Below are 144,179 nucleotides of genomic sequence, written 5' to 3' on the forward strand. Positions count from 1 at the left end.
GCCAGTTTGGTGGAAATCTTAGTTTTGCTTGCACTGAATAGTGATCTGTGTCAAATTCTAGCCCTCTTCTAACTTTAATGTCTAGGAAGATGTTTGCTACTTTTTCAATAACAGACTATAAAGTAGTCTGTTATTGATGTTTGTCCTCTTGCATACCACGTATATTTATGTATATTTTTATGTTTGTAAAATGTATTCATTATTTTTAAATTATTATATATTGTATAATCAATGAGTCGCTTTCCATTTTTTTTTACTGTTGGTTCTCCTTTTTTTTAAAAAAATATTATTGTTAATTTTTTTCATTCCTATTCTTGGCATTAAGATCTCCGGCTATAATTATATAGTCTATTTTATTTAATTTTTCATATATTCCTTGTAACTCTTTGTAAAAGTAATCATTTTTTATTTCTTCTTTTCCTTCTTCAGGGACATACACTCCAAGAACCGTTAAATTTTCTTTATTTAATTTTAATCGCACTTCTAATAGTCTTTCATTCCAGTATGTATAATTAGTTATTTTTGCTTTTATGGATCCAAATCATTATACCAACTTTTGCATGTATTTATTTGTCCACTCCACTGTATATGATATTGTAATTGTAGTTAGCTGTTTCTTTGTTCCTTTAAGTTTCTTTTTTGTTTCTGTAAGAACTGCAAGTTCTATATTTTCTTCATTTAAAATTTTATCTAATTCTTCTTCTTTATGTGCTAAGCTTCTAATGTTCCATGTAGCATATTTCACCACATTTTTCTTTTTCCAAAATTTCTTAACCTTTTCTAGTTTGCGGTCGTTTCCCATGTTTTCTATCCGGTTTGAATTTCGTTGAGACTTGAAAGTAATATGTGTTTCCCTATGTCAAGTGACTATCATGACGATAGGTATCTAGTGGTGGGGCTGCCACCTTAAGACAACTAGGCTTATCTTTTTTAGTAGATAGTGGAAACTGCAGTTTGAGAGGAAAGAGTCACACCCTCGCCCTCGAATTGCTCTAATAGCACTGGGGGAGGGGAGTAAGTAAGAAGTAAGAGACAGTAGAGGGAAGAGTAGAAGACCAGTCTCCAGATATGATATACCAGTGGCCCACTCATGATTTAATCTTGGGGGGGGGGGGGAAGAGTTCAGTAGACGATTTGAGAATACACACTACGCATCCCATACGACCTATTATGACTGTGCATCTGCAGTGATCGCCAATACATGATACCCGTGATCTCCTCTGGCCCTGTTCGGGCAAACAAAGTAGCGCCTGAGCACTACTTCGTTCGCCTTACGCGTTCACAGCGGCCAAAATTCCCCTAGAGCTACAGGGCATGTGACCGCTAATTCATAAGTAGGATAGAAATAGAAGACACGACACAACATAAATTAAAAAAAAAAAAAGAATTTTAATTAGGAAAAGATTTTTTTGAAATTTTTCCAGTGTTTTTTTCTTTTTTCTTTTTTTTTTTTTGGGGGGGGGGGGGAATTGGTCCCCTCCCTAGGTGCGCCAATGTGATATGCCAAGTGTATACTGAAGTAAGATCAGGTCTAGCTTGGGTATTTCGGGTGTTTGCCCTGCCCGTACTCACCAATGTAAGCCCCTGAGAAGAGATGATTATTGTACCCCTGAAGATTATTATTATTTTTAACGGGTATCTCCATGGGGTCCAAAGAATCATAGCGGGAGGCTTAGAAACATCGTTCACAATATACCTATCATACCTCCCACAATGTAAGCATATTCACCATGGAAGTAAGAGTGCTTTAAAGCGCCTCCATGGCACACTACGCTGGTCAGACACCTGGATACAAATGCCGTCTAGATGCAAAGCGTATTTAAAAGGGCTTTTTCATCATCCAGAAGCATTTCTTCAAAACCGAAATATATAAAATATATTTCTATGCTTTGGTTTCGAAGAGCAATTATTTTGGTATTTAGAAAACAACCATTATTTACTAAATACCAAATAACTGCTCTCAAAAATCAAGCAGACCTAATATTTGGTTCATTTACTAAATATTCAAAATCATGTTGAATCATTCGAAAAATAATCATGCATACATTCTTAAATGAACTGCAATTACATATAAAGCGCTGCGTAAAAGTTTGACATCTTAAAAATATTTAAAGATTTCAAACAATTTAGTCAATGAATGTTTTCTTTGCATGAAAGCTATAATTAAGTCATTGTCTGAATATATACTGAAAGGACAGGTAATATATTTCAACGGCGGATAATTGATGCAGTTGATCGTAACAAACTTACTAAGTCACAAAGACAAACATTTTCTTAAAACGTGGAGCTGACTGTTCTAGAAACATAACTACAGTAATTACAGAAAAGTCCACCTTTCAGAATAAGTACCGGTACGTATTTCCACTTATTGTTCTTGTCGGCACTAACTCTGTCATCTGCGTTCCTCGCCAAGGTCACTGAAGGCAGCACGAGTCCTAAAAACAAAACAAGCTATCATACTGCGCCATGACTACTTTCCTGTTTATCGCTTTGTCTTTTTCTTTCTCTTCGCGATAGGCAGGCAGATATCGGACGGGGAAAGACAAAGCGATGAGGGTATTAATGTTCCAACCTCAATTTATAAAAGTAAGGTTATAACACGGGAAAATAGCTCGCCTTCTTTCTATTAAACAAGTTTAGATAAAAGAAGGAACTGGCTTATATTATTTTACTCTTTCCTGCATGTACGAAATGTGGTCTTGATAAGCGCGAGGTCTCATGGTCATAGAGGTGATGTAAAATTAAAAAAAAAAAAAAAAAAGTAAAAAATAATAAAACATAATTATTAAGTTCGGTGCTAAATGCAGAAGAAATTATGAGCGGGGAGAATGAGAAGAAATATGTGTATACTGTACGTGTGTCAAGGTGAATAACACAGGTCTAATTCTTCACACACCCCCCTTTTCTTTTCTTTTTTTTTTTCTTACACGCATAGGCACCAAAGGATTAAGAGGAAGGAATTTCAGCCAAGGACTTGTACGTAGCGGAGTTTTCGGGCTGGAAAGAATGGAGGTCGAGTATCCACTTCCACCACTATCATTGATTGAATGCAGAGGGAGTGACAAAGACGTTTGCCAAATGTTGTTTATGAAGAAGGAAGACGTGTTGCTTTTATTCGCAAATATATCTGTACATGAAAGTTAACGAAGAATTAAGCAATAACTGAAGAAGATTGAGACTGCACTCTTAGTAGGAATAGTACAGTGCACTGCTTAGTTCTTTTCCGTTTGTTTAAATTTTTATGACAAGATTTTTTTTTTAACATAAGCTTTATAAACTGAAGCAGTGCAAACTTTCCAAAGCATAGCTTTATAATATGAAATTTTATTCCAGTTTTAAAACTATATACTGTATTAACACGAGGCAGAAGATTCGGAACACTTTTTTTTTTCTCCCGTATTGAATATAGTATTTCTGTGACACATTCGAAAAGCATTCTTTTTATTAGAAAAACAGACGAACATCAGTTTGAAGCACTTGGTTTCCAATTCTATCAATGAATCGAGAAACTTTATATTGGTCGTAAATGCAAAGTTGAACGTCTCAGTCGGAGTTTAAGATTATTAAAAAAATAAACATATCAGAATTCGTGTTTAAAGTATACCGGATATATATTAGTAATAATAACATAATATAAAATAAAAATAATTATTTTACTATTAATAATAAAAATGACTAAAATTAATATTAATAAAAATGCTTATAAGTTAGTATTTTTTATTACTAACTTATAACTATGTATCTGCTAAAATTTTTCATTAAAGAAGATATTCATGTTTTCACCTCAAACTCCCAGCAAGCGTACGCGCTAAAAATACTTAATTATAAATAAAAATATGAAAATTGCTTCTTTTTTTTTTTTTTTCTTTTCACTACGTATTGCATTATTTAGTGATGTTTTCTATTTACCCCAAGAAAAAACGCTTTGAAGGTTTCACTCAGCGAAGCAATTTCTGTGTGAAAGTTAGCAGCATATCAGCTACGTGATCGTTGCATTTCTACAGAATACAAGAAATTCAAGGTTACCACCGCATTTGTATTGCTAAAAATATTCTCTCCTATGAAGAGAAGTATTATATTAAATTAATAAACTAAAAGCACTTTCAAAGCTACTATCAAAAACTTCCATATTTTTTTATTAAATTTTGTTATAATAGTGCTGCTTGATTTCTTTTGTAATTATAAAAAATAAAATAAAATAAAATGCGGCACGTGTCTTTCTCGACAATTCAAGTGCATTGAACAATAAATATTCTTGTTCGAAAAACGTGACCTATTTGATCTGTTTAGCACACGAGACACAATGTTTTGTTGGCAAGCTTCCTAAATATATATAAAGAACATCAATTATGTATCAGGAATAAACTTGTTTGTTTTGAAATAGGAATCGCAGTGTAGGGCTAGGAGTCTATGTGCGTAAACAAAGAAAGGTTCGAAGGTTTAAAAACAGCCATATTCCGATGTTACTTTGCTTATTTATATTTATTTTATGTTATATAGAGGAAAAGAGTAGATGGGAAAGAAAGCGAGAAAGACAGCGTAGGAGTTCAAAGTGAATTAAGAAGAAACGCTTAGCTGTTTGCAACAAAATAAGGTAAAGTAGCCAGTGAGATTTTGTGTTTTTATATCGACTAAAGAAAGAATTATTAGTGGAATGTCACTATTTTTAAATTGCATAAACAAACAAACAAACAAACAACAACAACAAAAAAAGCCTACATAAAAGATCATTTTTAGTTACATCAATCCGGTTATTTTCTTCTTATTTAACAGCCTCTGCGATTAGTGTCTTATTAAACACTGACCTCTATACCTTCCTTCATTGCTATCAAAGCTCAGCCTTGCCATCTTTCTCGCAAAAAAAAAAAAAAAAAAAAAAAAAAAAAAAGATCTCAAGTCATTCCTTGACCTTCAAGAATGCACAAATCACCAATCAGACGATCACTGATGTGCTGTCTTCTTGGATTGCCAGTCTCTACCCTTTACCAGTGCAAACACATTTCTACTGCAGCATCCTCAACCTCCAAAAAAAAAAAAAAAAAAAAAAAATTTCTATTCAAGGTCGACTCTTGTATTCACCTATCCGTGTATTATCTCTGTACCCATCTCAAATCCATCCGATTATCGAATATTGATCTCGTATTTGGGATGGTGCAGCAAAAATCTTAAATTCTCGATGGTATCGCAAGAGAACATTTCGACGTATTGAAAGATGAAATTCACTTTTAGCCGAAAGTGAATTTCATCTTTCAATAAGAGACTACAAACCTGCTTAATGGATTCTGAACATTTCTTAATGTTCAGAATCTTGTGTTTTTTCCCCCTGACTTCCGGAAACATATAGAAAATTAAGAAATAAGGAATTGTATTGATATGGACACTGAGGATAAATATTTTATTATTTATCTTCAAAGAAAGCAGATCGCTTATGGGTGTATTATGAAGACGTGAACTGTCGTGCAGGGACAGTTACTTGTGTACTTGAATAACTTGTATATGGTCAGACAAAACATCCGTACTCAAGTTATCCAGGAGCGTGTGATAATTCATACTGCTTACGCAGTCAGCTAATGATACCAAAAAACGGATCGACAGATTATGATAGTTCTCGCAAAAGAAATATCGTGAATACAACTCTGAACACTTCGACTTACGGCATGTAAAAAATTATAACTCATTTAAAGATGCATCATCATAACACTAATTACGGGTATAGACCATATTGGTTTGTTCCGGTCTCATTATCCCATCCAGTATTCTTTTTTGAGGTCTACCCTGCCTTCTCTTTCCAATTGGCTTATATTTTAGCATTTGTTTTGGGTGTTGGCCATTCGGTTTACATGTTCAATCTATTTTTGTTTATAATTGTTTAGTTTTTCTTCTATTGATTTTGTTTTTAGTGCTTTTAAAATGTCTTCGTTCCTTTTTTGATCTAATAATGTGTATTTTGCAGTTCGATGCACATTTGGTAATATACGGGGCTCGCCAAATTGTGTAAAATTTTACTCGCAACACAAAAAAATGTATTCGCCCAAGACTCTCCCCCCTGTATTTCTTTTAACGATATGTTCCAGTAAGTCAATAGGAGTTCCATCAAGTTATATGGCGTTGTTTACCTTCCATTTCCAAAGAATCATTCCAAGAAGTCCGTAAATAACAAGAATAGAAAGAACAGTGAAAAAACAGTTTTTTTCGTGGAAGATATAACTGTTATATTAATTTTTGTTTGTTACATTAATTAATTACATTAGATTAGATTGGTTTTGCATTCGTTATGTTAGATTGTTAGATTATTTTTTCTGCTGTGTTTTATTCAAGCTAAAAAAATATTATTTTTTAGAGATTTGTCCAGCTACTCGCCATGGGCGAGCATATTTGTCGAGCCCTGGTGATATTCATACGTTAAAAGTATGATTGGTTAATAGGTAATACTTTCGGACTTAAGATCAAATCCATTTCACAAAAGTTTTTTTTTGTTATATATGTGGGCGTGTTAAAAATACCAAGCTATTTTAAATACCAAGCTATATATATATATATATATATATGGGAATAAATTTTTAACTTGGGTATATTGTATATTAGGATAACCAAGCAATTTTATATGCTTGGTTATTTTAGCTCCTAATCCCAAGTATGCAAACAATTAAGTTTGCGCCTGAAACAAAGTTCAAGTCTAAAGATGGTACAACACCAGGGCAACTCATTGTAAAGGTGGTTAAAGCTTTGATCACTATTCTTAGTATTTTCCCATAATGTAAAGCACATCTCACTAGAAGATGTATACTGCAATGCATTATGGGTGGGGTCACTACCCAGACCGGTTTCGACCTTTTCTTTACATTATGGGAAAATACTAAGAATAGTGATCAAAGCTTTAACCACCTTTACAATGAGTTGCCCTGGTGTTGTACCATCTTTAGACTTGAACTTTGTTTCAGGCGCAAACTTAATTGTTTGCATACTTGGGATTAGGAGCTAAAATAACCAAGCATATAAAATTGCTTGGTTATCCTAATATATATATATATATATATATATATATATATATATATATATATAAAACAAACTGTAGAAATTTAATGAAACTTAGTGTACCCGATCTGTATTAAAATTTAAAGTGATTTCAATTTTGATCTCGATCGGGCCATATGCAGCGGCTAAATCAAAATGTCTCAGTACATCATCTCCAAAACGGCTCTAGGTTCAATTCTGGCAGTGAAATGCTATTACGAAACCCATCTTCTTCTTCTTTTTTTTTTTTTTTTTTTAATGAGTGTGCATCATCTGTATTGCTAGCACTTTATGTCATCCGTATTGCCATGAGTGCCTTCTGTTTGATTTGAACTAGTTGTTCTTAGGTTTCTGTTGAAATTGGTGGACATTTGACCAAAATATCGATGTTAAGAGTGTTCTTACGTATTTCTATTTTTTAGTGATGATCCTAAAGAAAAACTTTGTAACATAAATGCTAGAGAAGATCACCTTTTTCCTTTGCACTGCGCTCACTATTCATGTTAATGACAAATCTCAGAGTACCTTCTGGGGCACCCGAGATTTCTAATTAACTTAATCCTAACAGACAGAGCTGGTGAACGGTATCTTGCGTCTTTTTAAAATAACTTAACATCTTGGATACATATTATACCCAACTTAAAAAAACCTTCTACATCTATCTCTCATCCTGAGATTTTAATTAACAAGGTCGAAGCACCTGTGGCAACTTGTTCAGGTAAAATTCATAAGCTCTGCATTACTTCAACATTAGCATTGTCAGGTGTGGCTTTCATTTTGATCATTTCTTTGATTGTATCATCCCAGATCTTCAGTTTTTTTTTTTCCTTTTATTGAATTTTTTGGTCTTTCCTAAGCTTTCATTTGCTGCTGCATTTAGTATCGTTTTTATATTAAGCCATTCTATTTCTATTTCTTCATTTTGTTTTATTTTATCTAGATATTGATTAATTCTTTGTTCATATAGCCTGTACATTTGTGTCATTCAATAGTCTAGTTTTATAAACAAATGTTTCAAATTTTCTTTCTGTTCTCGTTACTTGTAGCCATTTAGGTGGTAATCTTAATTTTATTTTAACAAGGAAGTGGTCACTGCTTGTTTCATATCCTCTGTGAACTCTAACATCTAGTGAAAATTTTGATGTCTTTTCATTTAATATAAAGTAATCTAATATTGATTTCCATCCTCTTGCTGCCCAAGTATATTTATGTATGTCTTTATGTTTATACATAAAGAATGAGTTCATTACTTTCATGTTATTATAAACTACAAAGTCAATCAATTTTTTACCATTCCTGCTTAGAGTATGTTCTCCATGTATTCCTATATTATTATTAATTTTCGTGTTTCCAATTCTTGCATTTAAGTCTCCTGCTAAACTTACGTAATCATTTTTATTTATTTTATTATATATGTTTTGTAGCTGATTATAAAAAATCAATATTATCCTGTTCTCTTCCTTCCTTCTTCTGGGGCATATAAACCAATTATTGTTAAATAGCCTCTATCTATTTTTATTCTAGCTTCTATTATTCTTTCATTCCATAATTTATAATGTTTTAACTGTTTTGAAAGGGAGTTATGAATCCAAATCATCACTCCTGCTTGTGCTCTTTGGTCTCTGTAGACCCCACTGTATATCACATTAAAATTTTTTTTCTCATAGTTCCTTTTAATTTCTTTTTTGTTTCAGTGATTACTGCTATGTTAAAATTTCTTTCATTTAATAGTTGGTCTAATTCTATTTCTTTATATGCTATTCCTCTTACATATGTGTATTATATTTTGTCATTTCCATTTTTGTTTTACCCTTTCCAGGGTTGTTTTCCATAGATTCAATCCGATTATCTTTTTCTGTCAGCTTACAAGTAGAATTATGTTCTCCATGTCAGGGAACTAGCCTGACGATGGAATAGTTCAGTGGTAGGGCTGCTACCTTAAGGCTTCTGAACTAGCTTTCTTTCAAATTTAAACCCATAGGAGGAATAGGGTATATTGAAGGAGGAAAGAGTAGATTATAGAAGAATTATAGTAAGGTTTATAGAGAGGGCATAGTTGTAAGGCCAGAAATGAAAAGACCCCATGGCCCTTGAGTACTCTGATAGCATAAAGGTCATAAAATAAGAAGAGTTGGCTGATAAGGCCTTATAGGAAAGATTAAAGTAAGTGGCTCTTCCTCAAAGTAGAAGAGGATAGATCCAGCTAGGGGTCCATGGAATGCCACTTCCCTTACAATCAAGATGATTGCCCCTTATGGCCCTGTTGGTCCACGAGTCTTTATTCAGTATATTCGGACCACCCCACCATACACATACGTACGCATGGTGGGCTCCCCTATCCGCCACCCAGAGGACGCGCTCTCTAGGGGTTACAGGGTCCCCCCCCCGAGAGTTTCTACACACACACATATATATATATATTCACACACACACACACACACACACACACACACACACACACACACACACACACACACACACACACACACACACACACACACACACACACAGTCTAGAGAAAGAAATAAATTTAAATTAGTAACTACAGAAGAAAGATCAGTTAGCAAGGGGCCCTTTGGTTGGAAAGACTCAGGTTTGAATCTCTTTAAGTACGTGAAGAATTTTATATATGAGCTTTTCAAACTGAAGAGGAACTAACCGGGCTAATGCGGTGTTTCTTTCTTTTTTTTTTTTTTTTAATCATGCAGAACGAATATACGCTACAGACAAATATAGCTGACAGACACAGCAGACTACGTAGATAAAATAAACTTCCATATCACATTAGATTTCTATGTAGCTAATTTACTTGGCCATAATTAACACTAAGTTTTGTTTTCTGAAATATAACTTCTCTTAATTTTTTGATAGATTATATCTGTTCGACCAATAATAGTATGTTCTCTCATACTATTATTGGTCGAATCTCTCAGGAAACTATTTTCTCAAAATTAAATCAGCTTTTCAAAAAAGAAAAAATAGTAATAATAATAAAGCAACTTGGATATGAATATTTTACGGAAATGGATTGCGGCGGCCAGCTGCCAGGTAAAACGAATTGCTAGATAAATCGTTAACTCTACTGCGCATGCTGATGCGAACGAAAACTATTGGTTGCGATTTCGTCTAGATGCGGTTGCCGGTCGTTCAATCATCATAACGGTTTGGGGCGAGGTCCGTTGCACTTCTCGTTCCGCCTATCTCTGCATTTCAAGAAATAACCAACTCCATATATCCAGTTTTCTTTTGTGATCAGGTTTGTGTAGAAATTTTATACTGCTTTCCGTATAAAGTTGGGTGCTGTTTTTGTTATTTAAGTTAACATATGGTTTATTGAAATCAAGTTTAAATTTATAACTGGAATGAAGAGACAGTGATATTATATTTCGTTATAACTTACTATGAGAAGAGAATTTTCGCCTGTATAATGCTGCTGATTGCTTGTTTTGGACCTTAAATTGTCATAATGATATGATTCAAAGAACTGAATATAATACTTTTGCCATATCGTGATGTTGGTATCCAACAAAGAATTTTGTCGTTTTTAGAATAGCCCAAAAACTCCAGATGTATTCAAGCGAATCCCGTAAAGCCCGCCAAAATAGACTGAACCTGGCTTCTTGGCCAATCCGGAGTTCCCACTGCAACATGTTGCTGCTGCGTGGTTTCCTTTACGAGACGTTTTATTGTAATCGATGCGCAGAAATTCTTAAAACAATGCTAAACGTACGAAATGGATAACAAATGCTTGTCAACAACAAACATTTATTTATCCTGTCGTTAAGTGTTGAATAGGTTGCTAAGTAAGGCAGTTCAATGGCGCGAAAAGGATGCTGGATAGTCGCTAGCGCAAAATTTATCGATCGCGTCAGCGGGTTTTAATGGGGGATTTTTTTTTTGGGGGGGGGTTAAATTTTATCCCTCACAGCTTAAATATTTGTAATTAATGTGAATTAACGTTTTTCTTGGAAAAATAAATGACCATATGACTTTAGCAGCATTAAATTGGCATTTTAACAATAAGGATATTAAATATGTAAGAAATACCAGAATCCTATCAATATTCTCAAAGAAGAGAATGTGAAAAAAGTAAGAATACCGTGTTATGGATATTTAAAAAAATGTTTAGTATAGTATTGACTTAGCTCAGCGGTGGCAGCCTTCGTTTTTACATGTGCGTTAAAAAAAAAAAAAGAAAGAAGAATCGCCTTGAACATCTCCTGGACAAGTGCATATAGTTGACATTCAAATTTAAGACAAACACTTTGTTTGCAGGAAATGTTTTTGAATATGCTTCAATCTTTGTACAAAGATTGAATAATTTCTTCTCTTCAAGGATTAAGCATTTGCCTATTCCGGCTTCACTGGTCTTTCCATTTGGTCTATATCTATACATCTCTTTTGGTAGCCGATATCTTTTCATTTCTCTGTATATCCCTTGATCTTTTCATTTACGCCGTAAATATCTAGTTCATTTCTGATGGCTTCATTTCTTATATATGGTCCAATTTTGAATAATTTCACAATTTTAAAATTCTGTGAGGGAAAAATGAGAGAGAGAGAGGGTGAATTAGCCAAAGTTTTTCATATAAGTTTTTTTCCTTAACTTAAAAGTTCTTAAAAAGAGGGATTCGTGAATAATTCCAATATGATGAAAAGCGTAAATAATTTCGGCATATTGTTGGAACAGTTTGAACTTATCTGTTCAACTGTTTTTGCTTTGATAATGAAAACTATCTTGAAGCCACAGCTGTTTAATTTTAAAGTTTAATTTTACATTTTAAAGCATTTATGAAGTTATTTCTAAACAGTAGTTAAAAATGTATTTCATCAGCAACAAATATAATCATTTATAATACTAATATTAATGAACGGTAAAAACAGATGAAAAAAATATTGATAGCGAGATCATCGAGCCTCCGTAGCTCAGTCGGTATAGACGAAGCCCTTTGGTCTGAAAGACCTGGGTTCGATTCCCATCCAAGATGTGAGGAACCTTTATCTGGCTAACTCAACCTTTCATTGAAAGGTTGAGTTAGCCAGTCTCATACGAAGGTGGGGGGGGGGGTTTCGCTTCCAGAACAGGCAAAATGGGCCCTGTGAACACACATCTACAGACATAGGACACTTTGGGAGGCATAGGGCTAACACCTTATCCTTTAGTTGCGGTTGTGAAGTCCAACAATAGTCGGAAGGTCATTGGTGCTTAAGTGACTGTTAGTACTACTGGAAGAAGAGATATCATCATCATCATGCTTGTCAAGGTTATTATTATTCCGGTCAACTCCAAGGCGTCGACAGACTCATCGAGGGAGGCCCTAACATCATGTCAAGTACAACTATTCAACATTCACACAGTATCTATCATACCTCGCCTTGAACTCATTCACAGTCATAGCACCCACAACAGACTCTGGCAGCTTATTCCACTCATGCACCACTCTCCAAGTAAAAAACCTAGCTCTAATATCCCTGCTAACCACATTCTTGCCCAGCTTCCATGTATAGCCCCTAGTCCTCCCAGCACCAGTCCTATTCTCAAAAATATCTTCTGGATTAATCTTATAGAAACCCTTCAGTAATTTGAATGTCTCAATCATATCACCCCTTTTCTGCCTATCGACCAATTTTTGCAACCCACAAATCATCAACCTGTTCTCATAAGGTTCATTCCACAGACCTGCTATCATCTTGGTCACTCGTCTCTGGATCCTCTCCACCTCCTCCCCATCAAGAAGAAACCCTGGCACCTATATCTGGGCACAGTAGTCTAGATGGGGTCTTATCAAGGCTCGATACAAAGGAACAATAACTTGTTTGTCTCTGCTTGTTAAAGTATTTTTAAGAAGCCAAGTGATTTGATGAGCTGATTTAGCCACTTTTGCAATGTGCCCCCTAAACTTCAATTCCCTATCCACCAACACTCCTAAATCTTTGGCCTCAGCAATCTCCTGGAGTATGGTTTCACCAATGTGATATACTGCTGCTAATCTTTTCACCCCAAAATGTATAACCTTACACTTTGCCATATTAAATTGACATCCATTTTCCCTAGCCCAGTCCTCCAAACTATCCAAATCTTCCTGCAAAATTTTGACATCCCATGCACTCGCAATTGCTCTACCCAACTTTGCATCATCAGCAAACAAGTGAATACTTCCTCTCAGATCCTTTCCTATATCATTGATGAACAAATTGAAAAGTAGTGGTCCAAGAACAGAACCCTGCGACACACCACTAGTCACAAGCTGTCTTTTGGACTCAACTCCTGAATAAGCCACTCTCAGGTATCTCTCCATCAACCACCCTCCTATCCATCTCACCAACCCTATATCCATCCCCATCTGCTCCAGTTTACTGATTAGAGTTCCATGTGGTATCCTGTGAAAGGCCTTGGCAAGGTCCAGTAGAATCACTGTAAACCCATTACCTTATCTAGTTCAGCCGTCACTGTGTTATAAAACATGAGCAAGTTACTGAGGCATGATCTACTCTTCACAAAACCATTTTGTCCCCCATACAATATCTTGTTTTCATCTATCCAATCCTGTATTCTTTTCTTGACTAATTTCTCCAAGACCTTGACAGCGATTCCTGATATGCTAATCGGTCAGTAATTTACAACATCAGTCTTGGAACCTCCTTTATGCAGTGGAACTATTTTCTCCTCTTTCCACCCCCTCAGGACTAACCCAGACCCGAGACTCAAGTTAAACAAAATGGTCAAGGGTACTGACAATTCTTTAGCCGCTTCACGTACGACACGAGCTGGTATACCATCCAATCCCACAGATGTATTGACATTCAGGTTTTGCAACAGACTATTTACCTCCATTTCATTCATCACAATTCCTGTATAATCTATTGGTTCATTCATTTCTGTAATGTCACCACCTGGGTGATATATTCTTGCAAAGTGCTCGCTCAGTAACTCAACTATATCAACTGATTCGGTTACCTCCCTACCATCGGCATTCTTTAAAATCATTCTGCCATATACATTTTTTCTTTTACTTGCAACATGTCGAAAAATCTGTTTAGGATTCTCTTTAGCCTGCATGGCCAATGTTCTTTCGTAATCCTTTTTTGCTTTTCTTACCACACTCGTTACCCTTCTGGCCTGCGCTTTATACCGATCATGTGCCTGCCGGTCACTTTTCTCCTTAAATTCCCTCCATAGTTGTTTCTTTTTTTGCAGCTCAAGCTTAATGAGCTGCAAAATGGAGTAATTACTTTGAAAAACTGCTAAATGAAACAAGCAGTGATGACAGCACAGTGGTTAAAAACACTGACCAGCCATGCAGTCAGGAATACATATCCATACTTGAAGTAGAAAAAGCCATCAAAGGCTTGAAATGTGGATAGGCAGCAGGAGTAGATGATATTCGACCAGAAATGCTGAAGTATGGTGGTATAAGAGTCTTACAGTGGCTGTACTGCATAATTCAGAAAGCCTGGAAAGAGGGACAAATTCCCCATGATTGGAGTTGAGCTCTCATAGTACCCATATATAAAAAGGGAAATAAAACCGAATGTGAGAATTACAAAGGTATTTCCCTACTGAGTGTTCCTGGCAAGATCTATGCAAGTATACTTGAGAAACGGTTGAGAAGAATTGTGGAAGAGAAGCTTGGTGAGGATAAAGCTGGATTCAGGCCAAATAGAGGCTGTCAGGATCAGATATTCACTTTACGACAAATAGTCGAGAAAGCATGAGAATATAACAAAGATCTGTATTTAAGTTTCGTCGATTTGGAAAAGGCATATGACAAGGTGCCAAGAGAGAAGCTATTCAATACGCTGCAGTTATATGGTGTCAATGGGGCATTATATCAAGCAATGCTTAATCTTTATTTGAGTTGTAAGTCAGCAGTTAGAATTGAAGTACAGGAAGATGGTTTAATGTTAAATCTTGTGTGAGACAAGGATGTACATTATCCCCTCTGTTATTCATTATCTATATGGATCACATTATGAATGAAAGTGGTATTAAACATGATATCAAAATTGGAGATGTTAATGTCAGCTCTTTGCTTTATGCAGACGATGTTATACTTCTAAATAAATCCGTTACAGGTCTGCAAGATTCTCTGACTAAATTGAATAACTTGTAATAGATATGGTATGAAGGTCAGCAATAAAAAGACAAAGACAATGAAAATAGGCAGAATCATTGAAAATGTCAACTGTGTTGTGAATGGAGAACCTGTGGAACAAGTAAAACATTTTAGCTACTTAGGCATGATTTTTAGTGAAGATTATTATTATTATTATTATTATTATTATTAAACAAGACCTCATGGAGTCAAAGACTCATCTAGGAGGTCCTTTTATCTCACACACATCTCATCATACCGGGTCTTAAACACATTCAAACTCCCTGCAGACACCACACTCTCAGGCAAGGCATTCCAATCATTCACAACTCTGCACGAAAAAAAACCTGCCTCTCACTCCCCTACTCACACCCTCTTTATACAGTTTCCAGGGATGACCTCTGGTTCTCCCCTGATCTCCCACTATTCGCTGTAGAACTTCTCCACCATTGATCCTATAGCAACCCCTTACCAACTTGTAGGTCTCTATCATATCTCCCCTCTTCCTTCTCTCCACTAGACTCTGCAAATTACATCTTTTCAATCTTTCCTCATACTCGACATTCCAGAGGTCAGAAACTACCTTAGTCAGTCGCCTTTGGACCCTTTCCAACATCTCTTCATCCTTCTGAAAACCAGGTGACCAAATCTGGGCACAATAGTCCATGTGTGGCCTAATCAAAGCCTTATACAATGGAACAAGAATCTCCCTACTTCTACATGTCAGTGTCCTCCTCATCATTCCCAGAAGTCTTTGTGTTGTCTTCACAATTTTGGCGATGTGACCCCTAAATTTTAGATCCTTATCCACTATCACTCCCAGATCTCTTATTTCCTCTACTTCCAACAATATATTTTCACCAAGCATAAATTCTGCATCCCATCTTTGTTTTCCAAATTTTAAAACCTTACATTTTGCAACATTGAACTCACATCCCCATTTGCTTGCCCAATCACTCAATTTATTCAAGTCTTCTTGCAAGGCCACAACATCTTCACTACTCTTTATGGTTCGTCCCAACTTTGCATCATCTGCAAACAACTGAATATCTCCATCCAAATCTTCGCCAATATCATTAATATACAAGTTAAATAGTAATGGCCCTAAAACAGATCCCTGAGGCACTCCACTAGTGACTTTCCTTTTCCTGGATATTGCACCCCCATACACAACTTGTTGATACCTATCAGATAGCCAGTCTCCAATCCAATGCACTAATCTAATATCCAACCCCATCTGCTCTAGTTTGACTGTCAACTTATCATGAGGCACTCTATCAAAAGCTTTTGCGAAATCCAAGTATATTACTGTGTATCCTTCTCCTCTGTCCAAGGAAGCAGTCACTTTATTGTAATAAGTAAGTAGATTACTAAAACACGACCTCCCTTTAGCAAATCCATGCTGTCCATCAAAGATTATACCATTGTTGTCAACCCAACTCTGGATCCTAGTTCTCACAAGCTTCTCCAACAACTTAACCACAACACCTGACACACAGATAGGCCTATAGTTTGATGCTTGAGTTCGATCACCTCCTTTATGAAGTGGCACAATCTTGCCCTCCTTCCACTCTTTAGGGACTTGACCAAGTGCAAGACTCGTATTAAAAAAATATGTCAAGGCAGGTGTCAACTCTCTGGCACATTCCTTCAGAATACGCGGTGATATATTATCAAGTCCCACAGCCTTATTTACATCTAGTTTACTCAACTCCCCAAACACCTCTTGCTCACTTACAGTCAGTCTCTCCTCCCCATCATCAACTGCTCTTAATCTCTCCATGAAGTCACATTCACAAGATTGAAAGATCTTTATGAACTGCTCATTAAGTATCTCCACCACACATTCTGCAACAGCTGTCTTTATACCATTTCCTCCAATCAATGTCATCCTTCCATAATCATTCTTTCTTTTGCTGGCTGCATATCGAAAGAACTCCCTAGGATTCTTTTTAGCTTCATTAGCTAACTGCTGTTCATACCTCTCTTTAGCTACTCTCACCAACCAAGTCACTCTCCTTGCCTGGTCTTTGTAGAACTCATGAAATTGGTTACTTCCACTTCTCTTATGCTGCCTCCACAATGCCCTTTTTCTCTGTATTGCATGCTTAATCTCTTTATTCATCCATCTCACACCTAACTTATTTAACCTTCTCACCCGTGGTATACATTTAGACATTGCATCCACTAAATATTTTTTGAAAATCCCCCAAGCTGCATTGATCTCTTTTCCAGCTAACTCCTCATTCCATGCTACACCTGCAAGCTGTCTCCTGAGCTCTTCATAATCACCCCCCTTGTAGTTCCACATATACCCTTTTTTCACAGGGGTCCTTGCACTGCTGGCAACCACCCAAGTAATCACCTCATGGTCACTTTCGCCAATTGGTGGATGATTTGATACCTCATTGATAATTACATCCTCCGATGAGATGACCAAATCCAAGACCCTTAATCCTCTTGTGCCCTCTGTTACATACTGTCTGAGGTAGTTATCCCTCAAAAACTCAAGAAACTCATTTTCTTTACTTCCAGTTGCTATCTCTTCATTCCAATCTATATTGCCATAATTAAAATCACCCATAATGATCATCCTTTTCTTATTTGCTTGGCTTATTTGACTATACATTTCACTATCACCACCATCCACATTACCAGGTCTATAACAACATCCCACCAAGTATTTGAATCTATTCACCTCTATCTCACACCATACTGCCTCAAAACCACTGGCCCCATTTCCCCCTTGCATCTCTACCTTGTATGGACATAACTCTTTCTCTATCATCAATAGCACTCCCCCTCCCTTTTTACCCCTTCTATCCTCACGAAACACATCATACCTTTCCATCTCTATTCCTGTCAGGATGTCATCCTCATCTAACCATGTCTCACTTATTCCGACAATCTCTGGGTGCACAGACGCAATTAGTGCAACCATTTCATCCGCCTTGTTTCTTATACTTCTAGCATTGGTATACAAACACAACAACTCATTTCTGGATCTACAGCTAGTTCCACTGATACCACTCACTCGATGTGATCTCTCCATGCTGGACTGGGGCCATTTCCCTTTCTGCTTCTTCATTTTAGAACCCTTTGCAATTCCATCTGTTTCCTTTTGATCCCTGATCATCCCATTACTTTCCTGCCTACACATTCTCTCACCTCCTCTTGGAGCATCCACCTTTCTCACGCTGTGTATCCCTGTCCACCCTGAGCCTCCCCGTTTCCCTGTTCCTCTTGCACACCCATTCTCTCATTATCTATACTCATACCACTCACTTCCACATTCATTTCCACTCCTTCAATCTCTCCTGTCTTTCTCTCCTGCTCTTCCACATCACTCCCCTCTCGATCTGATTCATTCTCTCTATTCACTTCTCTACCTTCCAGCAGCAGTCTCTCCAAGCGACTCACACCATAACCACTCAAATGCAGTCCATCGCTCCCATACAGCTCACTTCGTCCCTCAAACTCATTCCACACATTAACAAACTGTACTCCCATCTCCTCACACATTTCAGCCAGAATATCATTCATAATCCTTGCTCTCCGCCTCATTTCACCACAATCATACCTAGGCAACACACTGACCACCCTTCCTGTCACACTATTCTCCTTTATCTTTCCAAGCAGTCTCCTGACATTCATTCTGACATGCTCCTTGTTCTCTCTCAAATCATTCGTACCAATTAATACAATTAACTCTTTTGCTCGTTCCCGCCTCATATTCAATGCCTCAATCACTCTACTCATTTTACTGCCTGGAAAACATACCTTGTGCATTTTATCCTCTAGCACACCTTTAATAATGGAGTCACCATACAATGCCACTCGCTCATCTTTTGTTAACTCTTTCATGCCATCATGATTTATTTTAATAGTTTTGACCTGCATTCTCTTAATTTCATTCCGCATCCATTTCATTTCTTGCTTCATCCAATCCAATTCACCTTCTGAACCTCGCGACACATTCACTCTATCATTAAATCTTTCTAACTTTCTAACTCTCGACCCTCTCTTCTCACTTTCCCTCTCATTCATCCTTCTTTGTTTCCGTACTTTCGGTCCAACATACGTCCAACTTTCACTGTCATTCTTCTCACTTTCACTCTCACATATCTTTCTTTGTTTCCGTACTTTCGGACTAACATGCGTCCAACTTTCGCTATCATTCTTCTCACTTTTACTGTCATTCATCTTTCTTTGGTTCAGTACTTTCGTTCCAACATGCGTCCAACTTTCGCCATCAGTCATTCTTTTTTCGCAATCATTCATTCTTTCGATTTTTTTTACTTGCGATTTCTGCACCACGCCATTTCTACTTTCATTCGTTCTCTCAATTTCGTTTCTTTCCGCCTCACTTTCGTCCCTTTTAACATCCGTTACGGTTGTCAAATCGCTCTTTTTCTTTTTTCCTGATTTTTTAACATTTTTTCGCCTGTCTTTCCCGCCATCCTCTTTCAAACGTGCACTCACGACACAATCGGTACTAGCACTTTCTGTTATCAACTTCATATTCGCATTCATCAATTCCTCGTTCAGGTCACATTTCGCACACACCCTTCTTCCATCCGCACTAAACATCCACAAATCATTTATGTAATCGAAGGAATACATATAACAGACCTCACACTTAACGAACCTACTGAAATCCAAATTAAAATCATGGAATGACAATGCAGCCGCCATTTTTTTCTCTCTGCAGGTTACTAGGTCTAATATTAACGTTTTCGTATTTAGTTTAAGCAAGAAAAAAAACCCCACACTAATAATATCGGTAGCGTACAACGTTTACAGCCACTCTTACTTAAACAATTACGCATATATACTTAATTATTCCTAGTAAAACTTATCTGAATCAGGAGCTCTTCAAAGCACATTCGTAGCGCTTGACCCACTAGCGCCCTCTTGATGGTAAATTAAATATAGAAATAGATAACAGAATCAGCAAAGCTGGTATCGTGGGAAGTCAATTGAATAAATTCATATGGAATAAGAGAGAAATTAGTCGGAACACTAAATTAGCTGTATACAAGACAGTGTTCAAATCAGTTTTAACTTATGGATCTGAGAGCTGGGCCAGAAGTAAAACACTTGACCAAAGCCTAGAGACCGTAGATATGAGAGTCCTGAGAAAGATTAGAGGCGTGAACAGATGGCATCAATGGCAATATCATATTAAAAACAAGGATATTAGGAAAGAACTTGACATTGTTAGCATCCAGTAATGCATTAGCAGAGCTAATCTCAGGTAGTATGGTCACTTAAACAGAATGGGCGAATTAAGATTAGCAAACAAGTGTTCTCTGCTAGGTTGGCAGGAAAACGACCCAGAGGAAGACCAAGATATAGGTGGATTGATACGGTACAAGTGCCTTAGACGATAGAAATGTAAGATCTGATAAAGTTGGAGTCTTGACAAGTAACAGACTGATTTGGAGGAAAATTGTAGATAGGAAGTTAGTAATTATGTAATTTTTTTCATATAGTACTATCATATCCTGTACACCTCTTGAGGGTACATGGCAGGAATTTGATGATGATGAAACCATTTAAACTCCTACTTGATTTATTATTTGAACTCTAGGTATACAATCAGCCATTGCTTCATGTAAACACTTCTTAACTGCCTCCCATGCACTATCAACTTCTAGCCCTTGCAGTTGTACATGCCATGGCACTGAACCGATCAAACTCCTAATCTTGTCATGCTTACCAGCCCGATAATTCCACATGTACCCTGTCTTAAATTCCACACCTTTAGCCACCTCCCAAGTCAAGACCCTATTATCACTCTCACCAATTGGTGGCAATGTGGTCATATTAGTTACAGCCAAATCCTCAGATGCAATTACTAGGTCAAGCACTCTCTGACCCCTAGTATTTTCCATTACATGCTGTCGCAGATAGTTATCCCTTAATAACCGCATAAAATCCAATTCCTTCCTCCTGCGTGTCCTCTCCTCACTCCAATCAATGCTACCATAGTTGAAATCTCCCATAATAATTATCCTCCTTCCACTCATTTCTTCTATTTGCTTGTGCATACTATCTCCACCATCTTTTCCATCACCTGTTCGATAGCAGCACCCAATTGTATATTTTGTTCTGCTAGCCACAATCTCACTCAAAATGGCCTCAAATGTGCTCTTTTCTCTATCCTGCAATTCAACTTCTATTCTCCTTGGCTGCAGCTCATCAGCTATCATCAACAATACTCCTCCCCCCATTTATTCTCCCTGTCATTCCTGAACACACCATACCCCTCACATTCAATCCCACTAGCTATATCATCTACAGTCAGCCATGTTTCACTAATGCCAATAACCTGTGGTCTGGAAGTGCCAACCAAGGCCACATGAATGCAGACCCCCCCCATTAGCCCATCCCTACCTTGATGCCTTACACTAACTATCTCATTCTGATTTGTTGTCCTTATTCGCTTGGGCATATTATACTCATTCATACACTCAACTGCCTCCCTAAGGTCTGCATATCTACTCCCCCCCCCCCCCCTTAATCTACTTTCCCTGATTCTGCACATCCACTTCATTCAACAACACTTTTTCAAGTCTCCTTACACCGAATCCATTCAAATACAAACCATCCATCTTATATAGATCCTTTCGTCCATCGAACTCATTCCACACCACTCATCATGCATAACCCACGCATAAAGTCATTTGCAATTATGGCCCTCCTTCTAAACACTTCACTGTCATACTGCGGCAAAAGACTAATCATCCTAACTCCCTCACTCTTTTCTTTTGCTACCTCAAACAATTCATTCAGGTCCTCTATCATTTCGATTTTATCTCCTTTCAAATCATTCAGGTACGAATGATTTGAAAGGAGACCTAGACTGGCCTGTTCCAGCCTTAGAAATCATCATTGAATCTCTTCAGAGGACATCCTGGTTTTCTGATAGAGAGATTACTTTAACAAAACTTTTATTGGACCTAGCTCCCCTTTTTTTATTATGAGATATTATTTTTGTTCTGTTAAAAATATTTAATGTGAAATAATAATAATAATAAAAGATCTGAACATATTTGATAGCATTGTCAGGATAATGCACAACAGAAAATAATCAAAAGATGAGAGCACAGATAACTAATACAGCTAGCATGCTTGCTGTATGTGGCCTCCTCTTCAAATTGCTTTTTAAAAGTAAACTTTTTGCAACTCTTCAGATGTTAGTAAAACATGTACTTTTTTATTATATTTAATAACAAGCAGATCTCTATCTTATATTTTCCTTGTATTATTTCCTTTTAATAAATGTCATTGCCCATTGTAAAAAAAAAACCAAACAAACTGAAGGACTGCTTCCTGTCTGCTTTTCTTTTACAACAAAAAAGCAGGCAGGAGGAAACAGTGATATTAATTAAAATCAAAATCGCTACAATAATTACTAAGCCAGAAGGCAGGTGACTAATGGTGTACCAGAGGACTCAACACTTGGTCCTCTGTTGTTTAATTTGTACATTAATGATATAAGAAATGATTTGGTATGAAATGCTGGCCTGGTTGGCCGAGTGGTTAGTGCATCTCCTCTCCAACCAAAAGGCTGCGGGTTTGAATCCCACTGTGGGCATGAATATTTGTGATTGTCTGTGAAAATACTAGTGGTGGTGGTTGGCAGTAGATGGCATTGTTGTAGATGATGAAGATAGTTGCTGTTGGTGAAATGAGTGGTGGAGACAGAAAGTTGTTGAGTAGGTGACCTCCCTCAATGAGCCTTTGGACTCTCTGGAGGTGTTACGTAATAATAATAATAAATATTCATTTGTTTCTTGATGATGCAAAATTGGGAAGAGCGACTGGGAAGTAAATGAAGATGATGTAGAAATTCTGCAGGACTGGCAGTTTGGGCAAAGGTACTGCTAGTTTAATGTGACCAAGTGTAAGGTGATGCACTTTGAAAGTGCATCACCTTACACTTGGTCAGGTGATGCACTTGAAAGTGCATCACCTGACCAAGAAAGAAGAGATCACAAGCTGTGTACTTTATTGATGGAACTGCACTGCAAGAAACTAATGAGGCAATGGACTCGGGGTGATTATGGACAGGAGTTGAAGCTTAGAAGGCATGAGGACACCTACTGTACAACTACTCACCGTCTTCACTACTACACCGAATCTCTACTACCAATCATCTACTGCCCGACACCACCACTAGTATTTTTTGTCTGTATGCAGGCTGAAAAACCCTTTTCCAGGAGAAAAAAATCCTCCTAAGATTTGCAAATATTGCAAAGGTAACCAAATTACACAGCAGTTGGGGAACACACTATGAAACTGAGACAGAGAAGTTATTGTTCCCTTTTCTGGTTAATAAGGCCACATCTGGACTACTGCATGCAGATCTGGTTCACTGGATTCCGTGGGGATGAAGTGGTGGAGAGGATCCAGAGCCAAGGGACAGAGATTGTACAAGGTCCATTGAATGTTCACTATGAGAATAGATTGAAGGTTGTGGGTATCAGAAACTAGCTAATAGGCAAGAAAAGAGGAGATATGATAGAAGCATATAAGTTATATTATCATCATTATTACATGACACCTCCAAGGAGTCCAAAGACGCATTGAAGTTTTTATAGGAGTGACACTAAAGACTTTTTCAGTACACAGCAGGAAGGGAAAGAACAAGGGATCATCCATGGAAATTTTGTATGAGTATGGTTAGCAAGGCTGTTAGGAATAGATATTTTGCTTAGAGAGTGGTGAATGGGTGGAATGGCATTGAATTACCAGAGGTGGTTGTGAGTGCTTCGTCAGTGAATAAGTTTAAAGTCTAATGAGCTAGGAAAGGTGGGTTGTTAATGAACCTAATTGCTAAATTAAAGATACCAAGAAATTATTTACTTGATTTAATCCATTATCCAAGTGTAAAGCAAACAAAGTTTGTGCCTTAAGTATCTTTCAGGACTGGGGCAACTCGTGGCAAAGATGGTATGACTTCTCATCACTTGCCTTAGTAACCCATAATGCAAAGCACATCTCCTTGTAGACACGTATAATTATTATTATTATTCGTGACACCTCCAAGGAGTCCAAAGACTCATCGCGGGGGGACACCTACTATACAACTGTCTCCACCACTACCGAACCTCTACTATCAGTCATCTCCATCAACGCCATCTACCGGCCTATAATGCTATGCATTATGGGAAGGGTCACTGCCCAGACCAGTTTTGACCTTTGAAGTCTCATCAGTGAGAGCCAGACCCGGAAGTAAGATACCAAGGTTGAAGTAATGCATTAGTCATATTTTCCTATAAGAGTTGCCAAAAGGTGTCACACCTTATTAAAATAATCTGGACTAGAGAGCTCGATGAGACCTCAATAAAGGTCGAAACCGGTCTGGGTAGTAACCCTTTTCATAATGCATAGCATTATACATGTCCACAAGGAGATGTGCTTTGCATTATGGGATACTAAGGCAAGTGATGTGAAGTCACCACCTTTGCCACAAGTTACCCCAATCCTGAAAGATACTTCAGGTGCAAACTTAGTTTGCTAACATTTGGATAATGGATTAAATCAAGTATATAATTTCTTGGTATCTTTAATTTATAATATAACCAAGTGAAAAACTTTCAAGAACCTAATTGCACTTATATGCACCCTCTGTCCAAAAAGAAACCAAACTTTTTGAAAATAGAAACTAGTGGCGCCATCTGTTGTATCTTTTTGTTGTCGAAAGTGGAAATCTTCATTAGTGTTGTGTCAACTGTTTGTGACATTTCTTTCATTAGAAGCCAAGTTATATTGACAGTGTGTTTTGATGAATGAGTTTCAAGAGCTGCGATTGATTTTTGTGTTAAACTTGGTAAAAGTTTTACAGAAATGCATCAAATGCTTCAAAAAGCATACGGTGATGAATGCTTATCACGTACTCAAGTTTACGAGTGGTTTAAGTGATTTCAAAGTGGTAGTGAGACACTTGAGGACGATGAAAAGCCAGGCTGTCCAAAAACTGTACTGAGCGAAGTAAACATACAAAAAGTGCGTGATTTCATCAAAGAAATCCCAAAATTGTCAGTGAGATTGATTGAAGATGAATTGGGGATTTCCAAAATCAACTGTGCACAACATTTTGACCGAGTTTGCGCCTTCGTAAATTGAATTCGCGATTTTTTTATTATTATTATTAAGAGAGACCTTTTCTTCTTTTCTTTTTTTAATACCCAAATCTTTTCTTCCAGAGATTTGGGTATTAAAAGTGACAGAAACAAAAGGTTCTTTTGCGCAAGAAATAAAAGATAAGTCCGAGTTTTTACTAACATTGATGTTAATAAAATTATTGGAATCCCATTGAAGAATGGTTTGTGAGAATGGAATTTAGGGTTGCACAAGTTGATATTCTGGAAGTTTTGGTGATTTGTGTAGTGCATGGTATGTCAAATGAGAAAGAGGAGTGCAATGTAGTGTCATCCATAAAAGTGGATTGGATTTCCAGAAAGTGGTGAAAGTCATCAATATATATATAAAAGAAAGAAAGTAGACAGAATGAGACCTGTAGTACTTTAGCATTAATTGCAAAGTGGAAGATATTATTACACACTCCATGGAGTTGGTACACTTGTTGTGGGACATTCATTCAACTCACAACATATTTATCATATAGAATCTTAAAATCCTTAATGCTTACTGCATTAACAACGTATTCTGGTAATGTGTTCCATTCACTGAAAATTCTCGATGTAAAAAATCTATTCCTCACACCCCACTTCACCACATGCTTACATAACTTCTGGGGGATGGCCTCTGATTCTTCCCCTCTCACCTTCTATTCTTTTTATTATTATTATTATCTAACACCTCCAGGTGTCCAAAGACTCATTGAGGGAGGGCAATTACTCCACAACTCTCCGTATCCACCACTCAATCCAACTGCAACGAACCGCTCTACTTTCATCATTTACGCCAATGCCATATACTGCTGACCACCAGTAGTATTTTCACAGACAATCACAAACATCCATGCCCATGGCAGGATTCGAACCCGGCCTTTTGGCTGGAGAGCAGATACGCTAACCACTTGGCCAACCAGGCCAGCTTTTTATAATCCCCCTCTAGATTAACGCAATAAAAATTCCCTCACTGACTTGAAGGTCTATCATATTACCTCTTTTCCTACTATTCACCAAACTCTGCACTCCACATTTCTTCAGCCTCTCTCCATAGCCATCATTCCAGTGTCCTGATATTGTCTTAGTCACTATTCTCTGGACCCTCTAATGTTTCTGCATTTGTAACCAAATCTGAGCACAATAGTCCAAGTATGGTCTGATCGATGCTTTATAAAGTGGCACAACCACCTCATCCCTACATGTTGGTGTACTTCTTATAGCAGCACTACAATGTGCAGTCTTTGCAACACTTCAATATGCCCTCTAAACATCTACTGTCAACCATCACTCTAATGTACTACATCACCATCAATATAGTATTTTTGCATTTCAAAATGTACAAATTAAACAACAGAGGACCAAGTGTTCAGTCCTCTGGTACACCACTAGTTACCTGCCTTCTCCTGGCTTAGTCACTTAATGTATTCAAAACACATTCAAAAGCCCTTTTGTGATACTCTACTATCCACAGACAGTGGAGAAGTTCAAGATGAAGGAATAAATGACAGTGGAGTGCATGAACCTGTAAAAATTACAATTACTTTGAAATTTTAGATGAAGCTATTGTTGATCAGTTTAATTTAGATGTTGGTTTGAATAGGCATGAAATATTAAATGATGATGAAATAGCATGACAAATTATGAAGATAAAGTCAAAATGAGCAGTCAGAAGATTTGACAAAATATCGTACAGTGCTGTTTTTGTCCCAAGTGGCAGCTCTTTGATTACACACAAGCCATTATTACTCTTGTCATAAAAAAAATGGTGCTGCAAAATTTTCATTCTATACATTACACAAGGAAGTTAAATCAACCAAAACTCTAAACACCAAACTTTATTTATTTATTACTATTATTATTTTTCTTCAAGGTTACTTCATCCCATTCAAATTCCAGTGACCAGATCTAAGCACAGAAATCCAGATGTGATCTGATCAAAGCTTTATACAGTGGAATCACCACGCTTTTATATCCCGTGGTCAGTGTATTCAACATTCCAACAATTCTCTGAGATGTCTCCATAACCTTTGCAATATGTCCTTGAAACTTCAAAATCTCTATCCACAATCACCCCAAGATCCCTTGCTTCCTCCAATTCTTCATGTATAACTCCACCAAATTTTAAAATCTTACATTTAGTTGCATTAAATTGATATTCTTTTGCCCACCTTTCCAACTTATTCAAATCCTCTGAAAGAGCTAAAACATTAGTACTATTACTAATAACCTTCCCAAGCTTCACTCATCTGCAAACAACTGAGCATCTCCCTGGAGTCCTGTGACAATATCACTGACATAAAAGATACAGTAATGGACCCAGCACTGAACCCTGCAGAATTCCACTTCTACTACTCCTCATATACAGCTCGGATATCTACCAGAAAGCCGATCACGAATCCAAACCACTAACCTGATATATTGCAACTTAAAAATCAACTTGTCATATAGCGCCCTGTCAAATGCCTTTGAAAAATCCAAAAAAAAAATGACAGTGTATGCCTTACCCTCATCCACCTGCTCTTGTTACTCTATTGTAAAAGATTAACAGATTACTCAAACAAGCGCACCTTTTTAACAAATCCATGCTAGCCTGTATAAATAATATTTCCCTCATCTCATCTGCCCAATACAAGTTCTTACTAATTTCTCCAAAATCTTAACTACAGAAGAAATACAAACAGGCCGATAGTTCGATACCTCCTCCTACCGCTACCACCCTTATGCATTGGTACTACTCTAGGAAAGAAACCTGCATCTTGCTTTCTAGATTGATATAAAGTTAAGTTATGTATAGTTCAAAAATACTTTTATACCAATGAAAATAAATTAAAATCCATTCCTGGAAATTAATTTGTGCCTCCTCAAATTCCAGAAAAGAACATGGTGTCTGAAGAGATAAGTACACTTGGTCGTCGACCTACGACCGACTTCCATTCTGGCTCACAGGTCGTATGTCGGCCATATATTTACTAACAGTATTCTTTAACCTTTCTAATCTTTTTATCATCTTTATAATTTATTTTTATAATCTTTTCAATTTATAATTATGTATATTGTACATAATGTGAAAAATAATACTGTACATACTGTATTGTAAACACAAAAATACAATCTAAAATTCATGTTAAAATTAATACAAATGAAATTTACAAAATCAATTTTTAATCTTTGTTTGTGCTGGGTTGTGGATCGTCAAGGTCAAGTTCTTGGGTTGAGGTGAGAGATGTTCTCTTGATGAGGAACATGCTAAGCTTTGTTTGAACAGTTTGTTTCTTTTTTTCTTTATATCTCACAATAACAACGCACAGCATCTTGAATGATATGTTCAACCTTTGTGAATCGTTCAACATTAGGGTCCATTGCTTCGAAACTGGCAAGAGCTTTATTCAGTTGCAAAAAAGAATCTGATAAACTCTTTGCAGTGAATTTCTTTTCTGGCTCCTCTTCTTCCTCTCTCGCTTTTTCTTCTGACACTGTGCTTCCAATTCAATCAACTCTTCATCCGAAAGTTCTTTTATTTCACAATCAAGCAACTCCTCTACGTCTTCTATTTCAGATTCTAATTTAAGATTTTTTGAAAGTTTAACTATTTTTTCTGTAATCACTTCCAGTTCCTCTCCTTTTTCAAATCTTCAAATGTATTCGCATAACATTTTAGACACTTTTTCCAAATTCCCGACATACAATTCTTTGTTACACGTTCCCATGCGGTCGAAATATTCTTGATACACTGAAGAATGTTGTACTGCTTCCAAAGGTCTCGCAAAGATAAATCAGCATCAGAATCTATCGCTTAGATGGCTTGTGCAAATGTCGTTCTGAGGTAGTGAGCCTTGAATGCTGAAATAGCACCCTGATCCATGGGTTGAATGAGAGCGGTTGTGTTAGGTGGCATAAAAACCACTCTAACATCATGTTGAAGGTTGTCCAGATGAGGAGGGTGGCCAGGGGCATTGTCCATAATCAATAAAATTTTCAAAGGGATACCTCTCTCCGCACAATATTCACGAGCCTGGGGAATAAAGCAGTTCATGAACCAGTCTTCGAACAGTACTTGAGTCATCCAAGCTTTAGGATTTGAACGGCAGTAAACAGCAGCATGTGCTTGTTGATGTGCTTAAATGCACAAGGGTTTTCTGAACAATAAATGAGAAAAGGCTTCAGTTTAAAACCCGCAGCATTCCCACCAAGCAACAAAGTCAACCGATCCTTAAAAGCTTTGAATCCTGACATCCTTTTTGCTTCTTGGTGTATGTATGTACGATTAGGCATTCGTTTCCGTTGCAAGCCGGTTTCATCTACGTTAAATATTTGTTCCGGTAGATAACCTTCTTTTTTGATTAAAGAGTCGAAACTATCAACGAATTTTTGAGCTTCATCTTCATCTGCACTTCCTGCTTCTCCTGTGACACGTACATTATGCAAAGCAAATCTTTTTTTAAAACGCTTAAACCATCCAGTACTAGCCTGAAAATCTTCTGCGTAATCGTCTCCAGTGCATGATTTTAAACTCTGAAACAGACTTCTAGCCTTCACTTGCACCGTGCAAAGGCTCATCGGTGAATTTTTCTATATTAAATCTTCCATCCACATAAACAACAATTTCTCCATTTCATGGATGGGTCCCTGTCGTTGTTTGGTTAAAATTGTCCTTAAGTATTGTTGATACCGTGGAATGTGATAGCTTCAAGTCACGTGCTATCGTATTCACTTTCTTTCCACCTTCATACTTCTGGATAACTTTCATTTTATACTCTAAATCAATAGTTTTCCTTGACTTCTTAGCTGGCGTATCTGTAGATGAAGGCATTTTCCTTTTACTAGACATTTTATGGGTAGTATTTCAGTAGAATTTTAATTAATACACCACATGCAACAGATGCTTGAAAGCGACTGAGTGTATGTGAGAGATAGTTATCATACGTGGGTTATCGTACGATAACGATCGTATCCCATAGTTATTGTACGTGCAGCTGCCTGATTTATTCATTAATTTATTTTTTATTTTTTTGGTCGTAAGTCGACGACCAGGTGTATACTGTAGGGAAGCAAGTGCAAGGTAAACCCAATAGTGCATTATGCCTGGGTTAATTACTGTAAGGAGGATCCTGAACTAATCGTTGAATTGGTTATCTGTGCACTTTCCTATCTCAGGTTGCTTTTCCTAGTCCTAATTTAAGTTAAACTAAACAACCCCAATGCAGATGTTAGTTTTTTTGCCTTAGACTTTTAACCAGCAATTGCTTTTTAGGTCTTGAATGCTAGCCCCATTATATGCCTTGTTGTTCTTTTCCAACTTTGCTATCATGCTGGTTTTACAGGATAGTTTTTTTGGGGGGGGGCTGCTTTTGTGATGCTAGGTAACTCACTTTTATCCAACTGAAGTTCCTCACATCAGTATTTTGACAGTATAAAAAAGTATAGCTGCAGATAAATAGCTTTCCATACTTGACATATTACAAGTTTTGTCTGTTTTTGATTTCTGAAGGTAAAGAAGTCTTTAGAGTTAAAATAAAAATGCAGAGAAGTGTGATAACTGCAAAGAATAAATTCATGGTATAGTATTTTCAATAGTGAATTGTCCAGTGACTTCTGGTTTGAGAATATTAAATGTTTTGTTTTTAGCAGAGAATCCTAAAAGACATCTCAGTTATTAAAATATTGCAAAGGGCCATTATAGATAAGTTGGTAGAAATGATTACTTCCAAGTGAAAATAACCTTGTTCAAATTATTCAAGGAATGCCTTTTCAACTGTAGGCAAGATTCTTCATCTTGCAAAACAGAATACATGCATTTGACAGATATATCAGATATTTTGTAGATAGGATTAGTAGGAATTTGATGCTTGTGCACAGAACAAGTTTAAAACAGTGCTGTTATGTTCAGCAGTTCTTAATCAGAAGCAATTTGAAAAGCCACACATACTGACTCCAAAAACAGTTGAAATATAAGGGTAACACATGCTAGTAGTCATATGTTCTGTAAGCTATCAAAATGCCATCACTTTGGAAACTTCAGAAATTTCTTAAGCATAAATTCCTTACCTATTTTCGATTTTTATGAAATGACATATGGCCCTACTAAAATCATATGGTTCAGTGAATGTTTAAATTATTTTAAATTGTGTATTTTCTTTTCGTTTTTGGAAGGTTATCATTTCATTAATAAGAATGTTTATTTGTTCAGTTTAGAAGCAGGAAAATAAAAATTTAACATTTTCTCTTTCCTCAGGTCATTCTGCAGTAAGTTATCAGGATGCGTGAATGTATCAGTATACATGTTGGTCAGGCTGGGGTTCAGATTGGCAATGCTTGCTGGGAGTTGTATTGCCTGGAACATGGCATTCAGCCTGATGGTCAAATGCCCAGTGACAAAACTATTGGTGGAGGAGATGATTCCTTTAATACTTTCTTTAGCGAAACGGGTGCTGGGAAGCATGTTCCTCGGGCAGTTTATGTTGACCTAGAACCCACAGTTGTTGATGAAGTTCGTACTGGAACATATCGGCAGTTATTTCACCCTGAACAACTGATAACAGGTAAAGAGGATGCAGCCAACAACTATGCCAGAGGGCATTATACCATTGGGAAAGAAATAGTAGATCTTGTACTTGATCGCATTCGTAAACTAGCTGACCAATGCACTGGTCTTCAAGGATTTTTGATTTTCCATAGCTTTGGAGGAGGAACAGGCTCTGGATTCACATCACTTCTTATGGAGAGATTGTCTGTAGATTATGGAAAGAAATCAAAATTAGAATTTGCCATTTATCCTGCACCACAGGTAAGAACGTCTTATTGTTGAATTTTATTTTATTGAATCAAGAATAGATTAATTTTATCTTACCATAAATGACTTATTTTCCACATATTTTCCTGTGACAATAATAAAGCTTCATATTCATTTTTATATTTTAAAAATTAGAGATTTCAATCTTATGGATGATCATACAAATCTGTATAAAATCCCAGTTCTTTTGTTTTTGTATCATTTTAAGTGCATCAGAAAATAAGGTGAACAAACTTAAGCTAAAATCCAGTATACTAGCTGCACTACACAAAGAACAACTGTACTATGAATTCTTTGTTGCATTAAATATTTTCTTTGCAGTTACTTGTTTCTGAAATGAAATATCCACAAAAAATGCAGTATTTTAAATGAACAACCTAGTGGTTTCCAAATTTTCATCTTTGACTGGTCACCAACTTAAAAGCATAATATACTGTTCTGTCAGACTTATTTAATTAGTGAAACCTATAATTGTTTAGTATATTATTATGCATTTAGCAAATGATTCTGTCATTTATTGGTGGTGATCATGTACTGGTTCTGTTCTTAGGTCCTACTGGGGGGGGGGGGGGATTGATGGTATTTCATGTGAAGAGCCTGCTTAGCTCACTTGCTTTGGGAAGAATGCCTTGTGGAAAGAACTGGGTTTGAATCCCATTTAGAACATGAACCTTTATCAAGGCTTTTCAAGTGAAGGTAAGTTAGCCAGTTTCAGAGGTGGCAGGGTTTTTCTCACAGCAACTCGTTTTTCATCATACACAACAGGAAAACGCTGTTCTGTCACCATTAATTGGGTTTCACCAAAACTACGTTGCTTGGCCATGACGGGCCATTGAGCCTAACATGCAATTTAAAAATGGGAATTGGTATTTCATGTGAATTGAAGGGGTGTTCAGTTGTTTGCTGATAGGCAAAGGTGGGAAGAATTAGTTATTAGGTAGATGTCAAATCTTCTCTCAAAGAAGATTCAAATATACTTTGGTCTTGGATAAATGAATGTGGGTTTGCCTGATGTTTAGAAGGCACACTGCAAGTGTTGTGAAGACTATATGAAACACTGTTGCTAGAATAAAGAGCACACTGGCAAGTAGAAATGAGGTATTTGCCCTAGTGTACAAATTTGGTAACCTGGTTCACTGGAGAGGATTCTGAGATAAGTGACTATATATTAGGACTTAGGAATGTGGAAATACGAAATATTTTCAGGCTATAATTAGGTATAAAAGAGTCGGTTATATGATAGAGATGCTTAAATGAGAGAATGAGAGAGAGGATTTTACAGATTTAAAAGAGAAATACTGAGAATGTAAAGGAAGATTAAAATATGTCTTCTAAGGCACTTCTAATTGCATCAACCCACCTGGATCTTGATCTTCCTTTGGGTCTTTTTCATGACATCATACACCTGGTTTTACTAACATTTCCTTTCTCTGTTTAAGTGACCATGCCACTTGAGATTAACTCTGTTCCCACATTTCTGAATGCTAACAATGTGGTTATCCCACCAATGCCATCTGTTAACTTCCCTAATTTTTCTCAGAGTTTGCATATCTGCAGTTTCAGTCTTTGACTGTGTTTTATTTCTAACTCAGATCCATAAGTTAATGATTAGAACATGTCTCGTATATAGCTGGTTTAGTGTTTAACTGATTTCTCTATTATTTCACATAAATTTATTCAGTTGATTCCGTACCATACCAGTTTTGCTCTGTTGCCTATTTCCATATTTAATTTGCCATTTTCACTAAAAATATTTGTACCATTGTATACTGTTTAAAAAAAAGCCGGCAAAGGTTGGTCGATTGGTAGAGCCTCTGCTACTAATGGCTCAGTTAAGTAAGTTTGAGTGCGGTTAGTAGTCGGAAGGTGACACTCTCCCTCGATGAGTCTTTGGACTCCCTGGAGGTGTCAAATAATAATAATTCTGTTTTTTTATTGCTGATTTTCATACCAAATTTGTTACACCACTTAGCATTCAGAAGAAATTTAGCATTTGCTGACCTCTATGACATTGTTCTCTCCGGTTGGTCAGATGCCTTCCTTGGTTCCCATGAGTGTATATGGATCACATGAAAGGCTGGCATTAGGCCTGATATCAGAATTAGAGATATTCAATTCATGATGAATATATGATGTCCTCTTAAATAAATCCAATACAAGTCTCTGCTATATTCCCACACTAAACTGAATAAATTATAATAAATTCAGTATGAAAATCAGCTACATTGTGAATAAGTAATCTATAGAATAAGTAAAACGTTTCAGCTATTTAAGCACAATTTTTAGTGAAGATGGCACGTTAGATATGGAAATGACAGTGGAATCATAAAGCCAGTATGGTAAGAAGTCATCTGAATAAATTTATATGAAATAAGAGAGAAATCAGTCAAAACACTAAATCAGCTAAATACACAAAGTGTTTTAACCAATTTCATTGTAAAAAAAACTGGAGACTGAAACTGCATATATATGCAATTAGGGGAGTGGGTGAGTGGCATTAATGGCAGAATCATACTAAAAATCAGGATATTAGGAAGAAATTTAGCATTCAGAAATGTATGAGCAGAGTTAATCTCAAGTAGTCATCATTATCAAATTCCTGACATTTACCCTCAAGGGGTGTACAGGATATGATAGTACTACATGAAAAATTTACATCGTTATTAACTTCCTTGCGGTTAGCCTAGTGGCTTTGTGCTTCGCAACCATATGCCTGGGGAAGGAGTGTCCCAGGTTCGATTCCCGTTGTAGATGTGAGGAATTTGAGGATCTTCCTCAGGCATAGCCAAGTTAGCCGGTCTTGGGCGCGGTCAGTAGGGTTTTTTCCGCCAGTTTATCTAGCGTTTTTCATCCCGCAAACAGGCAAACCGGCCCCGTGAACATACGCCTCTACAGTCAAAAATATATACCCCCCCCCCCCCCCCCCAGTGGCAGACCAGGCGACGGGTCGGTTGGGAGTAGTACTAACAAGAAGTCGCATCTAAAAAAAAAAATAAAATAACACGCGGACCCTGCATAGGAAGCGGGAATAACGCGAAGAAGAAGATTAACTTCCTACCTACAATTTTCTGCCAGATCAATCTGTTACCTGTCAAAGCTACAACATTGTCAGATCTTATATTTCTATCTTCTAAGGCACTTTTCGCCGTATCAATCCACCTATGTCTTGGTCTTCCTCTGGGTCTTTTTCCTGCCAATCTGACAGAGAACACTTGTTTTGCTAATCTTTCCTCGCCCATTTTCTTTAAGTGATCATACCACCTGAGATTAGTTAGCTCTGCTAATGCATTCCTGGATGCTGACAATGTCGAGTTCTTTGCTCGTTTTTAATATGATGTTGCCATTGATGCCATCTGTTCATGCCCCTAATCTTTCTCAGGACTCTCATATCTGCAGTCTCTAGTCTTTGGTCATGTGTTTTTCTTCTGACCCAGCTCTCAGATCCATAAGTTAAAATTGGTTTGAACACAGTCTTGTATACAGCTAATTTAGTGTTTTGACTAATTTCTCTCTTATTCCATATAAATTTATTCAGTTGACTTCGTACCATACCTGCTGTGTTGATTCTGTTGTCTATTTATTCACCATCATCACTAAAATTCGAGCCTAAGTAGCTAAAATGTTTTACTTGTTCTATTCTATAGGTTCTCCATTCACAATGCAGCTGATATTGTCAATGCTTCTGCCTATTTTCATTATCTTTGTCTTGTTATTGCTGACCTTCATACCATATCTAACAGTTATTCAATTTAGTCAGGGAATCTTGCAGACTTGTAGCGGATTTATTTAGAAGTATAACATCATCTGCATAAAGGTTTATTACCACTTTCCTTCATAATGTACATCCTTATCTGACACCAAATTTAACATTAAATCATCTCCCTGTACTTCCTTCAATTCTAACTGCTGACTTACAACTCAAATAAAGACTAAGTATTGCTTGATATAATGCTCCATTGACACCATATAACTATAGCGTATTGAATAGCTTCTCTCTTGGCACCTTGTCATATGCTTTTTCCAGATCTACAAAACTTAAATACAGATCTTTGTTATATTCCCATGACTTTTCAACTATTTGTCGTAAAGTGAATATCTGATCCTGACAGCCTCTATTTGGCCTGAATCCAGCTTTATCCTCACCAAGCTTCTCTTCCACAATTCTTCTCAACCGTTTCTCAAGTATACTGGCATAAATCTTACCAGGAATACTCAGTAGAGAAATACCTCTGCAATTCTCACAATCAGTTTTATTTCCCTTTTTATATATGGGCACTATCAAAGCTCTACTCCAATCATCTGGAATTCGTCCTTCTGTCCAGGCCCTCTGAACTATGCAGTGTAGCCACTGTAAAACTTTTATATCTCCATACTTGAGCATTTCTGGTTTAATATCATCTACTCCAGCTGCCTTTCCACATTTCAGACTTTTCATGGCTTTTTCTACTTCAAGTATGGATATGTATTACTGATTGCATGCCTGGACAGTGTTTTTTATCAATCATCACTGCTAGTTTCATTTACCAATTTTTCAAAGTAATTACTCCATACGTCAAGGATATCTTTTTCTACCGTTTTCATGTCATCTTTATCATCTCTAACTTCTTTTACAGCACTCTTTCCTCCATTCCTAAGCTTCAACAACCTCCAGAATATCTTGCCACCTTCTTGATATTTATTTTCTATGTTGTTATCAGTCTTCCTGTGACATTTATTTAGCTAGTTTTACATACTGTTTAGCTTTCTTACATTTGTCTCTGTATTCTCTAAGAGCACAAGCTGACTTATTTGCCAGGAACTCTTGATATGCTTTCTTCTTTAACTTCCTGTGTCCACCAGGGAGTTCTGATTTTTTTTTTTATCCTTGTAGACAACCTCACCACATGCCTCTCTGGCAGAATCAATGTTTTCTTTAGAGCTTGCCACTGAATCTCCAAGGTTTGATTCCTGTTCTCAAAATCTTTCATTTTTTCTGCAATAATCTTTGTGTATTTTAGTCTACAGTTCACATCTGAGAGCTGCTCAACTTTTATTCGTTTTAAAACTTTCTTACATGTTCTTCTTTTCAATATGAAATTCAATTTTATTCTGCTTAAGACTAAATGGCAACCACTTCCAATTTCAAATCCTCTGTACACACTCTGGTGTCCTGCACCAGTGTGAAAACATCACTATCAACAATAAGTCAATGAGACTTTTCTTATTCCTTGCCTCTTCTCTCCATGTGAATTTGTGCAATTTTTATGTTGGAACATGGTGTTAGTAATAACCAGTCCATGTCCTGAGCAGAAATCCAATAAGTATTTGCTATTATTATTAGCTTTGCTCTTTTCTCCAAATTTTCCCAAAATATTTTTGTACGTCTGACAATCACTTCCTACTCTGTTATTTAGATCCCCAACAAGAACCAACTTTTCCTTTTTCATTGTGTCAGTTGCCTTCTCTAAAGACTCAAAAAATTCCTCCACTTCTACCTTAGTAGAACCTTCTGTGGGACCATAAGCACAAATAAGTCTCATTGTCCAGTTCCCCATTCTCATATTTGCCCACATCACTCTACTTGAGACTGCCTGCCATTCAAGAAGATTAGCCTCATATTTAGTGTTAAATACTATGGCTACTCCTTCTTTTCCTTGATTGTCATTGCCTGGATATAACATTTGGTATTTATTGCTCAAAAAGATCTCACCAGTTTTTGTCTTTTTTGTTTCAGTTCCTCCCCCCCCCCCCATTATGTCGATCTGGTACTTATCTAATTCCTCAGCTAGCTCCATTTCTTTGCCATTCAGGCTTCTTACGTTAATAGTACCGATCTGGTGATATTGAGTTGGGGTGTGTTTTAGGATTTTTCCCAGTAGCTGACTTTTTCGCTGTTCGCCCTGGTTCCCTGACAAAAACAGTGGGGGGGGGGCCTTGTTTAACCGGGTGACGCCCCAGCCGGCATGAAATTCTATCATGTTGTACCATCATTTAATATTGTGCTTTAAGCCAATAAGAATACAATTTGGTCGGCTAAATCCCAAATTGCCAACCCATCCTCGTTCGTTCAGTATCCAGGTAGATACTTAACAGGGTGCACCACGAGAAGGTGAGGATTGGACATTAGGTCAGAAGCCCTCGTCGGTTCTCCACATTCCTTTAAAGGCTATGTGGAGGTTTTCTCTCAGTTATGCAGCTTTGACCCTTAAGCACCCCATCTCAGGTAGTATGGTCTCTTAATAGCAAAAAAACAGAAGTGTTTTTTGCCTGGATAACAGGAAAAGAGCCAGAGGAAGCCTAGTTGAGTTGATACAGTAAGAAATATCTTAGATCAAAAATATTAGGTCTGATATTGGAGTCCTAAAAGAGAACAGATAAATTTGGAGGAAAATTGTTGACAGGAAATTGGCACTTTTCATGTAGTACTGTCATAATAATCTCCTATACATCCCCTTAGGATAGATATCAGGAACTGACTTGTTACCTGTACTTTATACAGATGATATCACCTGTATAAAGTACAGGTAACAAGTGACATTTTACTTCATAATGTAGGCAGTCCATGCAGATGATGTATAACAGTGGAGACAGCTTGCTTTCTTTGGTCTCACCTAATTCCACATCAAACCATCTTTCCCTCCTTCATAGCTCAGGTATACTCTACATATTGCTTATTTGTGAAATTCATTTGGATTCATTATCAGCATTGAAAAGGACAACAGCATCATTTTCTCTCATATGTACCGACAAGCTTAAATGTCTTACTTTTAACTGTGTCAATAAGGAAAACATTATTATTTATTGATGTCATCTTCTTTATAGATATAAGAGCTATTCCACTGCCTTAAAAAAAAAAAAGGTAATAATAGAAAGATTAGTTCCCTTACAAAAATTTTGGTTTTTCGCAGTAGGTTTGTTCGCTTGTGGAAAACCTATGCAATAAAACAAGGAGTCTTGTTTTGGGTCAAGTTCCTAAGGAGTCGAAGGTGAGCAAGATTGTGCCACTTCATACAGGAGGTGATAGAACTCAAGCATCAAACTATAGGCTTACCTGTGTGTGTCAGGTGTTGTGGTTAAGTTGTTGGAGAAGCTTATGAGAACTAGGGTCCAGAATGGATTGACAACAATGGTATTATCTTCGATGGACAGCGTGGATTTACTAAAGGGAAGGTCATGTTTTGGTAATCTACTTAGTTATTACAATAAGGTGACTGCTTCCTTGGACAGAGGAGAAGGATACACAGTAATATACTTAGATTTTGCAAAGGCTTTTGATAGATTACCGCATGATAAGTTGATAGTCAAACTAGAGCGGATGGGATATCGCTCCCCCATACACAACTTGCTGATAGGTATCAACAAGTTGTGTATGGGGGAGCGATATCCAGGAAAAGGAAAGTCACCAGTGGTGTGCCTCAGTGGTCTGTTTTAGGGCCATTACTGTTTAACTTGTATATTAATGATATTGGTGAAGATTGTTTGCAGATGATGCAAAGTTGGGACATGCCATGAAGAGCAGAGAAGATGTTGTGTCTTTACAAGAAGATGAATAAATTGAGTGATTGGGCACGTAAATGGGGGATGCGAGTTCAATGTTGCAAAATATAAGGTTTTAAAATTTGGAAAACAAAAATGGGATGCAGAATTTATGCTTGGTGAGGATATACTGTCGGAGGTGGAGGAAATAAGAGATCTGGGGTGATAGTGTATAAGGATCTGAGATTTAGGGGACACATAGCCAAAATTGTGAAGACAACACAAAAGCTTCTGAGAATGATACAGAGGACACTGACTTGTAGAAGTAGGGAGATTCTTGTTCCATTGTATAAGGCTTTGATTAGGTTACACATGGACTATTTTGCCCAGATTTGGTCATCTGGTTTTCAGAAGGATGAAGAGATGTTGGAAAGGGTCCAGAGGCAACTGGCTAAGTTAGTTTCTAACCTCTGGAAGTCTGGAATGTCGAGTATGAGGAAGGATTGAGAAGATGCAATTTGCAGAGTCTGGTGGGCAGGAGGAAGAGGGGGAGATATGATAGAGACCTACAAGTTAGTAAGGGGTTGTTATAGCATCGATGCTGGAGAGGTTTTACAGAAAATAGTGAGAGATCAGGGGAGAACCAGAAGTCATCCCTGGAAACTATAAAGAGGGGGGGGGTGAGTAGGGGAGTGAGAAACGAGTTTTTTTTTCATGCAGAGTTGTGAATGATTGGAATTCCTAGCCTGAGAGTGTAGTGTCTGCAGAGAATTTGAGTGTGTTTAAAGCATGGTATGATGAGCTGTGTGTATGATGAAAGGATCTCCCAGGTGAGTCTTCGACTCCATGGAGTCTTGGGTAGTAATAATAATAAATTAAGTTTGTTTCTGGAAAGAAAAATTCAACCACATTTGTATAAGATAGCTAACCTGGCTTCAGTTGAAAATCCTTTATAATTCATGTTGTAGATGGGATTCATACCCAGGTCTTTACAACCCAAAGGCCAAATGTTGCATCATCATGGTAACTACTACTAAACTGCTGACAGACATATTTCTAGATATTACAAAACCTATAAATAGCTTATCACTGACATTTTTAGGAATATAACTCATAGGAAGCCTCTACCCAAGAGCAAGTAAATAATGTCATCAGAACACTGAGACAGAGAAAACAAAGTCTGCTGTAATACTTAGAGAAGTAGAATATCCAAGGCCCTCCCAGAATTCTAAAGATATATTCAAACCTGTCTAGAAACTGAAACTGCACTTTGCCTGCCAAGAAAAATAAAAATCCACATCTTTGGTAATTAATCTGGGATATATATAAGATAAAATACTCTTGTGGAAAAGCTGCTATTTGGAAGCAACCTTTCATATCTTAAACTATCTGATGCTGCTCTACTCTGCAGTGGTAGTCACGCACCCTAATTCCTTTTCCCAATTCTGTAAATTTAAATTTAAAAGAAATTTTGAAATTATTTTAAAATTAAAGTTTTGAAGTGATCAATGATCATTATACAAGTATCTCCCTGTGGTAAAAAATATACTTAGGTTTTTTTAACAGATAAATTGAATTGAATTGAAATATAACAGCATTTTAATATGTAAAAATGAGTAATTTCAGTCATTCCTTATGCACAAATATCAGGGCATGTGCACACATTTGGAATGGATTACACATGATTACAAAGAAATGATTTAGCTTATAATAGACATTATTATATATATTTCAACTGGCAAACTATAGTTGATTTCAGATATATTTTTAAAGTGAATCTCACCCACAAAAGACTAATTTGTCATAGCTTAGTACTATGGATAGGTGTAGGATATCATCATCAAATTCCTGACATTTACCCTCAAGGGGTGTACAGGATATGATAGTACTACATGAAAAATTTACATTGTTACTAACTTCCTACCTACAATTTTCTGTCAAATCAACCTGTTACCTGTCAAAGCTACAACATTGTCAGATCTTATATTTCTATCATCTAAGGCACTTTTTACCATATCAATCCACCTATATCTTGGTCTTCCTCTGGGTCTTTTCTGCCAACCTGGCAGAAAACACTTGTTTTGCTAATCTTTCCTCTCCCATTCTGTTTAAGTGACCATACCACCTAAGATTAGCTCTGCTAACAATGTCAAGTTCTTTCCTAATATTCTCGTTTTTAATATGATATTGCCATTGATGCCATCTGTTCATGCCCCTAATCTTTCTCAGGACTCATATCTGCGGTCTCTAGTCTTCTGTCAAGTGTTTTATTTCTGACCCAGCTCTCAGATCTATAAGTTAAAATTGGCTTGAATACTGTCTTGTATACAGCTAATTTAGTGTTTTGAATAATTTCTCTCTTATTCCATATAAATTTATTCAGTTGACTTCCTACCATACCAGCTTTGTTGATTCTGTTATCATCAAGCAGCAAAAATCATCTATTACCAAAACATTTTCAAAAATCCCTGTCTGTGGATGTTTTTAATAACTGAAATATTGAAACAGAGGAATTGGATACTTTTGTGGCAGCCATTTATATAGAGTTCATCTCTCTCTCTTTTTTTTTTTTTTTTCCCAAACCAAAAGCTAAGTGTGTTCTGGAAACTTGTAACATATCAAATAGGCATTTTGAGAAGCATAAGAATCTGTAAAAAAACCCACTGTGAATGTTATATCCTTTTCCTCTCTATTAACTTAAATCATCATGAATATTTTAAACCTATTTTTTTTTGTAGAATATAGGTTTCTGAATATTATTAAATTTTTAAAACAGATATATTAAATTCTGTACAAATAATGTAGAAACTGTTCAGGCCACGGCTCACTGATCAAGTCAGAGGAAAATTAAGATATAATTTCTTGGCATATTTGTCAGCACACCATGGTGCCACTGTACATGCACATATTGAGATATATATATAGTGTCAAATATTATGTACAGTATTAAACTGAAATTAAACCAATTATGTATGAAAACATTTTCAATTAATAGGATTGTTAAAATATCATATTCTAAACTGTTGGAAAATTTACAAGCTAAGATAAAAATATATATATTTACTAATAAAATTCTCTCATGGTCTCCATCAGGAAAAGTGTGGGTTGCAGACCACACTTTGAGAAACACTGGTGTAGATCATGAACTGATAAGCAAAATAAGTTTAAACAATGAAAGATACAGAATAAAATTTGATTCAGAAAAATGCCAAATAACTGATTAAACCATATCCCACAAGCCTGCAATTTTTTTTTTTTTATTGTTCTTTTGCAAACTTCACTTTTCATAACACTGCTGGCAAATCTCGAGATTATTGCAAGCTTTAGGTAGTTTTCCAGCAGCTGTCTAGTCCAGCAATGAGGACTACACTAGTCATTACATCCCTAATGACAATATAAGTCATCCTGGTTGGTATAGCCATAGCCTAGAATGTTGTGAATTAACATTGAGTCAGTTTCTCTTGCTTGGTGTTCTGCCTTCACACAAACGTTCTCTTAAATAGCCTTTTAATAACACAGGCTTACCAGATCTTTTGCCTTTCTCTTTACAATAACTGTTAAGTTTAGATTATGCTACATCTCAATAATCAAAATTCATTTATTTACATATCACATTGTCAGTGAGTACTATCATTATTACTGGTTTCTAAATATCTTTATTAATTCCTAAAATTTCACAAGTTTTTTCCAGCTCCAGCTTTATGCATGTGCAGAGAAGCTGCTGTAAATTAGAATGTAATTTAGATATCAATCTTCCCATAACTTGAGTAATATCTCCATTCCAGACTAGTTCTTCAACTTGTAAAGTATATACTTAAGTTGTTCTTGTGGTAAAATTCAGCTTCATCGCTCTTTGAATAATTAACCAGAAAGATACCCCTTGTAGTTCATGATTTTTGGGAATTTGTGTTTGAACTTTGTCCCATCAGTCTGCAGATGCCCTTTTCATAATTTGCAAGTACATGTCACACCTTTGCTATCAGTGTACCTCTTAAGATATATTGAAAATTTGCATCTTCCTCCCCTCCCTATTTGCATCTTTTCATCATTAAGGATGTAGGATGTTTTTTTAATTGCCATATATTAGTATTTGCTAGAAATAAAAGTGAACATATTAATGGGCACATAAAACATATTAACATGTCAAAATGGGCATGCTAATATTACATCTAGTTAACTCTACAGTATTCAAGCAACATCATAAAAACCTGTCTTACATTCTAATAATTTCCAGTTTGTTTGTCATGTTTTGGAATATATCTTACATTATAAATAATGAAAATTATTTATTTTTGAAATTGTTTCCCTGATTATAACTAATTTTCTTTCCCTACTTATAGGTATCTACTGCAGTTGTTGAACCATACAATTCCATCTTGACTACTCATACTACCCTTGAGCATTCAGATTGTGCATTTATGGTTGATAACGAGGCTATTTACGACATTTGCAGAAGAAATCTAGACATCGAGAGACCTACTTATACAAACCTCAATCGTCTGATTGGTCAGATTGTATCCTCTATTACAGCTTCTCTGAGATTTGATGGTGCTCTGAATGTAGATCTTACAGAATTTCAGACAAACCTCGTACCTTATCCAAGGATCCACTTTCCACTGGTTACTTATGCTCCTGTTATTTCTGCTGAAAAGGCTTACCACGAGCAGTTGACTGTTGCTGAAATTACTAATGCATGTTTTGAGCCTGCAAATCAGATGGTCAAGTGTGATCCAAGACATGGAAAGTACATGGCTTGTTGTTTATTGTATCGGGGTGATGTTGTCCCTAAAGATGTAAATGCTGCCATTGCAGCAATTAAAACCAAAAGAACCATTCAGTTTGTGGACTGGTGTCCAACTGGCTTTAAGGTAAGCATTTATTTACATGTAGTTAAGGTCTTATATTTCTTTAACATTTTTAATTTAATTTATTCTTCCTGATTAAAGATAAATTCTGTTATGTTCTTTGAAGCTCTTAACATGCCAGCCAAGTAAATCTTATAGCACAATATAACAGTAATCTTTCTGCATGAGGCATGTTAAGGAATTCCAGATGGCTCAAGATGTCTATTTAACATAGCAATGTCATACTGAAAGCATATTGTTATGAGCAGTGGCTCATAATTGATGCATTTGAAGTAAAAAGTTTTTTCACTTGGTTACAAAGTAAATTATACCTGGCAAGAAATTATATTCTTGTTAATCCTTTACCCAAGTTTGCACATGAAATATCTTCATGACTAAGCTACTTACATAGCCATTGATTTCACATTAATTACTTAGTATCCCATAATGCAAAGCATGCATCCTTTTAGACATCTAAATAATTCAAGATAATACCAAGTTGAATTATAGGACTTCACATCAAACTAAGGCGTTTGATGTGAAGTCAATAGCTTCTGTATATAATTAGCCTAGTTATGAAGATATATACTTCACAAGCAAACTTTGTTTGCTTATGCTCGGTAAAGGATTAACCATCCAAGTGGCTACATTGATAAAATATATAAAAAATATACATTTTGAATCCATATTGACTTCAATGGGCACTTCACATCCATGTAATTATGGATGTATATACATGTCAAAGATGGTACAGAAACAAGAATATAATTTCTTGCTGAATATAATTTACTGTGATTTGGAGTTGCACATGAAATATTTTCATGACAGAGCTACTTATATATAGAAGTCTGATTTCACATCGGTGCAAAGCATACATCCTTTCAGGTGGCAATACTGCCAAGCATTGAAGGAGGGCCACCCAGACCAATTTTTACCTTTGAGTCAAACAAGAATACAATTTATTGTGATGCATTATTGGTTTAAGACTTTAGACTCTCACTATGACAAACATGTAGGAATGAAAAGTATTGTTTCTTGTAAATCATGATTGGCTTGTTATAGTGAGGACTGACTGCAATAACTGGGTATGTATATGGTATGGAATTGTATAGTAGTAGGAGAAATGACTGAAGATTAATCTTTTGACAGGGATAATTGCATAGTTTCACCACACATAGGAATTCTTGGAATGTGAGTTTCTGTATATATTATATATATGAGGTGACCTTTGAAAATTGAGATATAAAAGTATTTTTTTAGGGGTCAATGATCTGCTCATTGTCTGGAAATAACACCTGGTTCATGCAAGAAAAAGCAGAATGTCAGTGGAAATTACTGAAACATGCTTTTTTCGTGTAGATTTACACATAAGATAAATCTGAATCTCAGAATGACATTTATAAAGACTTAAATCAGAGATAGAAATTAGAAAGTCTAGTCTAGTCTGTCATTGTTGAGATAATACAGTGCAATCAGTTATCTTCTGAGCAAATCCACACTTATCCATCCAACTGTCCATAGTGGTTGAATTATATCGACCATTTTATAAAGCACTTTTTTGACTGACATGAATTCAATAAGGATTAAAACTTTTCTTTTTTTTTTAATACAATTTATGCACAGCAAACAGACAATCCTGGTAGCATCTGGGAGTCCACTGGCAATGCTACCTTTAAAGATAATGCGACTGTGCTCTTCTTTAAAGTACTGGTTTTAGTAAACAGCCGTCAAGTCAGCACAAGATAACTTTCATTAAATTAATATAGGAAAAGTGTTATATATCTTGTGAAGATTTATTCACATTTTAAAGTTTTATTTTAGGAAAAGGTAAGTATACATAAATTCATGTTCTAAAATATCTGAACAAGATGCAACAGAAAACAGATTCTGAAGAGGAATGGGTGGAGAGAATTATATGAGTGAATGAGTTTAATAGCAGTGTTTGCTACAGCAAGAGTCAATTCATACTACTTTGAAACAAGCAGTTTTGATATTCCTGGCTAAAGCAAATATTAAAATTCATATCAAAGTTTGTTCTTAAATTTTATATAAAACTGAAATTAGATGAGTGTTTTTAGCATGAACTTGTACACTGAACCTTGTCATTTCAAAATATAACTTACTTATGTTTACCTTTCATTAGGTTGGTATTAATTATCAGCCACCTACAGTTGTTCCTGGAGGTGACCTGGCCAAAGTTCAGAGAGCCGTCTGCATGTTGTCCAATACCACAGCCATTGCAGAAGCATGGGCACGTCTTGATCACAAATTTGATCTCATGTATGCCAAAAGAGCTTTTGTTCACTGGTATGTTGGAGAAGGTATGGAAGAAGGAGAGTTTTCTGAGGCCCGTGAAGATCTTGCAGCTCTGGAGAAAGATTATGAAGAAGTTGGCATTGATTCCACTGAAGGTGCTGAGGAGGAAGGGGATGAAGAATTCTGAACTTCTCACCCCTGAACCTGCTCATCAGTAAATTTCATTTATACCTTCAGTGTCTGGTCTTAGATTTTTTAAAATCAAGATCTCCCTTTTGATCAACTCGATCTTCCATATTTGTTATTACCTTTTCGTTTTCTTTGTATACTACATGTAGAATAAATGAGCAGGAGTTGTTGTTCGTAAATTTGTCAGATAATTCATTAAACACAAAATGATATACAAATTTTTCTGCCAAAAAAAAAAAAAAGAAAAAGAAAATTTGCATAGCATGGAGATATTTAAAATGTATAGTATTTATTCTTTGAGGTCCATTTATAAATAATATTTATTACAGTGATTAAATGAAGGGAAAAACTATAAACATATCAAATGCTAGTATGAACTAGGTTAAGCCTGTTCTCATATGACATGAAAGAATGAAAGCAAAGTTTTATTATTATTATTTGCCTTGATAGGAAATTTATTAGGTCAGAAGCCCTGGTCAGTTCTCTGTATTCCTTAAAGGCTACGTGAGGTCTCCTCCCAGTTATACAGCCTTGATCTTTAAGCACCCTAAAATAAGTTTTTCCAATATTAATTTACAAATTTTAAAATTCAGATGAAGGTATCATATAATTTTCACAGCACACCTTTAATTATATAATAATATAATTAAAGGTGTGTTTTGTAAAGTACCACATTTAGTCTCTAAACTAGGGCTCCAGTATTATCTAACTCATAGCCATCTGTGGTATTAAATGCATGATTGGTTATATACTCAAGTGGGATTCACATTTATAAAAAACCTTATATTCTACAAGTCTCAGAAAACACTTGTTACAGATCCTGACAGTTCATTCTTGAAAAAGGCTTGCCTCACAAGCAAAAACAGTCAACAATTCCTATGCAGTCAGTTTTGTTAACTGTCATTGCAAAAGCTTTAACATATCATTTATATCTGTAACACGAGTGTCTTGATTTTACCCTAAACATACAATCTGATGCGTGAAATATAAAGTAATATTTTTTAGCTTTGCACAAGATACCCTTTGGTTGAAAAGACTTAGAATCTTGCCTAGGGTGCAAATAACCTTTATAAGTGCTTTTCGTTTGAAGATAAGTTAGCTAGTTCACATAGAGGATATGTGGATTTTCACCCCTGTCTATTTTTGATAGACAGGGGTGAAAGTCATCTAATACCTTTTTATGTATTTTAAGTTTAAATGCTGGGTGAAGTTCAGGTTTAATGGTTTTGGTATTTTTGTCTCTATAGCAACATAGAAACTGTAATAAGTCACACAAAACATAAGTGGGGAATAGAGAGCCAAAAGCTGTGAAGTGAATGCTATAATCACTGTTGAGGGAGATCGAAGAATTACTGTTTCCCAGGCATTTTCTCAATTATATTAAGATTTGGCTAGTTTTTCTAAACCCTGTGGTGATTTTAAGAGTTTAGCTTGAGGGAAGCTTAATTGGAACAGAAGTTGGTGGTTCTGTTAACAAGAATTTTTATGCCATATTGTTGGGAGGAGGGTACATATGAACCCATGAGGGTATATTATTATTACGTGACTCATCGAGGGAGGGCACCTACTCTATATCTACTGCCTGTTCCCACCACTACTATTTTCACAGACAATCACAAACGTCCATGCCCACAGCGGGATTCGAACCCGCAGCCTTTTGGCTGGAGAGAGGATATGCTAGCCGCTCAGCCAACCAAGCCGGCATGTTTTCTGTAAACTGAGAAAGAAAGTGCCACTAGGAAACATTAAAAGCAGTATCAAGAGCATGTTTTTTCTCTATGGAGCATTTCTAAAAAACATGCTCTTGATACTGCTATTCTCAAAGCTTCTGTCTGCTAAAATACAGATGTGCGATTTAAAAAAAATAAAATAACAGCCACCGACCTCTGTTCCAGCCAGGCTTCTCTCACAGCTGAACTCTCCTTCATTCATTGTACCCTCATATTTATATGCTGGCTACAGTGTCAAAAAATTTAGTTCCTCCAAGCATATCACATCTCTCCCAACCTATGCAACACTGAATTGTTGCCAGGTAGCTGAAATTTTCTTTTAAAAACACGGTTCTAAGTCACTATTTACACAGTTGTTTTTGCTTTCCTTTCCGTGCTCTGTATTCTAATTGGTTTGCCAACTGCCATCGGACTGGTCTAACTTGGTCATGTGATCTTGCCGTGCCTCAACAGGAGTGAAATGGTCAGCCTTCCTACTTTCAAACAGATGGGGAAAGTGATGATTGGCTGGAGTGATTGCTTTACCAGAATCATCTAGCCGCAGAATCCTGAAGTTATTCGAGGCTAACCCAAAATTCCATACAAAGGTGAAGTCATTAAACGTCATTTTGTAATGACTTCATCGTTACACACACACACACACAAAACCTTTTAAAGTGTCACAGTATATCTGGGGTACTTTCAAGAAAAATCAGTTACAAAAGAAATATATATGTGCTTTCCTAAATGTCAACTCTTTCCCCTCTCAGTTCCTTGTTATAATTTGTTATATTACAGATAAAATGAAAGATCCACCAATATGTCTTCAAGAACAAGAAATGTATCAGCTACAATTATGATCAGTCAGGTAGCTGACCTGCCTTGGACACCTTGCACAGAATCATCATCAAATTCCTGATATGTCCCTCAAGGGGTGTGCAGGATATGATAGTACTGCATGAAAAACTTACACCATTACTAACTTCCTATCTACAATTTTCCTCCAAATCAATCTGTTACCTGTCAAGACTTCAACTGTAGAGAATCAAAGGGGGAAAACTACTATGCTTCATCACAGAGGATTTAATAAACCAACCAAATCTTAATAAATATGGTTGTGTGAAAATCCTAAGAATTGGGAAACAATGATTCTTTTCTTCCTGCCAAGGCTGCCTACCAACACTCATTGCAGACACTTCTCTTAGGATTTTAGGCTTCCACTTTGTTGTGTGTGTGTTATTGCAATTTCTTATCTTATATATATTCTGTCTCAGATTACGTCTGTGACTGATTGGAATCATTAAACCTGAGCATAAACTATCTGATGCATCCCATTACAATGTGTGTCTGGCATAGGTAATATCCTACCATGTTCTCAGGAATACTCAAGAAACAACTTTGTGACAACAACTGCACTACCTGCAGTAACAGCTAATAGATGACATTTAAAGGCACCTTTGTTACTAGCTCTAGCAGTACAGCAGGGGAGAGATTTGCAAGATGCATCTGGGATAGTAGTGCACTAAGCAAAAAACATATTCATGGTAGTGTTACCAATTTAGCTTTTTTGGAGCTAGATCTAGCTCCTTCAGAACTTGTTTCAGCTCTTTTTAGTTGTTTTTATAACCTACTCTTAAAGAATTGTATTGTACGTTTGGTGCGAGTATCATACGTTTTAAACATGCAATGACATCAGTCAGTCACGTGTCCCAACAGTCTACTGTTGTGCCGCTTTGAAGTTGATAGTACCACTACAAGTTAGTCTGTTGCACAGTGTTCTTACAATAGCAAGTGGGAAGTTTTAGGAGGGTGCAGTTGCAAATGGAAATATTTAGTAAATGGCTGTGTGAAGCTACAAAAGGCCACTATAAGTTTTGCAGATGAGATATGTCAGCTTGTAAAGCATAGTGAAACTAAGAAATGTGTTGCTGTAGTTCCATATAAGGCTGTTCCTATTACAAATATGCTTGTGAAGAAGTCTGATGAGACAGTAGACTTTCAAGGCAGCTTAGCATTATTTCTTTGTTGTCACTCATCATTGAACAGTTGCGATCATCTAATAGATCTTTGCAAAAATATCATCCCAGACAGTCAAATTATGCCAAAAGTAAAAATGCACCAAACTAAGTGCTCTGCAATTGTAAAGAATATTCTAAGTGAGCATTTTGAAGATCTTATTGGAGATGGAAATTTCAGCTTGCTAATAGATGAATCGAATGATATCACAGTGAATAAGATTTTAGGAATTGCCATCATTTATTATAGCAAGAAATTCAACAAAATTATGCATACATTTCTGAGCATGGTGGTTCTAGAAAAATGTGATGGTAACTAGTGGTATTGTGGCTGCACTGAAAAAAGAGCTCTTGACAAGAAATTGGATATTAAAAATCTCATTGCAATTGGTACAGACAATGTCAGTGTTATGATGGTGTCAATAATGGCATTTATGACTGAAGGCATATATTCCCTCTTTAATCTTAACCCCTTAACATACAACAAAACGTCTGTGACACATCTTTTGTTTATTGTACCAAAATTGATTTTGAATTTTGGTTTCACATATAAATATAAATACAACCAAATATAGACGCTAGACAATCTTGTGCCTATTTCCTTTCAACCGAGAAAAGTTGCCAACGGCGTGTATCGGCTATTTCATTTGTGTTTGCACAAATTCATCATTATTTTTCAAATAATGATGAATTTGATCCAGCAAATCACCCTCGCCCAAAAAATTGGAGGAAAAACGACCGCTTTCTAATTTTTAATTGGTACGTTAAGGGATTAATTAGATGTGTATGCCATTCATTGCAACTGGCAATGTCTCACACTTGTGCAGAATCTCTCCCAAGAAAATCAGAATTTTTAATTGCCAAAACGTATAAGTGGTTTTCACATTCTTCTTTTTCAAGACAAGCAACATACAAAAAGCTGTATCAAACTATCAACGAAAATGATGCTCCTCTGAAAATTGTAAGCAACTACAACAAGGTGGCTCTCCAATGAACCTACAGTAGACAGAATTCTCAGCCAGTGATTGGAATTAATATCTCACTTCGAAGTCGTGAATGTAACTGAGAAATGTTACAAAGCTCAAATTTTGTGGGAGATGTACAAAGATAAAGGAATCTGTACTGTTTATTTTTGCATCCTGTTCAAGTTCAGCAAATTAACAAAATTTTTTAATCTAACAGTGCAGATAAGACGAGATTATTTGAAGCCCTTTCTCGTTTGATTCACTCTATTGCTAATATATTAGTGCTACCATCATCCAGAGTCGATTTTCTAGAGTCAGAGATTGATGACTATTTGGATCTCAAACCAAATCTTAGTTACAGATTTGAAATAAAAATTTCAGAGTTGACGATACCAAAAAAAATATAACAAAATGATGAGCACAATCTTAGAAATAGAGCAAGACAGTTTCTTCTTGGTCTTTTCAAACAGCTTTTCTTTTCTGTTGACAATACCCTAAAACATAAAAGAATCTGTTACTCCCATCTTAGAAATAATGCTGATAACAGAAAAAAGACACTGCTGCTGAATACTAGTACAATACTATCCACTTAAATAAATAGAAAACACTGAGTTATTCTGGGCTGAAGTACGAGAATACAAAGGTGCATCTGGAATGAATCCATTTAAAGAAATTGCTCAGTGTGCAATAAATTTATTAATACTGCCAAATTCTAATGTGGAAATTGAACGCATTTTTAGTTCCATGAATGTAGTTAAAACGAGATGGAATTGCCAATGCTGACAGCTGTTTTGTTGGACAAGTATGGCCTCAGGTATAACAAGTACTGTAAAGACTATCATTTACCAGCATCTACACTGAGTAATATTGGAACGATGGCCACATATAATAAAGCTGAAAATCTGAGTGAAAACATGAGTGAATTGAGTGTAGAAGACCACTTGGAAGATGTCTTTAGCCACTTAAATACAAGTACCACTTCATCTTGAGTAAAGTAACTGAAAAGTATCTGCTACTACTTATAAAATTTTAGCTTCAAATTTTTATTTTCAATTCCTTTTTAGCTTTTTTTTTTTTTTTTTTTTTTTTAAAAAAAAGATGTAACTGTTTTTAGTAATTGTCATTTGGCAACACTAATTCATGGAAGTAACCATTGATGTGGTTCTGTGATAAACTGGTGCAGTTTGTTTTGCAACATAAATGATGTTAATTAATGCAAACTTAAAAATAAATTAGAAGAAACACATGTATAAACCACAGTGAAAATTATTTAATTGTAAATATTTCATCCTAAGTATCTTAGGACATCATCAGTACAGTATTTAAAGACTAAATATTTCATCCTAAGATACTTAGGATGAAATATTTACAATTAAATAATTTTCACTATGGTTTATACATGTGTTTCTTCTAATTATGAATGCACCACAGGTTTCGTTATTTAAAAAAGTTTTAAAAATAAATGACTTACCATCTTCACCAGCATTTCCACAGTGCAGTTTGTGCAGATGATGTGGTATTTGCCTTTCAGTTAAAAATCTGGGTTCCTAGACAAGATGTGATGAACCTTAAAGAATTTTCAGTGGAAGATAAGTTAGCCAGTCTCAAGGAAGGGGCAAGGTTTATTCTTACAAAACAAAACTAGCCAAGGAACACACTTTAAACAGGATAAAACATACTGGCCATAATTCCTAGCTGTCTTCAGTAATATTACAGATAAGAAATTGATACAGATGTAGTGATAGACCTTAGCAAAAAAAATTGCTTCAGTAACATTAGGCCATTTTTATGTATTTTGCAAGACTATTTTGTCCCTTCATAAGTACATATAAAATCATTATGGTAGTGGATCTTGGTGTTTAATTAGGATTCTTCTTAAGATTTCTAAATAAATATGAAGATTTTTCAGCACAGCTGAGTGGTGGTTTTGGTTTAAACTGCACTACTTTTTAGTGCAAAATATAAAATTAGATTTTATCAGCATGTACTATACTATTGGAAAATCATTTACTGTGTATTGCTAACATTCTCAAGTTGATTACAGTAGTAATGAGAGTAAAATGGTTATTATTTTTGATACACAAGCGTGTCCATCTGAACTGTGAATGATATTAAAGTGGAACAAACTAAGGCTTCATTGTAAGTGAAGCTTGTGACAGGGAGCTTTTAATACACATAAACACAATGATAGGTTAATGATTTAAAAAAAAAAAAAAGTATTTTTGATTAACAGACCATCAGTTGAAGATTGACTGAGATCAAAACAAAACATTGAATTTCATTGTCATGGTATGAGCTAGAAATGATAATAGGAGACATTATTAATGATAAGTATTTCTTGCTTATCATTAGTAATGATAACCATTACAGTTAATGACCCAAACTTCAGAACCGTGAAGAAACAGTCATTCTGATTTAGGTTTGGGCAACAATATAATTCTTTAAATCAGTGTTTCTCAACCTTCTTTCATGTGTGTTCCATTTTTTAATATTAGTTTTTGTGGCACCTTCCCCCCCGCCTTGCAATTCTTGTGTTGAGACACTGACAAAACCCATAAAAGTTAGCAAAACAAAAAAAAAAACCTAGGAATTAAAATTTTTAAATATTCATACAAATTTAAATACATCATCAAATCTTTCAAAAATTGTATAGATATAGATCTGACATCACTTGCACAGACCGTTGAATCATATCTGCCTTTTGGAAACATTCGTGATTTCATCATGGGAAGTCTCGCATGTTCTGGAAATGTTTCTGCAAGTATAAATAAGGCTTGAAATGGCAAGACAGCAGTAACACTGCAACAGTGAGTAGTCGATGGTTGGCTTTATTTTACTCCTATTTGCAACGAACTGTGATACACTGTATAAAAACAAACTTTTCTAGTGTAGAAAAATTATAAATTTTTAATTGGACTTAATCGGGCATATGATGACTGTGGAGCAGTGAAGTCAACAAATTCAGGTTCACAGAATATCACTCCAAAAGTAAAATCAAGAAAGTATGCAGCAGAATATTTAGATTTCGATAAGACACTTGGTCTGTTTTCAGATCAATTTTTTCCTTAAAGACAAGCCTTATAAACTCGAGGAGCTATACAAGCTCATTAGAGCAAGCTTTTATAAGCATCCATGTCCAAGGTGAGATTTAACACCTGTTGGTTGGAGAGCAGGTATGAATGCTATCCGCATGGCCAGTATTTTTTATCTTTAAACTATTCTTATGTTTGCATGTGCATTTTTTTAAAATTATATATGGGTAGGACAGGGACAACAGAAGTACAATCGAGAGGGGGAGCCAGATGGTTGACCCAAAGACAGAAAAATGAACAAAGCAAAATTTTTAGATATGCTGCTTAACACTGGATGAGGTCAGTATTTTTTTTTTTTAGAACAAATTTGTTTAGACATAAATATTAAATATTATACAAGACTGATTTTCAAAAGAACTGAAGCTAAATGGTTAGAATCAGATGTCAGAATTTAAGGAGTGATTGATAAAAATAAATGAGAAAGAATAATGTATACAACCATCATATGGTCTGCAATCAGTGGAAGTTTAGCATTTCAGAATCATTTAGGCATGTTTTTTCTGAGATCACAAAAACTGACCATTTAGTTGTAAATGCAAACAGTGCACCATGCTGAGTATTGCTGATCTTGGAAAAACCAAAACAAATGGAATCTCAAATTTCATGGTGACTTCATTTTTAATTTTTGATATATGAAAATTTATTACTTTATCAATAAATTATGTGCTGAGTACAATAATTTAGGCTCCTGAGAGTTGAAATTATCAAGATTTATTTAGTATCTACATATTACACAAAGTGATGAAGTTTCACAAGTAGAAAGTAATAGCATATAATTAACAAATTTCAGTTTATATACTCAAAATTCAAAATTACAAGAATATATTTACTTTACCTCTTTCACATAATTATAAAAATAATCACAGATGGGCATGCATAGTTAATATATTTCACTTTATACAACTATGAAGTAATTCTTGACTAGTCTTAATATTGAATAAATTAATTATATATTTCAGTAATTGAAATAATGAATAAATAATAACCCCCTTCAGCAAACAATGTATCATAAAAAACATAAACATGAAAATAAACTAATAAAAATTGATAAATACAATCTTTCTATGACTAGTTAATGCATTGCAAGTCACATGGGATTGAACTGTTACAATATTTTATCATCTGTTTTTGAGAGGCAAAATTAATTATATTTATAGGTATTAATATACTAGAGGTTTTTTTTAGATCTGAAATTAAAGAAAACATTTATTGGTGAAAACTAAGAATTTTAAACAAGTTTCAAACTTTTTCAGTTAACAATATCGTGATGATCTGAATAGACATATTTGCATCTGCTAGACAAATGAAAGACATTATGTGAACTTGTATGTTTTCATCCAGAAAAGTTTTCCCTATGACATCATTCTAGTCAAGTATCTCAATAAGGAAAGTTATACATAGATTGAAGGGAAGATCTCCTACTGTTAATTTTAATATAAATGCACAAATGATACTAGATTAATCTTTTTAAGGTTCACATAATCACTTTTTAATTTCCTTGAATGCTTTTGTATCAAAAAAATTCTCAAATCTGGATGATGTGTAAACAGTTAATATAAAGATTGCATCATGAGCTTTACTATTTATCACAGTTTGTAAAAATACTAGAATTAAAACTTGTATATAAGGTGCATTACGTACATAACTACATATTCTTAAGTACTAAACACAGACTAGTAAAAAATACTTTCATGATCATAATGCAGCTGATATTTCAAAGAGATTTATATAAAACATGAAAGAGAATGTCAAACAAGAACATAAAAATGATGGAAGACTAGTATGGTATTTTATTGCACTTAAAACCAGTGGCTGCTCATACATAAGAACTGCGACACTGCAGCACCCCCGAGGAAAAAATGAAAAAATTAAATTTTGTTTGTATTTATTTATAAATGATGACAACATTATATAAATGCAATACAACATGTTAAAGGTTATAGCTTATAATTGGAATTATTCGATTACCACTTTAGATTACGAAACAAATGCACTGTGATCTAACACAATGTCGGAATTATCACTTTCGGCCAATTGCAACTAGACTTGCTGATATTCGTTTGCGATTGTGATTGCATATTACAAGTGATTCCAACACTGCTCATTTAGGCAGTGTCGCTTACAGATAAATTGTATGCATGCGCACGTTATTTCTGTGAGATATGAAACTTATTATTGGTGTTTGTTTCGTGGTGAGGACGAAATATTTTTAATAAAACAATTTTTTAATATGTAAATTTATTTATTAATAAATTGGTTACTGATTAGGGAAAAAAGATTTTTTTTATTTTGTATATGTAGCACCCCCACTTCAAATTTTCACTGGCTGCCACTGCTTAAAACATACTTTAACAAGAGACAGAACAAAGAACACTCAGAATCCTAAAGATGGGGGGGGGGGGCTTTAATCAACAAAAATTAATGGTGCAGAGAAAAATTAAAAATCCAACAAACAGTTGATGTCATGCATGTATTTGCTAACATTATGGTAGCTGAGATGGAAACATTCACTTTCATCACTAATAAGATTTGCATCATATGAGATATTATGCTGACAGTAGAAGTTTAAAATGTGTGTGTGTTAAAAGTCCTTATATACTGTACTCCTTGACAATATATCTTTAACCAAGAAGAAATATTGGAAAAAGTAAATACTATTTTTTAATCCTTTCCTAGTGCTGTTTCACTCCATTAAACCTACATGAGTTTCTCCCAGCACTAAGCCTTAACACATGGAAGTTGTTAAAGGGATGAGATTTTTCATAGAATGGTAGGCAATTGGAATGCATTGCCCAAAAGTGTGGCAAGTGGAGAGACAATGAAATGCTTTTAAGTCATGGTATGATTATTATTTTATTATTATTATATGTGACACATCCAGGGAGTCCAAAGACTCATAGAGGAAGAGTGTGCCAACAGCATCGAACGATTGTTCCCCTTCTAACTACTAACTGCGCTCAAACTTGCTTAAGTTTTTGCAAGCCATTAGTAGCAGAGGCTCGACCAACCTTTGCTGGCAAAAAAAAAAATAAAAATCTCATGTGCCTACCAGGGACATGGATGATGATGAGCTGTGTGTGTGAGAGAGAGAGTGGGACCTCCAACAATGAGTCCTGATTTCATGGGGATCTGATAATAATAATAATAATTAACAGCATGAACCCTTAAATGCTAGATTTACTTTTTTTATATCGATGCTTCTAGTTCCAAAAATGCAATTTTATTTTATATCTATAAACTGTATGATGAATAATGTCACACAGTTGTTTTCTCTATAAACTCCCATCCACCACAAATGATGCAAGCAATGATTTGTGGTGGTTAAGGGGGTTTACCGACATTTTAATAACTAAGTTGCCTTTCTTTAAGGTACAGTTTATTATTTCTGCACATACATATACATATACATATATATGATTACAGAATGCTTGGCCTGTTTTGCAAGAAGAAAAAAACCTAAGTTACTGGAAAGAAAACTGCTGCCTCTGTATGAGACCAGGTAAATTATCTTTAGTTGAAAATTCCTCTCAAGTTCATTATCAACAACAAGATTTAAACCTAGATCTTTCTAGCCAATGCAAATATTATATCTTCCTACAGAGGTAAATGTTAAAAATAATAATAATATATATTTACCACTGAATGCAAATTACATCAAGCATGGAAATTGTTTGGAAGGAATAAGAATTCCTTGGTGGACCTAAAAGGTTAAAAACACTCTAGAAACAATGAATAGTATTAGTATGATAAATACTAATACTCAAGTTAACTGAAGAACTAAACAGTCTTCAAAAAACTTCTGCCAGCAATGGGTTTACTACCATATGAGATGAATATGCCTCAATATGGATATATTTATAACCCATAGTATATATCTTAGTATATTATCAACTATGTTATTATCCACAACTTCTGCTGCTAAATAGATAGCACTGTTAAACTAAAGATAAAACACCTACAGATTATCTATTGCAGATAAGGTTAATACCTATTATCCATAATTTCCAATGAACAAAAATCAAAAATGAAATAAATTTAGATAACTAACAATTTTGTCAGCAAAGCATGATAAGGACTTAAAATTCTAACATTTTGCTGCGGTACTATTTATTGCTTTATTTTATTTTTTTAGTCTGTTCTGTGAATTTAATCATTTATATATGTAATAACAGTTTAATAGACTATTTTCCTATGATAATTCATTTATATTATCAAAGAAATTTATTTTGGCTTCAGTCATACATCTCCTAGGAGATATGTTTTACATTATGGGTAATACTAAGAATAGTGATCTGAACTTTACACCCACCTTTGCAACGAGTTGCCCTAGTGTTGGACTATGTGCTTTAGCTTACGCTACAATCTGCCGAAATTTTTATAATTTACTATATTCAGAATGAAACTCTTTGATTCTGATCTTTGAGTTTCTTATTCGGCATTGAAATAATGTGGGATTTAATATCCCCTTCATTTAAATAATATTAATTTTAATTTTCTTTTTATTTGTTATTGCATTATAAATCTTGATACTGTCTAAATCCTTAGAATTCTAATGCCATTATATAAAATAGCAAACAGAAGAAATAAAAACTGTTAGTGGCAGAATTCAAGTGAAATGGGGAAGCTTCTATAAAGAGAGAGATATGAAACCCTCTAATTTATTTTTATTATTGCATCCTGTTACCTGTTACAATAGCATATGCTTCAAAATAAACCAAAGCCTTTATTTTGGTAGCAGCTTTTTTTTTTTTTTTTTTTTTTTTAAATCACATAACAGATATTATTATTATTACACCCTGCATGAAGTCGGCAGACTCATCGTGGGAGGTTCATTCAACAACATATTTATTACATAGAATCTTAAGCTCCTTAATACTCCTTGCATTAACAACACATTCTGGTAATGCATTCCATTCATTGACAATTCTCTATGTAAAAAATCTACTCCCCACAGCCCTCTTCACCACACTTTTACACAACTTCCAGGGATGACCTCTAGTTTTTCCCCTCACACCTTCCACTTTTTTTATAATCCCTTTGGATTAATCTGATAAATTCCTCTCATTAACTTAAATGTCTCTATCCTAAAGAACATTATGACAGAATTATGAATTTATCTAACATCACAAAATCCCAAATTATAATTTTTGCTGGATATGATTAAAATACATTGGATGAATTTCCTGTCCAGACATCTTCGTGAAAAAACATTACTTTTTATTAATGAAAAATCTCATTTTCATCAATAAAAATGAAATTTTCCCTCTTTTAGTAATCTATGATAACTGTGTCTTGTATCAGAAGTATGTTATTGAAGACTTCTGATAAGTTCTGCACCTACATAAACAATTATGACTGCACTCCAAAAGTTACAATGAACAAACTTTTCTGTTAGAAAGCGAAATCCAGTGAAACATTCTGTGAGTATGTAAAATTTTCTACCTTGACCATCACTCCACTTCTATTAGAAATAAACCTTATTTCAAAATGCCTGAATCTCATTATTTTTATAATAGATGGATTATATGATATATGATAATTTTTAATATATATATATATATATACAGTAACCTTAAAACTTTTCTATAGTGCTGGCTTTTAAGCAAAAGCTAATATCAAAATGTAGACTAAGGCACTTTTATACCACTATGTGTAGTGGCATAAAAGTGCACACTACTAATAATCATATTTCAAGAATGCTATTACATCACTAGTCACAACAGTGTGCAAGAAGCAGATATGCAGTCCCAGTATTTGGTGATAAGTAATTATATCTGCTAATTATTTGGGTACTAAAAGATATGTATGGTTGGAATCAGCATACAGCTGCACTAGAACAAATACAAAATTATACAAAGTTGACTAACTTGCAAGAAATTGAGCAAGCATTCACAACTTTTTGTCATCAACATAATATTTTATTACTGGAGTCTGTTGATTACTCGTGCCTTATTAAAATAAAAATGTTAAAATGATTTAAAGAGCCAACTTTAGCATTCATTTCATACACAGATTCCATAGACATATTACATATACTTCCATTTTTTTTATTTTTAGAGGTACCTGTGGCATAGTATATTTATTAAAAGAACACGTAAGACCACAGTAATAACTTCTTAATTAATAAGGTACAGATATTTCATACTAAAACTAATAGTTCATCTTCAGTGTCACACAAACAGTTATAGGAATGGAATACAAGTAGCGAACATTCGGTGGATCACCTATTAAAATACAATTGAGCACGGATTGCCTTCCTCAAAATATGTCGTGACATGAAAGTTATTCCTACATTTGCTAGGTTTAAAGAAACAATTTGGTTCTCCTGGAGCCCACTCTATTTATATTCGTGCAAGTTTTTCCTTAATTCATAACGAACTTCATACTGCCAAAAAAGAATTAGCATCTAATACTGAGTCTATTTTGGATCTCGAAGAAGAAATTTCAGCTGTTCTTAATGATGAATTACTAGATATTGTTCTTCGTTTATCAAAACAATCTTTAACCCGTTCTTACGAAAGAAATTTTCACAGATATTTCACAGACAATGCAAAAATATAATCTTTATATCACAAGCAAAAGAAAAACTTGACCTCTGACATCACTTCTACTAATAAATGGATTGTTAATATTTCTGATCGCCCTTTATCCGATGCCGAAACCAATGCATTAGCAAAAGGCCTTGATTTTGCAGTTATTCCTACATGCATTCCATATCTTGATTTTTTACATAATATAGAACGCAATCTGTCAGGACTTTCTAGCGACAATGCTAACAAACTTCGTTTTGAAGTTGCAACTTCACTATTTAAAAGCAAATTATCTCCATGCAACTTATCAAAGGGCTAACTTCTTTAAGAAGAGATAATAACATATATATTTCTAAGGCCGATAAAGGAAAAGCTATTGTAATCATGAATAAGACTGACTATGAGACAAAGTATCCAGCCTTTTAGAAGACACCTCTACGTACCAAGTGATCATGCATAATCCTACAAATTCACAAATTAAACAATTAAATAAATTACTTGATGAGGTTATCAGTTGGGACCCCAAATTATGTGGATAAATTATGCACCTACTTTGGAAGAACTTCCCATCTATATGGACTCCCAAAAATCCATAAAGAAGGCTATCGAATTGCAAAAGTCTTGTCACATCTTTAAGTGCTCTCACTGGACATTCCAGATCCTACATAAAAAATTCAACAGATTTTCTTGAAAAAATCAAGGATATAAAAATCAAAGAGTCTGAGTTACTAGTCAGTTTCGACATTGTTTCTCTGTTTACCAATATTCCATTAGCCAACACAATCAAATTATTATATGAAGATTACCCTCCAGATATTGCAAAGATTTTCAAATTTGTTATCCATTCAGGTTATTTTAGCTGGAAAAACAAAATCTACAAACAAGTTGAAGATACTGCCATGGGTAGCCCTTTGTCTCCACCTTTGGCAAATTACTTTTTGAAACAATTCGAAGACACTATGTTTTCATCCATTCATCCTCAACCATCTCTTTGGTATCATTATGTCGATGACGTTTTTGTTATTTGGTCACATATTGAAGATGTGACCACCTTTCTACAACAGATAAATAGCCTTCACCCATGTATTCAATTCACCATGGAAAAAGAAAATTCTGGTACTTTACCTTTTTTTTGGACATCCTCCTTACTCAAACTTCTTCTGGTACCTTATCTACAAGCGTCTTTCGACATTTACCCACATTAAGCCCACATTTACCGGCAGATACATTCATAAAAAGTTTGCTCACCACACATCTCAAAAATTTGGTATTCTTAAATCTCTAATTAATAGAGCACATAAAGTTTGCTCTTCTCCAGTAATCTTACAACAAAAACTTTCCATCATTAAAAAATTAATGGAATCGAATAATTACAAGCCTAATCAAGTCCAACAGATAATTGAATCTTATGTTCCAATACCTAAGGTTTCTTCAACAGTCCGCAGAGTTCCAATCCCTTACATTCCAGGAATCTCAGAGCCTATAGGTAGAATTTTGAAAAAGTACCAATTAATTCCCATGTATGTTCCTATCAAACAAAATTTCCTCTTTATTGCCTTCTACAAAAGATAAACTGTCATCTCTATCTTTGGCTGGCGTTTACCAAATACCATGTGAATGCAATGTTTCTTATTTTGGACAAAATGGCCGTTCTGTGGAAAAAATAATTAAAGAACATCAATATTATATTGAATACAACAAACCTCAGAAGTCTGGTCTAGCACAACACAGTATTAACACTACTCAGAAAATCCAGTGGGATAAAGCTATTCTCCTCCACAGATGCAGGTTCAAATATGAACGCCTTTTTAAAGAAAGTTGTGAAGCTATTTTACACTGACCGAATTTAAACCGAAATGATTGTCTCTCTCGAAGATCTTTTATTTTATGTAATCAATAAAAAAATAAAAAATAAAAACAATTATCTTAAATATTAATTAATTATTTTCTATCATTTCCTAGCACGCGGCAACAATTGTATTTTAATAGATGATCCACCGAACATTCGTTATTTGTATTCCATTCCTATAACTGTGTGACACTGAAGATGTACTACTAGTTTTAGTATGAAATATCTGTACCTTATTAAAAAGTTATTACTGTGGTCTTACGTGTTCTTTTAATAAACATCTCTTAAAAATGAAGTGTAGGAGTCAATTATCTTTTATATTTATCCACAGAATTTAACATTTCTTTAAATGTGGTCCCTAGAAATGCATGAGATATAACATATATCTCATGCATTTATAGTGCAATATATATGTGTTCTTTTAATAAACATCTCTTAAAAATGAAGTGTAGAAGTCAATTATCTTTTATATTTATCCACAGAATTTAACATTTCTTTAAATGTGGTCCCTAGAAATGCATGAGATATAACAAGTTGAAGTTTTCTCCTTCAACTTGTTGAAGTTTTCTTTTAGACTTCCTTGCCAAATACTGAAAACTTTATATTTGGCAAGGAAGTCTAAAAGCAATTGTGTTACATAATAACTGTTAATTGCTTTTTTTTTTTTTTTAGTTATACTAAAGACTTCTTATGATTCAATCTGTACACTGTTTATTCAGGTGACATTAAAATTTTAAATATGCTGTCATCAAACCGTTTCCAAAATGAGTTTAAAGATAAGTTTACACTATAGAAATGATCAAAATGAAACAATGTAAAGTATTTCACATTAAATTTATATGGCTATACATGTATTTTCTTGTTTACATAAAAACACTACTTTTAGAAATTAAGTGTATTATGTCACACCAAATTACAGGTCAGTATCATGCAGTACACTTAAACTGATTAAAAGTCTTCAATATTAAGGTAAGTTTTTATTCATGTACCCATTTTCTGAAAGAAAGATTCATCATAATATCAACTGAGTGGTCTATAGGCTTTACTATAAAAGGAATACATCCTAGTCCCACTGCTGTTGTCATCCATTTTCTAGTAGATAAAGGCAGTTTTGAAAATTTCTGTAGAAGGCTGAGAGACAAGGCACAGATTCGATTGATAGTGAAGCCAGGAATTATAACTGAAGCTAAACTTTGCCAGAGAAGGGCATCAAAACCAGATATTATAAGTTTTTTTTGCTGTTGAGGATCGCTTGGATCTAATACCTAAATGAGAACTATTTCAGTTAGAAAAAGAACAATAAAAAAGATGTCTTAATTCTATAGTCAGAATCATAAATGATCATATAAATAATCACCGAGCTAGGATAAATACTGAATGATAACATTTAATATGGCAATTCATATTATAAACTCCAGCTTTGCATTTATTTTTATATAAAAAATTATAATTATTTTATATATATTTTATTATATATTTTTATAATTAATTTATATTAATAATATTATTATTACTTTTATATTTTATTTCTCTGGCATCTCCATGGAGTCAAAAGACTCACTGTGGGAGACCCACTCTAACCATTGTTCACATAATACTTATACTTTATACTTCTCCTTGAACACATTTCAAGACAAAGTACTCACAACCCATTCACCACCCTTCAAGCAAAAAATCCAGTCCTAATACTCTTGCTGAACCTCCCATAGCTCAGTTGGTATAGATGACCTTTTGGTCAGAAAGACCTGGGTTAGATTCCTGTCAATAACAAGGAATTTACCTTTATCAGGTCTTTTTGACTAAAGGTGAATTAGCTGATCTCAAATGGAGGTGGAGGGAGTTTTCTCCCAGAAACTCGGGTTTTCATCCTTCTAAACAGGCAAACTGGTCCCGTGAACACACACACACACACACACACACACACACACACACCTATAGACATAAAATACTTACAGTAGCGCAAGGAAGGCAAACAGGAAACCACCTTGTATACCATAATCAATTCCCTAGTAAAGTAGCATATTGCTACCCAACCAACCATAATGTTGAGCACAGAACACACACAATACTCTTGCTAACCACCATTTTATACAATATCCAGGGATGACCTCATATTTTCTCCCTTCCTGTCAGGTACTGAAAAAATTTTTTGGTGTCAGTCCTATGAAACTGTTTTAACAACTTATATGTTTCTATAGTGTCTTCTCTTTCTCATCTATTGTCTCTCTACAGACCTTCAATCTAGAGGGCATTCCATAGACCTGCCACCCTCTGGATCCTCTACATCACTTCGTTATCTCCGTGGTATCCAGGTGAACAGATGTGGCTTTATTAAAGCCTTATGAAGTGGAAATAATAACGTCCTATCCTTTTCAATGTATGTTCTTCGACAGCCATGTAATCTGATGTGCTGTTTTGCATATGCCCTCTAAACTTCAATTCCCTATTTAAAATCACACCTAAAATCCCTGGCCTCATTTCATGTAGTTTCCATCAACATAGCATATACAGCTTGTGATTTCTTCATCCTGAAGTGTATGCATGACCTTACACTTGGCTACATTACACTGGCAGCTGCTATTCTTTGTCCATACTTTGCAAGTCTATTTAAAACATCTTGCAGGATCTCTACATCATCTTCATTGACTACTGCTCTTCCTAGCATTACATCATTGACAAACTGAATATTTCCTGTTAAATTATTTCCTATATCACTGATCTGCAAATTAAACAGCAGGCACACAAAGTACTAAGCCTTGCAGCACACTACTAGTCACCTGTCCTATCTCTATGACTATATATTATCTTCCATCAGCCAAGTCTTACTAATACCTATAAGTTTTGAATAAATTGAACTAACAAATGCCAAAAATTCTGCCTTATTGTGAATACTTCTAACATTAGTATACATAAACTCACAACCCAAACTGCAATACCTCCTTCATTCCACAACTTCTCTAATTGCAGATTATCCCACTAAAGGTAAGAACCTGGGAAGCAAAATTCAGCATCATGTGATCACTCACTCACCTCTAAGATGCATGCACCACACCTGCAAACCTCCAAAACATTCTAGTTTCCCTGACTCTGCACTTTCAAATGATTACTGAACAATACTGTGTCAAAAAATCTCACTCTGAATCCATTAAAATGCAAACTAGCAACTTTAAGTCCTTTCATCCATCACTCACTCTACATATCCATGAACTCCACACGATTCCTCCTGCACACTGACTCTTTGGAATTATGGTTCTTCACAGCTTTATATATATATATATATATATATATATATATATATCTTATATCTGATCCACACATAAAAGGCCACAAAGACCTATGGCACATTAGTGCTGCATGCAGACAAGAGAAATAGAAGAAAGGAGGAATCTGTTCACATTTTGTTTGAACAGCTGAGGATTGTAATCTCTGGCAAAAGCAGAGTGGGGAAGACTGTTCCAAAGAACAGAAGTAGATGAAATAAAAGAGGAGGAAGTGAAGATGACACATAGTCGGCGAGTTTCAAGATGGACTGTAAAAAGATGTTGGTTAGCAGTGGCTCTTGTTTTAATGATTTTGGAGGAGAGTGAAGGAATAATAGTGGCCAATTCAGTAGAGAGCACTATCCATGAAAGTATCTGTAGAAAGTATCCATAGAACCAGAACGCTTATGAGAGAGAAGAATTGAAGTGGATATGTGAGAGAGGGATCAAAGTGCCCTCTTCTGGACAGAATCGAGCAATCTTAGAGATTGGTGCACCACCCCAAACATGGAGCAATATTCCATGGTTGGGGGGATTTGGAATTTGTATAGAATTAGCAACTGTGAAAATGTGAAGTAGTGTCTTGTGTGAAAAAAGTACACAAGTATTTTAGTAGCTGCAGAAGCTATAGTTGAAATGTAATTGAAATCTGATTGTGTTTCGATATCTCAGTATTATTGAAGGTAAAGGGAAGGGATGCGAGCTTTTTCTTGTAAGAGATCAGTTTTGATGGCATTGTGGCAAGGTTAGGTTAGGAATGGAGACAGTACACTTAAGGAATGGAGTGTACTGTCATTAGCAAAGCTATGAGGATTGGAAGACTGTGAGAGCAGGTCATTTATATATATATAAGAGGAAGAGAGTGGATGAAAGAACAACTGTGGAGGTCTTTCATCCACGTAAAGCTGGATCTCAGATCCAGCATTAGTGGGGAATCTGAGGAGAGGAAACCATCTACCATGACACATAGTCAGTGACCAGTAAAAATGTTGGCTATCCAGTGGCAGCTTGTTAAACGGGCCCCTGTGCCAAGCTGATCAAATGCCTCTGAAATGTCAAGAGCAACTACAAGTTTCTCCAAATTTTTCCATGACTTGAGTCCAGAGGTGGGTGGTAGCATCCATATTGCTAGTCACTGATTGGTTGGTAGGTCTCCAGGTAGTTCAATAGTTGGTTGTTGATGGCATTTTCCATAAATTTAGAGAACAGAAGTGAGAGCAATTGGATGGTAGTTTGTTGATTGACTTTTATCACCTTTCTTTGGGATGGGCTAGATGTGGACCTGTTTCCATGTTGTAAGGCTGATGGTATCCCACCTACTATGTTAAAACGTTAACCAGCCAAAAGGCTGCGGGTTCGAATCCCGCCGTGGGCACGGATGTTTGTGATGTCTGTGGAAATACTAGTGGTGGTGGTGGTCAGCGGTAGATGGCGTTGGTGTAGTTGCAGTCTGTTGGTTGATTGAGTGGTGGAGAAAGAGTAGGTGCCCTCCTTCGATGATTCTTTGGACTCCCTGGAGGTGCCAAATAATAATAATAATAATAAAAAATTGTGCCCCAGAACTAACACTGGTCTTGTATCATCTCTTCAATCTATCCTATTTAACTATCGTCTACCAGGTCATGTTATTAAGGATTCTTCATATTTCTTTTTTTGGCAGAAGACTATTGGGTGACATGGAGGGAGCTGTTCTTGGTGGAGTGGAGGGAACTTTGCCAAGGTAATCAATGTGGTCATTGGAAGAGAAGAGTAATGCCAGTAAGTCTAGTTGAGGTAACTAAGTACCATCCAGATGTGAGAGTGGTGGAAACATGGATGGGCAGAAGTTGCACCCAATGGCCTTGGCAAGGACAAAAAGAAGTGACTGCCATTTGAACAGGAGGCAAGTTTGTAACATTTGGCCCTTTCAAAGTCTGATTTAGACTTAGTGATGGTTCTTTTTACAACTGTTAAGCTACAGTATAGGTAGAGCGAGCAGCTGGAGTTTTGGTCTTGAGCCATTCATAGTAAGCAGAGGTTTTTTCTTTTACAACATTGGCACACTTTTTTTGAAAACCAAGGCTTGAATAGTGGTTGAGAATTTGGAGTGGAATAAGGGATGAAAGCCTTTAATCCTGTTAGGATTATTGCCGTCATTTGGTCTCAGCAGGTGTTTGGATCAGAAGAACTGAAGCAGTAGTCAGACCATGGGAAGGAGGAATAGAAGTCACTGAGGTTGTCCAATTTGGCACCCTTCTAATGGCAAAGGACACAAGACTGTGAACTAGTGCGTGAAGGTTGTTCTGTGGCAAAAGAGACTTGTATAAGATTGTGATTCAAATTACCGAGAAAAGAACTGACAACCAGTCGCAGCTCATCCATAAGGACTGCAGCCCCTCCAGTATAAAATGAAAGTTCCTATTTTATTATCGCCATTCTTACATTTTTATATATTTATCTAAAAACTGCTATTTTCTTGTTTATAATACAATACCAGAGCCTGTGTAGCTCAGTGGATGTGGCGTTTGCACACCACGCCGCTTGACCGCACGAAGAAAGACTTTGTTTTATTATAGTCGTCGACTAGAGGAAATTTTTCTAAGCCTTTTTTCAACCAGTTCCTGAGTTAATCAATCTCTGGCACGGGCAAGCAGGTTTTTCGTCCCATAAACTCAAGAAAATCTACTAATTATATGAAGAGCCAAATGCTTCAATTCGGCGACATGAACTTATTTAAGTTAAGGGATATTACATCCCATATTGTTTCTTAGCCAAATATAGAAACTATATAAAGTTCGGCGATTCCAAGCGTAAGCAAATACCTGGATAGTGCAGCACACCACCCATTTGGTAGTGCAAACTTTGCTACAAACTTGGTATTAACTAGGTCTACCTACTCACTGATGAGACCTCAATAAAGGTTGAAACCGGTCTGGGTAGTGATCTCTCATAATGAAGAACAGTAATACAGCTCCTAGGAGCTAAGTTCACATTATGGGTAAATACCAAGAATAGTGATTGGAGCTTGCTCCACCCTTACTATGAGTTGCCTTAGTTTGCACTACCAAATGGGTCAGGTGCTGCACTATCCAGGTATTTGCTTAAATTTGGAATCGCCGAACTTTATATAGTTTCTATATTCGGCTAAGAAACAATATGGGATGTAATATCCCTTAACTTAAATAAGTTCATGTCGCCGAATCGAAGCCTTTGGCTCTTCATATAATTAGTAATTTATCAGGACACCTCTTGGCAATTCTCAGAGAAGGGATGTAAGTTCTGTTTGCTACAAACTTGGTATTAACTAGTTAGTGAATAATGGGAGATTGGTAAGTTTTGAAATTGTGGTGCGTTTATTATATTATGTGTCTTAAAGATCATGCAATTTTTGAATCAGTACTCTTACCAAAACAGTTCAGAGTCCTGTAGCAGTGCCGGTAAGACTACAACTGCACAGTAAGCTTTTTTTTTTTTTTTCCAACTTTAGATACTTCACATTGATAGTCATGGAAAAACAGCTAAACGAGACAATATTCGAGGAGGTATATAGAGAATTTATAAGATTAGGTGAACTACTTAACAACAATTGGCCAGGAAAAGTGAAACTTTACGACATGTTTCCCCTAGAAAGTGTCACAGACGTTGTCACAGAAGATCAGATAGAATCTGTGCCTTCTACTCCTTCAGACTTTGTAGAAGTGCACGCACGCAAAAAGCGAAGAACAACAGAAGAACCGCACAATGATAACGAAATAGAACAGGATCCTCAGGGTTCGGACGCCGCTATTTCTCCCAAAGAAAAGGTGCCTCCGATCATCCTTAAAGAAAAGCAGAAGTGAGCAGCTTTAAGATCCACAATGTCCAATCTGCACATTGGCTTAATGAAGCCAATGTGCAGATTGGACATTGTGGATCTTAATAAGTGGAGCTTAATAAGGCCCAAAACATGGATGAAGGCATAAAGATCCAGCCAGCAACAGTGACAGACTATAGAAAGTTGACCAAAGAACTAGACAATAGAGGCATCCAGTATCATACCTTTGCACTCAGCTTGGAAAAAAACTTAAAAGTGGGCCTTCGTGGTGTCTGTGAAGACATTGACACAGCAGAAATAACTGCTGACCTTAATTCTTAGGATCTGCCTCTAGTCAAGGTCAGCAGAATGTACAAAGCAGACAAGACTCCCATTCCATTAGTCCTAGTAGAGATTCATAAAATTTACAAGGATATCTACAACTTAAAAACAGTCTGTGGTCTCATCGTCACACCAGAACCACTCCAGAAAAGATCATCTTCTGGGAAGTGCCACAGATGCCAAAAATTTGGCCATGCCCAGAAGCTATGCAAAGCTCAGTTCAGATGCCTAAAATGTGGCGAGAATCAACCCCACAAATATCTGCACCAAGCCAAAATCTACCCCGGCTAAGTGCGCTAATTGTGGGCATCCTCACCCTGCTAATTATAGAGGGTGTATACATCGCCCCAAAAACAGATGGAACGATCCAAATAATCAATCTACCTTGTCATCTAGTGCGAGAGTTCCTGAAGCTCAGGCTCCTCAGTCCTCCAAGAGTGAGAACATGACAACAGGTGCTCGCTCATCATTAACTGAGCCCCTTAAGAAAATGAATCTTCAACATCAAGTGAGAACATATGCTGATGTGGCCCGCTCCAAACAGATAGTACAAACCGAGAACCTGACTAATCCACATTCAAACCTATCAGCTATTATCACCTCTTCTCTTGCAAACATGCTGCAGGATTTCAGCAACTCAAATCCATCACTAAGTGTTACAAAAAGATTCTTACAGCAAACCCAATCCATATTATCTGCGCTCTCTAATGCATAGGAAAAGAATCGCCCCATATTCGCTTAGGATTATCGCTTGGAATTCCAACGGTATCAAAAATAAACTGTTAGAAATCCAGGAATTCAATAATACATACAACCCAGATATATTTCTAATCAATGAAACTCACCTGAGGCCTGCTGACACCCTAAAAATCAGAGGGTATCAGATTTACAGAAACGACAGACTTGGGTATAGAGGTGGAGGTACAGCCACCCTTATCAAAAACTATATCAACCATCATTCAATAACCAACCCTACAACCAACACCAACCTCGAAATCACAGGACTTAATGTCCTCACAAACTCAATTGGAAACCTTAAAATTTTTTCTGCTTACAACCCTCCATTAAAGACATTATTGACCTCAGATCTGGATGCCATCCTTGGAGTAAAAGGACCGGTCATCATCGCTGGAGACTTCAATGCAAAACATCCTGCTTGGAACAGTAAATCTACCAATAAAAATGGTCGCATCCTTTCCAGCTACACAGGATCAAACTATGCTGTTGTGGCTGGACCTACCAAACCAACTCATCTCAGTACGTCTGGCACTGTTGACATCCTGGATATAGCTATCCTGCAAGACATTAAACTTCCTTTTTGCATCCGGATAGCATGACTAATATTGTGAATTTTTGTACCAGAGATACACAATTTTGTTACACTTTCATTAACTCCCCTGATCACTGAATCTCCATACAGAATTTTCTCCTTAACTTTCTTTTCTCGTTTGTTTGCTTGGTCTTTATTATTACTTCAGACCACCTGCTTGTCTTCTCAGCCCTGCTAATCTGCAACTTTTCAATTTCACACTTTGTCCTATGAAGGATAACAGTTAAGCTTTCTTTATTATATTAGTTAGAAATTAGAAGGATAACTATTTCTTTATTTATGTTCATTTTGTTCTCTTGTATGTCTACTGCCACACATTTGACATTAATTCCGACATTTTCCATCATACTGTCGATGCTGCCACTGTACTAACATTTGCTCCATGCTCATCACCTAATAGGCACTCACTTTTGAGACATTTAATACACACTCTCTCTTCATTTTCAATTTTCTTTCACATGTCCTTTAATTGTGTGTGAGAGATGTATACATCTCTCACACACACTGCGCTGCACAAAATCCCACAAATTCAAATCAATCAATCAATTTGTCTTTGTTGCCATTATTCTACCATATATTGGCACCATACCGACAATATTGTATTTAAACAACAGCAAAAATAAATAAATACAAGGTTTACTTACAAACTAAATAACTCAGTCAATCATACACCCATTTAAAACAAAAACTACAATAAGTTAACCTAATATTATCAACTAAAACATGAAAAAATTACTTATCCTTCAGGAGCACTAATAACCATGCAACACACACAATAATATGGCACATAACAGCATCTCCAGGATTTCCATCATCTGAAACTTTGAATGAAAGAAATCCTAAAAATAGGAATTTCAAACTAGTAGAGGCTAGTGTGGAAACTTAAAAGTACAACTGTGCAACATTAAGCTTACAAAAGAATTTAACTTCAGCAACCAAGATTTAGCTGCTACATTTTCTCAGTGACTGAATTAGCTGATCAGCAAGGTTACCTACAGGAAGATATATTACTTGAAGTTTTATTTCATGAAAAGTTGCTCTATTACTCAAGTCAGTAATGGATACACTAATTCTTCTATTCTATAGACATCAGGGATTGCTTGATTAAATCCATGCTCTTTTAATGATCAGTGAATCTTTAAACTATATAAAGAAAAAAAAATGATCTCTCTGCTAGCACCCAGCTTAAGAACTGTTTTAAAATCATTACACTTGTAGAGCAGTATACCTCGATAAAACAAAACATTAAGACTATTCTCTTCAAATCTGCATGCAGTAATTTTTGGATAACATTCCATTTCACTAAAATATGCAATCAAACATTGAAATCTCCCAAGTATAAAGATTAAAATCAAATTTTTTCTCTTTCAAAAACCAATGCCACTGGTTCTGCAGAACCAATACTGATATCAGCATACAGCATTGTCTATAGAAGAACACAACTAATCTGACGTACAAAATTTCAAACAGAACGTCAAATTTGAGACAAAATCGCACATCATGTGCGATTTTGCTTTTCTAAACTGCCTGGTAAAGAACTTTTCCCCAATACACAATGCTTTTAAGTTAACCCCAAAGCCAAAAAGTCACAGGGGTGAAGATCTAGTGAAAACAGTGGCATTTCATAGAAAATGAGCAACTGATTACTCTATTCTCTGTGAAATGCTGATGCAATAATTGTTGAACTTTACATCTTATGTGGAGAGGTGCTCCATTGTGCATCAACACTGTTGTGCACAATGGAGCATCAGGCATCTTCTTTGCTACAATTGAGGATGACAAAACTGTTCAACATATCCCAATAACATGCAACCATGACTGCACAGATTGGGTTTAATGGATTTCTTCAAAAAAAAAAAAAATAATAATAATAATGAACTTGGCCATGACCTTTATCAAACATAAGGGGACTTGTTGAAATGCATGGAGATTCTCTGTAGCCCAGATGTGGCAATTTTGAATATTTATTTGCTGTTACACAATAACCGCGCGGTTAGCCTAGTGGCTTTGCACTTCGCACCATATGCCTGGGGAAGGAGTGTCCCAGGTTCGATTCCCATTGTAGACGTGAGGAATTTGAGGATCTTCTTCAGGCATAGCCAAGTTAGCTGGTCTTGGGCGCGGTCAGTAGGGTTTTTTCCGCCAGTTTATCTGGCGTTTTTCATCCCGCAAACAGGCAAACCGGCCCAGTGAACATACGCCTCTACAGTCAAAAATATATCCCCCCAGTGGCAGACCAGGCGACGGGTCGGTTGGGAGTAGTACTAACAAGAAGTCGCATCTAAAGTAACACGCGGACCCTGCATAGGAAGCGGGAATAACGCGTAGAAGAAGAAGAAGATTTACTGTTACACAATGCATGGCAGAAATATCAATGCAAAAGTTTCTCAAACACTGAAATCTCCCATTTGCAACTCTTGGCTATGGATGAGCTTATACAGGTAGTGCTGCAATGCTTTATACAAAGTTCTTCCTACTGTTGTATATGGCAACTAATTGTCTTGCTATGGTATGTGCACTGCATGAACCTACAGCATTCTCATTTGACTGCTCCACAGTTGCAGTTGCAACATCTTCAGTCATTTGCAGAATTTCGGATTTATGCTTTCTTCCTGGTTGGATTTGTCAAATTGACTCTCTCTTCAAATAGATGAACCATGCATCTCACTGCTTTTGGTGTCATTGGGCCTTTTGCAAAATCTTTAGGTGTCTGAACTTGCAAAGTGCTACTGAAGCATTTTCCTATATAAACACTTCATAAGTAAGGCATGTTCACACAAAGTGAGACCCATTGCGCAAGTTGAATAACTACAGAGTTCAGTCTTGATCCTTCATTTATACTGCCCCTTACAGCTCACATGAAATGCAAAATTCACTGTTTGTTTTTTTTTTTTTGCTCATAGTGTACTCCCGATGTGCTTTGCATTATGGGAGATACTGAGACAAGGGGTGATGAGAGCTTGATCCACCTTTGCGACGAGTTGCCAAGGGATGTACCACCTTACCTCAGTCCTGAAGATATTTTCAGGTGCAAACTTTGTTTGCTTACACTTTAATAAAGGATTAAACTAAATTTATTATAGTCCAACCAAGTGCAAAATAAACTTCCAACATCTTTCTCTAAATCCAGAGTAATTGAATAATAAGGTGGTACACCGGTTGTTAGCTCGTATAGGTAAATATGACCTCTCTATTGCTTCTGGCTTATATTACCACTCTGGGTCTGCCTCCCACTGACGAGACCTCAATAAAGGTCAAAACTGGTCTGGGTAGTGGCCCTTCCCTTAATGCTTAGCAGCATACATGTCTGCAAGGAGATGTACTTTGCATTATGGGAGATACTGAGACAAGGAGTGATGAGAGCTTGATCCACCTTTGCTACGAGTTGCCAAGGGATGTACCACCTTACCTCAGTCCTAAAGACATTTACAGGCACAAACTTTGTTTGCTTACACTTGGAGAAAGGATTAAACTAAATTTATTATATTTACAGAACATCCTTCATCCAATCATTATTCGTTTCATGTTCAAAGGCACTAAAAGGCTGTCCAAGTGGGAAAATTTCAATTAACTTTTACTCCTCCTATTCACATTGTAATTTTGTTATGATTGTACTTTTTCTGTATTTCATACCAGAAAAAAAAATCAATGCTTGAACTATCCAACATGTTTTCTGATCAAACACTACTCCACACTGAAATAATCCATGACAAAACAAAAACTTTCATCCGTCAATCCATTCAAAACCTCTGATCACAATTCAAACTCTGCTTAATCAATGAATGTATCAAAAAAAAAAAAAAAAGTCAGCTTATCTCAAGTGGCTCGATGGGGAAAAAAACACTATCTTCACACTTAATCTATACAGCAGCCTGCAACAACTATAAAAAGACCATCAACAAATCCAAATCCAACTATGAATGCTCTTCAATGCACCTCTCTACACATCCAGATGTACCATCACACAATTGCCCAATGATAAAGCAGAGCTCCTAGTACTATTCTTATATACATAACCAAGACAAATATCTCACTATATCAAGAAAAGCTCATCATATCCCTGGTGGTCTTTTGCCAGAAAGCAGTCAAGAGAATCTTTAATAGTTTGGATAACAAGTCTGGTCCTGATAGTATCCTTCTCAGACTTATGTTTAAAATTTATAATCCAGAATTAATACCTATTCTATAATGTCTTCCATGGTATAGACAGATGCCAAATGAATATGAAAGTAAGCCTATATTCTTTCAAAGAAGTGAGATAAAAGTCAGTCATTAAACTATCGTCCCATTGTCCTCTTCAATTTTCTAAAAAAAATAATGGGTTTGAGGGCAGATGGTCCAAGATTTTTTGTCCTTTTATAAGTTTGTCCAAGGGAACACTCGTCTGGTTGGACATTTCATGCAATCTGAATTTGTCCCATCGGTCATTTTGTCCAACCTCAATTTGTCCTATATATCACTATGTCCAACCTAGATTTTTCCACTCAGCAGTGAAAATGCAAGAGTGATTCTGAGCCACTTGTTTTAATTTGTACAAATTTCTACAAGATATGTATGTGAGCATTTAATTATAACAAATCAAATAAGGAAACAACAGAATTAATTTGGAAATTGATGTGAAACGGTATGTGAAAACAAGATAATGGATTTTGAAATCTGTGGAGTTTGGAGAATTTAGTCTTCCTTGGCGATTGACTGCGGGTACATGTTGAGTCTGTTTTCAGCCTTGCTGAGGATATTGCTGTACTAGGGAGAAAATGCATTCTTGGTTACGTAGGTACTGGCTATTCACAGGGGCCATTTCTGGTTGGACATTTCATGCAATCTGAATTTGTCCCATCGGTCATTTTGTCCAACCTCAATTTGTCCTATATATCACTATGTCCAACCTAGATTTTTCCACTCAGCAGTGAAAATGCAAGAGTGATTCTGAGCCACTTGTTTTAATTTGTACAAATTTCTACAAGATATGTATGTGAGCATTTAATTATAACAAATCAAATAAGGAAACAACAGAATTAATTTGGAAATTGATGTGAAACGGTATGTGAAAACAAGATAATGGATTTTGAAATCTGTGGAGTTTGGAGAATTTAGTCTTCCTTGGCGATTGACTGCGGGTACATGTTGAGTCTGTTTTCAGCCTTGCTGAGGATATTGCTGTACTAGGGAGAAAATGCATTCTTGGTTACGTAGGTACTGGCTATTCACAGGGGCCCTGATGTTTCTTTGACCTCCAAGAAGGTGTTATATCTTGTTCGTTCTGCCTCTGTTCCTCCTTCAGGAAATCGATGAACCTCCAAAGTGATGGATGGATGGTACACCACCATCAACTTTTGGAATTTGTTATGCCAACCTTCTACAGAATTGTGGGTTCTCTGTGTCCCATTGATGACCAAATCATGGATATTCCATACCTCAGGTGGAAAGCGAGGGTTTCGGCCCCCTATGCCCTCTTATGTAAACACGTTCACCATACTCTATTATTCATATTAAATGATAATTTTTTTCTTGACCACAGAAGCTATGTGAATTGACTATTTGGGAAATGTTGATCACGTATCTGAGAAAAAACTATTTTAATACCAACTAGTTTCACCAACTAAAGCTGTTGGCATCTTCGTGTTTTGTTAGCTTTAGTTCCTATCATCAGTCCTGTACCCTGAAGATGCCAACAGCTTTAGTTGGTGAAACTAGTTGGTATTAAAATAGTTTTTTCTCAGATACTTGATCAACATTTCCCAAATAGCCAATTCACATACTCTATCATTCCTTCCAGGTCTTCCAAAATGTTCTCTGCAATGTAGTCAAATACCTCGAGTACATTGTTGATCGGCACGAATGGCAAGCCGAACAGCATTGATGCTTCTTCACATATAGGACTTCCTGCAACTTTATACTGCTGTGACAGACCCAAAGCTGCCATATGTCACCAAAGGGCCTGAGAAAAGTGAAACAGACAACACTTAATATTTGCATTAGCTCGAAATCCATCATAACAGTATGTGAATTCACAATGATTCCTGCTTGTTTTGCAGTGTTGACGACATGCTGGTATATTGACCGACATGTAGTCTCAGTTTTTGCGGGAGTTAGCAAACAATGAATAGTAAACAACTGAGCAAATTGTGAAGGTGCAGTTTTAAATGTGCCATTGGAGAAGATAACGTCACTCACTCCAAGTATTCTTAGGTTCTCCGTTGTGGCAAAAACAAGAAGACGATCCTCGTCCTGTACACCAGAATCATAAAAAAGAAATCTGTCATGATTTAACATTACTTGATATACTTCCAGTATCTCAACACCAACCAAACTTGCGAGAGTACGAGGCCTCACAGTGTTCTGCCATCTATTGACTTTGCTCCGTAAACTATTCCTCTCCAGCAGCATAAGTAATACTTCATCTTGCTGAACTTGTCCTATAACCATACGCATAATGTGTGAGAGTGGACCATGCATATTGTCTGCACCCTTCTCTTTAGATTTTTTTTTAACTATCCTAATCTTTCCGTCCACGCCTGATTCATGTTGGTGATCGTCCTTGCCATCTTTGTACACCATGATGTCTAAACTGGCAGTTGTGATGCACCTAGCATTGCAACTGTCACGAACCTCGCATCACCAATACCATCTAGTCTTATTCTTGCTATAAGAGTGAAAATGATAACAATAATTTTGTAGATAAAGCATTGGTTTACCCCTGTCACTCATCACAATTTCCGCCATATTCAGTACTGCCAAGTTTTAAGGACAAATTACAAAAAAATTTTAATGTCAACTGACTATTAATGATCACAAGTTACTTATAACTCCTTGGACTAATCTTGGAGAGACTGCTGCTGGAAGGTAGAGAAGTGAATAGAGAGAATGAATCAGATCGAGAGGGGAGTGATGTGGAAGAGCAGGAGAGTAAGACAGGAGAGATTGAAGGAGTGGAAATGAATGTGGAAGTGAGTGGTATGAGTATAGATAATGAGAGAATGGGTGTGCAAGAGGAGCAGGGAAACGGGGAGGCTCAAGGTGGACAGGGATACACAGCGTGAGAAAGGTGGATGCTCCAAGAGGAGGTGAGAGAATGTGTAGGCAGGAAAGTAATGGGATGATCAGGGATCAAAAGGAAACAGATGGCATTGCAAAGGGTTCTAAAATGAAGAAGCAGAAAGGGAAATGGCCCCAGTCCAGCATGGAGAGATCACATCGAGTGAGTGGTATCAGTGGAACTAGCTGTAGATCCAGAAATGAGTTGTTGTGTTTGTATACCAATGCTAGAAGTATAAGAAACAAGGTGGATGAAATGGTTGCACTAATTGCGTCTGTGCACCCAGAGATTGTCGGAATAAGTGAGACATGGTTAGATGAGGATGACATCCTGACAGGAATAGAGATGGAAAGGTATGATGTGTTTCGTGAGGATAGAAGGGGTAAAAAGGGAGGGGGAGTGCTATTGATGATAGAGAAAGAGTTATGTCCATACAAGGTACAGATGCAAGAGGGAAATGGGGCCAGTGGTTTTGAGGCAGTATGGTTTGAGATAGAGGTGAATAGAATCAAATACTTGGTGGGATGTTGTTATAGACCTGGTAATGTGGATGGTGGTGATAGTGAAATGTATAGTCAAATAAGCCAAGCAAATAAGAAAAGGGTGATCATTATGGGTGATTTTAATTATGGCAATATAGACTGGAATGAAGAGATAGCAACTGGAAGTAAAGAAAATGAGTTTCTTGAGTTTTTGAGGGATAACTACCTCAGACAGTATGTAACACAGGGCACAGGACGATTAAGGGTCTTGGATTTGGTCATCTCATCGGAGGATGTAATTATCAATGAGGTATCAAATCATCCACCAATTGGTGAAAGTGACCATGAGGTGATTACTTGGGTGGTTGCCAGCAGTGCAAGGACCCCTGTGAAAAAAGGGTTGTGTGGAACTACAAGGGGGGTGATTATGAAGAGCTCAGGAGACAGCTTGCAGGTGTAGCATGGAATGAGGAGTTAGCTGGAAAAGAGATCAATGCAGCTTGTGGGATTTTCAAAAAATATTTAGTGGATGCAATGTCTAAATGTATACCACGGGTGAGAAGGTTAAATAAGTTAGGTGTGAGATGGATGAATAAAGAGATTAAGCATGCAATACAGAGAAAAAGGGCATTGTGGAGGCAGCATAAGAGAAGTGGAAGTAACCAATTTCATGAGTTCTACAAAGACCAGGCAAGGAGAGTGACTTGGTTGGTGAGAGTAGCTAAAGAGAGGTATGAACAGCAGTTAGCTAATGAAGCTAAAAAGAATCCTAGGGAGTTCTTTCGATATGTAGCCAGCAAAAGAAAGAATGATTATGGAAGGATGACATTGATTGGAGGAAATGGTATAAAGACAGCTGTTGCAGAATGTGTGGTGGAGATACTTAATGAGCAGTTCATAAAGATCTTTCAATCTTGTGAATGTGACTTCATGGAGAGATTAAGAGCAGTTGATGATGGGGAGGAGAGACTGACTGTAAGTGAGCAAGAGGTGTTTGGGGAGTTGAGTAAACTAGATGTAAATAAGGCTGTGGGACTTGATAATATATCACCGTGTATTCTGAAGGAATGTGCCAGAGAGTTGACACCTGCCTTGACATATTTTTTTAATACGAGTCTTGCACTTGGTCAAGTCCCTAAAGAGTGGAAGGAGGGCAAGATTGTGCCACTTCATAAAGGAGGTGATCGAACTCAAGCATCAAACTATAGGCCTATCTGTGTGTCAGGTGTTGTGGTTAAGTTGTTGGAGAAGCTTGTGAGAACTAGGATCCAGAGTTGGGTTGATAACAATGGTATAATCTTTGATGGACAGCATGGATTTGCTAAAGGGAGGTCGTGTTTTAGTAATCTACTTACTTATTACAATAAAGTGACTGCTTCCTTGGACAGAGGAGAAGGATACACAGTAATATACTTGGATTTCGCAAAAGCTTTTGATAGAGTGCCTCATGATAAGTTGACAGTCAAACTAGAGCAGATGGGGTTGGATATTAGATTAGTGCATTGGATTGGAGACTGGCTATCTGATAGGTATCAACAAGTTGTGTATGGGGGTGCAATATCCAGGAAAAGGAAAGTCACTAGTGGAGTGCCTCAGGGATCTGTTTTAGGGCCATTACTATTTAACTTGTATATTAATGATATTGGCGAAGATTTGGATGGAGATATTCAGTTGTTTGCAGATGATGCAAAGTTGGGACGAACCATAAAGAGTAGTGAAGATGTTGTGGCTTTGCAAGAAGACTTGAATAAATTGAGTGATTGGGCAAGCAAATGGGGATGTGAGTTCAATGTTGCAAAATGTAAGGCTTTAAAATTTGGAAAACAAAGATGGGATGCAGAATTTATGCTTGGTGAGAATATATTGTTGGAAGTAGAGGAAATAAGAGATCTGGGAGTGATAGTGGATAAGGATCTAAAATTTAGGGGACACATTGCCAAAATTGTGAAGACAACACAAAGACTTCTGGGAATGATGAGGAGGACACTGACGTGTAGAAGTAGGGAGATTCTTGTTCCATTGTATAAGGCTTTGATTAGGCCACACATGGACTATTGTGCCCAGATTTGGTCACCTGGTTTTCAGAAGGATGAAGAGATGTTGGAAAGGGTCCAAAGGCGACTGACTAAGGTAGTTTCTGACCTCTGGAATGTCGAGTATGAGGAAAGATTGAAAAGATGTAATTTGCAGAGACTAGTGGAGAGAAGGAAGAGGGGAGATATGATAGAGACCTACAAGTTGGTAAGGGGTTGTTATAGGATCAATGGTGGAGAAGTTCTACAGCGAATAGTGGGAGATCAGGGGAGAACCAGAGGTCATCCCTGGAAACTGTATAAAGAGGGTGTGAGTAGGGGAGTGAGAGGCAGGTTTTTTTCGTGCAGAGTTGTGAATGATTGGAATGCCTTGCCTGAGAGTGTGGTGTCTGCAAGGAGTTTGAATGTGTTTAAGACCCGGTATGATGAGATGTTTCTGAGATAAAAGGACCTCCTAGATGAGTCTTTGACTCCATGAGGTCTTGTTTAATAATAATAATAATAATAATCTCAAACCCAGGTGCTTTCAAGGCATTTTGTCCAATTATTTTCAAATCGAAATAAGATTGGACGAATAGGACTAAATGAATAAGATTGGACGAAATAGGACTGGAAATATGAAAAGTAATGGACAAAATCGAGGGAATGGATGAAATTTTGATTGGACGAATTGCCCTGAAACCTCACCTAGAGGTCAACTAATTATTTAACCAATATGAACATGGATTCCATTACTCACAGTACAGAAGGAATTTGCTAGCCAACATTACACTTTGGGCACAATTCATGCAGTTGTTCTATACTCCATTCTTTTTTCATTTGATAAACCTGTAGTGCTCAAACAATTCAAAGCTTCAAGATCATCCATCTCCAATGCCTTAACATTCCTTTTTAAAACAGAAGGGTTTTAAGATTTTTGACCTGCTCTTGTGATTTGATTTTGTTATCAATGGTTCAATTAGCCAACACAATTTTTTTTTTTTTTAATTATTATTTATCAGTGACTGTAAACATATCTGGAATTTGCATAATATTAAAATTGCATTACATCCCATGCACAATTTCCACAATTAAGGACAAAAATGAACTGGTGACAAACAAAAATGAGAATATTTATATTGTGCAAATCTCTTTATGCTTGCAGCTGTTTATAACTAAATAAGAACGGAATCTTTTGTCTTCCGTTACAAAGTAGCACAGAATAAATATGTGATAAACCCATTACACCATTTAATTAGATGAATAAATAGGTGTAGATAGTTACTCTTATTAATGTCATTTCATTATCCAACCCAGAGAATAAAGAAAGCTGTTAGGTTTTATCAAAAGTACTGCGTTACTTATACTGTCAAGTAATTCATATCACAGTTAATAATAATACAAAATAACATTAAAATCTTAAATGTTTATTACACATCTCTAGTGAGAAAGTAATTTATATACAGTAATCCCTCGATTAATGCACCCCCGATTAGTGCGTCATTTTTTTTTTCGATACCCAAATTCGATTAGTGTGCCTATATACATCTTAAAAATAAATATTAGATTTTAAAAACTTTCTGTCTATACATTTTTATGGCTAACTATTTTAAAAAATCACTCACCAGAATGAAATAATTTAGTTACCGATTTAAAACATTTCACAAAGTTATTTTTAATAGCATACTACACTACTTCCATGTATACTATGTTCCAAATTTTTATTGCCAACATGGAGGCACCTTATATATAATAATAACAATAATAAAAATTTATTTTGTCTGTTATGGTACGCTCACAGATTCGAGACCCTTCGACACTTCTACACGTCACACAAAAAAAGAATCCATTCAGGTAGTAGGGTAATCAATCCGTCTTCGGGGATGAGTTGTTTATTATTACGTGGGAAAATTAACTTCTCTTTTATGATCATTGTAGTTTTTAAAGTGGTAACTATTTTGCTTGTAAAACAGTTAGGAAATTTTATCTATAAAGCACGTGATTTCGTGTATTGGCGACCATTCGTATGTCCTTCATTTCTTTCTCCCCTTCAATGATAACGTCCAAGAGTTAATTAAATCTCATTCTGAAGAATTGAGTGATTCCGACCTGCTAAATTTAGATGCACAGTGGGAAGATCCCAAAGAATATGAAGAAAATTTAACCACTCATAGTCAGCCAAAAGAGATTTCACAGAAACAATTTGAAAATATTTTTCGTACAATCGAAGTTTTTAAGCAGCAATGCTTAGAGGCTGACCCTGATGAAGAGAGAAGTAGAAGAGGCAATAGGGCAATACCATCTGTTGTATGAAAAAAAAAAAGAAACAAAATGCCTGCCAAACTACGATAGCTCAATTCTTTGTTAAGAAGTAGAATAATAAAATTTATATTCTGAATGTTTTATTGTCTATCAGCTTAATAGTTTTCCTTCAACTAGGCTCTGAGCCATACCTTAATTCTTTTATAAAAACATTAAGGTTCAAAAAAGAAATTTGAGGAACAAATTATACTTTTTCCCACAGGTTATTATATTCAATTAATGCGCCTGTTTTAAAGAACGCATTAGGCACACTAATCGAGGGATTGCTGTATATATATTTTTTCATGCTGGTTCAGGATACAAGAGTATACAAATGATTTGAAATGGAAGTGATCATCACCTAGTTTTAAGAAAGATAAAAATGAATATTACATTGAAAAGAAAAATATATAGGAAAGTTTTAAAAAGAATTAAAGTTGAGCAGTTTTTAAAGGTAAACTGTAGACTCCACTATACAGACCTTATTCAACAAAAAAAGAAACAGTTCAAAAACAAGAATCAAACCTTGGTGGCAAATCTAAAGAAAACATTGATTGGTTCATCTAAGGAGACGTGGTGAAGTTAGAGGAGTCCAAGCATTATTTTTTTCTGTTTCAGAAAAGAATACAGAGAAAAATGTAAGCAAGCTAAGTCATGTGTAAAAGTAGCTAAATACAGTAAATCATGGGAAGACTTCAGTAAAAATAGCCTCCAAAAAATGTTCTAAAGGCTATTGAAAAAGCTTAAAAATGAAAGAAAGTGTAAAAAGAATTAAAAATGATAAAGTGGACATGAAAACTGGAGATAAAGATATTCTACATGTCTGAGGTAATCAGTGCTAAATAACTGCTAAATGAAACAAGCAGTAACAGAACTGTAGTAGAAAATATTCAAGAATGCAAAAAGGAGTAAATATCAATAATCGAGATAAAAAAAAGCTATCAACAGCCATAAACGTGAAAAGGCAACAGGGATTATGATATGACCAGAAATGATAAAATATGAAAGTATAAAAGTTTTGGAGTGGTTACACTGCATAATTCTGAGGGTTTGCTCAGAAGGTTGAATTTCAGGTAATTGGAATAGAGCTCTCATAGTTACTATCTATAAAAAAAGGAAATAAAACTGAATGTGAAAATTACAGATGAATTTTCCTACTAACATGTTCCAAAATTTGTGCAAGCATACTTGAGAAGAGGCCAAAAAAAAAAAAAACTGTGACAGAGAAACTTGGAGAAGAACAAGCTGGGTTCAGGCCAAATGGAGGTTGTCAACATCAGATTTTCCTTTTAGGACAAACAGATGAGAAATCAGAGGAATATAACAAGGATTAGTATGTAATTTTTGTAGATCTGGAAAAGACATACGAAAAGGTGCTCAGAGAAAAGCTTTTCAAAATGCTACAATTATATGAGGTAAACAAAACATTATACAGAGCAATATACCTATATTTAAGTTTTAAGTCAGCAGTTAAAACTCAAGGAAATACAAGAAGATGGTTTGAATCAAAATCATGTAAGACAAGGAAGGGTGCACACTATTTCCACTCTTAATCATAAAAAGAAAGTAGCATTAAACCTGATATCAAACTTGGCTCTTTGCTTTATGTAGATGATGTTCTACTCCTAGAGAAATCCAGTGCAAATTTCCAAGATTCTCTAACTAAACTGAATAAGAACTGTCACAAATTCAGCATGAAAATCAACAATACAAAGATCTGTGTTCCTTTCTATTTTCATAGGAAGGAACACAGAAAGCTTCAGCTGCATTCTCATTGGAGAACCTATACAAGTAAAACATTTCTGCTAATTAGGCACAAATTTTTATTCAAGATGGCAAACTAAATATGGAAATAGACAAAACAATAAACAAAATATGGTGGGAAGCCAGCTGAATTAATTTATATGGAATAAGACAAATTAGCTAAAATACTAAGCTAACAGTATACAAGAGAGTGTTTATCAAACCAGTTTTAAGTTATGGATCTAAGAGTTGGGTTAGAAATAATGCACTTGATCAAAGATTAAATCACAAATACAAGCATTCTGAGAAGAAGTAGCAGCTTGAACATATGGCATCAATGGCAGAAGCATATTAAAAATACAAATATTAGGAAGGAATCTGATATTGTTAGCATTCAAGAATGTGTAAGCAAAGCTAATCTAAGGTGGTACAGTCAGTATGGTCACTTTTTAAACAGAATGGAAAAGGTTAGCAAAACAGGTGATTGATGCTAAGATGGCAGGAAAAAGACTCACATGAAGGCCAACATTTTGGTGGATTGAGTCAGTCAGAAGTGTGTTCGAAGACCAAAATGTTAGAGATAACAATACTGGAGTGCTGACAAGTAATAGACTAATTGGGAGAAAAATTGTTGATAGGTAGTAACATGTGCATCTGCAAGGGGGGGAGGGACAAACGGGGAACTTTCCCCCTAGGATCTACTGGTGAATAAAAAATAATAATTAAATAATTAAATAAAAATTTCTTGATGTAATTATTTGTCTCCAAGCTTTGCACCCACATGGAAAATTTTCTGCAGATGCCCATGGATAGTAATAATGTAAACTAAATCATGCAGTTCTGCCATATTATCAGGAAATTGAAAACAGAATTTTTTTTTTATGTTCGGCCCATACATAAGAGGTTGGTTGATCAACCTATAGTACATTAGTACCATATACTGGTAGTTGGTTGGGAAAGGAGAGACTTGTTTACATTTGATTTAAAAGCCTGTATATTGTATTCCTTGAAAAACACATCAAAGGGAAGACTGTTCCACAGTACAGCAGTAGCAGAGATGACAGATGAGGAGAAGAAACTTGTGCTGTGAGTTTCAAGGTGTACTGTGAAAGGATGTTGGGTGGCAGCTACACGTGTTCCAACAGGGTTGGTACCAGTGGCTGCTAGTGAAAATTTTAAGTGGAGGTGCTACATATACAAAAAAAAAATTATTTTTTCCTAATCAGTAAAGAATTTATTAATAAAAAATTTATATATTAAAAATTGCTTTATTAAAAATATTTCATCCTCACCACGAACAAACACCATTAATAAAAATTTCGTATCGATAGCAATGACAAGCGCAAATGAATATTGGCATTAGATTTGTTTCGTGTATCGTGTAACGATAATTGAAAAAATATAATTCTTTTCATATTTTCAACACTGACACTCGTCATAATTAATATTTTGTTAAAATATTTTATTTTAACAAAATAAAATAAGATTGACAAAAAATAGCTCACCACGCACATGCACCAATAATAAACATTTCATATCTCACAGAAATAACTTGCATATGGACACTAAAAATACACTGCTGTTTGGGCAGTGTCAGAATGACGTACAATGACAAGTGCCAATGAATATCGGCGTTAGATTGCAGTGCATTTGTTTCGTGTAAAGATAATTGAAAAAATATAATTCTTTTCATATTTTCAACAGTGACACTCGTCATAATTCCGCCTGGTATCTATAATAAATAAATAATTACATGTTATTTTAACAAAATAAAATAAGATTGACAAAAAATAGTTCACCACTCACACGCACCAATAATAAGCGTTTTGTATCTCACAGAAATAATGTGCGTATGGACACTAAAAATACACTGCTGTTTGGGCAGTGTTGAATGATGTAACGTGCAATGACAAGCGCCAACGAATATCGGCATTAGATCGCAGTGCATCTGTTTCATAATCTAAAGCATTAATCGAACAATTCCAATTATTAACTATTCAATCAATGTCAAAACATAAACTGTAACCTTTAACATGTTGTATTGCATTTATATAATGTTATAAGCATTGTTATTATTTATAAACACAAACAAAATTTAAATTTTTCATTTTTTCCTTTGGGGTGCTGCAGTGTCGCAGTGCTTATGTACGGGCTGCCACTTGTTGGTACTGAGTTGGGAAATTATTGACGCTATTTCAGATGAGCATCTGCCATGAAAATATCTATAGAATACATCAGTTGCAGAAACCAAACATCTGTGCGAAAGTGTGGGGAAGTGAGTTGGTAAGAGATGGGTCATTTATCAATGTAATTACTCTCCTCTGTATTGAGTCAAGCATTTTGAGGGAGCTCTTAGCAGCTGCACTCCAAATGTTAGAATTGAGGGCAGTGGTGGTTGATGTTCTGTATGTTGAGGTGAGCTGTGTAGAGTAAAGTCTATCAAATGAAACAGAGTGCAATGTGCTCATCTGCAAAACTGTGTATGAGCATGTTGGAGGTGTCAACTGAAGTGGGTCATTGATACATGCATACATACATCTTCAAGGCCCACCTTTCCTAATTGGATTGTGGGGTACAACAGCTGCAAGAGGAACTTCCAATGGTCACGATCCTCTGCCACCAAGCTCAGGTGTTCTGGTGGGATTCCCAAATGTGTCCACCCAAGGTTTTGGATATAATCTATCCAGTGAGTCCTTGGCCTCCCACCCTTGGCTCCTGTTGAGGGAGCCTCTCTTGTGGCATTCTGACCAGGTGCCTGTACCAACGTAACTGTAATGTCTCAACACGGAGAAGCAGCGGTTGAGTATTGAGGGTTTCCTGAATTGCAGAGCTTCTGACTCTGTCAAGTCTTGTTAGCCCAGCAACCCTACATCTTCAATTTTTTCTGACACACTCACTGCCTCGGCTGTGCCTATCAATCCAGTCCATAAATATTATGAAAAGGAGGGGTGACAGAGCACATCCTTGGTAGAGGCCAACAGAGACTGTGAAAGGTTCAGATTTTGTGCTGTTTACCCTGACATAAAACTCTGGGTATTCATACAGGGACTTGATGACAGCTAATAGTTGGCCATCCACTCCATACTCCTGTACTGCTTACCAAAGCTTATCCCGAGGAACCCGGTCATATGCCTTCTCAAGTCCACAAAACATGTGTAGACATTCTTGGCATATTCCCAAGATTTCTCAAAGACTTGCCTTAAAGTGAAGATTTGGTCAGTTGTGCTTCTACCAGGATGAAAGCCACATTGTTCTTCCAAGAACATTGACTCAAGTATGCTCCTGCACCGTCTTTCCAAGCACTTAGCGTACACTTTCCCAGGCAGGCTGAGCAGAGAGATGCCACGATAGTTACTGCAATCCTTCTGGTCTCCCTACTTAAAGACTGGTATTATTATGCCTGTCTACCATTGCTTTGGTGCTCACCCAGATATCCAAGCAGCCTGACACACTCGAATCAGCCAGCGAACACCGTCTCGATTTAAGGCTTTTAGCATTTCGGGCCGAATTTCATCATCGCCAGCAGCCTTGCCCGATTTTAGCAATTTTATTGCTAAATGGATCTCTTCTGCTGTGAGACTAGTCATTGCTCCGATCTGCACCTCTTGGATGTCCATAACTGCTGGGCCACCCGGGTTAAGAAGGCTCTCAAAGTATTCCCTCCATCTGTGGAGGATATCCTTCTCGGTTGTTAAAAGTGCACTATCAGAGGCCTTAATTGCTCTTGCTGTGCATGATTTCCTCCCTCGAAGGCAGGTGGATGGTCTGCCAGAATACTTTGTATTTGCATAGGATGAGTCTAATCTTTCTCCAAAGGATTCCCAAGCCTTCTGCTTTGCTGTCTTTACTGCCTCAGCAACAGCTTTTCGTGCCTCAGCATACCGCAAATGCATCTTAGGTGACCTGACCCTAAGCCATGTTAGGTAGGACTCCTTTTTTGCTCGGACAGTTTTTTGGTATTCTTGGTTCCACCAAGGTGTCCTTTTCTCACTGCCCGTTACCACGCCGAGCTGCTTTCTGCCACAGCATGAGAGTGCAGAGGCAGTGACAGTTGTTCTGAACAGCTTCCACTCCTTCTCAACATCTGCAGTATGCTTGGGAATCTCTTTGAACCTGGAGAAAATGTCATCTGCAAATTCTTCCTCACAGTCTCATTTGCCAATGTCTCCCATTTCACGCAGCATAGCTGCTGAGGCCTTCCAGCGTTGATGGTAGCATCTGGTTTCTGAAGCCGTAGAGTGCACACAACAAGGTGGTGGTCAGTTGACAGTTCTGCCCCTCTTTTCACATGAATGTCAAACATTGAGGAAAATAGGTCTGCTGAGACTATAAAGAAGTCAATCAGAGACCTTTGTTCTAGTGTATCCCTAAACCAGGTATACTTATGGACTTCTCGGTGCTGGAAGAAGGTATTCATTATGGACAAGCTGTTAGTATAGCAGAAGTCCAATAATTTCAACCCATTCGCGTTAAGGTCAGGAGCACCGTTCCTCCCAACCACACCCCTCCATGTCTGGTCATCTGTTCCAACATGTGCATTGAAGTCACCCATTAGCAAGACTGATTCCATGTCTGCCACCCTGTCAAAAGCAGCATCCACTTCCTCTAGGAAGGCAGAGTATTCTGACTACAAATTAGGTGCATAGGCTTGCACCACAGCCAAATCATGGTTTTTCATCTGAAGCCTTAACACACACACCCGTCCCCCCAATGGGATCCACTCAGCAACACAGTCTGACAGCTGGGGGCTTGTGAGTATCCCTACACCCGCCTGAGCAGACATTGTTGGGCTCACACCAGAGCTTCCACCCCTTATCCAGGTCGACAGTTCCAGAGCCTCTCCTCTTGGCCGAAGAAAGCCTGACTAATTCTAGCCGGTAGTGCTTGGCTTCCTCGACCAGTTCCAACTCCTTCCCTATCAGAGAGAAGATGTTCCAGTTGCCTAAAGCCATAGTCTGGTGCCATTGTCGTTGCCATTTCTGTACTTTGGCAGAACCATATCTTTTTTGCGTTGCCCCTAAACACCTCCCCAAATGGGTAGCAGGCCCATTGATGGACTTTCCTCTAGCAGAGTGCCAACTACAGAAGCCCTGAGATAGTCCAAATGATGGGAGTTTGCTTAGTAAGTCTTTCTGGTCAAAAGCTTTAGAGATATCAAGTGTGAGATTCTCCAAACTTGTCCATGGCATTTGTCCAGAGATGGGTGATGTATGTGAGTAGATCTCCTGTTGACTGGCAGCGATGGAATCCACACTGGTGGTTGTTTATTAGCTGAGTGCCTGCAAGGAAGTGTAGGAGTTAGGAATTGATGGTTTCTCCATTACTTTAGATAGATAGTGAGATGGTAGTAAGATGGCATGATTTGTCACCTTCTTGGGAATGAGTTGAATATAGGCCAATTTCCAGGCTATGGAATAGATACCAGTGGAGCATACATTGTGGCCTTCGATTGGAATAGGCCTAAGTTTGATTCTTGTCATGACAGGAGGAATCTTTATGTGGCCTTTTTCAATTGAAGGTGAGTTAGCCGATCTCATATGGCGGTAGCAGTGTTTTTTCTCCCGGAAACTTGGGTTTTTCATCCCGCATACAGACAAATCGGCCCTTCGGAACACATGCAATTTACAGACAAAAAATAGTAGTTGTGGCGGTGGTTGGTGGTGGATGGCGTTGATGGAGATGATTGGTGGTAGAAGTTCGGTGTAATGGTGGTGACAGTTGTATAGTGGGTGTCCTCCAGCGATGGGTCTTCGGACTCCTTGGAGGTGTCACGAATGATAATAATATACAAATGGCATAGAACAGAATAGGAATCAGTTCTGGTGCACAAACCTTCAGGACAATTGGAGAAATGCCATCAAGGCCAGGAGACTTTTTTGTATCTAATTTAGACACTAGTTTTCTGATCTCTTTCTGGCAAAAAGATATAAGGGTCATTGTATATTGGGCAGTTCTGGAATGGTTGCGGGGGGGGGGGGGGGGGCATTTACCATCGTGTCAGTTATGCATTCATTGGAGACAAGGTGTGAAGCCAGGAGATAGCTTACCCAGATAACAGAGCTATCTGGGTATGATAGAGGTGACAATAGTGTTGGGCAAAAGTCATGACCAATTACTTTGACAAGAGACCAAAAGGCTCATCTGCCATTTGTGCATGCTGCAAGTTTCCTGCTTTTTTGCTGTTTCAAAAAAAAGCATCAATATTTTTCTTGCACCTACTTCGGACTTGGGTATAGGCACTAAAGGAGGATGGGGGTTTCTTGATGTAAGCCAGTTATGGTATATTTAATTTTTCATTTGTACAGCCTTGGCATATCTTTTGGAGAAGGGTTCAGTTAAGGGATGGAAGTTCAGAGCAGTGTGGGGAATGTATGTTTCCATGCCAGTGAGGATTACTTTGGTGATATGTTCAGCACATATCATGCTGGAGGCTTGATAGATTGTATACAGCACTTGGAAAGGATTAAAACAGATTTTAATACTTCCTATATTTCGTCTCAGTCACTGAGACATCTTCAGGGATTACAAAAAAACTAATGTAACATATACACAAATACCACATAATACTAAGCTAACCACGTGGGTGATTAGCTAGGTGGTATGCCCTCTATGGGCGATTGTAGCTGGCCTAGGATGTAAGGTAGGATCTCTGATGATTAATGTTTCCCAATTCTCCAGAAGTTTAATGCAACCATATTTATTTAGATTTGGTTGATTTCTGAGGGCTGCTGGAGATTCTAAAAATAATCTCTATTTTTTTTAATTTACTGTGGTGGAGCATGGAAGTTTTTTCCCAAGAGATCATGTGGGTTGTATCCAAGACATGGTATGTCAAGAGTGGATATATGCTCAGATGCCACCCTTGGGTCAAAAAGAGTTAAAGAGTGTGTCGTTTGCAAGGTTAAGATGAATAGAGCTGGGGGTGATGAGATTTGAGTTTCTGCCAAAAAGAGTAGGTGGGGGATTTGATAGACTGAAGATGGCAGTGGACACTATTAAGGTTGGAGTTGAAGCCACAGATGTTAATGAAGTGGATGTGCAAGGTTCTGTGGAACATATATTTGACTGCAAAGGTCTTGAACATTTCCTATGAAGTGCCTGAATACTGGTTTCCATGGTGGCTACTAGTAGTGATTTTTGCACTAATTTAGCTTGTATGTAGTCGATGATCCAAGTGTTGTCTCCATTTTGGCATTTTTCTTTAAGTTGTCTTTAAAGATGACATCCTTGTTCTTTCTGGGCAAATGTTAAGTCAGGTTGAGCATGTATTCATGATTGGGCAAGTGTCCTTGAACTTGTTATTAATTTGGGTGTGCTTGTCAGTGTGTCACAGGTCACTTTCACGAGATATGGAAAGTTCGTTCCATCCTTCGTTTTATTTATGGCTACAAAAAGATGGATGCTAAATGAAATAATGCTATACAGATCATAATAATATCAAACAGAATAAGGTGCATAATAAATTTAGTTTAATCCTTTATCCAAGTGTGAGCAAATAAAGTTTGTGCCTGAAAGTATCTTCAGGACTGGGGTAAGGTGGTACAACACCAGGGCAACTCGTTGCAAAAGTGGAGCAAGATACCAACACTCCTGTCTCAGTATCTCCTATAATGCAAAACACATCTCCTTGCGGATATGTCTAATTTTATGCATTAAGGGAAGGGCCACTACCCAGACTAGTTTCGACCTTTATTGAGGTCTCTTCAGTGGGAGCCAGGCCCGAGTTGAGATACCAGGCAGAAGCATTAGCAGGTCATCTCTATCTATAGGAGTTGCCAAATGGTGTGCCACCCTTTTTTTAATAAATTACTCTGGATTTAGAGAAAGACGTTGAAAGTTTATTTTTCACTTGGTTAGAGTATAATAAATTTAGTTTAATCCTTTATCCAAGTGTGAGCAAATAAAGTTTGCGCCTGAAAGTATCTTCAGAACTGGGGTAAGGTGATACAACACCAGGGCAACTTGTTGCAAAGGTGGAGCAAGATACCAACTCTCCTGTCTCAGCATCTCCTATAATGCTCCCTATAAGTATCTTCTATAAGGCTCCCACTGAAGAGACCTCAATAAACGCCGAAACTAGTCTGGGTAGTGGCCTTCCCTTAATGCATAACATTAGACATATCCACAAGGAGATGTGTTTTGCATTATAGGAGATACTGAGACAGGAGTGTTGGTAGCTTGCTCCACCTCTGCAACGAGTTGCCTTGGTGTTGTACCACCTTACCCCAGTCCTGAAGATACTTTCAGGTGCAAACTTTGTTTGCTCACACTTGGATCAAGGATTAAACTAAATTTATTATACTCTAACCAAGTGAAAAATAAACTTTCAACATCTTTCTCTAAATCCAGAGTAATTTATTAAAAAAGGGTGGCACACCATTTGGCAACTCCTATAGGTAGAGATGACCTGCTAATGCTTCTGCCTGGTGTCTCAACTTGGGCCTGGCTCTCACTGAAGACACCTCAATATCAACATCGGCAGAACGCAGCAGATTCCAGCGACAGTTCCCAAGGATCCCCGAGAAAGCTCCAGCCAAAGGCGGATGTCTACCTCTCAAGAAGATCCAGTTTCAACGGCCCGAAAAGAGAGCTCCATGCTCAGATTTCACAGTAGCACCCCAGCTTTGGTAAGACCTTTTTCTTTTTATTGCCTGTTTTATCCATCTATTCTGGTATCGCTTTGTTTGCGACGAGGAACGTCCAACGTTCCTCGATTTTGCCCTCCCTTACATCCCATTTCTACAGCCATTAGTCAGGAATTTCTGTAAACATGTCGCATTTTTTGCCTAGAACTAGGACACTCGGTATCGAGCTCACAAAGCCCGTAGATCAGTGGGCGTTAGTGAGAGCTCTAATCGAGACAGTAGGGGCGGAAAATATATACGGTTTTATACCTTATGGGAACAATAGATTTCAAATAGTGGTCATAAACGAACAAACAAAAAAGAAATTATTAGAGGGTTTCATTTGTTGTGGACAAACAATCAGACCGTTTCTAGTAGGGAGCCTACGCAAAACGCTAAAAATAACCAGGTTTCCACTAGAATACCTAGAGAACGAACCTGAAGTCAAGAAATTCTTTAGTCAATGGGGGGAAATTCACGAGATTAAAGCAATTGAGCATGCAAACTATAAAGGATGGAAAACAGGAGACGTCGAAATCCAGATTGAAATGAAAAAAGAAGTCCCCAACTTCGTTTTTTTGGGGGGAACGAGGGTAATGATCAACTACCCAGGTGTGAAAAGAAGGTGCTTTAAATGTAACTCGGAGGAACACCTTGGGGCAGATTGCCCTCGAATACAATGCAGAAATTGCAAAGCATCAAAACATAAAATAGAAAGCTGTACAGAACCTTGTCTGAAGTGTGGGGATCTGACCCTCAAAGTGGACACTTGTCCAAACAGGACACTCTCAGAAGCAATTGGAGGGACCATAACACCGATTCGGGCTACACCCATCGGGAAGCCTGAGACAGTATCAAGGAGCAATTTTCTAGAGCTCTGCAAACAGGCTGAAAAGGGAGCATCACCGGAAAACACAACCTCCACAAAAACCCAAAACATACCCAAGGCAAGCCGCCACACGCAGGACAACATCGCCAGCATCAAGGTGGCAAATCATGAAACGTGCAGGAAAGAGGAAGAAGTCACACCCAGTGCCCCAACAAAGCGCACAAGAGAAACGGAATCAAAAGAAAAGAAAAAAGCGAAACAAAGCAGCCTGATGTCATCGGAGGACGAGACAGAGTATACCCACACTACAGATCGACGTCAAACAATAGGCACAAAGCCCCTCGACAATGACGTAACAATGCTAGAGAGCCTACCCCCAGTAAGCGATCAACCGGTAGAACCAGAAGTCCACGAAATGGACTCTGAAGACGAAGGGGAGAGGTACTCCCTAAACAGGCTTGTCATTGACTCGGGTGCTGAATGTGCAACCAGCACCGACGAGGAACCAGAACTGGCCTGCATAGAACAACCAACAGATAACACCCCCCCCTCTCATACTAACACCAACATGGAAGTTAAAATTGCAACCTTAAACACTAACGGATTACGCAACCCCTTTGCGCAAAGCGATGTCTGGAGGCTAATGTTAACACACAAAATCAATATCCTCCTGATACAAGAAACCCATTTCTATAAGCACTAGGACGTGGAGAACTTCTCAAGAAGCTATCCGGTCACCAGCTACTGGTGCTTCGGGGATGCTCACTCGCGAGGGGTGGGAATACTAATTCACCCCCAATCGCGGGGGGGTTCTTCAACATCAAAAAAGAAGCCACAGGACGCCTAGTAATGGTGGACTGGAAGTACGGTGGCCGTACCATCCAACTTGCTGCAGTTTACGCCCCGAACAATCCATACCACAGAATTGGTCTCTTCTCTGCCCTTGAAAACTATCTCCTGGGAGCAGAACACCTAATAGTTGAAGGAGACTGGAACTGTGTGGAAGACACACGTCTACACAAAATCAGTGGGAATGCAAACACCGGAACTGGCTGCACTGATGCTTTAAAACGATGCTGTATAAATTTTGATCTCGTCGATATCTGGAGGTGGAATAACCCCTCCAAAGTAGAAACTACATGGTGCCGCGGCCAGATAGCGACAAGACTAGACAGAGTGTACGTGTCCTAAAACTTGGAACAATATGTTCAGAGGATACGTCACACCTCAGTGCACAACATGACAACCGACCACAAAATGGTCATACTCAAAATCACGCTCCCAGAGGTTAGGGAAACAGCCAGAGGTCCTTGGAAGCTTCCTCCCACCTTTCCCAGTCTTTTTAGCGACCATCTACAGAACCTCTGTGACAGATGGACAAACACCAACTGGGACTGGGAAAACTGGCTGAGCTTCAAGTGGCAGGCTAGGGAACTGTTCCAAAAATGCGGGCATGAAAGGGCCTACCAACAACGCAAACGGCTGAGGGATCTCTACAGGGAACTCGGCTGGTACCAGACAAACGAACGGAGCAGAGTTCCCTGTGGACATCTTATCAGGCAAGTAGAAATAGAGCTGCAGCAAGAGTGGCAGAGTAGAGTCGAGGACCTCAATTTGCGAACGAGACTCTCTCAGAAATCTGGAAACACCTTCCGCCGCATTCTACAACCAACAACGGGTGGCAGCTAATGACGAGAAAACGATTTACCAGATCGAAGAGAAGGGCCAGATTCTACACTCAACCCACGAAATACTCCGTCACTTTCATCAACAGTATATCGGCATCTTCTCTGACCAGCAGGGCACAGATGACTGCAGTGAGTGGGATGCAACAAGCTTTCCCGATCATCTTAGTGCCCTGCATGACAGGCCGATAACTGCAGCCGAAATAAAGGCTACATGCAAAACGATGAAAACAAAGAAGACCCCGGGGCCAGACAGACTGGGGATAGAATTCTATAGATCTATCTGGGAATGTGCAGTGGCAGCATTAATAAACACCTTTAACGAATTCCTCACTTCGGGGAAACATCCCCGAGGAATTCGTTAAGAGCTATACCATATTTATCCCTAAGAAAGACCAAGATCAGACTTTGTTGAATAACTGGCGTCCAATCTCCTTAACCAATTTAGACTATAAGATCTTTGCAAAAATTATCGCACGCCTTAAGGGCAGTATCGAAAATATAATAACAAGCTCACAGGTCTACGGGATCCCCGGTAGATCTATGGAACTCAATCTCTTCTTGTTAAGAGACTTGATCAGACTGGCTAAGGAAAAAAATACCCCCTGGCACTTTTCTCCACCGACCTGGAGAAAGTTTGACAGCGTCAACCACAGTTACTTGCAGAACATCCTCCAAAAAACAGGCGTGGGCCCGAGACTTCGGCATACAATTAAAAACATGTACGCAGAAGCCACGACCCAACTATCTATTAATCGGTTTCTGACAGAACCAATCCGCATAAAGAGAGGGGTTAGGCAAGGCTGCCCGCTAAGCCCCCCTCCTCTTCTCCCTAGTATTATAACCCCTAATCAAAAGAATTGATAACACACCCGCAATTAATGGTATTCCACTGCCCCAAGTCTCCAGACAATGCAAAATAGTAGCATATGCAGACGATGTAGTGGCCACACTCAGAGATTCTGAGTCCATCTACATCTATCTGCACATGCTGCAAAAGTTCAGCATAGTCAGTGGCTCTTCGCGTTAATGCACAAAAAACTAAAATCAAAAGTTTTGGAAATTTCCATAGCACTGGACTTCCCTTCGGTTTAACGCTACAGACACAGCCCCTAACAATACTAGGCGTGCCTTTTTCTGACACCCTAGCACTACCAATCCAAAAATTGCAGGAGACAAGCAGGGACAGGATAAGGCTGTTCAAACCAACCTTTTTCTCCTTTTATGGCAGAGCGACAGTAATAAGAACAATCGTCACCCCAATGCTGATGCACACTGTCAACATCACAGGCATCACACTGTCACAAGAAAATAAATTATTATTATTATTATTATTACCACGGGCTACTCCAGGAGTCCTTAGACTCATCGAGGGAGGCCCTAAACATCATGTTCACACAGCTGTTCAACATTCTCACAGTATCTATCATACCTTGCCTTGAACTCGCTCACTGTCATAGCACCCACAACACACTCTGGCAGCTTATTCCACTCATTTACCACTCTAAAAGTAAAGAACCCAGCTCTAACACCCCTGCTAACCACGCTCTTGCCCAGCTTCCATGGGTGTCCTCTAGTTCTCCCACCACCAGTCCTGATCTCAAAAATATCATCTGAATTAATCCTATAGAATCCTTTTAGCAATTTGAATGTCTCAATCATGTCTCCCCTTTTCCGCCTATCAACTAGTTTCTGCAACCCACAAATCTTCAACCTGTTCTCATATGGTTTATTCCATAGACCTGCTATCATCTTAGTCACTTGCCTCTGGATCCTCTCAACCTCCTCCCCATCAAGAAGGAACCGAGGTGACCAAATCTGGGCACAGTAGTCGAGATGAGGTCTTATCAGGGCTCGGTACAGAGGTACAATAACTTGTTTTTCTCTGCTCGTCAAGGTATTTTTCAACAACCAAGTGAGTTGATGAGCTGATTTAGCTACTTTCGCAATGTGCCCCCTAAACTTCATCTCCCTATCCACCAACACTCCCAAGTCCCTGGCCTCATCAATCTCTTGGAGTACAGTTCCACCAATGTGGTATACTGCTGCTAATCTTTTCACTCCGAAATGCATAACCTTACATTTTGTCACATTAAATTGACATCCATTCTCCTTAGTCCAGAACTCCAATCTATCTAAGTCATCTTGCAAGACTTTGACATCTTCTGCATTCACTATCGCCCTACCCAACTTTGCATCATCAGCGAACAAATGAACTGTCCCACTTAGACCCTTCCCTATATCGTTAATGAACAGATTAAACAGCAGTGGTCCAAGAACAGAACGCTGTGGCACACCACTAGTCACAGGCCGTTTTTTGGACTCTACTCCTGAATAAACTACTCTTTGATATCTCTCCATCAACCACCCAGCTATCCATCTCACCAACCCTATATCCCTTCCCATATGTTGTAGTTTACGGATTAGAATTCCATGTGGTATCCTGTCAAACGCCTTTGCCAGGTCCAGCAGTATCACTGTAAACCCATTTCCCTTATCCAGTTCAGCCGTCACCTTGTTATAAAACTTGAGCAAGTTACTGAGGCATGATCTACCCTTCACAAAGCCATGCTGTCCTCTGTACAGTATCTCATTTTCATCAATCCATTCCTGTATTTTTCCCTTGACTACTTTCTCCAAGACCTTGACAACGACTCCTGATATGCTGATCGGTCGGTGATTTGCAACCATAGTCTTGGATCCTCCTTTATGCAGTGAAACTATTTTCCCCTCTTTCCACGCCTTCGGGACTAAGCCAGACCTGAGACTCAGATTAAACAACATGGTCAAGGGCACTGATAATTCATTAGCTGCTTCATGCAAGACCCGTGCCGGTATACCATCCGATCCCACAGATCTATTCACATTAAGGTTCTGTAATAGACTATTCACCTCCACTTCATTCATCACAATTCCCATATAAACTAATGGTTCCTTCATTTTTTCAACGTCACCACCTGGATGATATACTTTTGCAAAGTGCGCGCTCAGTAACTCCACTATATCGACTGGTTCAGTGAACTCTTTACCATCGTCATTCCTTAAAATCATTTTGCCATGTACAGTTTTTTTCTTGCTTGCAGCATATTGAAAGAACTGTTTGAGATTCTCTTTTGCTTGCATAGCTAGTTTCCTTTCATAATCGGCTTTTGCTGTTTTTACCACACTCGTTACCCTTCTGGCCTGTACTTTATACCATTCGTGTGCCTGCAGGTCACCCCTTTCTTTAAATTCCCTCCATAGTTGTTTCTTTTTTTGCAGCTCAAGCTTAATGGTGTTATTCATCCATTTAACCCCTCCTTGTTTCACTATTCGGACCTTGGGTATACAATCAGCCATAACCTCCTGTAAATGCTCTTTGATCACTTCCCATGCTCTATCAACGTCCAGCCCTTGCAGTTGTACATGCCATGGCACTGATCCAAGCAATCTCCTAAGCTTGTCATACTTGCCAGCACGGTAATTCCACATATACCCTGTCTTAATCACAAATTTCACACCTTTAGCCACCTCCCAGGTCAAGACCTTATGATCACTCTCACCAATAGGTGGCAACATGGTCATATTCATTAGAGTCAAATTCTCAGATACTATTACCAGGTCAAGCACTCTCACACCCCTAGTATTTTCAATTACATGCTGTTTCAGATAGTTATCCCTTAATAATTGAATAAAATCCATTTCCTTCCTCACATGTGTCCTCTCCTCCTTCCAATCAATGTTACCATAGTTGAAATCCCCCATAATAATTACCCTCCTTCCACTCATTTCATCAATTTGTTTATGCATACCATCTATTCCATCACCTGGTCTATAGCAGCACCCAACTGTATATTTTATTCTGCCAGTATCAATCTCACACCAAATAGCCTCAAATGAGCTCCTTTCACTATCCTGCAATACTTCAATTCTCCTTGGCTGCAGTTCATCAGCTATCATCAATAACACCCCTCCCCATTATCAAAAGAACTCATTGATTTCTTCTGGAATGGGAGAAAACACGAAGTAAAGAAAGAATACCTACAACTCAAACAGGAAGAAGGGAGTTACGCTCTGCCCGATCACAAAAGCTTGCTACAAGCAAACACGTTCAAAACCTTACGGAAGGCCTTAAACTCCTACCACATTTCTGGCCTGCTAATTAGTTACTTTATAGGACTTTTCCTCCCCCTCTTTGGGATCACGGACTATGCTGGACCCCGCTCAAGGGGGGGGGGGTGCCCAAGTGGTACCGTACATTGGTTAAATCGATCACAACACTCAGAGACAGAGGAATAGCAATCCTCACACACTAACCCAAAGCAGTATACTGGGATTTCTTCCAACTTTCCAGGCGTGATACACCCAATCTCAGGACAAATAATGAAATTCTCTTCAGAAATATCAAAAACAGCTGGGGACAGCCTTTTCATCGAAATCTAGCCTGGATAATAGCCTACGGGCAGCTCCCGGTGAAACAGGTGACATCCCAGTATGTACCTAGCCCGTGCGACCCCTTCTGCGATGTCTGCCGGGACGGGGAAAATGGTGGACCATTTCTTTTATTTTTGCCCACCAGCCCAAAACATCTGGCGGAGACTCAGCACAGCATTGGGAATTCCCATGCTGACAGTAGAAGAGGTCGTATGGCTACAATTCCCCCCACCAGTCCAAAAAACCCAAAAGTTCGCTATCTTCCTAATCAACGTGTTAAAATATCACATTTGGAAGGTACGGAAAAAATCCCAGGTACGAGACGCAAATTTAATGTATGCAAGAATAAGGAAAGGTTTCTTTTTCTACCCACTCAAATTTCTTGCACAAGAAAGGCACTTACTAGGAGATTTTAAATTTGTGAATCAATACTGCAAACCACCGACAATATGCTTTCTTATACACGGATGCATCAAGCCCTGTATATCTTTTTAGAACCCACAAAACCCCACCAAACCCCCACCCCAGGAAAACGAATAACCATTCTGTCTTCCCTAGCCACAAAGCTTTCGCTGGCACGGTTTCTTTTACTCCAAATAAGGGGGGTAGAGCTGAGAACCCTGGCTGCGAAGGCTTATAGCGAGGTGGTGCCGCTCCTCGCAAGCGGCATCTCCCGGGCCAGTCTCTACCCCATTCTAAGTCCCAATGGTACCAAGTCTATAAGTCCCTATTCATTTCAACTCACCGGACCTTAAGTCGTGTTATTTTATTATTTGAATTTTTTTTAAATTTAAATAATAAAATTTATATTTTAAATGTATTCAAAAAAAAAAAAAAATCTTTTTTTTTTTTATTTTTTCTCTCCGGACCTTAAGTTCGACCTCTATGATCAATTCATATATTTAGCCCGGACCATAAGTCCTCAGTTTCTCAATAACAGCAATAAAATTTAATTACCCGGAATACAAATAAGGATATTATATTTAGTAACACAAAAAGATCCTCTAAGTAAATTATTAATTTGGATAAAATCATATGCGAACCCTAGACAAAAGTCTATGTTTAACCTTTTTTTTTCTGAACAGATAAATGGAGATTGCGTGTTACAGACCAATTAGCCTAATACGGCTAAACAGGTTGACTGAGGCCTCTTTTACCTCCTACTATCCTACTCTATCTTACATCATACTCCTCTCTTACTGTCTGCTGACCCTCAGCACGCTTTATTCTCCAAAGGCCAATGATGAGAGACATGAACTCCCATTCTACCTCAATAAAGGTCGAAACTAGTCTAGGTAGTGGCCCTTCTCTTAATGCATAACATTAGACATATCTGCAAGGAGATATGTTTTGCATTATAGGAGATACTGAGACAGGAGTGTTGGTAGCTTGCTCCACCTTTGCAACGAGTTGCCCTGGTGTTGTACCACCTTACCCCAGTCCTGAAGATACTTTAAGGCGCAAACTTTGTTTGCTCACACTTGGATAAAGGATTAAACTAAATTTTGACTTTCTTTCAACTTTCTGACAAACTTTCAACAGAATAAGGTGCATTAGTAAAATATTTCAAAACTGAAGACAAAATATTACTCCAGATGTTGCAATTAAACAATGCAGCACAGAGAGAACACACATATCATAGTTATATATATATATATTAGCTATATAAATATATTTATTATAGGATTCATGATAGAGCAAATATATTTTATTATTTATATACAGTAATCTCTCAATTATCCAAATAAAACAGAAAGCAATTTTCTTCCTATCGAATCAAATAACTGAAGGTACAATTACAGGGTAAGCTATGAAACATGCAAAAACTGTCCAGGAGTTGAACTAACACCTGTCTATATTTATTCTTGTCCAGCAATTGCTGCTGCTCTACAGAAAATTGACAATAATCCTAGAGATAAGCTCTACTCCACCAAAGTTCAACAGATTCCAAAGCAGTTCTACAGATCCATGGGCATATCTAGAAGCTCTTCAATGTACTCAACAATAACAACAATTACAGGGTACTGTACCAGAAGTCAGCTTTAATCCACTAATTATCATTCAGTAATCCATTCAGGGTTTGGTAAATTGCAGGTTTTTTAATTTGAAGGGTGGATAATTGAGAGATCACTGTATTTGCATATTTTACACAAATATGTAAACACAGAAATTTGGGGCATTGTGCATTCAGTTAACGTTAAAAGAAAGAGCAAACTTATTATACAAATAAAAATAATCATGTTTCAACCTTTTTGGTCTTCTTTACTTTATCAGCAGTGTCAGCCAGTACATAACCACTGGCTACAGCATAACTTGCACGTACCACATTCACATGTACTAAAGCACGAAATGACTCTCCTACTTCATTTGCATAACCTAGAGGGGGGGGGTTTGTAAACACAGTTCACAATAGTAAGCACACTAAGCAATTATAAAAATACTTTATAAAAATGTGCCATTTTTATAATAGATGATTTATATTTCATGACTACCTAGTTAGACTAAGACCTTCCTATATTTTTTCTACAATTAATTACCTGACAGAAAATTATATCATTACTTCTTTACCCAAATATTTGTGCACCTGCTTTTCTTCACAGAAACAAGATAATATAAAGCATGACGAGGTTCATATATTTAAATGGCATTATGAAAGAAAACACCATCTCTTTAATATTCAGTACATATCAATTAGAATTATTCATCATAAAATTATTATTACTAGAATCACAGTTAAATTAAATATATTTATTCATAAAATGTTCATAGCCACTGTCAAAAAATCATAGGAAAACACAAAAAAAAAGAGAACAACAATTCAACTGAAAGCATGTGATATTATGTGCACTATCTCCTGCACATTATTATGTATAGGAGAATAGCTCCATCTGCATTAATAACTATTCAAAATAATTTACAATAAAATAATTTAGTTAATAAATTATTTTTAAATCTAAACAAAAAAAACTAATTACAAATTATGGAACACATGAATGGTGAGTATTAGTCAGTATAACTTCCCAAAATAGAGAAAGTTTTAGGCAATTGTTTTTATTCAGGTTTGGGTTATGAATGCGTGCTTCACAACTTTCCTTGTACAGTCTTTCCAGAAGAAAATAACTTGGGTGTAACAACTTTGGTTTTGTTCCACTGAATCCTGTGTTATGGAGATAATGTGCGGCTTGCTAAACCACACTTGTTAGGTTCTTTAAGTGAAATGTATTCCTGATGTTCAAGACGAAATTGTGCAGAACGATCACTTTGCCATAATAATATAAGCTGCAAAAGCAGGAAGGCAGGATTCTGTAAATTCCAGTTTAAGAAAGAGGAAGATATCTGTCTTTAGGTGAGATAAGGATGGTATTAAGTTTGTGAACTGGACAGAAAGACTCATAAGTTGATCTGTCGAAGTAATCTTGCTATTAATTTCTTCTGGACAGAAAGGCAGGTTAAGATGATGGCCATAATTACTGATTATTTTTTCAATAAATAATTTTTGCATTATAATCATTAGAGATAAAGGTAGTTCTGATAATAAACAGTTCTTTGTTTAGAAGAGAATCTGTAGAACATATTTTATGAGCTCTGTTGACTAAAGATTTGATTACACCATATTTCTGACAAGGGTGATTTGCAAGTCCCCCCCCACACCTTTAATCTAGCTTCACAAGGGGTATTTCACAGAATGCTACAATCTTAGTTACTCATCTTTTGATTCTCTCTCCTCACTCCTCCTCATCACCAAGGAACCCAGATGACCAAATCAAGATTGGAATGCCTTGCCTGAGAGTGTGGTGTCTGCAAGGAGTTTGAGTGTGTTTAAGACACAGTATGATGAAATGTGTGTGTGATAAAAGGACCTCCCAGATGAGTCCTTGACTCCATGAGGTCTTGTTTAATAAGACCTCATGGAGTCAAGGTATAATATAATATAGCTGTTATCCCTCTTAATCCCTTATAAAGGAGGATAATAACCTCCCTATCTTTACTTGTCAATGTGTTCAATGTTCAATATCCAAGCAATCCTCTGAGCTATTTTGCCAACTTTTGTAATACACTCTCTGAACTTCAACTCTCTGTCCACCATCATGCCCAAATCCCTAACATCATTTCCTCGTGCAGTGTAATACACGGTATGTAATTTTTTCATCCCAAAGTGCATAAGCTTGCATTCTACCACACTAAATTGACAAATATGCCCTCCCAAGTTTTGCATCAATTAACTAAATATTCCTTAAAATCATTCCCTATATCATTAGGATACAAATTAAACAGTAGCCATCGTGGTACAGAGTCCTAAGGCCCTCCATTAGTCATTCTCATTCTACCTTCACCATATACTACTCTCTGGTGTCTGTTGGTCAGCTATCCCATATCTATGCTGCCACCTTCATCACTCATTTGCTCCCCAACTGATGTAGTAGATTTCCATGAAGTATTCTGATAGTGCAGCCATTTCCCATATCTAACTCCACTATCACTCTATTATAAAATGTGAGTAAATTACTAATGTAACCTACCTTTTACAAAGCCATGCTGTACACCAATATAGCATCACATTCTTATCCACCCATTCCTGAATTCTACTTTTAATCAACTTTTTCAGTACCTTAATAACTACTCCTGAGATACTAAATGGTCTGTACTTTGCTACTCTTGTCTTTGATGAGCCCCCTTTATATAATGGAACCAATCCCTCTTCCTGCTCTTGCCAGAGCTGATACTTCTGTCGAAGCTGTTTAATCAGCCTCAACAGAAGAACTGCCAATCCTCTTGCATGCTCATAACACATGCACTGAAGGACCATTGCATCACAATGCTGTATTCACATTGATAATTCCCAACATGCTGGACATCTACAGTTAATCTGCTCCAATTCTCATATGAGCTTCTGTGCAACATCTCTACCCAGATGATATACCTTTGCAAAATGATCACTTGATATCTCAACTATTTCTTCTGCTTCTGTCACTTTCTTACCATTGGCAATGATTAAAGTTATCAACCAATTATTCTTCCTCTTACTCACTACATAGTGAAAAACTCTTCAGGATTTCCTTTGACCTGTTAGCTAATTTCCTCTCATATCCTGATTTAGCCCTTCTTGTCATGCTAGTCACCTTCCTTGCCTGCACTTTGTACTACTCACAAGTATACTGATCACGTTTTTCTTTATATTCCCTCCACAACGTTTTCTGTTTTTGCAGCTCCTGCATTATATCACTACTCACCCACTTAACCCGAATTGGCATATCCTCCTGACCCCCCCCACTAGGTATGCAGTCTGATACTGTATATTGCAAGTATAAAGTATCAGACTGCAAGTAGCAGCCATATCTTCTGACATTATTACCAGATCCAGCTTATAGGACTTTTTCAAGCAGGACTAAATTAATAAACTTTTCTCCCGGAAACTCGGGTTTTTCATCCCACATACAGACAAATCGGCCGTTTGGAACACATGCAACTTACAGACAAAAAATACTAGTTGTGGAGGTGGGCGGTAGATGGAGATGATTTGTAGTAGAGGTGCAGTGTAGTGGTTGAGACAGTTGTAGGTGTCCTCCCGCGATGAGTCTTCGGACTCCTTGGAGGTGTCAGGAATAATAATAAACAGTAGAGGATTTTTTTTTTCTATAAAACTAGCAAACCAGTCTATGAACACATATATAACAGACTATTTGCACAGAGCTAACAATTTATTCCTTCAAAATTAAGAGTGATGTGTTAATAAATTCCTTGGGATCTTCATTGCCAAAAGAAAGACAGATTTCCATTGTTATTTATGTGAATATTTCAAAAGTCACAAGCATGGCTGATAAATATCCACTTTATGAAAATGTAATACTCATTTGACTACATAGTGAAACTATGTAGTCAAATGAGTATTATATGGTCCACTTAACATGTTTTCATGCATACTTTTTTTAAAATGCCAAGCATCTATTTAAGTCATTATTTTTTTTAAAAACAATGATTTTTGAAAAAAATTTTTATTATTATTTAGGCCTCCAAGGAGTCAAAAGACTCATCACAGGAGGTCCTTCCTAGGAAACACAAGTCTATCAAGACTCATCGTGGGATATCCCTCCTAGGAAACACAAAGTCTATCATACCACTCCTTAAACTCAGTGACTGTTCTCGCTCTCACCACTCTATCAGGCAATGCATTCCATGGTTCAACCACCCTCCATGCAAAGAAACCACTCCTCATCCTCTTGCTCACAGTTTCCTTTCATAATTTCCAGGGATGGTCCCCTTGTCATCACTCCTTCCCTCTGTTCTTCCTTTTCTTCCTTCCCAGTGTCAACCCTGTAACCACCTCTCAACAGTTTAAAAGTCTCAATCATATCACCTCTCCTTCTTCTATCTAACAAACTCTGCAGTCACATTTCCTCAGCTGATCCTCATAACTAACATTGTACGGTCCTGAAACTGTCTTTGTTATCTACCTTTGTACCCTTTCCACAGTTAATTTATCTTCTTCAAATCCTGGGGACCAAATCTGAGAACAATAGTCTAAGTGTGGTCTGATTAGGGTCTCATACAACGGAATTTTATCTCTGCAGGTCAGCATCCTTCTCATTATTGCAGCAATCCTCTGTGTTACCTTCACCACCTTTGCAATATATCCCTTGAATTTCAGGTTTCTATCAATCATCAACCCCAGATCTCTTGTCTCCCCTACTTCTTCCAGTATAGCTCCTCCAATAGAGTATGCAGCATCCCAGGAAGACCAAGGCCAAGATAGGAAGACCAGATTTTACTGAAAAATGAGAGCCCCATAACAAATACATGCAGATATTCATATATAATATTATCCTCAATTGTTCAATTCTGTATACGAGCATTTATTAATTTTGCCAAACTTTTAACAGATGAAATACAAACATGTCTATAGTTTGCAGTGTCGTTCTGTCACCCATGCTGCTGCTGTTATTCGAATTACAGCCAAAGCAACTGAAGGCTATGAGGCCAGAGCATAATGCCTATTAACTGCATGTATTTTTCTGGCCAGTTTATCTGTTTGGCAAGATGAAAACTTCAGGTTTTCCTTGTATTTTTTTTAATGTGACTTCCACTCACAAAAGGTTGTAAGTCTATAGTACATTAAACCTCCAATAAGCAGGACAATGATCTCAAACTGGGCAATGAAATTCATTTACCACCTAAAGACATGTACTCTTGCCCACACTCTTCCTTCTATACATTAATGACTTTCTCTCTAACTTAGGGTGCCCAATCATTCCATGTTCTATGTGGAATTCTGTCAAATATTTGTCTTTGCAAGGTCCAGCAGTACTACTGAATAGCCATTTCCTTTAATCCTACTCCACTGTCACTTTATTATGAAAATAAGCAAATCATTACGGTAAGATAAGACCTACCCTTCACAATACCATGCTGCTCCTTATAAAGTATCATATTCCTATCCACCCAGTCCTGAATTCTGTCTTTCACCAATTTATCTAATAGCTTAAGTACCACTTCTGAGATGCCGGCCGGCCTATAATTTGCTACTTCTGTCTGTGAGCCTCCTTTATGCAGTGGAACTATTTGCACTCTTTCCATTCCATTGGCATGTTCACCTGCAGCAGCTCCTCAACATCCCTCCACAGTGCACCTTGAAACCCACAGAACAAGTTTCTTTTCCTCCTCTTTCATCCCTGTAACTGCTGTATTGCAGAACAGTCTTCCCCCTGTTGTTTTCCAAGGAATGCAATATACAGTCTTTTAAATCAAATGTAAACAAGTTCCTCCTTTCCCATCCCACTACCCATATGCAGTACTAATGTAGTACTGCATATGAGTAGTTCATTTGAGGCTATCTGATATGAAATAGAAGCCAACAGGATGAAATATGTAATTGGTTACTGTATACGAAAGGTTGATCAACAAGTCAATATCACATCCAGCATTGCATTTCACCACCTAAATGGTACAACTTTGAAAAATGCTCATTCAATAATTCACCTATTTAGTTTGCTTCTGTCCTGCCCACCATCAGCACTTTTGAAAGTCATCTTTCCATAGTCACTCTTTTTACTTGCCACATAGCATAAGAACTCTTGAGTATTTCTTTTAGCATCATCAGCTAGCTTTCTTTCACAATTAGCTGTGGCCTACCCTACCATACATATCATCCTTTTTGCAGGTGCCTATACTGCTCATTTGCATGGCTGATCACCTTTTTCATTACATTCCCTCAAAAACGTTTGCCTGCAACTCCTTCTTAATGATGCTATTCAACCATCTAGCTCCTGCTTGATTTAACATTCTGACTATGGATATATATTCTGATACTGCTTTCTTCCAACACACCTTGACTACCTCCCATGCACCACAAACATCTCTACTTCCAAATTCGTATGCTATGGCACTGCTTACCTGAGCTTATCATAATCACATACTTTGTAATTCCATATATAACCCTTCTTAACAGAAAATTTTGCATGTCTGGAAATCTCCTAGGTCAACACTACATGATTACTTTCTCCAAATTGGGACAGTTTAGCTAGATTGGTTACTGTTAAGTTCTCTGATGCTATGATGAAATCCAGCACTCTTACACCTCATATCCATTCCATTAAATGCTGCTTCAGATAATTATCTCTCAGCACCTATATAAATTCTATTTCCCTCCCAGTGACCATTCTTCCTCACAATCTGTCCCCATAATCTGGCCTGCATTTATCATGCTAATTTGCCAATGATGTCATCTACATTCTCCCTTATGCCTCCTGAATTATAACAGTAACCAATTACATATTTGATCCTGTTGGCCTCTATTTCATATCAAATAGCCTCAAATGAACTGCCCTCTGCATCCCTCTTTGTATTTCTATTTTTTTTTTGGCTTCAATTCCTCTGCTATCATTAGAAAACCCCTCTCCCATCCTGTTCCTTCTGTCCTCTTTGAAGATACCATATCTTTTGCATTCTATTCCTATATCATCCTCAGTTAACCAAGTTTCACTAATGCCTATAACTTTTGGTCAAGTTGAGCTAACCAATGCCAATAACTCCTCACCCTTATTTCGAATACTTCTAGCATTAGTACACATAACTGCAATATCCCCCTTCATTACACAACCTGCCCTACACTTTGTGTTATTAACTCCCCAAAGTTAAGAATCTGGGATGCTATATTTAGTATCATGTGATCACACTTACTAACTTGTAGGTTACTGGGCCAATGTTCACTTGCATCTGCCCTTGAACATTCTAGTTTCCCTGACGGCACTTTTGAACTCTCACCGAACAAAACTTTCTCAAGACTCCTGACTCCAAATCCATTAAAATGCAACCATCCACCTTATATAAAAATCCTTCTGACAAACTCCTTCCAAACATCTACAAACCAAACATCATTCCTCCTGCACAATCTGTGCACTGACTCATTCATGATCATTGCTCTGCATCTCAGCTTGTCCCTATCATACCATGGTAACAGACTCACAATTTTTACTTTCTCACTCTTCTTTTGCATAGCAGCTCTTTCATATCTTCTCATATACCACACTTGTTTATTTTGGCTGGTACGATTTAGCATGTGACATCTCTTTCACCTTCACTCTCTACACCCTTACAGCATCACTACCATCAATTAAAGATACCAAGAAATTATATACTTGGTTTAACCTTTTATCCAAGTGTAAGCAAACAAAGTTTGCGCCTGAAGTATTTTCAGGACTGGGGCAAACCATGGAAAGGTGGTATTGACTTCACATCAGTTGCCTTAGTATCCCATATTGCAATGCACATCTCCTTGAGGACATGTATAACTATGCATTAAGGGAAGAGTCACTACCCAGACCGGTTTCGACCTTTATTGAGGTCTTGTCAGTGGGAGCCACACCCAGATGTGATACCAAGGTTGAAGTAATGCAGAAGTCATATTTTCATATATGAGTTGCCAAAAGGTGTCACACCTTATTATTATAATATTCTGGATTAGATATTATCTCTAATATCTATAAGAGACAGATTTATTTATCTCTAATCCAGAGTATTATAATAATAAGGTGTGACACCTTTTGGCAACTCGTATATGGAAATATGACTTCTGCATTACTTCAACCTTGGTATCACCTCTGGGTATGGCTCCCACTGATGAGACCTCAATAAAGGTCAAAACTGGTCTGGGTAGTGACCCTTCCCTTCATGCACAGCATTATGCATGTCTGCAAGGAGATGTGCTTTGCAATATGGGTTACTAAGGCAAGTGATGTGAAGTCATACCACCTTTACCATGGGTTACCCGTCCTGAAAATACTTCAGGCGCAAAATTTGTTTGCTTACACTTAGATAAAGGATTAAACCAAGTATATCATTTCTTGGTATCTCTAATTTATAGTATAACCAAGTGAAAAAATTTTCAACATCACTACAATCCTTAATCTTGGCACCAAGAAAATACAATTTCATCACATCCTCATCAAGCACTACTCTTATCAATGAATCCCTATAAAATTTTCAATCCTTATAGTCAAGTTTTCACTCTTTCATACTCTGCCTTCTTTCCCCATCAAACTATTCAAAATATGCCTAGATAGTATGTTTTTCGGTATGGTGACAGACACTAAAAAAGGTTTACCTGTGGACTTGTTGCTTTCCCACTTCTGGCAAACTTATGAAGTCCTTAAAAAAAAAAAAAAGACAAGCTTTCGAGACCTTCAGGGAAAACCAAGAAACATAAGGTCCCCACATTTCCACATCTTCCTCTAAAAAACCAGGAGGTTACCAAATCTACTCTTCTTGTGGTATCTGCTTCATATGCCCCTCTGGAGAAATCCACATGACAAAACACATTTAAGACATCAAAAAGAAAAGAAAATGTAACTCAGTTCTAGCTCTCCATGCAATAAATGAAGGATATCAAGTGTTCAAGCAATGAACCGAAATTTGTTGCTCACAATAGTTACATCAAGAAATTCAATTGTGCTTCTGAAATGTTACGTACCCAAACAATAAAAATCAAGGACTTACATTAAACCAAGTCTGGCTCTCTCTTACCAAATATCTCAACCAGACAGACCTATGATGACAGACATTATGCTTTTCATTGCAACAATACCTCATACAAATGATACAACTATGTGCATATAATTGTTTAACTAATTAACTTTTTAATTCCATTGCTGTTGTCTAAATGCTGTAGTTGGCTTTGATTTGAACATTTTAATGCATGTAATGTAACTGGCCTGGCTGGCCAAGCGGTTAGAGTATCCGCTCTCAGGCCAAAAGGCTGCAAGTTCGAATCCTGCTGTGGGCATGGATGTTTGTGATTGTCTGTGAAAATACTAGTGGTGAACAGTACATGGCATTAGCGTAGTTGCAATTCATTGTAGGTTTTTGGGATTGAGTGGTGGAGGCAGTTGTAGAGTAGGAGCCCTCCCTCGATGAGACTTTGGACTCCCTGGAGGTGCCACGTAATACTAATAATAATGTATTTTTTTCTCCTGAAGAAGTGCATCACAAAGAACATAGAACCTAGTAGAGTTAATAAACATTAGTTATTGTTTCTAGATGGTTAATTCTGGCACACTATAAAAAAAAAAAATAGAAAAAATAAATAAAAGAATTGGTTACAGGATAGATGGCAGTATTTCTTAATGATAAAGCTTCAGAATAGTCTAAAATTGGTATGAAACATTTGTACTACTACACTATTCCTGATTTTTCATTAATTTCATTGTTGCTGATGTTTCGAGTTCCTTGCCTAGTTTTGCAAATAACATTAAAACTAGTAGGTTAGCAAATAACAGGACTGGTGATATTCTGCAAAAATACATGAAGAGAGTGATATTATTGTTTAAAGAAGAAGGTAAAATTTAATACTTCAGTGCAGAGTATCGCTTATAGAAATAGGAATTAAAAAAATAACTATAAATTAAATAAATGCTAAAATATATTAAAAGTGATGCAACTGACAATAAAAAGGCCATCAGCATGTAAGGTGTAGAAGTATCAACCAATTCTGATACACTACCAGGAAGGAGATGTTGGCCTGGGGAGGGGGGGGGGGGACAATACTTCTTTTTATGATGAATAGAGTAATGTGCATATCAAAATATATATCATCAAGGTAAATGACAAAACCATCCTCAGCTCAACACTGAGACAACATTATGTACTATTCACATCCAAAAAAATGCAATTGGCAAACATGAAATTATTTTTCATATTTTTTTTTTCAATGAGATATGGATGCATTCAGAATTTTAAAAAAATGCAACTATAAGACATGAAATTAGTTTCAGCATTTTTGTGTTCTCATTTCCCTTCTTAATGCTTTGTTAAAAATACAGAAAATACTTCATGCTTTATAGTTGCCTTTTTTTTTTTTTTTTTTCCTGAATGCTTAACCATATCCCCTTATAAGAAAATATGGAAAGTAATGCTTTTTCAATTGTATTATTTAAAACTAATTCTGCATGTTAGATGGAGTATTACTGATGCTCCTTTCTTCTGGGGTCAATAAATAATAAACACTGTCCAAAGTCCGCTCAAATCAAAGAGATTAAAGCAGCGTGCTCAAATTACACATTTGTACATGCCGCCAAGGGGTGCGAATACCTTAATACCATAGTTAGTAAGGTTACCAAGAAGCAGTTTTGCGGTATTAATTGTCTCTTCGAAATATTTAAAAGGCATTCAAAACCTGTGCGTTTCTTCTACTTAACATAAAGATGAACTAATTTCTAAGTTCCTACTCTCTTACCGAGAAGGCGAATAGGAGTGTCACGATATATATCGATTTCTTCTAGAGTACCATCTGAATGCCCATTTTTCGCCATTCTCCCACTACCTAGAGGTCATCATGATTACCAAGGTTACCGTTCAGTTGTTCATCCGTTGCCAACTCCTCGTAAATTGAAATTTAGAGTTAGTTCAATTTTCTGTTATTTTAATTCATATTATGGCTTTTTTTAAGCGCCTCGGAATGTCTTATTGATTATTACTGACTTTAAAAAAAAAATCGGTCACCGATAATTAAGAAACAAAAAAAAGTTGTGAAGCCTTGATAACTGTCACAATTTAGAAATACCTAAAATTGACTAATGATCATTACTGACTTAAAAAAAAAAAAAAAAAAAAACTTCTTCTACTGCTATATCAGATAGGAAAAGTCGGTTTCGGCCTGAAACTGACTTTACCGACTTTTTTTTTGCAGCAGAACCATTGCAAAGAAATTTTCTTCTTCTTCTACCAGTGGTGGCCGTACATAAGCGCTGCGACACTGCAGCACCCCCAAGGAAAAAATGAAAATTTTAAATTTTGTTTGTGTTTATAAATAATAACAATGCTTACAACATTATATAAATGCAATACATGTTAAAGTCTACAGCTTTAGAACACACTCAATTTACAGACAAAAAATACTGGTGGTGGTGGTGGGCAGTAGATGGCGTTGATGGAGATGATTCGTAGTAGAGGTTCGGTGTAGTGGTTGAGACAGTTATAGGTGTTCTCCCACGATGCGTCTTCGGACTCCTTGGAGGTATCAGGAATAATAGTAATAATAATTGGAATTGTTCGATTAACACTTAAGATTACGAAACAAATGCACTGCGACCTAACGTCGATATTCGTTTACGCTTGTCATTGCACGCTATGTCATTCAGACACTACCCAAACGGCAGTGTATTTTTAGTACCCTTACGCACGTTATTTCTGTGAGATATGAAACGCTTATTATTGGTGCGTGTGCGTGGTGAACTATTTTTTGTTAAAATAACAAAGAATTATTTATTTATTATAGATACCAGGCTGAATTATGACGGGTGTCAGTGTTGAAAATCTGAAAAGAATTATATTTTTTCAATTATCGTTACACGAAACAAATGCACTGCGATCTAACACCGATATTCGTTTGCGCTTGTCATTGCTATTGATACGAATATTTTATTATTGGTGTTTGTTCGTGGTGAGGATGAAATATTTTTAATAAAGCAATTTTTAATATGTAAATTTATTTATTAATAAATTCGTTACTGATTAGATTTTTATTTTATTTTTTATTTTTTTATTATTATTATATTTTTTATTTTTTTGTATATGCAGCACCCCCACTTAAACTTTCCACCGGCCGTCTCTGTCTTCTACTCATTATTATTATTATTGCTTACGTTGTAAAATTGATTAATCTATAAGTTCTACTATTCAGGAGACTGATTATTATGGACCTCTCTTTACTTGGGATCCATAATGTGTAGTGGAAAGATAAGATGGTGAGGCTCTATTCTCTTCCATCTCGCAGTTAGTATCTTATAACTTCGCGTACAGGCAAATCGGCCATCAGGACACTGGCAATTTAAAAACAAAACATACTGATAGTGATAGTGATCGGCGGTAGATGGCGTTAATAGTAGTTATGTGCGTAGTGGAATAATTAGGTAGTAGTAGGGAAGACATGAGATGTGTGCAGTAGAGTGCCCTCCAGCGATGAGTCCTTGGATTCCTTGGAGGTATCACGTAATAATAATAATGTTTGTAGATATGCCTGTTCTGCGGAAGAAAAATCTTAGTTTTGGAGAGAAAAAATGCCATCTTCATATGAAACCGATTAATTCACCATTTGATTGAAAACACCCGATAAATGTTTCTTTCGTCATAGATGGGTTTCTGCTCCTGGTATTTCAAATCAAAGGGTTCGTTTATACCAGCTGAGATACGGGGGCTCTAGTTGATAAATACTGGCATTTAAACCAGTGTTGTAGCTAGAGCTTTTGCCTCCCCTCTCAATACACACTAAACATACTACAAAAAGTCAAAAGGACGTATAGGGAAATAAATTAAAAACACTATGTTTTTAATTTTTTTTAATTTTAAAAATACTATGCCGCCCAGGGTAGACCCCCCCCCCAGCTATGCCACTGATTTAAACAAAAAGTATGGTATAAGTGCAAATATTATCACTTGTCACACATAGTCAATGGTCCTGTATGCAGACAAACAATACTCCAATAATGGTATGACCTGTCCCGAGTTAGTCGATCTCTGGCACAGACAAGCGAGTTTTTCCTCCCGTAAACTCAAGAAAATCGACCGTAGTACACACATTATTTCAGACAGTAACATATCTTGTTAGGGTTAGGTACCAAGAGATGGCAGCACTTGTTTGCCAGCCTCTTGATTGGTGGCTGCTATAATTACTGATAGACATGGGTTAGCTATTTCTGATTTGCTACCGGTGGAGATTGAAAGATCGCCTACTCCCTATTAGGGAATAAAAAAAGGCGTTAGTTGATTTATTATTTATTTATATGGTATGCGCCCTAACTTAGATTAACAACTTCAAAACACAATGGTTAAAAAATAAAAATAAAGACAAATTGATGGCGACATAGACAAAGACTGCAGTGTTATTTCCAAGAAGATAAATGTCCCTAGAATACGAAGTGATCCAGTTTGACCCCCCCCCATTCCATGGCAAATAGTTGCCAAATACTTCCAAGTACAAGTAGATAAAGAGCTTCATTTAACGACTCGTGTCTGCTCAAAAGCAAATAGGGTAAGGGGACAGCGATACTTGTTACGCAACCGACGTAGCCGGTTGAGTAGCAAAACACCAAAAAGTCAGTGGCTTTGCTAGAGCTTTTGTCGCCCGGGGCGGTCCCTGAGTTTGTCGACCCTCTCAATACACACCAAAAATGCTACAAAAAGTCAAAACGACGTAGAATGAAATTAAAACACTGTGTTTATGTTTATTTTAGTTGTAAGTATAGTTGTTGAAGACTAATTATTAATTAAGTAATAAAATTACTCAGTTAACATAAATAGAATAATCGTCGAAAAAATACGTGAAAAGTGCCTCCCCCTCTGCACACCCCCTAGCTACGCCACTGACGTAAGTATGGAATTTAAACTCTGCTATATAAGATACAACAGTTCAACTAGACTTGTCCTCATGTATGTTCACCATCCTGGAGTCACACAGCTTAAATGTTAACAAACTACACTTAATATAAAACAAACTTACAACTAGTGCGTTCAGCACATTATAGGTTCATAAGAAAACGTACAGCTTCATTGCGGTATCTCTGAAATCATACCTTTCCTTCGCGAAAGGACTCTAACGTTCTTTGCAAATGCTGCCATTCACCCCCCCCCCCCCAACCCATTAATACACCAAGCGGTAGACTACAATGAGCATGACTGAAAAACGCAAACGTCTCGAATCCATACTGACCAGGTAAGATTTTTAAACTCACAGCTGGGCGCCCAAAATGGACGATCCAAAAGTTTAATAATATCCCAAGTGCATGGTAGTCTACTATCTAGCAAAATATTACAACAATCAAATATCTCGGGACAAAAAAAAAAGTTGCAAACAAGTACTGTGCTGTTAGCCCAAGTATTCAACAATCCCTTTTAATCCAATAATTTATTTGCAGATCCCACAAAGAAATAAGGGACCACGGGTTCAGTCAACCCATGGTGCCAGAACAGTTAACCTTGATACCCTCCTGGATCTGGCTCCACTGATAGCGTTTTAATATTCATTTTAATGTTCGTCTTTCGGTTTCTTGCAAATAAAGCAATTCGGCTCAGTGATAGGTTTTTGTCTGTCAATGAATCTGATGGTCCTGTCCTTAAGTGATTCAGGTCAGAAGTGTCGAGTTTAGTGATCCTTTTGAGCTTTCAATGCTCGAGTGATCTTTTAGATTATTCACTGTTTTTCTAAAGAGGAACCCCTTACTTTAACAGTTCTTTCTCAATAAAGATTGAAATTGGTCTGGATAGTGACCGTTCGCATAATGTTTTTGCATAATTTAATGCTAAGAAAAATGATGGGAAATCAACAGTCTCTATATGGTGTACAGGTAGACTAGTCGCGAAGTTACCTCTCACTTATACTTACGTTTGAGTATAGTAAAAAAAGAATATAATTTCTTGTCAAGTATAATATACAAATTGCAAACAAGGAGGGAAACTGTCCATGACAATAGTGAAGTTCAATAAACTGTACAAATTACCATGACGACACATGAAAACAGACATTGTACCCAAGTGTATATATACAGTTCATTTCGCTTTCATTTGTTAATAATTCTCAGAATAAAAATTTGAACTTGACAATATAAATCGGCTGAGTCACTCACTATACAGGCAGTTAATCAACGCACGTTGAGTTATCTAGCATAAGCTAGATAATGAGGTATCACATATGTCCTAATATATCAACGACACTATGTTGTCTTTTATATATATATCAAGAATAAATCAAATAAATCAAGAATAGCTTCACTGTAATTTATGCATGTCGTACGAGGCGACTAAAATGGGTACCCTCCCTGGGTACCCATTTTAGCATTGATATAGCATTCTTGGGCAGGATTCATGGCATTTGCGATTATTTGTGCAAAAGTTTGATAAATGCGGAAATTTTTTTCCAAATGTCAAATTAAAGCATTTATTTATAAATTTGGATATTTAGAAATAAAGTAAAATAAAACCCTTAAGGATACTCAAATTAAAAAAGGAAATAAAATAAATAAAAGTATGATGTTCAAAATCTTGATTGAAAAAGGTTAAAAGACAATGATAACGACCTCTAAAATCACATTTTGTGATTATATGTCGCAAAAATGTATCCGAATTATAAACATCCAAAAATCTAAAACGCAAACAAGTCTTTGTGGTTTTTAGTTATATTATTATTATTATTATTATTATTATTCGTGACACCTCCAAGGAGTCCAAAGACTCAACGCGGGAGGACACCTACTATACAACTGTCTCCACCACTACACCGAACCTCTACTACCAACCATCTCCATCAACGTCATTTACTGCCCACCACAACTAGTATTTTTTGTCTGTAAATTGCGTGTGTTCTGAAGTGCCGATTTGTCTATATGCGGGATGAAAAACCCGAGTTTTCGGGAGAAAAAAACTAGTTTTTTTCTAAAAAAAAAACTATAAAAAACTATATGTAAAGACTATAAGGATATTTGACTTGGATACATTTGCTGTAGAATCAGAACAGAATATTGGGGGATAGTAGTACATACAGTATATATAAGTGGAAGCAAAACAGATATTTCAAATTATAGACTAATTTTCATTTCTGGGTGGTCGTTAAGTCTTGGAGAAATTGTTTAGGAATGGAAATACAAGATTGGGTGGAAAATGAAAGGATTCTGTTAAAGGGGTCAAATGGGTTCGTTAAAGGGAGATCTTGTTTTACAAATTTATTTACATTTCATAATAACGTGATTACAGTTCTAGATAAGGCTGATTCATATGCAGAGATACTTCCGGATTTTACAAAGGCATTTGACAGACTACCACATAATAAACTAATATATATAAGTTTATGACAAATGGGATTGAATTGAAGCAGTGGCGCACCCAGAGGGGGGGGGGCCAAGGGGCCGGGCACCCCCAAAGAAAAGGGAAAAACACTAGAAAATTTTCCGAAAATCTTTTCCTAATTTAAATTCATTTTTTTTTATTTATGTTGTGTCGTGTCTTCTATTTCTACACTACTTATGAATTAGCGATCACTGCAGATGCTCAGTCATAGGTCGTATGCGATGCGTAGTGTGTATTCGCAAATCGTCTACTCAAGTGCTTCCCAAACTTCTGGATGTCAGGGCCCCCTTTGCAAAAATTAAAATATTTCATGGCCCCCCTCGAAAAAAAAAATCGTAAGAGAGATATATTATTATAATATTTATTGTATTTATATTCAATACAAAACATACACAGCGAATATTGCAAAAATCAAATGCAAATATTACATTTTTTGCCTCTTACCGTTTGGTTCTGAAGATGATGCGGGCTGTTCTGGTAAAATATGAAATACTATCCTTTTTTTTTTTTTTTTTTTGAGTATGTTTCTGCTTCTTCTGATTGTTCGAGGGATTTTTTTTTTATTTTTTATCAGTCACTTATCCATCTCAGGGTTAATTTTTTTAACGTTTTAACGTAGAATAGATCAAATAACATCACCACTTACCGATACTGGCACACCACAGACTGATAACAGGAAATTAGTGAATATTACCTGAATAAGGAAATCCCCCCGGACCAGGAACATTTTTCACTTTTGTGACTTTTCTCCTTTTACGGTAATTAAGCCTAACGCGAAACAATCAGCAAAGGCAGTCTGTTTATTAAAACGTGCGTATGATTGGTGCGGTATTAACAAAAGATCGCGCAACCGAAAGATAAAAGCATAGCAGAAAATTGAGTTGAAATGCTAACTCTCTTCAACCGAATTCCATATGTGAAACTGCCATAACATTCATTATATATATATATATATATTACTTAGTTTTAACACTTTTACGAATTTTAACACGTTCGGTTGAATTTTATTGCTGCCTTGGGAAATCGAACTCACATAATCTAATTAATAACAATAGTTTTTAGTTAGATACTGTGTTTGCCCATGCAACATATGGTTTTGTTTCAGTCTATACAGCATAGTTTCTGTATGAGGGGACATGTGATTCATTAATTAGTGTGTTTTTATCCAGTTGTCTCTAATTGCACTATTTGTTGAGAAATATATTACAGACTCCTCATACCTTATTCACTGGCATAATAAAAGTACTAATTTTTATTGCCTCTGCAGTATAGTGGCTCTTAGGGAGGGCGTGTTGTTTACCACTGCAAGCGAGTTACTATATCCCCACATGAACTTGTTTAAGCTTTTTTTCATGTGTGAAGTATATGCGAAACTTTTATTGGTAACAGAAAACTAGCTCGGATTCGAAGTAAATACAATTAACCACTGCTTTGAAATGAAACATATGAATAAGTAATATTTACTAATATTCGTTAAGCGCCGAAATACGCAGGAAGCAAAGTTTGTGAACCAACACCAATGTGTGAATTTTTCCATTAAAATATAAAAAATAACAAAAAATAAATAATAAAAGTTAAATACGTTTCTTTTAAAATAAAAAAATATACTTAGTCTTAAAACATTTTAAATTTGTTTTCATTATTTCACGGCCTCCCCTCAACAAAACGTACGGCCCATAGTTTGGGAAGCGCTGGTCTACTCAACTCGCCCCCCCCCCCCCCCAAGGTTAAATCCTAAGCGCTCGGCCTCCTCCAAGATTAAATCCTGAGTGCGCCACTGAATTGAAGAATTCAAGCTGATATCACCACCAGGTAATGAGTATGATGTAGACATTTTAAGAGGAGAGGTAGCAAAAGCAATAGGACGGCTAAAATACAACAAGAGTCCTGGTAACGATAACATCACTGGAGAAATGATTAAATATAGTGGTGAAAGTATGTTACAGAAATGCACCAACTATGTAATATGGTATGGAAAGAAGGGAAAATGCCAGAGGAGTGGGTTAAATCGATATTAGTGACATTATACAAGAAAGGAAACAAGCTAGAATGTAAAAATTATAGAACAATTGCTTTGACGAGTCACCTTGGTAAGGTGATGATGATATTGATAGAAAGATTGAGGATCACGATTGGAAGCATACCTTGCAGACTAGCAAGCAGGATTTAGGAAGGATAGAATCACAATTGAACAGATTTTGGTACTGCGGTTAACAGCAGAGAAAGCTAGGAGAAAAAACAAAAAACATACATACCGTACTTGCTTTGTTGATTTTCTGAAGACATTTGACAGTATTGACCAGAAAGTGTTAACAGTGTTAGAATCCTTCGGAATTGATAGAAAACTAATAGCTATATTAAGAGATGTTCACAAGAATGCAGTTGCAGCAGTTAGAATAGGTGATGATTTGGGGAAATGGTTTAGAACAAGCAGAGGTACTAGACAGAGGGGCCCAATATCACCAAGCATTTTCATCTCAAATTTATAAACAGCAATGGATAAAATGAACGAAAGTGCAAAAGGAATATCGGTACATGGGATGAAAATTAACAATCTGAGATTTGCAGATGACTTTGTTATTATTGAAGAAGACGAAAGAGAACTACAAAAAACACTGAAACTGTTAAATGAGGAAGGGAAGAGATTTGGACTTGTTATGAATTTAGAAAAAACAAAGACAATGGTATTTGGTGAGAAGAACGTGAAGCAAAAGACACAAATGGATGGAATTGATATAGAAAATGTAGTTCACATATTTGGGAAGTAAAATGACATATGACTTGAACTGCAAAAAAAAAAAAATAAATAAAATAAAATAAAGATCAGGATTGCAAAGGGAAGAACAAATCTAAAGGGCATGGATAACATCTGGAAAAGTAAAGTGATCAGCCTGCAAACAAAACATTCATCTTTAGCGGAGTGCTGTACGGATCTGAAACGTGGGTAATAAATAAGGAATCAAGAAAAAGAATTTTGGCATTTGAAAGAACTTGTTACAGGAAGATTCTAAGAATTGGATGGGTACAAAAAATCACAAAAGAAGAGCTCTATCGGAAGATACAACCAAATGAGAATCCAATGGAGAAGATTATGAAACGGAAGCTGCAATAATTTGGACACATCTGCAGACTGAGTGAGGACCAGAAGATAAAGACATTCATGTTTGGTATTTTGGATGGTGTAAACAGAAGAGGTAGACCATACAGAGAATAGATAGATGACATAAACGACTGCTGTGGAATGGATGTACAGAAACTGCGACACTGTGCCCTGGACAAAGACAGGTGGAAGAAGATAGTGAAGGAAGCATCGGACACCGACGGGAAGTGAGCCCATGGTTTGTGATGATGATGATGATGAAATGGGATTGGAAAATCAGTTGGTTGAATGGATAGCAAACTGGCTTTCTAATCGATATCAAACGGTAGTTAATAGAGGTGCCGTGTCTCTCAGGAGGAGAGTTCCAGTGGTTCTGTTCTAGGACCACTGCTGTTTAATTTGTTTAGTAATGATATTGTGAGTGGTTCGCAAGCTGATATTCAACTTTGTGGATGACACTAAGCTGGTTAAAGTTATTAGGAACAGTGGCGCACTCAGGATTTAAACTTGGAGGAAGCCGAGCAGTCAAGATTTAATCTTGAGGGAGGGGGGAGGAGTTGAGTAGACAATTTGAGAATACACACTGTGCATTGCATACGAGCTATGGCTGAGCATCTGCACTGATCGCCAGTACATAATACCAGTTATCTCCTCTGGCCCTGCTCAGGGAAACGAAGTAGAGCCCGAGCACTACTTCATTCGCCTTGCGTTCAAAGCGGCCAGGATTCCCGAGAGCTATAAGGTACTCCCTCCTTATGTGACCGCTAATTCATAAGTAGCAGAGATTTTTGGAAACTTTTCTAGTGTTTTTCCTTTTTCTTTTGGAGGGGGCCAGGGCCCCTTGTTTCCCTCTCTGGGTGCGCCAATGATTAGGAATGAATGCAATGTACTGGTGTTTCAGAGCGATTTGAATAAAGTGGCTATGTGGGCTTACAAGTGGGAATGGCAATTTAAGCGGGAAAGTAAATGTAAGGTTTGCGCTTTGGATCCCAAAGAAGTAAAGTTATATCAAATTGGAAATGTTGTATTACAGGAGGTAGAGGAAGCGAAGGATGATGGGATATTGGTTGATAAAGAATTCAGTTTCAGGGAACATATTGCAAAGGTGATAAAAACAGCACAAAGAAATGCCAGTATACTAAGGGGAACCCTAATCTTGTTTCATCATCTTGTATCTTTCTCCTTTCCCCTTCTTCGCAAAGAATTCAACGCCCACCCTTAAAACCCGGGTTTTAAATTTCACATACTGTACCTTGACAAAGATTCTTCCACATCTCTCTATCTCCCCATTTCCAACTCCCCCCCCCCTTCATTTCAGTCATACTTCAGTATACTTCAGTCATACTTCGCCATACGCCGGATGCCACTCAGTAAGATGACAACCAAGAACATCCTACAAGGGTGTATCCAAAATTATTCCATCCGTATATTTTTCATATATCTTTAAAACATCAGTAATGCCCTAAAAATTGAGTAAACAGTCAATGACATCATAAAAGGGGTACTCCTAAAAATAACCATCAAAAATAATACTAAGAAGAATACTGACAAGTAGAGATAAGGTACTTGTACATTCCACTGTACAAGGCTTTTATTAGACCACATCTGGACTACTGCGCATCGATTTGGTCACCTGCGTTCCTAGGTGAGACGCAAGCTCTTGAAAAAGTTCAGAGGCGAATCACAAAAGCAATATCGGGATTGTGGAATACTGACTATGAAGACAGGTTGAGAGGATGTAAATTACAGACTCTGGTCAATAAGCGGAGGAGGGAACGATATGATTGACACATATAAATTATTAAGGGGTGCTTATAAAATGAATACCCAGGATATTTTTTAAAGGGTTGAAGGAGGGATGGGGATAGAGACAAAAGGTCGTTTTGGAAGTTGTATAAAGATGTGGTGCATAAAAGAGTGCGGCATGACTTTTTGCATGGAGATGGTTGGTGAGTGGAATTTATTGCCAAATGCGGTGAGTGCGCAAACATTGAACCACAGTTTAAGATGAAGTATGATAAACATTATCTCTGTTAGTATGAATGTTTTCTTACTATTGCCTCCCTTGGAGTGAAATAGTAAGTGAATAAAGTGAAATAATATTATTATTTCACTTTATTGACTTATTATATAATTCGGTGGTTGGGGCCCCAATTGAAGTAAAACATGGATCCTTTTAGAATAAGACAAAAACTGACTGCGTGCATCTGAAATACGGTGCTACAAGCATCTACCATATATTGATCATATCGCAAATTCAAAAGAAGTGAGATGAAAATCGGATTTTTCTCTGATTCATGGTATTATATAGCGGTCATGATTTATGCTGTTTTATGCGCGATTTTGAAATAATGTATCCTTAAAATAAAAATATATTCTCTAGGCTTTTTATTCCTAAAATTAAATTTTAAAAAAATTTATTAATAAAAATAAATGTATTAAATAAGAGCTAAAAATATTAAAGATCCAAAATCACTCTTATGGAAAAAGAAATTTTATGGAATAAATCTATAATAATTTATGAATTATGCGTTTATTTTATTACTCATCGAAACATCGTTGGCCCATCGACAGAACACCCAGACATTTATAACTGAAAAAACTTTCAGTTATAAATCAAACGAACAAACTATTTAATAGTTTGTTCGTTTGATTTATAACTGAAATATTTAGACATGTGGTATGTGTGGGCCTCCATTCGCTCTCTTTCCCCTGCTCTGCAAATGTTCAGGAGAAGCTGACAGAAGCTCTTTTTGAATCGATATTCAAAGAAGGAAGAAAAGGAAACACAAACAATAAAGAGGTTGATTGCGGAGATGGATCTGGAGAAGAGCGATTGTTGTTTGGATTATGGCCGAAGTAACTAAGGTTATGAAGTCTGTGTTTGTTGCGTGGGTTTTTCTAGCCAGTCTGCCTGTTTTGTGGGATGAAAAAACCTCTTACTTTCGTATAAAACTAATCATTTCATATTTAAAAAACCTTCGCGTTACAAAAGTTCTTTGGACGCCTAGATGGGATTAGAACTTACATTTCTACAACAAAAGGGTACTTGTCGATACCTTAGTTACGTTGACTCATGAGAAGTCAGCGAAAAAAAAAAATACTGTCAATTTTTAGTTAGCAAACCGCTAACTTATTGGTCTGGTTGACCGAGTAGTTAATATCCGTTTTTCAATCAACAGGTTGCAGATTCGAATCTCCCGCCGTAGACATGGATATTTTTTATTGTCTTCAGAGAGTAGATGAATTTCATCGTCCACTGTTAGACAAAGCTCCGCTTATGGGAGGCTTGAAGTGGCTTGAAAAGAAGTTCCATGTTTGGTGTCTAGAGCATGGTTTCCGGCTTATGTAAAAATAATAAATAAAAAAAAAAAAAATAAAAAAAAAAATATATATATATATATATGTATATATAATTAATAAAGCAAGAGGGAAAAATCCTTAGCTTACCCAGGTACTAATGTGCTCTAGCTTTATAATGAATAAGGGTCACATAAAAAAAAAAAAAGTGTGGAAATGGAGGCAATCATAAAAAAAGGTGAAATGGCATTCTTGTTTAGGGAAGTAATCCTTACCAAGTAATTAAATCTAGAACTGTTTTTGATTTATGTAAGGGTTTCTATAAAAGAATACCGATATTTTAAATTAAAAACTTTATATTGAAACAGTTAAGATGCATAAAAAATATTGTAAATGAGAGTTTTGAGCGTAACTTTTTTTTTGTGGGGGGGGGTGGACAAATTCATTGTGACTCCGCATGTTGTAACTCGGCATACACCCAATCTATTACTCAGAACTTTTCATGTGCGTTATGCTAACATTTGCAGAATAGTATTCGAACAAAGGGCCAAAAACTATATAGGATCAATACTTTCATTATAGAATTATAATACCACTTAGTTTAGCTACTTAAATTATATTATTGTGTGGGGGGGGGATGCGTGCGTGAGTGTGAGTGCGCGCGCACGAATTTCTCAATCATAGATTTCGTAGCTTCCCAAAACAGTAAAAAAAAAAAACAATACATAATAACCAACTGGTGTCATCCTCAGATGAGCTTACATATAAGCTTCGAGGATGAAAGCAAAGAAATTAGTCCTCATCCAAGATGTATCATATGTAACCAAATGCATGTAATGTACGTATCACATGAAAACCAATGTATATAATGTATGTAGAATATGTAAACCAATGTACGTAATATAAATATCACATGTAAACAAATGTACGTAATGTATCATATGTAAACAAATGTATGTAATGTAAAAAAAAAAAAAATTTTTAAATGTAAATCATGAGTTTACATTGTATGTTTGTGAGAATAAGGAAATATAATATTTAGATTGCATATGTGTAAATACTGTTGCATAATCACACCATTTCAAACTTGAAAATAAAAAAAAAGTAAACTACAACATGCAATATTATACAACTTATGTAACACTGAACAATATAATTGTAAGTTATTATTATGATTGTTATATTAAAAAAACTGTTATCATCATTACTATTTAAATCTCATTATACGTAGCACAAAGTGCTGAACCTTGTAAAATAATATACTGAATAGATGATCTTTGTACATACAGGGTGTTCGGGATAAATTTGACATATTTATAATTAATTATATTTTTCCGTAAGTTACATGTATTAACACACACTTCTCTTCATTTAAAAGTTTGGACCCTTCTTCATTCATATACAAGATGTCAGAAAGGATGGATAGCTGGAACCCACCTGAATCATGGAAGAGAATAACTTGTATCATGATGATTCGTGCCCGCCATCAAAATAAGGATATTACGACTGCTGCCCAATGCTCCCTGAATACAGTAAAAACAATCAGGCATGAACTAGAGACTTGCAATGGTGACTACGAGGATGTAGCAAGAAGAAAGATCCCTAGCAGACGATCTGATTGCGTTCGTACAGCAGAATTCCTCGCAAATCTGCAGGAACAGGTGTTGAAGAACCCTGGCATTGGAATTCGGGCTTTGTTCGTGCAGTTGCTAACTGTAGTCAAGCCCTGGATAACAAGGGTAGCCAATGGTAGGCCGTATGTATGGCAGCAGGATTCGGCCCCTTGCCACACCTCTGGGAAAAGTCAAAAATGGTTGTCTGAAAATTTCTACGACTTCACCAGTCCAAATGTTTGGCCTCCAAACTCCCCAGACCTTAACCCCATGGATTATTTTGTATGGGGCGCAGTTGAAAAAGACACCAATCGCACTTCCAGTAATACAAAAGCCCAGTTAATGAATAAAATTAAAACAGTTTTTGCGGCCCTTCCCAGGGAGACTGTAGCATCAGCTTGTTCGAGGTTCCGAAGCAGAATTGAAGCTGTGATCGATGCTAATGGTGGTTATTTTGAGTAAATCTTGTTGATAGTATTGTAATTAACTCTGCCTGTAATGTTTTTTTGTCAATTCATTAAATTTAATAGATACAAAGAAGATTTTCTTTTTCCTTACGAAACTGTCAAATTTATCCCGAACACCCTGTATGTAAATATTTGAAAGAACAATTAAAAAAAATTTCATCATCATCAAATAATAAATGATTTTCTGTTTAACAAAAATAAATAAATAAATAAATGGAGAAACATGAGTTACTCCATTTTTCCATGGAGTTAGTCTTAAACTGTGGCTATGAGGTTGGTTTCGCGCTGGGTACTCTGGTTTTCCCATTTCCGGTTACTGGTTTTATATTTTCAGAAATATAAAACTAATCTTGAATACATTTTGGTTTTAGCTACATCTATAAATATGAATTTGGATCTTTCATGGAGTTCAATGCCGTTGGTACCCTAGATGGACATAAGTCTCCCCCTGGTGGAAGGATTGAATAATAATAATAATAATAATAATAATAATAATAATAATAATAATAATAATAATAATAATACATAACTTACAAACACGAAGCCAGTTGTGTGTGACTGGATCTAAGAGTTTGAAACAGCTTTCATGCTTATTAAGCGTTAATTAAGAGCCGCCGTAGCTCTGTCGGTTTCGTTAATGCCCTTCGGTTGGAAAGACGTAGGGTTCGAATCCCGTCTAGGATGCGAACCTGTATCGGGTCTTTTCAAATGAAGATGAGTCAGCTGGTTTCATACGGAGGTGAAAGGGTTTGCCTGCTGGAAACTCGGGTTTTTCATCCCGTAAAACAGCAAACTGACCAGCAGCACACACACAATATATTATAGGCATGGGACTAACCACCCTATCCTGGAATAAGGATGCAGATAACCTCACTGTCATGAAAAATGCACGATATCTGACCCGAGTTAGATTTCCATTTTAAATCTCACTGCGCTTTACCCAGAGCTGGCTTAAAACTGAAGTGAAGATGAAAACTTTTCTGTCATCTTACTGGCCACGTGCAGAATTTTTGAAATGACTCTATTAAACAAAGAGAAAATTTAATTTTTACTAAAAAATAAAATAAAATAAATAAAAGTTGATTTCTTTTCAGTTGATCAACGCGCTTTTTCATAATCTAAGAAGAGGATATAAGTATTTAAGTTGAATTGTCTTTGTTTTTCAGATAACTGTTTTAAAGCGAAGAAAAATTGATACTTATGACTATTTTTAAATTCAGTTTTTCTCCTGTACTAGACTTTTTTTCTGTAGTGTTATTTATTTTTCTTATTAATATTGCTGTACATATTTGGTATCCGGAGTCAGATTGACTTAAGGGATCTCTAGCTTTTTGAGAAGTAATTTACCTTCTCCTATTCCAGTTATGCACTGCGATATTTTATGCACTTAAAACTAATCAGCCCGTTTCCTAAGGTTAGCATTAATAACGAGTTCCAATAGTTGATTTCAGTTTATCATATAACTTAAAATTGGTTTGCCAGTCGCTATACTCTTCAACACATCTTATGCAGTTCAGCTGGTATAGACGAGCTGTTTAGTGTTGGGAAAAACTCGGGTTCGAATCCAGTCTGTGACGCGAGGAACCTTTATCAGGTGTTTTCAATTAAATGGTGAGTTACTCAGTCTCGTAGTGGAGAATTTTCTTTCCCCAAATCCCAAAACAATGTTTTGTTGCAGCGGGAGAGAATTTTTTCAAATTCTTTTTAAGATGTCAAGAACTTTACCACTTTTCACTTGGCTTCTTTTATATAACAGTGTAGGGTTTTTCATCTCTTAAAAATTTTGAGGGATAAAAAACTTTGGAACAACAAAACAGGTACATAGAGAAGAAGAACACAAACATTAACGTGCATACTAGCTTCATAGCCTCCGTGGTGTCAGTCGTTTCTGCAGAAACTTTTTTTTTTATCTTTTTAATGTTAATGTTAACATTAACATTAAATGTAAACATCTTGTTAACCATTTCATTAATGTTTCCCCATTCAATTTTCGATTCTAGAAATGGTGTATTGAACAAACATTACCTTAACGCAAAGGAATTTTGCCTAGCAACTGTGAAAAACATTTGTTAATCACAAAGCATTTTCAAAGTCAAAGAGAAGTGACACTAGTTGGCCCACCTGCCGATGTTCATGGCAGTAACGTGTCTCGTGCTACTTTTGTTTCCGAGTATCCTTTGTTTATATTCATTGGAAGATCGGAATCACCAAGTGCCACTACAGGTACCGAAAAAGTTAAATCCTATTTCGTTCCTCTCTTCTTCGCAACTATTGTTGTTTGTGGAATCTATAAGTATTTCTAGCCAATCCCTCAGAGACAATATGACCTTCGCGTTGTTTAGATCAAAGTAAACCCAAACTCGCAAAAGCGAGAAACTTAACATTCCTTACCAACACGACAAAGCGGAGATGCAAGTTTGAGGGGATTATGAAGATTGGATGTCCTGCCGCGCAAGAGGTGGACGAGTTTGCAGTTAGAGAGTAGAAACATTTCCTTTTTCAGACAGTTCGATTGCTTGACTCACGGAGTAATGTCTCGGCATCAGTAAATAACGGCTCCAGCATGGTAAGACGTGTTGAATTGTTAGGAAGCTGTTCTTTGTTTGGTATAATGAAGGGTCGACCGGAAAATTGTTGAAAAGCTGAATCACCGAGAGCAGAACTGCGTTCTTAGCACACCTGTAATGTTGATTAAGTAAATATTTCGTTTCTCAATCTATCATTCACGTCACCAATTTAAAGGGAAAATAGTTTTGGATTCCAAGCACACCAGGATTAATGCAATGCATAATAGCTAGCTAAAAGGAGATGTGAAATCACTATTTGGAATTTATTATTATTATTATTAGGTCTCGCTTACTGCCGTTTCGACGTTGAAACCCAACTACTGTAGGGAAGAAGGGATTTCAGATTTGATTTAAACAACTAGCACGGTGCGGCAAAAGGAAATCCCCCCCCCAAAAAAAAAAAAATAAAATAAAACGTACACAAATTTAATGACTTAAATTTTAAGATAATTTGGAAATATCAATGATCATTATTACGAGGTTTTTTTTTAATTATAATCCCCAAATTCAAAATAAATGTATGAGATTTCGTATCGCATAATTTCGCAGCAAATTTGAAAATAAAGAAAAAACATCGCGTAATGTATAACTACGATTTTGAAGTCTTCTCCATATAAAAGTGACTTCGGCAATGCGTTAACTAGTAAAAGATTTAATTATAATATTCTAAAAAATATTTTACGATGTCCAAATTTACAATAACATTTTCATAATTTTTCATTATGGTGAAAATGTTATAGTATAGCATTAATACTTTTAATTTTTTTTCATAAGCGTTTCATAATTGAAAATAAAAGATCCTGGTTATATAATAAATTTGCATAAATTATTATATAAAGAAAAATGGGCACATTCCAAAATTAATGTTTTGGAATGTGCTCATAGAGTGACCGTAGTAAGCAATATAATCCATTAAATATATGTTTATTGAACAGCTTGTAAACTTCCCAGATGTTGTATAAAAGCAGTACCACTTTCTCATCTATATCCTACTAAGGATTTTTTCTTTTTTGTCCCTTTTACAAACTGTTCTACTTTTTGTTGTACTTTTCAATGCATTAAGGTACATAAAACTGTCCGTAGAAAGGTAGAGAACGGATATGCGATTTTATTGCATTGATGTCAACATAATAAGATATTTCAGAATATACAAAATATTTAAATAAGTTGAGAGCATCGTAAATACAAATTTCATATCTTAAATACATAATAATATGACAACAACTATATTGAGGGATTTTCTAGTAGGAATTAAATAGCATTATTATTATTATTATTATTATTATTATTATTATTATTATTATTATTATTATTATTATTATTATTATTATTATTATTATTATTATTATACACCACCAGGGTGTCAGAATCATCGACAGAGGATTCTTGACATGCAGTCTTTGCCAGAGTTAAAGACTTATTGTTCAATGAAAACACCAAATTAATTCAATTTTAATTTTTAATTCAAATTAATTCCTATGTACTTTGGGGTTTTGACAACTGATTTAAAAAAATAAATAAAATAAAATAAAAAATTGTACTTAACTCGAGGATAAATAAAAGTATATTTTTTGTATTATTTTAAGTAGTTTATAAAGTTTGTTGCTGGTTTTTTTTTTCTTTCTTATTTTAAAAAGTAGGATTTTTTTTATTGGAAGTGCTAAGAGCTAGGGCTCTTAGCACTTCCAATAAAAAAATGAACAAAAGCCTTGAACAAAAGACAAGTTATTAAATAGATATGAGACTAAATCGTTATTATATGTGTATTAAGATTCATAGCAAGATAATTACTGAATTTATTTTCTTTCTTCTTCTTCTCCGTTTTTGTCTGTTGCTTGCTCGCTGTTTTATGTTTACACAGACCGATCGCTTTTGGCAATTTTGCAATTTAAAATAGTTTGAGGTTACTTCGGCTGACAACCACCCTTCGTGGATATCAGAGAAGTTGTAGAACTCCACCCAGATCCTCCCCTCCACGTGCCCACAAGGTCTTGCGCAACGCATAACAGTACTGTTAATGAAGACTAGTTTATCGCTAAACCATCACAGTTTAAAAAAAACAGCAAAAAAAGAAAGGGAGGAATTTTTATTTACGATAAGGACAGTTAGGCAGAAACTCTTCCACGTGCATCAAGCAATTACACTGAAGACGTAACGCACGACAATTCTCGTTACCAAGGGCGCCTCGGAGACGCTAGGTGGTGGCGGTCGTGGTGTTCATTTCGGCGCTACTTGTTTACACACTCCTAGATCAAGGTTGTTATGTTTGTTCCCGGCACGTGCACTTTGGCGAACGGACACCGCGGGTTTGGGCTTCCCGCCCATTCAATTGCTGGTAATTGGTGAAATTCTGGTCGTAAAGCTGAAAAGAAGCCACAACGACCCTTAGTCGGCATTCTCTTGAACTATACGAAAAGACGCCGCTTTACAGTTTTCCATTTGCCTTTTGTCGAAAGAATTGCTTCGATGTCACCTTTTATATGACACTTTTTGTCAGATCATTCTCCGAGTTCTTAGCGAATAGCTAACAATTGCACCTGGGGAATCAGGTGTAAGAGTGCCGTCGTCTGCGGCCTTTTCAGCTTATTAGTGAAGTTCGTGCGACAAGTGACAAACAGTTTTTTGGACATCGAAGTGTTTAGGCGTTTCAAAATACTGGAAAGCAAAGATCTACAATTGACTTTCTTTCGATCTTATCATGGTGAACAAAATCATCAGTAAATGAATTACAAACAAGGCAATTTACTGCGTTAAATTTTTGTTAGTCGTATATTTCAAAGCGTTTTTTATTATTCAAAAGTGTATGGTAAAACAAATGGATCCCAGTACGACAAATGCTGGTCTATCATTTGTAACCAGATCACGTTGTCAAAAACCATGAAAAAAAAAAAAAAAAAAAAAAACGAAAGAAAGAAAGGAAAGAAGACGTAAAATAAATAAATAAATAACCGTTCTTTATTATTTATTTGACTTTGAGAACTATTTAGCTTAATGAAGAATAAGCTAAATACGTGAACGTATTTAGCTTATTCTTGGCACTGCAACACATACATGTTACAACCATTAAAATAAATAGCTTAGATGCATTTCATCGCCCGATATGAGATCACCAGCTTATTGGAGGTCTGAAGTGGATAGGTGACAGGAAATGTGTGCTGAATAAGTTCCCTGTTTACTCTCTAGAACAGAGTTTCTAGATTATCTAACCCTCAACCCATCCACAGTACCGACGTATACTATGGCTTTCCAACTTTTCGTGGCTGGGATTCACATTGAAAGGGGGTAAAAATCTATTCAGAAACGTGTATACATGCATAAGCATTTCTCATTAGTTGTCTTTGATCAAAGTTGAACAAAAAATAGAAATATAAAAATAAATAAATAATCGTTTTTTATTTTATTTTTTATTCATATATTTTTATCATCTAGATTCTAGATGAACGTTTCGAAATATCGAACACATCTAGTTATGTCTCGACAAAAATAAGTTTGGTTTATTGCTACTTAAACATGTGACGTCATGCCTCGGTGTTTCCATAGTAATACTAGATTCTACTTGTTCGCAATGTACGCGCTTCTACTGTCCAAAAGACATTCGCCATAAATCGTGTTTTTTTTTTTTTTTTTCAGAAAATCGCATCGTGAACAAGAATAGGTGACAGGAAATGTTGCTGAATGGTCGCGTTTTTAACATTGACATGCACTCCAAAAGGAAATACTATTATTCTATCACACGCTACGAAAGGTCAATTTTTCAGTCAATTTATATACAATTATATAATGGTATATAAATTATACATGTATATGCATTTTTATTTATTTATATTTTTACATATTTATATATAAAACAAATATTATATAGAATTATATATATACTAGGGGACTCCGCCCCCTGGCGCCTACGGCACCCAATCCCCCCGAGTTGCGGACTGGTAGGCCAGTTCTCCTTGAATTCAGATGACTCGAATTTTGAAGACTCGAAAGGGGTTCCTCCCCCCCCCCCACTCTCGGCGCCCAAACCTCCCGAGTTCTGGACTGGTAGGCCGGTTCTCCTTGAATTCTGATGACTCGAAAAATGGTCCCCCCCACCGAGTTGCGGACTGGTAGGCCAGTTCTCCTTGAATTCAGATGACTCGAAAGGGAGCTTCCTCCCCCCCGGCTCCCCCCCCGAGTTCCGGACTGGTAGGCCAGTTCTCCTTGAATTCTGATGACTCGAATTTTGAAGACTCGACACTCAGGGTAACCCCTGAGTTTCAAAACATTTCAAATAACTTGACACAAAAACGTTACAAAAAAAGGATTATCATTTTATATTATAGAGTAGATATACTTATGAAGGTTTTCCTGGATACCATTCGGTTATTTAAAAAAAGAAAAAAAAATGAAAGAAGCTTCAGAATATCACTATGTGTCGTAGCTCCTGCAGAACTCGACCATAGATGGCAACACTATCAGTAAGATTTTTTTTCTTTAAGTAGGTACATCTGTCATAAGCGTCCATGTGAAATTGCAAGTTATTCCATCAAGTAGTTTGTTTTATACAGCTATCTGAAGCAAAAGTGTTGTCTGTATCCCTTGAAATGGATAAAATTGAGTATCGTGCGGTTTTAAAATTCTTTGTTAAAGAAGGTTTAACGCCAATAGAAATTCATTCGAAGTTCATAAAAGTTTATGGGCACTCTTCTTATTTCTTTTTGACAATTAAGAAATGGGCTGCCGAGTTTAAACGTGGCCGTACCTGAAGATGATCCACGTGAAGGACGTCCAAAAAGTGTAACAACACCAGAAATCGTTGATCAAGTGCACGATATGGTATCGGATGACCGGCGAATCGAAGTGCGTGAAACTGCTGAGACTATAGGCATTTCAAAAGAACGTGTAGAATATATTTTGCATGAAGAATTGCGCAAGATGGGTGCCGCGCTTGCTCACAGCAGATCATAAACGTACTAGCATGAAAATCTAAACAGTGCTTGGAGCATTTTCACAAGAATAAAATTGATTTTGTGCGTCGATTATTACTGTGGATGAGACTTGGATTCACCATTACACACCACAATCCAAACAGCAGTCAAAACAGTGCACAGAAGCCAGTTGTTCAGTGTCAAAGAAGACAAAGTCGGTTCCATCTGCATGGTATTGGTGTTTTGGGATGCATTTTGCTTATTAATTATCTTGAAAAGGGTAAAACAATAACCGGGGAATATTATTCCGATCTTTTAACCAGACTAGACGAACAAATTCGTGAGAAAAGATTCGGTTTGCAGAAGAAACAAATCCTCTTTCATCAGGACAATGCCCCTGCCCACAAAGGTGTTTTGACAATGGGAAAATTAAGGGGTCTGCACTATGAATTGTTGGAACATCCACCCTGTTCCCCAGATTTGGCTCCCTCTGACTTCTATCTCTTCCTAAAACTAAAACTCTTCCTCGCTGGTCAGCATGTTTCTTCGAATCAGGAGGTGATTGCAGCTGTAGATGGGTATTTTGCAGAGGTTACTGAGAACCACTACAGGGACGGGATAATGGCGCTGGAGCATCGCTAGAATAAATATATCAGTCTTAAGGGAGGTTATGTTGATAAATAAAAATAATTTTGAAATTATAAGTTCGTTTTTTTTCATTGTTAGGCCCAGAAATTTTCAGACCACCCTCGTAGTGCTATGTCTCTTCAAAATCTTGATTTTCTTAGAAGTTAGATACAAAAGTATAGCTACCTATATTTCATAAATTAATTTCCATAATAATAATGGTATCCCACTCAAAGTCGATTCTCTTTAGTCTTATTAGTTAGTACACCACGCCGACAGCGGAGCAAATATTGTCAAAAATACTTTATCGGCTTTTCTATTCTTTCTATAGTTATATCTAGCGGAAAACTTTTTAAAAATTATTTTCTACGCTTCGGTTTTTAAATTCGACTACTTTCATCAAGTGGATGTTTGAAAAAGTGGTATATAACATTTGGATAATTGTTATCTGTCTCACATCTTGTGTATAATACATTCGTGTTATTACTTATTGTCATCATCATCAGATAGGACAAAGCAGATGAGAATATGCTACTTTGCATCACATCATTCCGAATTCCTTTTCAAATTCCACTCCACATCGTGTGACTGCTCAGTGATGCGAGAATAGTCCGAATTTGTGTTTCCTACAATGCTAGACATTCGCCATATTCTCCCCCCTCCCCCCCCCCCCTCAAAAGCCTGTTATGTCTGGGCAAAGTATGAAAATACTAACAAGATTTCATAAACATCTGATGCTTAACATATCAAGATTGTAGAAACTGATATTTGGTGTATCATCCCTCTTTAGGATCTAGAAAATCTTTACAGACATGTGCTCGTACAAATATCAGAGTGACTGCTCCTCGAAACGCTGCAGTGTGTGTGTGTGGGGGGGGGGGGGTCTTAGAAGGCGGCATATGATTATTATTATTTGTTTCATATTGTAATCCTTCATTAAGAGTGTATCTTTGATCACCTGGAATTTTTATTCTAGTGATGCAGGCTTATTTTCCTATCGACATGGTGCAGTGCTTTAATGCTTTAACTATCTTCAATTTCTGATTTTTGGAGACGGGTGATCAGATGGCATATATCTCCACGTGTTCAGAAATTCTTAGAATCCCCATCTAACTTATCATTCTCAATTTTCCTCACAGCACGAACACATCTCTAAATTCAGAAATGGAAGATATCTAAAGCATTTTCTAAAGCACCCCCTCGATGAAAAAGGAAATCTGTAGTGTTGAAGCAAACGCTTTCTCCAAGAATTATAATTAGAAACATATAGGAGGGAAAAAAAAAATAAAATATATATATATATATATATATATTATATATATATATATATAGTTTTGTCATAGAGAGGGCAGTAGTATTCACAAAGACTTCTAAGCTATATTCAGACCTGTAAACCAAATTAGAACAATAGTATATATCCTCCGCCCTCCCAATTCGACTTCCGCATTCTTAGAGCAAGCATTCATGTTATGTATGTATTGGATACTTGATCAGTGCCACATTCCATGTTCTGGGCACATTGCACGGACTTTAAATGCGTGAAAGAAGGGAGGAGAATATAGAGGAAGTTGCACATTGCAGGAAAGACAAAAGAAATAAACAATTTCTAGTTCCACTGAAAAGTCACTCGAAAGGGATTGGAATTTGGCACTTCGGCTTTAGTGCTGCGATGGAAAACATGAACGCGTTTATCAAGATAGCAGAACTGGTCTTATTTGATTAAAATAATAAAAAATAGGGGGGAGGGAGTTTGGTCTTTTATTGTACTACCTCAGCAAAATCCACCTTTCTCAAAATGTTTATTTTTATTGGAAAAATTCGAATTATATATATAGAAGGGTGTAAAATACGTTAAAGATACCAAGAAATTTTATATTTGGTTTTTAATCCTTTTTCCCAAGTAAGCAAATCAAAGTTTTGCGCGTGAAATCTATTCACGTCAGAGCTACTTGTACATAGAGGCTGATGACTTCATATCATTTGCCTTAGTATGTATCCCATAATGCAAAGCACCCCTCCGACACACACACACACACCTTTCAGGCCTATATATTACTATGCATTAAGGGAAGGGCCACTACCCAGACCGGTTTCGACCTTTATTGAGGTCTCTTCAGTGGGAGCCAGACCCGGGAGAGATACCAAGGTTGAAGTAATGCAAAAGTCATATATATCTCATATACGAGTGGACAAAAGGCGCTCGACCTTATTAATAATAATCTCTGGATGAGAGAAAGATGTAGAAAGTTTTTTTCACGCGCAAAACTTTGCGATTGATTACCTGTTTTCCAAAGAACTGTTTTTTAATAATTGTTTTTTTAGGTTAACTGCTGTCGTATGAATTGTCTTTCATTAATTTTATTTATTTATTTTTCCCGATAAGTAGTTGGTGAGCTGTCATTTGGTAAATTGCTTTGCGGTGCATTGTCGTGCGATAAATTGTGTTTTAATTGTCCGAAGGGAAATCCCACCCACAAAGAGAAATCTATATTACATTAGTACCATGGGGGGGGGGTACTAAAGTTGTTCATTTTATTAATTATTATTACTTTTTACTTTTATTGTTTTCTCATTACGTGTACATCCCTCCCCCACTTTTTTTTTCTTTTTTTCTTTTTTGTTTAGGTTGTATGAAACCGTTATAAGGACTCTTCAACAGAAGATGAGTAAGCCGCTTTCTTTCTGAGAATAAAAAGTGGACCACAGTGGTTCTGGCAGGATTTTTCCTCTCAAAAAGTCGAGTTTTTCATTCCACAAGACACGAGATTCCACCAGAAAACAAATGCAATTTAGTGGCGCAGCAAATATGCAGAAGTTATTGAACGCCCCATTCCATATCCAAATTAGTTGACTGTGCCTGGTCATTAAGCCTACCGTGTTCAGAGGATGAAGAAAAATAAACATAAGAGGGAATATTTTTCCTTTTATAAACACACAGAGAGAGAGAGAGAGAGAGAGAAGAAATCAAATTACTCAATACCTTAACTGCCACCAATGAATACGCATTACTTATTACCTATTATAATATTAATTCCTTGCCTTTAAAAATGAAATAAACTCATAAAAATAATACGAATATTCATAATTAATGTGTTCTGCTATTTATTTGTATTTCAGGGTAAGGAGATAAATAAATAAATATATATTTTTTCTTTTTCAGGTTGAGATGTAATGAATGATATTTTCTGACGAGAGCTACACGCAATATTTTCATAAAGAAGGCAAAAGATTTTCTTAAAAAATGTTTAATATTTCACATTAGAAAAGCAGTATGTAATCTAAAGCATTCAATTAACATTTAAAAAATAAATTGTTTAATTCCAGCAGATGTTGAATTATTTGAATACTGAAATTTGAATATCGAAAAATATACTTGGAAGTTTTAAAAACAATATTTGCGTATTTACAATCCTATTATTTATTTATTTATTATTTTCACATGGGGCACAGGCGTAGAAGTCTAGGGAAAAAAAAAAAAAACGCATCACAACACGCACGCACACATTTAAAGTGGTTATATTCACTTTCATTAATATTGATTTTATAAAATGTGGAGGATTTTATTTATTTCACGTATGATTTAATGCGAATTACGATATTACGATCAGATCGGATATTAAAAGCCACGTTGGAGTATGATTATGTGAAACATTGACGGCAGAAAACAAAGGAGGAGAATGGGTAATAAATTACTTTCTTTCTACTTTCTGTAATTAATAATTAGAGAAATTGGAGTCTAAATGAGGAACAGCAGTCAAGACGTTTCAAGAAACAAACGATAAGCGGAAAAAAAAAAATTCTTATTTCTGCTAATGAATTTCAGGTTTTTTCTTTATTTTATTGGGGGGGGGGGGTGTTTCTTTCACAGTCTCAATAACACTCGCAAACGTTGGCTCACCCAACGTTAAAATAAGAGTAATCGAAGTTTTTTTTTTTTTTTTTTTCCTCGCAGTGTTGTTTTAGCGGGATTAACCAGATGTGCAACATCACATGTTGCCCGACTGAGAAAATATGGTAGCAATTCGTACAACTGGGCACTTCACAACGTGCAAGACCATCTGTAATTTACAGGAATTAACCATTTCTCGTTCGCAGAAAGTAAAATTTATCAGTTTATATTCGAGACTTCAATTGAACACGGAGAATCGTAGACGTGACTGGAAGAAATAAGATCTGTAGTACTATAATCGGTACCTTTTTACCGTTAAAAAAAGTATATTTTAAATAATTTAGCAATATCGCGTATGTTTATTATACAAATTCTTGTCGTATGCTTTCTTCAAAGAAACTGAAATATTTTGAAGTAAATCCGATATTTTGAAGCTTGTTTATTTATTTTGATTTTCATATTTTGTCAGTCAAATCCGTGCAACTGGGCCTATTTCTACAACGGTATCAGCACGTTCTCTCTCTCTCTCTCTCAGTAGTAAATGACAGTTCATGAGGTGGTGTGTGTGAAGAGAAATGTAGACTTGATTTTCCTGAAGAGAAATTTATATTATATAATAATAATAATTTTTACCAATTTAACAGAGAGAATGGTATGGAGATGTGACGATGATAATAAAATGTTCAAGATTATACTGGCATTTTAAACATTAGCTCTAAAATGCCAGTATATTGTTGTCAATTAGTAACAAAAATTTTAAACATTAAAAAAATCCGACAAATTGGTAATAAGAAATCTTTACTGCTATCAAGATAGTGGAGTAATGTACCAGACCCATTTTGGAAATATATTTTGATCAACCGGGTTGGTCAAGCATAGAAAATTTCCGCTTTGCAACTAGCAGGCTATTGGTTCGAGTCCAATTGTAGAATGGGTATTTGTAGGCTTCCTTAATAAGTGAATGATGTTTTTTTATTATTCTTTCGTCGCGTGTTGATCACCACCCTGATTATTCAGGACCCGAAATAGTTGAACAGTCGGTTTCCGTTTACAACAGGATCCAGTTTGTGGACATAGCAACGTTAAAAAAAAAAAAAAAAGAGATAATAGTATTCAATCGATGATATGCGTTCATGGTTACAAAAATCACTCCTCCTTGAATTCTCTTCCGTCTCTTTAATCTAAGGACTTAAATAGGAAACATTTTATACATGAGGATATTCATCTTCATCCACAGGACATTTGAAAGATGCTGAAACTTTAACACTGCGAATTTTGGTTCATTGTTTGAATCTTAAAAACCATTGCTTACATTTAAAGACTCTTTTCCACCTTCTTTGTTCAATTCATTGAACAAACTCCAGCCCTTATTTTGTATGATAGGGGATAGTGCATCGAGTTATATCATCAACCAATAACACAAGCAACTGAATCATCCTCTTAATGCTCCAAAGTGGCTGACGTGAATTGATAATTGGAAAGATTTTTAATTTTTCTCAGAATTCTTCATTAAGGTTGTAACAGTTGAACAAGCCAAATTCAGAGTTATTCACATGTTAAACCTTCCTTCATCAGCCTCCATTCGTCTTCCATTTCCTTCTCCCACTTCAAACTTATAGGTTTGCGCATTTCATCACTATGTTTGCGGGCCCTTGATCTTTTAACTTTTTTTAATTATAAATTTCAGAATTTTTTTAAATATAATTATTGCACAAACTTATGCATCATGGTTTAATTCGCTTATAATAATGCAAAAAGAAATCGTAACAGAATTCTCAGTCACACTTCTGTGTTATGTGTTTGGTACTAGAAAAGGCCATAAACGTAACTCACCCCAATAAGAGAAATCTGATCTTGTTAAGAGAACTGAATATTATGAAAGTAATGGGAGGTGGAGCAAGTTATCCTTGCAGTAAAGAAGGCAGGATTATGTTTAGGCAGAAATGACTTTGGCAAAAATTTTTCTTGCCCTTTCTGGAGATCACAAGTAAAAGACGGGTAGGTTATCGAAGTATGTATTGGTTCGAAAGAAAATTTAACGAAGGGAGCAAACTATCAATCTTGCACCACACAGAAATTATTGTACGCTGATATTGGTCATCTGGTTATCATTTCTTAATCCCTCGGCTTCATCAAACACACAATGATAAACATCCAAGTTCAGTGGCGAATCCAGATGGGGAGATCGTCGGGCATTCCGTTCAAGAAATCAGAGCAAAATAATATTGTGAAAAAGCACACTAAAAGCAATTCCACTATCAATATGTTTTTTTTTTTTAATGCTAATGTAAATTAATATTTTTAAATAAATTATATTAATGGAATAAAATATATTAAAAACATGATTCGGTATCTCCGTAACCTCGTGATAGAAAGAAAGAAAGAAAGACCATCATAAGATCGATTGTTGAACACTTTTCTGGGTGTTTTTTCAGTGAATTTCAGGAGTCGATCTTTGGTACAGGACAAGTAGGGTTCCTCAGCACAGAAAATAGTTCAGTTTTAACCCCGTAACTTAGAAAAATCGTACATAAAGAATAAAAGTAATTAGGACTGAGAACATTGAGATGATGGTGGTTGCCTACCTGCCTTATTTTGTCAATCATTTTGGCAGAAATGCATTGAACTGCAGCGATAGAGGGGGGCGGGGGGTTTAAACTGTCGATTTCCAAAATAAGGGTAGACTAAGTCTCTTATTGACTTATTCTCAAACTCTCTTTTACATTGAAAACGGCAGGGGTTGGGGGTGAGAGAGTTTGGGTGCTTAGCTTAAGTCACTGCAATAACTTTTAAACCATTTCTGTAGTCAAGTAGTGTAGCGAGTTGCTGAATGCTCTTATTAGAAGAATCGTCACGGCGAAAATTTAGCCTAACATAACTCCAGTTCCATATTAAATATTATAGCGTCCATCACTTTCATTAGATGGAGATATTCCACAGCACACAGCTTGCCAAATTTGAAAATCCAAATAATAATAATAATAAACTAGAGTACTTTGAAAGTAGAGCCTCCTTAACTCGCTTGTATAGACGAACCTTTTGGTTGGAAAGACCTTCGAATCACGTCTATGACAAAGAGAACGTTTATCAAGTGTTTCCAATCATATTTTGAGTTAACCGGTCTCATACGGAGATGGAGTGTTTTTCTCCCAGAAACTCGGATTTTTCGCTTCTCCAAACAGGTAAACCAACCCTGTGAACACACACATATCTACAGGCATATGATGCTAAGTGCAAGATGGAAGAGATTAGAGCCTCTTCATCTTATCTTTCTACTGCACGTTACAAATCTCAGATACAGATTCATAATCGTCAACCTCTTGGATGGAGATGACACTTGGCAGGACTTTGAAAGTTAAAAAAAATAAAAAAATAAAAGAACGTTTTTTTTTTTTTCTTCTTAAAAGGAGGAAAAAAGAAGATAAATTTCTCCACAAATACTTTTAGGCATTATTTCGGTTCCATCAAGTTCGGAATATACAATAGTTGTTTCTTATGTTACTGCTTAAGATCTAGCAATTCTATCCCAGTTGTAAAATTAAGCATGCCGGGTAGAGAAGGCGTAACTTTCTCCGCAGACACTTCTAGGTGACATCGTCACCGATTTTGACCATCTATATCTCAGCTGCTATTTCCCTCAGATAACCCGATTTTTAAGTGGGAAATGAATTTCATTACCCTGTGTGATACCCGCCTCCCTTATTGGAGGCCTGAAGTGGCTTGAAAAAAGTTTCATGTTTAGTCTCGAGCAGGTTTTCTAGAATATGTAAAAATAAAAAATAAAAAATATATATATAATTGATAAAAATGGGGAAAAAATCCTTAGTCCACCCAATGGTACAAATGTACTATAGGGTATAGGAAATAATCTTATGTAGGTAGGAAAACAATGAAAAACACTGAGAAATCAACAAAACCAAGCGACGTAAGTAGTGTCACGAGACTATCATCACTAGAAATCGCGTTACGAAGCAATATGCAAATAAGAAAATAATAACAAGCTTAAAAAACATAACTGAACACACTCTACGGAAATTTTATAAAATACATAACAATAATAAAAACAATATAATAGCAATAGTAGCGCGCGGGCGCACATACACACAATAATTAACACCACTGTCATACTGAAAACTCAGAAATTACCATTCCAAATACTTTGATAAGCATAATAGCACTGAAAGCAACATGATCAGGGGATGCTCTGCATAGGCACTGCGGAACTGCAGCACCCCCAATTTTTCTCGCTATATAAATATATTTATTAATTAATTTATATTTGCTTGTAATATTTAATTTTATCATCAGCAATCCTATACAATTCTCTTATTTTGTATAAAAAATAATAAAAATCCATCTTGTAGCACTTAGGAGGACGCAATGCGGCACTGTCCATGGCGCAGTTCCACTGTTGTTTATATGCACTTTGCTCCAGGAGTAGAGTGTTCGTAGTGCTTATCGTGTTTACTCCGTCTCTTTAAATATGTGGACGTTACAATTAAAGACAAAACATTTGTTATAGTTTTTATTTTAGAACATTATTCGGGTTATGATAATGGATTTTATTTTTAGGTAATTTTGAATTATACTAAACTGTATAATTTTAT

At 36.6% G+C, this 144,179-nt stretch overlaps 2 protein-coding genes across 5 annotated transcripts; one reads left to right on the forward strand and one right to left on the reverse strand.

Annotated features, from left to right (window-relative positions):
• Nucleotides 1-4,364: 4,364 nt before the first annotated feature.
• On the forward strand, nt 4,365-46,968 carry LOC150094108 (tubulin alpha chain, testis-specific). Of its 3 annotated transcripts, XM_090411956.1 has the most exons (5): nt 4,365-4,594; nt 28,128-28,201; nt 31,488-32,039; nt 43,841-44,368; nt 46,488-46,968. In XM_090411956.1, the coding sequence occupies exons 3-5, from the start codon at nt 31,512-31,514 to the stop codon at nt 46,785-46,787; spliced, it is 1,356 nt and encodes a 451-aa protein (XP_090268082.1). In that variant the 5' UTR covers nt 4,365-4,594; nt 28,128-28,201; nt 31,488-31,511; the 3' UTR covers nt 46,788-46,968. The 3 variants fall into 3 exon arrangements, with proteins under 3 accessions (XP_090268082.1, XP_090268080.1, XP_090268081.1); XM_090411954.1 differs by lacking the exon at nt 28,128-28,201; XM_090411955.1 differs by lacking the exons at nt 4,365-4,594; nt 28,128-28,201 and adding an exon at nt 10,141-10,270.
• Nucleotides 46,969-47,057: 89 nt separating this feature from the next.
• Nucleotides 47,058-113,619, reverse strand: LOC150094109 (mitochondrial fission process protein 1). 2 transcript variants are annotated; one of them, XM_090412190.1, is made up of 3 exons: nt 113,506-113,619; nt 103,030-103,157; nt 47,058-47,336 (listed from the first exon to the last, which is right to left on the reverse strand). In XM_090412190.1, the coding sequence occupies exons 1-3, from the start codon at nt 113,579-113,581 to the stop codon at nt 47,328-47,330; spliced, it is 213 nt and encodes a 70-aa protein (XP_090268316.1). In that variant the 5' UTR covers nt 113,582-113,619; the 3' UTR covers nt 47,058-47,327. The 2 variants fall into 2 exon arrangements, with proteins under 2 accessions (XP_090268316.1, XP_090268315.1); XM_090412189.1 differs by lacking the exon at nt 47,058-47,336 and adding an exon at nt 63,296-64,214.
• Between the last annotated feature and the right edge of the window lie 30,560 nt (nt 113,620-144,179).

Source organism: Typopeltis vanoorti, chromosome 22 (genome assembly GCF_054136105.1).
Source record: "Typopeltis vanoorti isolate ZY-2024b chromosome 22, IOZ_Tvanoo_1.0, whole genome shotgun sequence".
Taxonomy (NCBI): Eukaryota; Metazoa; Arthropoda; class Arachnida; order Uropygi; family Thelyphonidae; genus Typopeltis; species Typopeltis vanoorti.

Bases quoted from the DNA above. Each gene is read 5' to 3' on its own strand.
- LOC150094108 (XM_090411956.1), top strand. From the start codon at position 31,512: ATGCGTGAATGTATCAGTATACATGTTGGTCAGGCTGGGGTTCAGATT. The intron at 32,040-43,840 runs GTAAGAACGTCT...CCCTACTTATAG, and splicing joins CCATTTATCCTGCACCACAG to GTATCTACTGCAGTTGTTGA. The intron at 44,369-46,487 runs GTAAGCATTTAT...ACCTTTCATTAG, and splicing joins GGTGTCCAACTGGCTTTAAG to GTTGGTATTAATTATCAGCC.
- LOC150094109 (XM_090412189.1), bottom strand. From the start codon at position 113,581: ATGGCGAAAAATGGGCATTCAGATGGTACTCTAGAAGAAATCGATATA. The intron at 103,158-113,505 runs GTAAGAGAGTAG...CCCCCCCTCTAG, and splicing joins CACTCCTATTCGCCTTCTCG to GTTATGCAAATGAAGTAGGA. The intron at 64,215-103,029 runs GTTGAAACATGA...GTTCTCATTTAG, and splicing joins AAGTAAAGAAGACCAAAAAG to GTATTAGATCCAAGCGATCC.